The 138,507-nt window shown below is 40.8% G+C and overlaps 4 protein-coding genes across 6 annotated transcripts in view; 1 reads left to right on the top strand and 3 right to left on the bottom strand.

The window, feature by feature from the left end:
- The window catches only part of abat (4-aminobutyrate aminotransferase), a 29,935-nt gene extending 24,901 nt beyond the window's left edge, over positions 1-5,034 (bottom strand). The window contains exon 1 of the mRNA XM_085453382.1: positions 4,917-5,034. The gene's annotated coding sequence lies outside the window, so the exon portion shown is untranslated. The remainder of the gene's footprint in view (positions 1-4,916) is intronic.
- A 2,220-nt stretch (positions 5,035-7,254) lies between these two features.
- Positions 7,255-41,410, bottom strand: pdxdc1 (pyridoxal-dependent decarboxylase domain containing 1). Of its 3 annotated transcripts, none has more exons than XM_085453379.1 (23): positions 41,073-41,409; positions 38,358-38,454; positions 37,868-37,936; positions 36,477-36,560; positions 36,236-36,382; positions 34,797-34,986; positions 34,263-34,331; positions 34,090-34,168; positions 33,789-33,873; positions 32,574-32,622; positions 31,811-31,912; positions 31,541-31,666; positions 30,915-30,965; positions 22,790-22,850; positions 21,595-21,653; positions 18,119-18,224; positions 17,502-17,676; positions 15,831-15,949; positions 15,604-15,725; positions 13,415-13,507; positions 12,163-12,259; positions 11,664-11,762; positions 7,255-9,927 (listed from the first exon to the last, which is right to left on the bottom strand). In XM_085453379.1, exons 2-23 carry the CDS (start codon positions 38,429-38,431, stop codon positions 9,656-9,658), a joined length of 2,328 nt encoding a protein of 775 aa, XP_085309505.1. In that variant the 5' UTR covers positions 38,432-38,454; positions 41,073-41,409; the 3' UTR covers positions 7,255-9,655. The 3 variants fall into 3 exon arrangements, with proteins under 3 accessions (XP_085309505.1, XP_085309506.1, XP_085309507.1); XM_085453380.1 differs by lacking the exon at positions 41,073-41,409 and adding an exon at positions 40,715-41,043; XM_085453381.1 differs by lacking the exon at positions 34,263-34,331 and having other exon boundaries at positions 41,073-41,410.
- A 20,937-nt stretch (positions 41,411-62,347) lies between these two features.
- On the bottom strand, positions 62,348-105,240 carry slc25a23b (solute carrier family 25 member 23b). Its single transcript, XM_085453378.1, has 10 exons — positions 104,512-105,240; positions 97,770-97,893; positions 97,581-97,668; positions 93,062-93,173; positions 92,605-92,763; positions 70,873-71,025; positions 70,564-70,677; positions 67,923-68,090; positions 63,546-63,696; positions 62,348-63,419 (listed from the first exon to the last, which is right to left on the bottom strand). Exons 1-10 carry the CDS (start codon positions 104,722-104,724, stop codon positions 63,238-63,240), a joined length of 1,464 nt encoding a protein of 487 aa, XP_085309504.1. The 5' UTR covers positions 104,725-105,240; the 3' UTR covers positions 62,348-63,237.
- An 8,715-nt stretch (positions 105,241-113,955) lies between these two features.
- On the top strand, positions 113,956-126,095 carry gps1 (G protein pathway suppressor 1). The gene is made up of 14 exons (XM_085453377.1): positions 113,956-114,120; positions 117,946-118,038; positions 118,291-118,472; positions 118,806-118,970; positions 119,221-119,356; positions 119,865-119,942; positions 120,065-120,125; positions 120,271-120,356; positions 120,624-120,718; positions 120,815-120,920; positions 123,780-123,860; positions 124,607-124,744; positions 124,830-124,964; positions 125,699-126,095. The coding sequence occupies exons 1-14, from the start codon at positions 114,088-114,090 to the stop codon at positions 125,771-125,773; spliced, it is 1,464 nt and encodes a 487-aa protein (XP_085309503.1). The 5' UTR covers positions 113,956-114,087; the 3' UTR covers positions 125,774-126,095.
- Positions 126,096-138,507: the final 12,412 nt, after the last annotated feature.

The following is a 138,507-nucleotide window of genomic DNA, read 5'->3' as shown; positions in this document are numbered from 1 at the left end:
TATTATTTTTTTTTAAATTACAGACTACACAGTGGCTCATTCAGAGGAAGAAATGATGTTGACCTGCTGACTTTATAAACCATTACAAAATCATTACAATTATGTCGTACACTCACAGCTGATTGATAAACCAGCAACCATAAAACCAGACTATATATGACTGCAGAAACAAGCCATAATGCAATCACGCACATGCATTATTACACGCATTGCAATCTATTTTGTGATCTCATTTGAGAGGCAGCGAGCACCTAATGCAGTAACACTTTAGGCTGAAATGAAAGTGATCATCACCATCACCCTCTCCTCTTTGTGTTGTTCATTGAGCCCCTGAGACAATTAGTAAGGTAACAAAGTTGTTGTTTTCCTGATGGAGCCAGAAACAGAGTTTTTACAGAGTTATGGCTTTCTTTGGAAAACTGTCAGGTTACAAAATCAATATATGAAAAACACAGGCTTTGACATTAAAATGTATTGACTCAAAGAACAGCTACAGCTTCAATCTCTGTTGGGATGCTGAATTGCTTAACTACCCAACAAAACTTTCACAAGCCAATCACAATCCCTTATCCTATTAAATAAAATCAAACTTGCAAAGATGGAACCTTATACCATTTTTAAATCTAAACACAAAGATTATCGCTGTCAACATGAATATCCTCCCCTGCCTTTCATACATCCTTGAATCCTATCGGTAGACATACAGTAAGCGATAATCAGTTTAGCAATTGGGACAAATGGATTATCTGGCAGGGAAAGAAACCTAGAATCAGTTTCAGCGTGTTGCAGCTGGGAAAAGAAAGAAGGGATGGCTCTACCATGCTGAAGAAGCTACTACCTTGCAGCACAATCAATTCCTCTACTTCATTGGTGCTGTGGAGATCAGGGAAATTATTTTACTGCTATTGTTAATAATCATCATCATCATTACGATTGCACTAATAATATAATCTACAGTGTTGATATTGCATTCAGATGTTTAAACTAGAGATGGCACGATACCACTTTTTTATGTCCGATACCGATATCATAAATTTGGATATCTGCCGATACCGATATGAATCCGATATAGTGTGTTTTAATCAACAAAACTGTTTTTTTTAAATATCTTGCTGCATTTTGTATAAGTTCATACTCAAGTTTAAAACAACAACTACACTAAAGCTATTCTGTTATACCTGTATGCAAAAAAAACCCAAAAATAAATAAATAAAAAATAGGGAACCACCCCTCACGCTCCACCTCATGATGCTTAATCGACGTAATCAACCTTAATTTGATGCAGTGTGAAAAAAAAAATGCACAGAAATAAATTATTTTTCAATATATTAAAATATTAAATAGATTCAACATCTTTCTTCAACAAAATTGCAGACTGCACAGATGGTACCTTCCCAAAGGAAAAAGTACTATAGCTTACTAGGGTATATATATTAGACTTAATAGTTACTATATACAGTAATGGACTTCTATTCATTTTGCATTAAATTAAAACTTTGGGTGTCAGATAATTATTTATTAAAAGCTAGACATTTTAAATGAGAATAAGAAAGAAAAGTATGTCTTTGTGATCCCCTTTTCCCTGTTAATGCCCTATCGGCCCCCCTGGCTAAACTTTGCTAGATCCGCCCCTGCACAGTTACCAATGTCAGCTACGTAAAAAAAGATCCTGGTGTAGAAAGTAATATTAAATAAATTCTAACAACAGCTTATCAAGCTTAAACGTGCTGCTGTTGTTTATCCGCTGGTTTCCTCTTTCTGGTGCAAAGTGGGCCAAAAGCAAACAAGAGAGACGGACTCACGACAGAAAAGCCGATCAGCTGATCATTAAGCAGTTTCATGATTGAAGTAGCAGCAAGAGAGGGAGGGGGAGAGAAGAGGCAGTCGCTCCATATATCCTTTGTTAAGCTTAACGCAGGAATGCTTTACAAACATTCAGAGATGGACTGACACACTTGCTTTACTTCTCTCGGGATAACTTTGTCGGAGATGAAATGCCGGGTTGCTAGGAAGCTCCAAATGCTATCCAGACCACCAACAGGTCCTGCATGCCACAGCCGCTCTATCACGTGATGCATACTGCTCCGACGTGCTAATGTTCTGAGGTGAGTTAGGGCGTGTTGCAAGTTTTGTGAGGTGCTTTCGTGATATTTAATGGATCGGATTACATTTTTTAATTTTTCTCCGATATCCGATCCAGTAATTTAGGTCAGTATCGGACCGATACCGATACGTAATATCGGATTGGTCCATCTCTAGTTTAAACATATTGGCACCCAATTAGCCTTTATTACAGGTGCAGTTATAACCACTTTAAACTGTTGAGTTGAATCTATAAGCTTAAATGCTTTTGAATGCTTGTTATAATCTTAAGTGTGTATGTGCTGATTTTGTTGATTCTGACTACACTCTGCGCAAAAGTCAGGCTGACAGGAAATTGCAGGTTTGCAGAGCGTGCTTTTACAGAAGTGCAACGGGTGAGATGACAGAGCATTTAAGGACGACACACACACACACACTCAGTTAGAGAGAATCATTTATAGGTCATTGTTATTGTGGTTTTGAGAGGTTAATCATGTTGACTTTTATCTGATGACGCATGAGGGGGCGTCATTAAATTCAAGCCCTGATGGTATACTAATCAAATGCTTATGCTTTGATTAGTCGGAGATCAGCGCTGTCTGCAAACGGAGCTGGTCCCCCCCCACGCGTGTATTTCATTAAAATCAATTGTTTGACCAAGTTCTGGACCATGGTTGTTTGTACTCTCCTTCCTCAATATTTGAACCTTAACAGTGCAATAAAGACTACAAAGTTTAATGGAAGGAAACTACTAACTGAAACTTGAATCCTTACTTAGGACCTGTATTTCATTCACACAAAAGGGTAAATTTCATAGCCTTTTCTTTTTACAGGATGCAGTTTGGAGCAAAACTATTTTTTAAAATATCTTTAATTGCAGAACTATTACGTCCAGAATCATACTCCTGTAAATTTAACAACATCAGAATGAGAGTTCCAAAAAATTAAAAAACCTTGCTTTGAATAAAACTTTAACTAAAGGGATATGTAAACTATACAATACGCTCTCCTTTGCTAACAATGACAATACTTCATTTGTCAAAGAGAAATGGGAGTCTGAGGTGGGGGTTAGACGATCAGAGCAAGCCTGGGGTAGTATTGGCAAATGCCAATGGTCTTCAACTAACAGCTGACTTGGAGAGAGCATTGTTGGAAGACCGTGATGACACATTTCAAAACCCTACATCAAGACAAATATAAGAACCCAAATGTTCAATGTCGGAGACACTGCAGTTTTTATAAGGCTGGAAGATAAGTTGTCTTTTTACTCATTCACAGGTGGAAAACCTTTCTGGGTTATGTCAGATTCAGACACTTCAAGTGTCAAATCTGAAACTGTGACTTCACATATAAAATAATGACTTTTCTTGGTCGTATTTGCCAATCCAACAGATAACAGTATCATGTCTTTGACAGTGATCTTTGTCCCTGCAGTGTCACCCTCTGAGCTAGAAACAACCTGGAAACTGGAAACACATAAACACATTGTGGTAGAACTTTGTATAATAATGTGTGGTGGAAACTTTTTGTACCATTTCTGACTGACGCTGTTCTTAAATAAAGAATTTCAAACAAACAAACAAATAAAGTAAAATGTTAAAATGGACCCTCAAACAGGCAGGCAGTGCTCTCGCATCCATGTTCCAGTTAAAACCTGTGCAGCAGCATTTTGCAAAAGCTGAAGACGAAACAGAAAGAAGTGACTAACCACAACATGCAACAGACGATACTAAGTATCATCTGCATAACACCGGAAAGCAATTTTGTGCTTTCTTAGAATGGAACAGAGGAGCAGCAGATACTTCTTATTCCTATGGAAGTAAGGATGAACTTAGTTTTTAACACACCACTTCAGCATTGATTACGTTTCCTAAATAAGTAATGGGATTTTGATTTATGTTTTGTTATTCATATATATATATATATAAAAACAATGATACAACCAATATATGTATATCGTTCAGGTTTACTGTTTCTATATACCCAAATTTAAGACCAGATTACATTTTAATATGTCCCGATTCATAAAAGTGATTTACCTGCTTTTATTTTATTGACAGAATGCACATCAGATTTTTGAGCAATCCCAATTTAAAGAAATTATTAAGGAAAAACATCAGAGGAACTTTTTTTTTTCAGCTACTCGTTCGTACATAAAATGTTACACAGACATAACGCGATTATGTTTTCTCTGTTTATCATTGTGATACAAACCTGGGCCAATAATCTATAAAATAAAACATTTCAACTCCTTACTTCAGTTATACAGCAAGTATTTATCTAAGAACAACCAGAACAAAATAAATTTGTTAATATAGTGTCTCGTGTCGGTAATGATAGCGAGTAACACCTTATTTTATATATCGTTATTCTGATAACCTTTAAATTCGTTCATGTCGCAGTACATGTTTGATGCTTTTAGGAGTCGCTGTGAAGAGTCCTGATTTGAATACATGTAAACAAGGTATTGATTACACGGCCGCCCTTTGCTGCAGACTGGAGTTGCCATAAACCAGGACAATAAAGACAGTATGTGTGTGCTATTGGCATTCCGCTCTTCTGAAAAATCTGGATCCCACTGGTTCTGGCTGGTTCACACAGAGATTAGAGGTTCATGAATCGTAATAGGCTGGCCAATCCAAACTAGTAATATGTTAAAATGAGACAGACGTTTCATTAAAAGCTATCCAGTCGAGGCTGCTGCGGGCTGCTGCAGATCCCAGTGCACTGACGTTTAACAGACCTGACAGAATCACGATGTGCCAGTTCCACAGCGATTGTGATCTCATCTAAGCTACCCATGTGAAAATGATAAAGGCTTTGAGAACACTTACTGATGATCCAGTGACAACAGCAAGATCCACACGCAAAACTGCCGGCACCACTGCTGTTGCAAAGAAGCAGTCTCCTCGATTTCTGCAAAGCCAGAGACTCCGCCCACCCTGACAACATCATCCACCAGGAGCGAGGGCTGCTCCGTACAAGAGGAGGGGCTTATTGTCAGTCCGAGAGAGAGAGAGACCTTGTTTTTTCAATCTAAAGGTACGCTGAGGTGTGTGTTACAAGACGATTATACATTTCGTTGAAATGAAAAATCCCAACAGGATAATTAATTATTGTTTTCAGTGAGAAAAAAAAAAAAAGCTTTCTGAGATCGATGAGATTGGCTGCTATTTAACAGCCAATCAAAAGAGTCTCTGCTGGCACGAGAGTGGAAAAAGGCGTGGAAACGGAAGGACACTGGCATTAATTTATTAATCATCACTGTGTCTTTTTATTGTCTTGTTACGGCAACAATTGGGTGTTGTGTGACTAGGAGAATGAAGTATGTAGCCTAAAGCGCTTTGAGTGCTTTTTCTGGCGTACTGCAGCATAAATAAATAGTGTAAATAAAAGTATATAATTGAGCAAAAAAGCTTGACGTTTTTTGAAGAGCTGAGTTTTGACAAGTTTCTTTAAAAAGTCTTCCTTCCTTTTGAGTTTTGTCACTTCTGTTGTGATTTTGTTCAGCCGTGTTTTGCTTTTCCCAGCTGTCTCCACTTCCCTAATCACCCTTTTGTGTACCGGTGTATATATAGTCGCTGTCTCTTTTTGTCCCCTGTCAGAGTATCAGTTCTGACAGAGAACAACAACAACAGTCCTCCACGCACTTTATATTGTGTGGTAAAGACCTTACAGTTATACCAAGGAAACCCCAATAATCAGATGGCCCCAAATGAGCAAGCACTTGGTGACAGTGGGAAGGAAAAACTACAGGAAGAAATCTTCAGCAGAACCAGGCTCAGGGAGGGGCAGCTGTCTGCTGGGGGTGAGGAGAGGGAGATGGGAGAAAAAGAAACAATTTGGAAGACATTAATAATAACCAATTATTCAATTCAGAGTGGTATATAAAAACAGAAAACTTTTTTTTTAAAAGCTGACCCTTTGGAGGAGCTCATCTCGGTGTGGTTCCAGTTTAACTCAGGAGCAGTCTGTTTATGGGGTGAATGTGATCTGACTTCAGTTTGAACCAACCAACATTGCAAGTCTGAGCTAACAAAAAAAAAAAAACTTGTGGCAATGTACTATAGATATGAAAAGGTCTGTATGGGCTAGCACTTAGCCGTAAAATGAATGGAAATTCTCCATGTTCTCCAGTAATCCAGAACACAGAACCGTATTCCTGACAGAAGCAAAAGCGAAAGAGTAGGTTTACAAATTGTTAGTGAGACTTGGTTTGATGTATTGTTGCCCCTGGCCCAATGCACTTTTGCCCAATGAGTGGACTGAACATTCTCATGTGGTTAGTAGTGACACATTGTGGTTGGCTTACAGTTCACCTGGATTCTCTGTCCGAAAAGAAACCAAATCACAGGAAAAAAGCTGCCAGGCAGCAGACCACAGAGAACATTCATGGATGTAATGAAGGATGACATGTAGATTGTTGTTGTAACAGAGTAGGAAGATGGAGGCAGATGATCTGCTTTGGCAACCTCTAAAGGTAGCACCTGAAAGAACGTCTGCCCATCTTTATGTCTGAGAAACTCGGCCTCTCTAAGATTTTTTTCCATAATACCCAGTCATGTTACTGACATGCTGCCAGTTACCTGAATTAGTTCCAAAATTATCCTCCAACTGTTTTTAGCATCACTTAGGCCTAGACTAGGCTGTATACAACTGGCTGTAAAATCAAGTAGCCATTCCTGTTATTATTTGAAATCTGCAGTCTGAGGTGCGTAGCTGTCACATTGCAATGTAAGTTCTTTTCACCCAGCAGAGTACGCTGGGTGATTTAAAAAAAAAAAAGAGCTACACAAATCTTCACAGACCCTCACACTCACTGATAATTTATGTCACCCAGACCTGAGCGGATTTTCTGGTGCAGAACATATAATCCCAGTTTTTATTTGCTTTTCCAGACTTTTGTACCCTTGTCTCATCACTTGGAGCGATGATAAATCAGTCCAAAGTATTTCTGAGCGATCACTTACAAAGAATTTGAAGATGGAAAAGAAAAAAAAAAGAATTTGAAGATGGGTGTGGAGTAGTACAGTTAGCTCTAGAAGGACTCTTGTAGAGCTCCAGCGAGCCATAGATGTTTTACTTTACCTCTTATTAATTTCATTCTCTTTCTTCTTTTCATTGACTTTAACTTATTACTCTGTCTGTGACACAGTTAAGACTCGGGTTGAATTACAAATGATCAAGAATCATTAACATGACTACTGCGTTTAATGATCAACTCCCAACTGAACAAAGAAAGACTAAAAATCAGACACAGTTAATCAGAAATTACCCGAACCCTGGACATGTGGTGACAGAAGTTACAACGAAAGAATTTCTGTGCTCAAAAACACCAACAAGAACAAACGAAAAAGATTCCAAACACATCAAACATCTAGACGGTGATGTAATCACATCAAGTTTTCAAGACTTTTTTCAATATAGAAACTTATTTTTGCATTAGAATTGTAACAAAAAACCCAAAACAAAAACAATAAAATTAATCTTCATTTCATTTAAATGCAAAGCAGCAGAACAATAATTATCTAAAGTATAAGTGCAATTAGTTTTTAATCTTCATTCCAACCATTCTTTACTCTTTACAGTAAACCTTCCACCAGCACCGGGCTCAAAGCAACTAAGAAAACATCCAGCTAAATTTAGGGGTTTGACTTTTGTTCTTGCAGAGGCAAAACCACCATGTCATGTTTGCCAGTGATTTATGTCGTTTTATATTGGTAGGGTTGAAGATAAGTGTTGTGACATTAGCTAAATTTCTGTTTCAATAAAGCATCAATAGTGCATCTACTATAAACCTTAGTAAATTATTTTTGTACAATTCATTTAAAAATGTGTCCCCAAAGTAATAGCTGGAAAAATAACCATTTCCTCTCCTGTCACCTAATTTTAATAATAAAATAATAAAACACAAAACCTCTTCATAAATTATTATTTGATGCGCTACTTTAGAGTCAAGGAAAACAATCCATTTTGTAAGTAGTAGAAAATGCATACAGTATGTTCAAGTAGCCCGTAAGTAAGAGTAAGACATAAGATACAGGCAACCAGTGAAACTGAAAAAACAAAGCACCCTAACCCCGATTGTCCCTCTGATATAGTACTTACATTTTAAGGATAATATTTTGGAGAGAAGAGTATTCTCCCTCATACAGTGAATACCTGAGGCAAAGCTTCTCTGTGGCAGAAGCCCACTTTTTGCTCAGGTTCCATTATTGTGTAAAAAGTAGTTTTCTAGTGTAGTGTTTACACTTTTGCTTGGCAAGTGAAAGTTTGCTGGTTCAATTCCAGCTGGACACACATATACCCTTTGAGACTGAGTCAGGAAAGGCATCTGGCATACATCGCTCTGTAGCAACCCCTTGTGGTAAGAGATGAGTCAAAAGTACATTTTGTGAATAAAAACGGGAACATCTCACATGTCCCATAATCAGATTCTGCTTCACACAGCTCTGGCTAATGTACACTATGTTTGTTAATAGGGTAAATGTTTCTATAGAAAAGATTGTTTATTGTTGTAAAATTCAACTTGACTCTTACTGTATGTTAATGCGCACATGAATGTTTGAAGGCAATATATCAGTTGGTATTTTACATATGCATATCATGCATATCATTTGCTTCAACCATTCACAGTAAGGGGGTCAAAACTAACTTTAAGCTGCTTGATTTCCAGAGTTCTAAGAAATATTTTGTTTAAAATCTGAAACGAAATCTATAATATGGCTGCTCCTCTGCTCTGTAATCCAACACCAGATGAATCAGCTGACAGAAACTCCAGCCCGTCCCCCGTTTGATAGAAAAATCTACACTAAAACGTTATAATCAACTGACAGGTAGCACCGATGACTGCCTCAGCTGATCATAATTCAATGCACCTACATCTGATGGAAAACACTCAACAGTCATTTTGAATTTGATGACAGCAACATAACTTGGAATTTGGCACAGGTTCATACTGAGTAGCATCCCAGCTTCTTTTAACAAAATCTGTAAATGTCTGGGAAACGAGGAGGCTTGACCTTTGGGAGACGAGAGCTGCCCTATTCTTGTCTGAAAGAAGAGTATCTGCTCAACAGTCCTGGGGTTGTCTTTGCTGTATTTTCTGTTTGTTCTGAACTGTTTGGAATGCTAGCCACAGAGATATTCTCAAATTGCTCCATAATTTTAGAGTAAAGCTGTTTTTTGCAGATTGGTGAACCTCTGTCCATGTTTACTTCAGAGAAACTTTGTCAATCTAAGAAGCTCTTTTCATACCCAGTCATGCTACTGAATTGTTGTCAGTTAATTACTGCAGTTGCAAGTTATCCTGCTTTGTGTCACTTTTCCAGACTTTTGTTGCCCTATCTCAGCTTGAGACACGTTGCTGCCATTACATTTAAAATGAGCTAGCATTTTTCTTGAAATGATATATTCTCAGTTCAAACATTTGACATGTTTTCTGTGTTCTGAGTTTGAGATTTGCAAATCATTGCATTCTGTTTTTATTTACATTTTACACAGTAACTTTTTTTAAAGCATCTTTTAGGCTGGTTGCTCTAAGATGGTTAGAAAACCTGCAGAAACAGTCATCCTATCTTGTGCTCCCTTCTGCCTCTTGGCCTTCAGGGTGCATCTCTTCTGAGGCTTCCAAGTCATCGATCTCAGAAGACGACTTCAGGTTTTTCTCTGGTACCAAATCGCCTGAGGTGTGATGTGGCATCTCTGGTGTAGGTGGAGAGATCGGAGGGTTGATGCTGCTGCCGATCCCAGTAGGATTTTCCTCCTGGAATGTTGCCTCAGCCTGTGTGCAGCTGGTTTCAGTCGAATCTGTGCTCGCGCCTGCACGTCGAAATAACTTCTGACCTGTGGCACAAGGCAAGTGTGATGTACAACACAAATCAGTACCTGCTGATTTCATGAAAACACTAAACTGGTCAAGATATAAACCTGTAAGCTCTCTAACGATGAAAAGTAGATCTTTCAAAGAGAAGAAGCTATTCTTTAAGAGAGAAATGGACTAAATATGCTGAGACCAAATGCAAAGTACTAATGGGCTCCATGAAATCATGGTCATGTGGATTTACTTTTCGAGGTGAAACTTTCAAAAACTACTGAAAGCATTCAGTGACAAAAATATAAACCAAAATAATAGAAACAACAAAGATTACCATGACATGCAAACTTGTGGGTTTGCTCATCAAAATGCTCTCAGAATGAAAAAGTCATCTTGTATCTATTTTTATCCAGACGGTGCTGTGAAGCTTTCAGCGCCTCTGCTAGATTTCGATTGCTTCCTCAAAGTCCTTTTTCCGGCTCTTGTACTTGTGCCTCTGCTATGCTTTCTGGATGTTCTCCACTGTGTCCAAATGGTGACATAGGAGACATGAATTTGTATATCATGTTGGACAAAGCTTGTGATGGTATGGCTGTTTAATGCACTAAGCTGGTGTACAATGCCATGAAGAGGGTAAAACATCCTCTTCTTTTTGCCGCTTGAAAGTATGTAAAGTGTTCTCCCTCAGACAGACCAGCATGTTTATAGACCTCTCTATTTACAGTCTGACACTGAGATGATTTCATGGGAAAACAACCCTGTGAATGTCACATATAACTAAAAAAAAAAGGTTTTCTCCTTGTCCTGACAGTTCAATTCAATTCAATTCAATTTTACTTATATAGCGCCAAATCACAACAAAAGTCGCCTCAAGGTGCTTCATAGATACAGAGAAAAACCCAACTATCATATGACCCCCTATGAGCAAGCACTTTGACGACAGTGGGAAGGAAAAACTCCCTTTTAACAGGAAGAAACCTCAGTCAGAACCAGGCTCAGGGAGGGGCGGGGCCATCTGCTGCGACCGGTTGGGGTGAGAGAAGGAAGACAGGATAAAAGACATGCTGTAAGTGCAGACTGAAACCCAGCTCTGTATGTTTACTCTCTATGCAAGTGGTCAGAAACGGGTTTCCAGGAATCTGAAAATTGCACCTGACCTGGAAGTAATCCAGATGCATATGCACACAACCTTGAAATAGAGACGGTCCATATTTAAGTTTTAATAGGCAATGTCTCTAAACTTTGTTACACCTTGTATTGGCAAGAAGACCAATAACATACTGAATCTGTAAAGTAGCTTTGTATGATTGAAAAGAATCATTTTTATTTTACACTGCTAGCTCCACACAGAGGACAAAGCAAGGCCTGGTTTTAGCACCTTCTTCGTTTAAGTGAACTTTCTTCTAAATTACTGCCTCTGCAAGCAGACTCGAACATCACAGGGGTGAGGCTCCTGGATCTGAAACGGCCAAATAAAGGTCCCTCTCTTTTTGACTCCGCTAGCTTTGAGAGTGGAAAAAACATAAATAAACTTGGCGCCTAGAGCAGTCTGAAGCTGAACTTTAGTCACACGGTGACGATTTATGCATAGTCAAATAAGGACAAGCAGAACAGGTTACCTTAAACTTGAGCAAGAAAGCTGACAACAGGAAATGATAAGTTAATTATTATGTGGTGGTTAGTGTAGACATATTGCACAAAGTGCTTTTATTGGCGATCTGCTATTACCAGAGCGAGTGTGAGTGAAAGGCAGGAACTATCTTACCTGGCAGTTTCTTTGATGAAGAAATGGGAGTGTCCTGCAGGGATGGCCTGTCAGCTTGGGCTTTGGTGGAGTAAGTCACTTCTGTGGAATCCAGAGAACCTAAAAACACCCAAGTCATTAACCAACTCATGCTCTGTATGTTACACATACTGTAGATTTGCTATATTTAAACTCAATTAGTTTTTATATGTAATCAGTGACTCAAATACTTGAAGGACCTGGAACAGGAATAACTGTTGACAGAATACGTCGACTAAAACAGCAAGTCAAAGAAATGTGGTGGGTGTTAGCAAATTAAATTCAAGCTGTAAAGTTTTTAAAAGAGAAAATGTAACTCTCTCAAAAGCTCTTCTTCTAAATTCAGTCTGAAACTAAGAAACATTCAATGAAGAACCTGAGAACAAAGTATTCCACTTTACCTACATAAACATGTGGTTGAAACAAGAATAGCTTTGTGGGTTACACAGAATGAGTCTGTCCTAACAGAGAAATGGACTACCTGCTGCAAGACTGAATGTCCGTCCCTTTATGGAGCTTTGGATCGGAGAGAACCAGTTTAACACAGAGCCAACCACAGGAAGCTGTCTCAGCATTCCCTAGAATACACAGCAGGAGTTACAATTCATCATTTCAACACACAACTCAGTCTAGGCACACTCCCATTTATTCATCTGTACTGGAACACACAGTGAAGCAGCGAGCAAATCTTTCAAAAGTGTATACAAGCACCAGAACTTGTGCTTTTCTCTCTGAAGCTATTAATCTGAAGACAAAAAGAAAGTTGCTACTTCCAACACAGAGAACATTTAATTCCAACCGTTGGATAGAGACTGAATGGAGTTCAGAGCTGATTGTCTTGATTTCTGTTTTTTTTTTTCCTTTGGGAGGCTCTTGAGAAGTTTTTAAGTAATACTTTTTTTGTTTTAAATAGTAAAACTGCAAAAAAAACTTCTCAACATCACAGGTACAAATTTTAGTGACCATTAAGTTATGTATGGGCAACAAGGATTGAACTTGACTTGTGAAACAAATGCAAATGGAAAATTCAACATTGCTTTCACATTTCTTTAACTGCGTCCATTCCCATGAGTTTAATAGGAATAGTGATTGGGCTTTGTCTCTGTGTACCTGCAAGTTGATGCATCTTTCCAAATCTCAGCGGAGACTTGATATCGGCCACACAGTGTAAAGGAATCCATCACATAGAAACTTGTGGTTTTATTTTAAATTGGTTTCCCAGTGAAATAAATTGTACTGATTATTCTGAGGTTCCTGACAAACTTAAAATTGAGATCTTTTTGCCTTATTGGAACAACTGAACAAACACTATTTGTTCCCATCTTTGCAGTTTGGAGGAAAGTGGAATTTACATTTTGATATATAGGTGTTATCACAGTTGATGGATTACCCTTTTACCCCCTTGGTGATGTGGACATTCATGGGAAATGCCTAGAGTAGTAACATGCCCTACACCCCTCTTGGTTGAAACAAAAGGCACTGCTTCTACAATGACTTCACTATACCCCTGTTTTCAGATTAATGTAAGCAGTTACACTAACACAGACCGAGAACAGGAGGAGACAAAAAACATCTCTATGTTTGAAGCTTATCATTCATTTCAGACCCTGAAAGTCAGCTTACGCTGGGCTCACCAGTTTTGGTACTTGTATCCACTTGTGAATGATTTAACCTATGATCTTAAGTTACCTACTCCACTACAAACATGCACGCGCACACACGCACACACCCACCTCCTCCACGAGTTTCTCCTCATTAGCCTTTTGCAGCTGCAGCTCTGCCTCCAGGATGCCTTTCCTCACCACCTCTGTCATGTTCTGCAGCAACTAAGCAGAAAAGAATCACTGCTTTATAAACGTAAATGTCATTAATGAAGAATAAGCCAAACCTGGAGTTCAACTCGTACCAGACATTTTGACATGTTTTTATAAAAGTATTAGCAATAAATAACCATTCATAAATTCCAGATGACAGTTTCCCTAGGCAACAATCTTATTAACTTTGAATGTAGCTATAACTTAAGTAAATTACTTTTTGAATGCTTGGATATTTATATCACCTAGGGCTGTTCGATGTAACGATATATATCGGATGACGATATAAAAACGTCTATCGTTTCATTTTACGCTATTGTTTGTTTCGTGGTGTCGCAAAATAAACTGTTTACGGCAATATTTTTTTTCATCGTTTTGATGGTCACTGTAGTGGCTATATTAATTTCTTAAAGTTCTCTCTTTCTCTTATATTTAATATAACCACACTACAGACGGACAAGAGCTTGTTTTTATGGGTTGTCGTTAGCAACAACGACGTTAACACCACCGCATGTCCGCTTGTTTATTTTCCACATAAACCTTTCAGAATAAAGCTCAAGATCCTGTTGAGAATCTTCAAAATAAACGGAATCACGTGAAAAAGTATGCAGAGTATTGACGGATGAGAAGCAAAAAAAAAAAGAAAAAAAAAAAAAAGAGTCGTGAGGTGCTAAAAAATAAACCTTAGACTCAAACGTTAGAACAGGCTGTGTAATAAATACTAAGTGTAATAAGCGGCCGTTACAACTTATGTCTAACAATGTATAGTTTCATGCATCGGTTAAAACATTCGACTCCAGGTACACGATGCCCAGCTGGAAACACTTCACCTACCTTAGATTCACAGAATTTACAGAAAATATTACATTTTTTGTGATTTATATTGTTATCGGGACGATAGATGTTTTATATCGGGATATGAGATTTTGGTCATATCGCACAGCCCTAATATCACATCAGCCTAAACTGTCTAGGATAAGGTTGAGCGATATGTACAATTTTTCCAACTGACATTCATCAGTCCAATAAATGATAGGGTCATGCAGGTGACTTTCTGATGGGCGGAGCAATGTAATCATGCACAGACTGATTTGCGTGTTTAGAACACAGAACAAGTCCAAACATAGAGAAACTAGCTGCCAAAAAATACAAAGCACCAATTTGGGATTTCCTTGGCTTTAAACCAGATGAAAGAGGTAAACCCAAGGATGTAAGGCGTGTGCCACTTTGGTACAGTTGGATATAAAATTTGACAACGAAAAAAGCCTGCACCTGCTGCATTATATGCACTATTAATATCGATAAAGGGAGATGAAAAATACTGATGAAGAATAGAGATGGAGTGTTGTCAGAACACTGGTTAAGTTTATTAAATTCACTCAGTTAAGTGATTTCTCATATATGCTAATCTGTGCAGATGGTAAGAGCACACAAGCTAGTTTACCCTCAAAGACCAGAGGTCTATTCACACATGCATGTGCAAAGCCCCAGAAAAAAGCTGCTGGCTTCTCAGCTTGCCCGGCTGAAATCATTGTTAACAGGAGACAGACAAAAGAAGTGCAGCTTTCAGTGACAACAGCCAAGAAGATGGCAGTAATGTAAAGGATGGATGCAAACGGGCGAGGGTTTCATGAAACCGCTTTCTCAGATCAAAAGCAAGAGATCACTTTATTTCAGTGAATTTGTCACTTTTTAGATTTGTCACTTCATTAAGTCAAGTATCATTAGCCAAATGCTCCTTCAGTTCCCAAAAGCAAACAAGTAGAGAGTTACAACAGAGATAAAAATGGTTCAGATTTTTTCAAATCTATTAAAATCAGTGAACAAAAAGTAATGCAAATAAAAAGATATAACACTGCTATAACTTCAGATATAAAATAAGGCAGAAATATCAGAGATGTTTAGATGGTTAGTCAGTTTGTGTTAGTTGACAAACAATAGTGTGCTACCTTATAGCTAGCTGCAGATCTATGGTTAAGCTAATGTAAACAGATTGGCAGCTTTGCCAACAATACAGCAACAACTGAATCAGAACTGGGAACAAGTTATTAACTGCAAACGCCATCTAAAGATTTTCAAATATTCTGCAAACTGAAAGCAGGACTTACCTTCCCGCTCTCCTCTATGTCCCTGCCCAGGGCAGCTATTGTATCCACCAGGTCTGAAACATCAACATCATCTGTCACCATTCCCACAAAAATGCAGCCCTGCTCTGTCACGAACTCAGGGCCTGAGAAATGAAACAAACAGAAACAGAGGAAAGAACAACAGAAATGGTTAAAACAGTGTTTTGTTTCTTTTTCCAAAAGCCTCTCAGATAAGTAGAGGTACCCACCAGTGGAAAACAGGATGTCAGTGTCAAGGTCTTGCAGTTTCTTGAGTAGCTCAGTGTTAATTTTCTCCTGCTCCTGCTTCTTCCTGTCCTCATCCATTCCATTAGCCTGCATCTCATACCTGAACATCACAGCATCAATCACATCCACAAGTGTGAAAACTACTGAAAACAAACAGATTTCTGTCTTTTTGTCTTTAGCAGTATTCTCAAATTGTCACAAGCAATTTGAGAATACTGCTAAAGACCAAAAGACAGAAATTAAATATGCAACATTGATAGTTTCTCTTAGAGTGATGATAATTTAACTAATTAAACAGATAAAGGCTTTAGTTATGTGACACTGAGCTTCCTTTCTTCTCATGTCTGCTATGCTAGTGCTATGGAACAACAGCAAATTAGGACATGATAAGATGAAGGAATTTTAATAAATATGGTTGTCTGGCTTCATCCATCAATATCCATTGACCAGTGCAAAGAAATGCCCCACCACAGAGTTCCTTGGACTCGATGCTCGGCTTTCTGCCTTGATGGCAATAGACCTTAACTGCATACATGTGTCCCTTTCTTTACCATGTCCAGTCAGAGTGTGACCAACTTTGGCAGACTAATATCACTGACTTTAATTGATTTTGACATTAGCCATTTGCTTCTTTATCAGTATCGAGATTTGTAACAGCTGATTAAGGAAAATTTGAAAATAAAGTGGAAATGGAAGAACACCCCTTATCCATGTCATGAGTGTTGATATTGCATGGTTTTCCCATCGAGGGTACTCTCCAACTTCACTGTTGGCAGAACAGCTCTTTGGATTGGCACAAACACTACAACCAATCTGAGCAGAGTTGTGGGGAGTGTAAAAAATAAATAACTACACACAACAAATGTATTTACTTTGTGTGTCTGAAAGCAAAAAAAGACAATATATCACCAAACATCAGTATTGTATTGGAATGGGTCTTACAAATGCTGTATCAGCCAGTCTCTACAAGTCATTAAATTACGGTTGTGGACTTCAGTCAAGTTCCTACAAGGACTAACAAATCATCTCACCTTGTCACTTACTAGTCAATGGAAACTGAGCCATGTATAAAATAACAAACATATGCACTGTCTTGATACAACTAAGATATACAGGCTGTGAAAAAGTTTTTCCAGATTTCTCATTTTTTGTGTATTTGTCATACTTACATGTTTCAGATCAATAAAAAGATGTTCATATCAAACAATGATAACTTGAGTTAATACAAAATGCAGTTTTTAAATAATGGTTTCAATTATTAAACAACAGAATCCAAATCTACTTGGCCTTCTGTGAAAAAATAACTGCCTCCTGAACCTGATAACTGGTTGTCAGGCTTTTGACATCCTGGATAAGTCGTCGATGCGCTCGTGGGATGATTCGCACGATGTGTTGTTATTTTGAGATTTTAGTCTTTTTACACAGGGCAAGGGCCAATAAAGGAAATCATCATTTAAAAACGATATTTTGTATTTACTCAGGTTATCTTTCTCTAATATAATCATTTAAATATATTATATTTAAGTGCTTTTTATATAGCACTGTATAAATCATTTTACGTCTTTGTTTTGATCTTACTACTACTACTGATTAATAAATATGCAAATAACATATTTAGTAAAGAACTTCATGTAAGCTGCATGCACCCTTACCGGACAACTCCCAGTCCAGGCCAGGCGAACTCGTTTATGTATCTGAGTGAGGGTGAACGTTTGTGTGTTTCCTCTCTGAAGTCTTCTCTGAGGGACATTGTGGAGCTCATTACAAATACCAGCTCTGTCATTTTCTCCACAATGGACTCAACATCCTCTTCCCGGGTCCCCAGAACTAGAAGGGAATGAGAAGTGAGAGTTGCATGTCTCCTAACTACTCAGGTGGTAGTTATCTGCTGATCGAACAGTCAGTGAATCGAGCCCTACCCGATAAAAAGTGTTTAGGCATAGATAAAAGCATTGCATAAATATGTATTGTGTGTCACATGTTATGCTGCATGTGACATCATTCATCATGACCGGTTTGGTGGTGGGTCGGTGATGATCTGGGGAGGCACAGACTTCTACTGGATAGCAACAGCAGCCTGAACACCAACTATTACTATGTCCTTTTAGTCAAATGATGTGGCATCCTTGGTACCCAGCCTGCATTTTCCCCCCACTGAGATCTGATGTGCTCTCTAATTGTTCTTCCCCCTCCCCCCTTTCCTTATTGAAGTGTATATTGTATATAAGTAAGAGCAGAATGTTGTAACGTGAACACAAGTTCATGTTACCTGCAGCTGTCAGGAGGGGACTGAAGCGTACGCAGGTGGCCTCGTCTTCAAGCTCCACCACATCTATTCCACTGGTGGGAACAAGTTCAGCCAGCTCTTCACCCAGCTACCCCAACAGAAAAAAAAATAGAAACAAAATACATATATATAATTCAGTTTGCTGAAGAAACAAGAAGGACAAGGGACCTATAGGAAAAGGTTCAGTTTAGACAAGCTCACAATTTAAACAATGTAAACTGGTACAAAGACAAAATATCAAATGTAGAAATTAAAAAATCTTTTTCTTTTAAAAAAATGTTGCTAGACAATATTGCATATCAAACAAAAAATGGCTGCAGCTCTAAATTTAGAAACATCCTGTCTCAGAGTGATGCTGAAAAACTAGTTCATACATTTATTACTTCTAGGCTGGACTACTGTAATTCATTATTACTGGACTGTCCTAAGCCAAACCCCTGAAAAGCCTTCAAAATGCTGCTGTACTGTCAGGGACTAGAAACAGAGAGCAGATTTCACCCATTTTGGCTGCTGGCTGAAAGTGAAGGTGGTTCTTGGGGTATATAAAAGTAGATTGGGTTTTTTCAGGACCCTCTTCTGTGGAACCAGCTCCCAGTTTGGATTTAGGAGACCATGTTTACTTTTAAGATTAGGCTTAAACTGTTTGTTCTTGATAAAGCTTATAGTTAGTGCTGGATCAGGTGGCCATGTATCCTCACTTATTTATGCTCCAACAGACTTAGGCTGCTGGGGACTTCCTGTGTCGCAGCAGATGGCTGTCCCTCCCTGAGCCTGGCTCTGCTTGGGATTTCATACTGTTAAAATCCATTTTTTTCATTCCTAGTGTCAACAAGTGTTTGCCAATAGGGGCTCTTCTCACTTTTGGGGTTTTCTCTGTACTATTGTAAGGTCTTTACATTGCAATATAAGGCACCTTCAGGCGACTGTTGCCTGGTCTGATCAGTTTTAACTGTAAAAATCACAAATGATCGTGAGTAACTTGATCCTTGGCATCACTGATGGTATAAATACATTATAATAGTGTGTCAGGCATTTTTTGGCATGCTTTGATTACTAATATGAGGCACAGTTGTGCCGTGTCCTCAAATCTTTCAGTGACCTTTCTGTGTGGAGTCGTGCGTTTCCTCTGTGCCTCCACAGGTTCCTTTGGCTTCCGTCCACCAGAGGTGGGAATTAACAAAGTACAAATACTTTGTTACTGTACTTAAGTAAAATTTTCAGGTATCTGTACTTACATGAGTAGTTTTTTTCTGACCACATTTTACTTTTGCTCCCTACATTTTTAAACAAATATCAGTACTTTCTACTCCGTAAAACAGACTCGCTACTTTTGGTTTGACACATTTTAGGGGAGTTAGTTTTTGTTGCCACACACCGGAACAACCTCGGGTGTCCATACATTGAGGTTGTGGTACTTTGGCATCTAGCGAGTCCTACTGAAGAGGAATGAGCATAAAGGTAATGACTTTTCTTTAAGTGTCAGATCATTTCAAATGCAATTTCTCTACAGCTCAACAAACATCAGCAAACGCACAAACTGTTTGTGTGCAGTTTGTCTGTGTTGCTAGCTAAAGGTCCAGCTGCTATATTTCACAGGGAGAGAAAAAGAAAGAGTCAACTTCTCTCAGATAAGAAAGACGGGACAGGAGAGAGCTTAGATTTAAAGGTAAGGCCTGCTCAGTGGGATTTGATAAACAACACTTTTAAAGCTTACATGTGTGATGTTTACAGATATTTTATTTTGAAAAGGTCGAATGTAAGGCGGAAGGAAATTAGTAGAAGAAAGAACGAAAAAATGTTATAGGAACAAGTTAGCGCTGCAGACTGTATTGCCGCTGCAAGCCTGAGAATTAAAGAATGGAACTGAGAAATACTGAAGGTGTCATCATTAATGCTTGAGGCATGCAAACATTACAACATGCAAGTCCTCATGTTTTAAAATCAGATACTGGGTTTGCACATGTGACATTTTCATATTGTGAAACATCCTGCAAAACAAAGTAAGCTATACTAACTGTGCTATTTAAGGTTGCATGAAAATACTTGCTTAATAATAGTTTAGTGCAGGATAAACAGTTTAGTTTGTTGTACTGTGATGCAAAACCCCCCCGCAAAGAAACCCAGTGTGTGACTGGTGCACAGTGACTGTGGATTCATGGTCAGAGTTAGTTTACATCAAATGTAGCAGATTAATATGAATTTTAGCTGATGATCCTTAGATCCACTGACTGAATTCCACCTTGATACCAACTTCATACTATCTAGAAAAAAGCCATCATAAACAGTGTAGTGTCAGTGTAATGGATCTGCCAGGACAACTCATGAAACATCTGCTGATATGTTGTTGAATTAAGTCGTGAACATCCGCAAAGAGCACAGACTAATCTACTGGAGCTCACAATAGAAATGATTGTTAGTGATGATTCTTTTCCCCACACTGAGCCATTACAACCAGTTTTAGGGTTCCCCCAGTTCCTGAATCCACTTTAACCCCTGACTCTGTAAAGGCAAAGTGACCCTCTACAGTGTAGCAACAGAAAATAATATATTTTTGAAGTTAATATAGGACAAGGTTCAGTTAGCTTTGCACGAATAGAAACCTCCCCCAAAGAGCTACTTTCTGACTTTGAGTATATTTCACACCCAGTACTTTTTTACTTTTACTTAAGTAAAGAAGTTCAATCACTAATTCAGCTTTTACTGGAGTAGTTTTTAACAGCGGTATTTGTACTTCTACTTAAGTACAGAATGTCCTTACTGTTGCCACCTCTGCCTTTCACTTTTGTTCTGGAATGTTAACTGGAAATTGTAAATTGACTGTGGATGTGAAGTAGATACAGTGCTCAAAGTGTGTAGCACTATATGAATATGTGGTTAAAATGTGACTTGTAGGTAAGACAACTGAGCATTGTTTAAATGCACAGTTGTAGTCAATATGGGTATTGCCAAATTTGAGCGCTTCAGTGCTCGGGTAGAGTAGAAAAGTCCTATGTAAGAACCAGTCCATTTGCTCTTTACCATTTGTCCATCTGTTGATGACCACAGTGTCTAATGGGTTGTGTCAAAGCTCAAATCATCTGAAATTGGTTTCAAATATATCAATGAGTCCACTGTACTGAGATGACCTCCATAAATAGAACACATCTGGGATGTGTCATCATAGATGTCCATCAGAAAAGGCTGCAACAACTGTGTGATGTCAAGAACTCTGAGGAATGTTTTTCAGCATCTTGTTCAATTTCATTCACGAAGATTTAAGGAAACAGGGGTCCAACCCAGTAATAGCAAAGTGCTCAGTGAGTGCATGATGGACACAACACTTCCATGTCACCGTTCACATTTTCTGTTTTAACTGATGTTTTAGACACTTACATGGGATAGTAGATTGGAGCAGCTTTGACTAGCATAGACGCAAATGTGCAAGCTACAGTACATGTTAAAAAAAGAAGAACACTCACCCATCTGTTGAAGGCATCAAGGACCTCTTTTTCTCCAGCACAGAAACTCTCACTGGATGCTAAACACACAATACAGAAGGAAGCGAGATCGATATCTGTGTATGGTGATCTTATTGTTTGGATGTCACATCTCAGTCATTTTCATTTTGATAGTTGATTCTTCGCAAGAGCAACAATGCATGTAAAGACTGTATGCTTTGAAGGAGGGAAACTTTGTTCTATTTTTTTAAGTGGTGTTGAGCAGGCTTTCACAGTTTTCCTTTGCCCATCAGCACCTTGTTATATCTAATTCACACAGAATAAAGGCAAAAAACACCTTTGAATACCAGACTTCAAAAAGTCAGGCAACTATTCCTGAAGATTAATTAAAGACATTATAAAATAGCAAGAGAGTTATAGAGAGTTCTGTTTTGCCTTATTTAGTGTATTTCAATGTTTTTCTATATTTTGAACTGTTATAATAAATTGCTCCAACTACTTCCTAATTGGCTATCAAAATATAAAGAAATAAGAAGAGGTGGGTCAAGACATTTTACAGTATCGCAAGTTCAATTCAGTTCAGTTGCTACAACTACACATGTTTCTTTTCCAGCTATTTATTAATGAGTGACTTATGTATATATATGTATATATTGTACTATTCTTAGTTAGCGTATTGTCTGTCTTGTTAATGTTGGTTTATGTTGGTTTATAATGGAGCACTGTAACAAAAAAAAAATTTCCCCCAGGGATCAATAAAGTATTCTGATTCTGATTCAAGAGTTACATAGCGTTGTAGTTTATTAAAACAGAGGGCAACATTTTGGAGGACAGAGGAAGATTGATGCAGCAGGTCTACACCAGCAAGTAGAAGAAATGATGACGAAATGTCCCATTCCCAAGAAATGACAGTCCATTCATCATCCTCAAACTTTTCAACACCTTAATATCATTGCTAATGGGAGGTGAACTCAAATTTTTTTAAAATCACAATTTCCATACCACATCGCACATTCACATCCTCCATAGATGACCTGTTGATTGATAGACTGTAGCTTTCAAACACTGGCTGCTCAAGTCATTAGCTGGCAATATTTGCCTTGCTGTGCTCAAGTTTCATAATTATTCATCTGTCTTAAATACTGTCTTATCTTATCCTTAGTCTTTAATAGAACTTCTGATTTATTTTTGCATTTTGAGAGCATGAAAGTCTTACCAGTACTTTCTTCTTGGTTAAATTTGAATAGCACCACAGGAGAGTCTGATTCATCCTCAACCTGTAGGACAAACAAAGATACAGGTCAGGCATCCTTACTCACATCGTAACTTTTTAACATGGAGAAACAGTTAACATAAAATGAAAGGGTGCAGTGTAAACACATATTTAAGCATCAACGCTTGGTGTCCATGGTTTCTGAATGTATTATGTCTGTGGTAATGGATGGACATAGAGGTTCTGTATTACTTATCAAGTAATATCTGTATGGTGGTGGTAAAGTGAGTCCTTGTCTCACAGTATGAAGCAGCCAAATCAAAGCTCCAGCTTAGAGGATTTAGCTGGTCAAATAATATGGCCACTAAACGAACACTTTGACCAATAAAGAACTGGTTAAATGTTGGTTTAACTTGATGCCAGCTAGTTTTAACTGGAAACATGATGCCATCATGAATGGATGTATACTAAACAAATGAATAAAAAAAATATAAGATGGACTGAAACACTCAGCTTTTAGTGTTTGCTGACGGCTTGGTCCAAAAAAGCAGTTTATATGCAAAACATCCTGAGGAGATATTTTGCATATAAATGCATTGGCTCCCTTTAGATCAGTGGTCCCCAACCTTTTTTGCACCACGGACCGATTTAATGTCAGACAATATTTTGACGGACCAGCCTTTACAGTGCCATGGATAAGTACAACAAAATAAAATGATAGGACCAAGACGAAAACTGTGGTATTTTGTAAATATAATAATAAACGTCAATTCACTGTGTAATTGTGTAACTTTATTAGCAGCGTCCTCCTAAAAATGCACCAACAACATTGAGAGTAACATCCTCCTCTCTGCCCCTTAATGCTCTCTGGTTGCTATGGTAACGCACAAATATTTCTTTCAAAATAAGACACACAACGACAACACGGGAAAAGACCCAGGGAAACCGAGTTAATGAACACCCAAGCCTCAATTCTTGCGGCCCGGTATCAAACAACTCATGGACCGGTACCGGTCCGTGGCCTGGGGGTTGGGAACCACTGCTTCAGGGCAACTAGTTCTAATGAGAACTTAATCAGTTCCCTGCAGGTCAAGTAGAACCAGTGGTCCATGGTTGCCATCAAATGATCATTATAGAACTCCGAGCAGCATTGCTCCAATATCACTGTAAAACCGTTTTTTAAAAGTCTGAACTGCACAGCTGGACAAAGCAGTTCTGAGAATATAACACTACATGCGTGTTTAATGTTAGAGACAAGCTTAGTGGACTAGCCAGAGTTCAATTAAACAGACAGTTGATCTCAGCGAATCAGCACGTGGTACAAGTCATCTTTTGCTAAAACACAAAGACAGTGACATTCAGTTGATAGGTTAAGGCAAGCATCATGCCTGGGAACTGAACTGAAATGAAGGTTACTGTTTCTGCTTTTGATGTAAGGGTCATAATTAGTTCAAATATGCTTGGGTTGTTAAAGACACATTGTTCTTTTATCCAAGTGAAATTTCAAGGCATGGGTGAACCCCTTCAATCTGGCAGAACTGGCCATTCATTTTTATATTATCCAAGTTTTTCACACCTCCAAACTAGGGGCAGTAAGTAGATAGGGTTTTGTTCTCAGCTTGTATCTTCTTTTAAACAATAATAGCTATCATATTGCAAAACCAAGGATGCCTCAAGGAAAGCTCTGAGAATGTTAGTAAGTAGTAGAATTCATCTCAGTCCTTTATACAACATGCCTCATTCAGACCTATTCATAAAGGAACTTTTTTCTACATCTAAGTGCCTTTTACCTAATATTCACACACCTTACTTGCTCTACAGCAACCCCAAGGTTTAGAAGGACAAAGGTAAGGCTTTCAAAACTAAAAACATTGAACCAACTCTCAAGCAGTATGACGGTCTGGGGCTATTCTGCTGCTAGTGGTACTGATACATTGCACAAAGTCAGCTGAATAATGAAGAAAGGGGGCCTACCTTGAAAATCTTCAACTTGACTCCAATCAACAGCTAGACAATTGAAACTTACACACTAGGGTGTTCCAACAGGATAGTGATCCCAAACTCATATCAAAACTGTTTTTGGAATAACCAAAGCAGGCTAATATTAAGCTTCTGGCCTTTCTAATGCCCTGACCTCAGATTTGTCCATTATACTTAAAAGCTGTGTCTTTGCCAGAAAACCAAGCCATTAAAATGACATATTTATGTGTATGCATATATCTGAGCCCTTATGTGCACGTTTGATTAGAGGAAATATCCAATTAAAACCCAAGTTATTAAAGTTGTATGCTGCATAATCTCCCATCATGAAAAAAGAACAGTTCAAAGAAATAATTAAAAGCCCAAATTTATATGTAAACTCCTGACAACAACCCCATAACTGAGGATTATGCATCATGTTTAACAGCTGAAGAAATACCTTATTTACTACTTATTTCTGCAAGCTTAGTGGACTGAAAAAAGTTTTAGTTCTAGTAACATCAATACTCTTACATCGACATGTATTTAAGTGCCAAGTAAAGGCACGGGTGCATGACTCAATTATTTTTTTCAAATGCAACAACTCGAGTGTAGAGAGGCATTCTCTGAAGTACCTCAAAGAACATGCCTGAGTTATGAATAACATAAACAATTAAGAAGAAGTGGTCCATCCATTAGCCAATGAAGACTGTTGAGCTGATGTAGGTGAAGGGAAATGGTGATTAATAGTAAGAAGAAAATCAAAACAAGAAAAGGGAGGACAGAGGGGACTGGGGAAAGAGTAGAGAGGAAGATGGGCAGAGGCTTGGCCCCACGTACAATAGACAGCATGAGAGAACCCAGAACATCCTGCAGAGAAGCCCTGGAGATGGGTGGAATCGGCGACACCACACCCTGGAACCAAAGTAACCCACACTGACTATAACTACAGTTATACAAACATACAAAAAGGAAGTCTCTCTCTCTCTCTCTCTCTCTCTCTCTCACACACACATATGCCCATAGAGCTCATTAGCAGAACACTAAATGTTCACTGCATCTGTATAGACTGTGATTTTATGCTTCATATTGCTTTTACTTTCCCACGCTGTCAAACTCAATTCTGTCAACATCACTCTCTCAGAGTCATTTTCTTTCCAGCCTTATGAAAGTAATCAGCCTCTGTTCCACGTGTTTTAAATCTTATTGACCATTTGATCAAGTTGCCACAAATAACCACAATTTACGAAAAAGACTAGAATGAAGTCATGGACCCACTATTAATCAAGTGTGTCATCACATGAGCCAAAGTGTGAAAAAAGGTGTGGTTTATTGCCACCAAAAGTTTCAGGTGAGAACACCCTGTCATGCGAACTATGTGAACTTCTCGTTCAAACCATCTGTCTTACAAAACATGAACAGTGGTGTCCTCAAGTGAGTGACCTTTATCCTTTGAGTCTAGGTGTAGAGCTGAGCCTTGTCCTGTCAAGGTAGCTCTTCTATGTTTTGCTATCTGGCTGCTGTTGTTTCTCCGGTGTTGAGGTCTGTGCACTCCTTGCTGCATTGCACAGTATATAACTATTTCCCTTAGCTTTTTTTTTTTTTTAGGGAGTTTTGTCGAGTACTTGTGTTGAGCCTTCCATCCTCCTCAAATCCAACAGCACAGGCCAGAAACAGAAAACGATTATCTTTTGTATCTTTCAAGATGAACTTTTTATTTCCACTGAGTTGATGTGAACAGCACAGGTTTTGACCCAAATATCATCCAACTATCTGTATCAGTCGCTAGATGTTATCACTTTGAAAGAGCCAAGAGCTTCCTCTAATGTAAAGGTTCGATATAGTGGGTCATACTGGGGAGCCCATGGCACATTCATGCTTTTGTCTATAGAAATCCTCGTACTTAAAATATGTGGCAGTAAGGCAGAGGGCTAACAGTGTGCAAATCTGATCAGGGATAAAGCTGGTGTGTTGTGTAAGGAGCTGTCTTGCTGTATTTGCCTTTATTTGACAGTCTGCACTGCCTCTGTTGTGGTTATACAAGTAAAAAGTGAGACACCATGAATTCATCTGGATTTTTGTTTGCTGGTGAAGTAGAATTTTTTAATGTGATAGGTGTTCTGCCACCAAGGAGCTGCCTCAGTGATGGATGAGTCACCTTCCTCATCCTCCTCCTCTACTTCCTCTATTATATATCACTGGGATTAAGAAGGTCCGTAAAAAGTATTCCGTTTACTGTCTAACAATATACTTATTTGAAGTCAGGAGCACTCCACCCTGTCATGGGAGCTATGTGAACTTCTGCACTATACACAGTGTGGTCCGGTGTCCACCATCCGGTTACCACCATGACAGGTGGTTTGTGGCTGCAGCCCAGTGCAGCAGCCTCAGCAACAGAGGTGCTGCACATGATTCATTTGAACTCAATGTCCCTAGTCTCCCTTGGAATGCCACCTCTCCCTTTAGAAGCTCTGCCTAAGGTGCAAATTGAAGATCTCGGGACCAGGGCCTCTGCTCGGCATTCCCAGACCACCCTCACTATATGTTTAGGTGTGCCAGGTCTGTCCAGCATCCTCCCCCACCACTGATGTTGAGTTGGATTAGGTGGTGGGGGAGAATGCTGATCAGTTGACAGCTCAGCTCAGCCCCTCTCTTGGACACCCAAGTGTCCAAGAGTGTTCTGGTGCCACATGTACTCATGGACACCTTTAGGTTCTAACACGGTATTTGTTATGGACAAAGTGTGGTTTGCACAAGAGTCCAGTAACAGAACATCACTCAGGTTCAGATTAGGCAGGCCATTCCTCTTAGTCACGCCCCTTCCTCAGGTCTCACTGAGTCCCCAGGTGAAGCACTCTCAAGCACCCCACCAAGGGTTTTCAAGGCCGGGTACTGTGAACTGTCATTTGGTGCATAAATGAGCTAACCCCCCTCGTCCACTGGAAAAACCTCCAATATACAGGCAGCAAGGTGAGGGGATACCAAGATACCCACCCGAGCCCACTGCCTCTCACAAAGGGCAACTCCAGACTGGGACATAGTCCAGCCCTCTTCAGGAGACTGGTTCCAGAGCCTAAATCCTGTGTTGAGGTGAGTCCAACTATATCTAGTCATTATCTCTCAACCTCACACACTAGCTCAGGCTCTTTCCCCACCAGAGAGGTGGGGAAAGAGCATCCTGCAGGTGGTAAGCATACAGGAGTGTGGACCCATGTCCCTTCTTCAGGCTGCACCCGGCCAGGCCCCATGGGTTGAGGCCTGGCCCCCAGGCGCTCTCCCCCTCAGCTCCCCTGCACGGGCTTGGCTTCAGGTTGGGGGTCCAGTAACTCCATCCTGGGAAGGGTGAACGGTTCCCTTGATCTTACACTCATACGGGTCTTCTGTAATGCTCTTTGTCTGGCCCCTCACCCAGGACCAATTTGCCAAGGAAGACCCTACCAGGAGGCAAAAGCCGCCTGACAACTAGCCCGTGGAATACACAAAACCATCTTCATGTTGGGGGTCACTAATCACATCCTTCAATAATGACTCATGCCACTTACCTGTGTGGCACCTCGCATTGTGCATTATGAATATTCCACATTATATTCCAAACAAACAAAGAAGAAGAACATTAAAACAAATCAGTGTTTAATATGTTACAAAAAAGTTGAAATATGACAAATTCATATCCAAACAACTAATAACTTGCGAATGGAAAGTGTCACGACAAGACTTCCGTCTCTCTAGCAACCTTCTCCACCTTATGTGGTGTTCCCAGGCCAACCGAGAGACATAATTTCTCTCCAGCATGTCCTGTATCTATCCCCTCGGTGGGACATGGCCAGCCTGAACACCTTACCTAGGATGTGACTGCCTCAGCTGGCTTTTTTGATGTGGTGGAGTAGCAGCTCTACTTGGGGCCCCTCCTGAATCACTCAACTCCTCACACTATTGCCAAGGGAGAGCCCATCCACCTTTAAAAAAGCTCATATCGGCTTCTATCCACATTCTCATTGTGTTGTCTTTAAAAGAACTAACAACAATAGTGTTAACAAAAAGATCAGACTTTTCAACAACAATGCAGAGAGCTGCATAACATTTATGACACAGCTATTTACCCAAACTGACCATCAGTTAAAATTAACAATGAGATTAAACAACTAGTATGTGTGACCATAGCAACGATCAGATATCTAGTCAACTAGTCGTGTACAATCCTACTGTGCATCCTAATATTTAATTTATCCCTTACTTTTGTCTTATTCAAATGTTACTGGCAATTTATGTCACATTTAAAAATATATATATTTTATTCAGTTCTGAGCTAATAAGATTCAAAGGTTGCTTCCAATTTTCAGCATTTCAGCATTCAGGATTTCAGCAGATCCCAAGATATATATATTTTGTTTAAATCACACATTTTACAAATAATTATTATACATAAAAACCTGGCCCTAATACACCATAATAGGGATGGACCGATCCGATATTACGTATCGGTCTGATACTGACCTAAATTACTGGATCGGATATCGGAGAGAAATAAAAAAATGTAATCTGATCCATTAAATATCAGGAAAGCATCTCACAAAGCTTGCGACACGGCGTAACTCAGCGGCTGTGGTCTGCGAGACCTGTCGGCGGTCTGGTTGAGCATTTGGAGCCTCGCTACCAAACCGGCATTTCATCTCCGAGAAAGTTATCCCAGCGAGAAGTAAAGAAAGTGTGTAAGTTCATCTCTGAATGTTAGTAAAGCATTCCCACGTTAAGCTTAACAACTGATATATGGAGCGACTGCCTCTTCTCTCTCCCTCCCTCTCCTGTTGCTACTGCAATCATGAAACTGATCAATGATCAGCTGATCGGCTTTTCTCTCTTGTTTGTTTTTGGCCCACTTTGCACCAGAAAGAGGAAACCAGCGGCTAAACAACAGCAGCATGTTTAAGCTTGATAAACTGCTGTTAGATTTTATTTAATATTACTTTCCACACCAGGATCCTTTTCTACGTAGCTGACGGCTGGTAACTGTGCAGGGGTGGGTCTAGCAAAGTTTAGCCAGGGGGGCAGTTAGGCCATTAACAGGGAAAGGGGGGCACAAAGACATACTTTTCTTTCTTATTCTCATTTAAAATGTCTGGCTTTTAATAAATAATTATCTGAATCTTACACCCAAAGTTTTTTATCTGATGTAAAAGAATATACAAGTCCATTACTGTATATAGTAACTATAAAGTCTAATATATCCTAGTAAGCTACAGTACTTTTTCCTTTGAGAAGGTACCATCTGTGCAGTCTGCAATTCTGTTGAAGAGAGATGTTGAATCTATTTAATTACTCTTGAAAATAATTGATTTCTGTGCAATTTCTTTCACACTGCATCAAAATAAAGTTGATTACGTTGATTAAGCATCATGAGGTGGAGGGTGGGGTGTGGCTCCCTATGTTTTTTTCTTTTGCTGGGAGTTGGCAGCCCTATTAGTTAGGCTGCTAAATTTTTCTGCTAAGTACTCTTTAAAATACCAGAATAGGGAGGATGGTGCAGGTTTAAGTTTATTAGATTGATCAGTATTGCTGAACTATGAAATATTTTGGGTGCAGTGTATTATTTGCATACAGGTATAACTAAATAGCTTTAGTGTTTTTTTTATTAAACTTGAGTATGAACTTATACAAAATGCAGCAAGATATTAAAAAAAACAGTTTTATTGATTAAAAAATACACTTTATCGGATTCATATCGGTATCGGCAGATATCTAAATTTATGATATCGGTATTGTGTCGGACATAAAGTGGTATCGTGCCATCTCTACACCATAATACACACCCATCTTCACATCTTTCATCTTAAAAGGTATTTTGTAATCCTGTTGATATTTACGGCTCATCTTGGACAATTTTTGTCACACACTAATTTAAATACTTTAACAAACTATTACTTCAGCAAATGATATTCAGTTTCATCATTGCACACTGCAAAATTGTGGCGTTTTTTTTTTTTTTGTTTGCTTGTTGCGTTGGGTTTTTTACTGAGGTGCATCTGGATATTTTGTAATCAGTTGCTAAAAACGAATTCCTTCATATTCATTAACATTACTCGTAGAAGCCATCCTTCATTTTGAGCTAAGTCTGCACATTTTAGTATGGTACACATCATGATTAATTTCAGAACATGAAAAATTCACCTACCAATGTTTTGATACAGGTTAGAGATTGTACTTTCTGAAGGAACAGCTGGCTCTAGGAGGGAGACAAAAAGAAGTCAAATGTGCAAACATGTCATGCATTCATTCCTGAAATAAATGTAAACTTTTAACCAATCGCCTTAGGACCCTGTAAACAGACAGTTGATTCAAGCGAGCAGTTGTTTCAAGAGCAGACAGTAAATCACTGTGATTGCAAAGCCATCATTGCAAAGCCATTGCAAAGCAATCATGTGTGTAATCATGCACACAAAATGATGGCTTCTTTGTGTTCTACACATGGAGGTTGTTGATATGGGGAGGAATGAAAACGAATTATTGGTTCTTTTACTAGTTAGCTAACATAAACTAATGTTAGTCTATTGAACCAATGAACCGATCTTGTGACATATAACATTCTGTACTGACAGAAGACTCAATACTGAATCACAGGCTCCTCCATGGTCCTGAAACTGTACAATGGCTATGCAAAATAAAGGGCATTGGTTGTAACTGTGTTTTCTGCTTTGACAAACCAATAAGGCAGTCTTTAAGATGACGCATTGACATTTTATATAGGAAATGTAGCTATGTACATATCCTAGACATATTTCCTATATTAGTAATCCTCACCAGAGTAGTAGCGTGTTTTATCTTCTGAACAATTCCATTGTGACCAAGGTACTGTAGGGACAGCCAGAGAGGCAGTGCCCGTAGCTTCTCCACAGGGTGGCTGGAAGTTAAACCTGCTGCCAGAGACTGGGAGACACAGTACAGAGACGCAAAGCAATGAGGGAGTTGCACAAACATAATTCCCAAGACCCCACTGGATCACCAAAAGATGTCACAAAAGTGATCACAATATGCACTCTTTCAGTTTCTCTGAAAATGATGTCAGCCCACCAGTGCAGGGTCTTCATGTCTGTAGAGGGTGACAGCAGTCACAGCCGGCAGTCCTAGCCACGGACCTGGTGTCAGTGTCATACTGTCACTTCTGGTGGCTGCCTGCAGAGACATGAAAGACCAATACCGATACACAGAACTTACATTAACACTTACAAGAATGGCGCATACATTGGAGGCTGTGGGAAGGAGAGAATCAAGTGCTCTTATTTCTGTTGAGTTTCTAAACTTTCACTTGTATCTTCAAAACAAATTAAAGGAACACTTTTAATCAGTGAAGAATCAAGACATTCAAACTTTTGGGATATATCTGGTAAGTAGTAAAAGGGGTTGGTCATCAGTTTCAACTGCTCTAGTGTTAATGAACACAAGTGCACTAGAGGGGCGACAATGAGACAACCGCCAAAGCTGACTGTTTTACATTTGACTGGGGTCAGTGTCACTACTGGCAGCATGAGATGGTATCTGGATCCTATGGAGGTCCCACAGGTAGTCCAACACCTCCAATTGCCAAAAGATTGTCATAGAAGGTAGTACTGGTAACAGTAAAGTGCCCAATATCCTCTAGTTTGCCCTGTGCTCACTGCCTGGCAACATGGATCCTAACTGGCATTTACCATAGGACACAAGAACGGGAATCCGGTAAAAAAAAATTTTTTATTAAGTCCTGATATGTAAAACCTTTGAATTTCAATGGAGTGTGCTTTCTTTTTTTACAGTTGTAGTATAACCCCATATTGGATAGATTTTAATATAAGTTTACCATGATAGAAGAGGTGACCTGACCCAGTGCTAGGGTTGCCAGATTAACCCTGAAAAAGAAAACACATAATCAGCTAACATTACAGCAGCGATGTAAATTTAAAAAAAAAACAACTCCACTTTTTCTTCAAGAATTAGTGGCAAAGAGCAGTGCAAACCAAGCTTTTGCTATAATTGTACAGGTAAGAAAATGGATGAAGACAAGAGAGTTAGACATAATTGGGATCACGTCAATACACAGCTAGATTTCTGGAACCGGTCTCCTGAAGAAGAGCTCAATTTTGTTCTTTTGAAGTTGTCTTTGGTGAGAGGCAGCAGGCAGGGGTGGTTTGGTTTGGTTAGGCCACGAATATAGGCTTTCAGTCTGCCTCAAAGCAATTCTGGCAAACCATCAGGGGGAAGTGTTGCTCTACTTACCTGTCTATTTTTTGCAGATGACGTGGTTATGTTAGCCTCACTAGGCAAAGACTGGAGAACCTCCAAGTCTTAGGCCATGGTTCTCAGCTGGAAAAGGATGGAGTACCCTGTCTAGGTTTCTGGGGCTTTATTCAAGAGTAAGGAGGGAGTTGAGTGAGAGACAGATAGCAGAATTGTACTGATTGACTATGGTGAAGAGTGAGCTGAATGTGAAAGTAAAGATGACAATTCACTGATTGAGCGACTCTCTTCCCTTTGATATGTCCTTGAGCTCTGGGTATTGACTGAAATGATGATATTGCAAATACAAGAAGTGGAAATTAGTTTTCTCAGAAATGTAGTTGAGCTCTTCCTTGGAGAAAGGGCTAGTGATAAAGAGCTCGTCCATTGAGAAGGGGCTTAGAGTGTGGAGAGCAAGGAGCAGTTGGGGTGATTTGAACGTATGACTGGGACGGCTCACTGATGTCAAATGTTTCACACATGTCCGTGAAGGTTCACAGTCATCCAGGTCATGGTAGTCTATGCCCAGAGTCAGGTCTGAGCATATCTGCTTAGACTGCTGCCTCAACAATAACCCACATAACCTGACAGATAGTGTTCGGATTGATCCAAACAAATTGGCTTCTTTTTTTCAGCTGCTTGGCAGCAACCAAGTATCATTTTCGAGCCACCATAATATCACAGAAGCTGGGTCATCGAAAATGTACTTTGCATGAATATAAAATCAGTCTAAACATCCATTTGAAATTGTTTTGTTTTTGCAATCCATCTATTTTAGAGGTTGACAGGAGCTACCCACCCCTCTACATGAAGCCACATGTTGTACTGATCACACAGTTCCTTCAGTCGACCTAACTTGTCTGTGTGCCCTGCTCCAGGGGTACCTGAAAAATTAAAATAATGGATAAGTGGAAGAGAATGGATGGTTGGATGAATGGAAATATACCAAAAACATATAATTAAGTCACTGAAGTTCATATTCAAAATGCAGAGTATTCTCTGCATTCTGAATTGCTGTTTTACCATCAAATGTATCATCTTTAACTCTTTAAGCACAGACATATATAAAGTGCAATGTATAAACTGTGACTGTCATTTACCTGCATTGGCAATCAGCAACAAAGGAAGCTTCCCTGCATTTATGTCCTCTTTGATGAGTTTTTCCAACAGGGCAACATCCTGACGATGACAAAAAGGATCCAAGCCAAAATAGTTTTTATCTAAACTACCTGACAGATAGGTGTATGTGTTTTTCTAATCTGTGTTCTCCTACCATTTGGTGTTGGGATCCAAAGAGGGTGTTGCATGGCACTGTGCACAAACTGGAGAGAGGCAGGCCAAGCTAATGATACAAACACTGGCATGAAAATCACTATCTATTGTGTATTCAACTGGATGAAGTACAAGAGATCCTATATAATGGTAATACTGTCCTTCCACCCCCCCCCCCCCCCCCCAAAAAGAAACCAAAAAAAAACAAAGGAAAAATGAAGGAAAAAGTCTGAAGTGTATAAGTTACAATATTATTATTTCAGGTTTGATTAAAAAAAAAAGTGGAATCAAAGGATAAAAGCAGTGTCATCTCTGGTGCCTTTCCCCTCGAAGCAATCATGCTAGGTAAACACATTGTTACATACATTGACAAAAAATGTATGATTAATCACCCCAAAACTAAAGGAATAGTGCTCTACTTCTAAAATTAGTTGGTAGTGTAGGATTGGATCTGCCATTACAGTGACTTTAGGTGTATTCCTATAAAGTATTTACACACGCCTTTTTTAAAGCTCGTGTGTCCCAGCCATCCTACCTGGCTGCACAGATGCTGTCCGAGACCAGGCCTGCAGGAGGCACTCTGATAGATGACTGGCTGCCTGGTGTTTAGGACCACATAACCCTCAGTGGCATATTCTTCATAGCGAGCGTTGATAACGAGCCGGCACACTTTTACAAGGCCATCCCTGTCATCCTCATGAAAGCAGGTAGACCCATTCTCATACCTGAGGAACAGATGAGCAGCATGGACGGTTGGACAGTGCAAAAGGATTAAAGTAATAGTCCAAATAAGCAAATTTCATTATGAGAAATATTTCTGTTGTTTTGATTCAGCAATGCGCCCCAGGGCAGCTGTGGCAACAATGTAGCTTGCCATCACCAGTGTGTGAATGTGTGGATGACTGAATGTAGTGTAAAGTGCTTTGGGCTCCTTAGGGACTAAGTAAAGCGCTATACAAATACAGGCCATTTATGACGCTATGAGAAAGACTTGATAAAGCCAGGTTAGGATGAGAACACTTTGAGAGTGTTCATTGAGAAATATAGAAAAGGCGATAAAGAGCTGCACTGTGCTGTTGTAGATCTAGAGAAAGCATACGATAGGGTGCCAAGAGAGCAACTGTGGCAGTACATGAGGAAGTCAGTAGTGGCAGAGACGTATATATGAGGCCGGTACAGGACATGAAATGAGGACAGCAACACAGTGCTGAGATGTCTAGTGTTACAGATGGGTTCAAGATGCGAGTGGGATTACATCAACAATCAGTTCTGAGCCCCTTCTTGCTTTCACTGGTGATGGATAGGTTAACACTTGAGGTCAGGCCGGAGTCTCTGCGGTGTTCGCAGATGTATAAGAGAGCGTGGAATGGTAGAGATAAAGTCAATAGAAACAAGACAAATATATGCGTGTGAATGAGAGGGAGACAGGTATAAGAGTGAAGCTGGATGAGTTTAAATACCCGTGGATAACCAACCGAAGCAATAGACAGTGCACAAGAGAGGTGAAGCAGGGAGTGCAGGGAGGGTTGACTCGATGGAGACGAGTGAAGAACTGTTAAAAATTAGATGCTAAATATAACGGCAGTATATTAGGACTCTGTTCTATATTGGCATATTTTTAAGATTTTATTTTAAAAAATAGCAAGCTCATTTGCATGAAGAGGGGAGCTGGAAAGGTGGCCTCCAAAACATAATGTAGAGGTGCCCCTGGTGCCTTCCTCGTCAGGCCTTGCAAAATCAAAACTTGCTTTGTAGAAACAATATCAATTCAAACAATACTTCTTATTCTTCTGTAAATATTTCATGAAGTCTGTAGCGAAAAGGAATTGGTCCTGTTATTATCAGTCTGAAGAAGTCACCAAGTCAGCATGTTTGTAGACCTCATTTTCAGAAATCTTTTAATAATTAAGACAAGATGTCATATGGCATGTGCATGATGGTGATTTCCACAGACACACAGCTGCAGGGTCATACCTGAAGAGCCTGCAGAGCCACAGGGTGGTGTCAGACTGGATCCGAGTGGTCAGCTTTCGCAGTTGTTCTTTGTCCATCATTGAGATGTAGGCTGCCAGGCTGTGACCCAGCAATGCCATCTGACCGTGTTCACCCACATTCTGCATCCTGTTGAACACAGCACTTTCTGATGAGCCTTTTCTGATTAGCCTTGTGCGGACTATTATTGTGAAATGGCGGTATGTAAATAAAACTGACTTACTTCTGACTGGGTTTATCCTCTTCATCCTCCTCTTCATGAATAAGGTTATGAACCAGGCGCAGTACAGTGGCAACATCCTGACCACTGCACAGGAGACATGAGGAACAGTTCTCACAGTTCATATCAAATGTACTATAATGTACTGAAGTGAGTGGAGCAAAATCTAAAAGTCCAACAACAAAGCGTTCCCTGTCAGCTTCTCTCTATCCCTCCCTTTATATTCACTTTGAAACTTGTTGAGAAGTAGGACTTATCTTTGCCTATTCAGAAAATATTCTGCCGTCTCTCGTTTCCAGTGCTGATTCACTGGTATTGCTGGTATCAGTTCAGTGACTTCAAAAAAAATAAAATTTAAATCAGGATGCACAAGTTTAAATGTATTTTTTTCTCTGATCCACACAGACTCAACACTGATAAATGGAGTGCATCTGGAAAGTATTCCCAGTGCTTGATTTGTTTCACATTTAACCATGCTACAGCCTTTCTCTAAAATGAATTACATGTTTTCCGCACACAAAAGATGTCTCTGTACATTCCTGCATCGTTCCTGCTGCCCCACAGCATGATGCTGCCACCACCATACTTCACTGCAGGGATGGTTTTGGCAAAGTGTCGAGCAGTGCCTGGTTTCCTCCAGTCAGGCTGTCATGTGTATTTTACTGAGGCTTGGGTTCCATCTGCCCCCTCTACCATACAGACCTGACTGGCAACAGAAATGGCTATCCTCCTGGAAGGTTCTCATTTCTCTACAGAGCAATGCTGGAGCTCTGTCAGAGGTCCAGCTGTAGGAAGAGTCCTGCTGGCTCCAAACTCCTTCATCATGGAGGCCACTGTGCTCATTAGGGCCTTTAATACTGCAGAACTTTTCTGTAGCCTTTCCCAGATCTGTGCTTTGATACAATCCTGTCTTAGAGGTCCTCACACAACACACTGGACTTTATGGCTCAGTTTGTGCTCTGATATGGGACCTTATACTGACAGGGGTGAGCGTTTCCAAATCATGTCCAGTTAACTGAATTTATAACAGGTGGACTCGAATGACAAAGGCAGTGAATATTTATGTTGTTTTTTTATTTTTAAGAAATTTGCAACAATTTCAAGCAATTTTTTTTCACATTGTCATTATGTATAGAGGTTTACATTACTACATTTTAATACATACATCTCATAAGGGTAACACGATAAAATGTGGAACAAGTGAAGCACTGTGAATTCTTAACAAACGCAGTATTGTGAAAAAAGAGGATTCCATGTTCTTTCTCCCACATTAACAAGACAATTAGAATTTACTTCTGTATATCACAACTGCCAAGAAAACAATCTTCAACCTGAACTGCCTGTGTGTGAATATGAGTGTATGTGTTTTTGTCGTGTGTGTGTGTGTGCCTTACTCTCCCTGAAGGGGTCCAGGGATGCAGCTTCTGCTGAAATGCTGTCTCTCTGTTGCTGCCTCCGGCTCTCTAAATAAACAAACAGATTTTGCAAAGTGTTACTTCGCTTTCCGTGTTGTAATATTCTGCCCTGCAGTTGACTGTACTCTGTATCTTAAAAATAAAGGTAATTCAGATATGAAGTAGTTTTATATCTTTTTATTATGGCATTAAATGTCAATACAAACACGTTTTAGTGCAGCAGTAGGTTTGTGTAAGTGCAGTTATCATTTTACAGCCCAGCAGCTCAACATTATGATGAGTTTCCAATGTCCACAATTAAACTTTCAAACCCAAAACAAGAATCTACCTCTCTATATTCCAATAACTCAGACTTGTATGTTGCGGTCCCATAATGCATTGCATTGGTGAGGTCACAATCCCTAACTCAAGATAATTGCTTGGTAGTTTGCTGATATTATTTTGTACCTGCAGTGTGATGAACTCTTACCTCTGTTCCTCTCCCAGGAACCTCATGGCTTCACTCAGATTTTTTCCCACTTGATCCAACGTGGAGTCCACCATATTCTTTAATATGCGAGTGCTCGCTGGAAGAGATTTAAAAACACTGACATTTTATAATCATCATTACTGTTTCAATTTCACTTGTGTGACAAATTTCATTCACTGAACGTGCACATGTACATTCAAGCACACTGATTTTCTGCAGACTGTACAACATGGTGGAGGTTCCAGTGGTGTTATGAATGTTGTCAAACAGATGGACTGGCACTTCTATAGCTATTACTTGTATAGTTTTGGAATCAAGAAACCAAGAAAACGATTCCTGAAAATTACCAAAGGACAAGAGCGTTTGCCTGCTCAGTGTGTTAACAAATAAATGCTGTCCTTTTGTGTTTACACGCTTCAATAAATCGCTGCGTCTAAGCAAAATATAAAGAACTACTTTATGCCATAGGGAAATGGATAAATGATCTATTCTACTAAAAGAAATTGGGTTCAAATTAAAAAGTTTGAAAAGAAACATGCAAAGACTGGGATGGGGATTGTTCCAGCCATGTCATAGCACTACCAGTAGTGTAGTGTAATGTAAACCACAGTGGAAGCTTTTATAAAGTTCAAAAATATCCTAACACATTTATATTATTTACATACTATCTCACAGCTGATTGTAATGACAGAAATTACACATGTATTCCTGGGATTCATTTTCATTTTCATGTCTCTGACAGAAGACATAAAATACTTTAGATTCCACAAGTGCAGCATTACAGTGATTACAAATGCAACAAATAGCTACTGTGATTCTTAATTAATCTTGTCATTACCTTCTTGATGAACTATTTAATTCTATTAAATATTAAGAAACACTGAAAAATGCTGCCCGATAGCTCACAGTAACACATTGTGATAGCTTCTCTAATTAAACCAGCAGCCACTTCACTAACACTTGTAAATAAGAGATATCTATTGTTATAGAGTACATACATAATAAATGAATAATATGGGGGTTACAATCCAATGTACTGTATACACATCATTACATGCAAATTCATCTTGTCTCTGTAATACAATAAAAACCACAGGGGTATAGTGAGGACTAAGATTTGAGAAAAAGACTTTCGCAAAGTGAAAATATGTTTGAAGCACAGACTTTCAGCTTTCATTTAATAGGTTTTTCTTAAAGAGTACTGCATTAAATGTTTAGCAATTACAGCCACGTTTATACACCGTTTCTCATTGGACATTGTCAGTCATTGCACAACTGACTGACAAACAGATCAATGACGAGGTGAGGCCCATTCCCTTTTATTCCATGACAGATTAACCAGAGAGTTTAATCCAGCTACTGAATATTTGGCAGCTGTTCACTGTAACTCTGAGGTTATGTACTTGACAGGCTTACATTTCATTGGTAAAATACAGTATAGCATTCAAATGTGTGTGGACTATCTGAACTTCACTGTGTTTACTCTGCACAGCTGCTGCACAAAACACACTTTTATGAGCCTAATGTTTGAAACATTACTGCAGAGATACAGATGGAGGTGTGCCCACATCAAACACCAACATTAATATGTTACTAATGTCATATTTTTCAAATATATTACCAGTATATATATAAAACTGCTAATTGTGACCTAAATACCAAAGAGAAATATACCATCTATTAAGTCATCTCCTCCCAGTCAGACACGTCTGAAACACCTCACTTAGCAGTCAGCCAGGATGCATCACATTCAGATGGCCAAACTACCTCAGCCGTGGTTAAGATGCAGCAGGTGGTTTTCTGATCTCTCTTCACTTATCTGAAGAGAGCCAGACAGTCCCTTTTGGAGAAAGCTCATTTATACCACTTTTATCCATGATGTCATTCTTTTGGTCATGGCTAGTGGCCACAGGTGAAGATAGTAAGGTAAAGAGGCACAATCACACGTCATCCACTCACCCCGAATCAATTTTTCACGAGAGACCCTGCCAGATGCATTGTACCACGTAAACACAGCTACTGAAATCACATGCGTTTATGAGGAAATGCTCCACAAAGGGGATTTCATACAGTATACGAAAACAAGATAATGTTTGAATATTGTGCATTATTACATTATTGTGTTCAATTAAAAAGAAAAAATAATCACAAAAACGATTAATTATCAATAAACATAGAAGCATAGAAAGCCCTAAATCAAATCCATATTTGCTGTACACACTTTTGCATTGTGTTTGAATTAAGTTTTGACTTGTATAACAGTTTTATTTTATAATAATACAATGGCCTCTTTTAGCCTGCTACAGTGTTATTACTGTATTAGAAGATAGTGTAGCTTCAAATAGAAAAAAGTTTACCATCTGCTCCAAATCTATGCTCTGACAGGCGCACTGCTGCTGTCCTGTTGGGGGAGGAGTTTCGTAGATGTCACATCAGGCTGCTGTCCCTTCCTGGCCTGACAGCAAAGCAGTGTCACCAGCTGCCATACCACTTTAGTGTACATTATGGCGAGGGCTGCTCCATAGGTCCCCTTAGAAATACAGGTTTGGTAGAGGTTCCACCCAGAAGACGGCGAGAGGACAGCGCATAGGAGCAGTGCGTCCGCGCGGGCACGCGGAGCTTGCAGGACACAGACACACACGAGCAAGCGCGCCCACCCCGCTCGGTCCGTCACACACAGCACGGACCGAGCTCTCTCTCCTCTCTTTCACTTACCTTCACTACTCAGCTGACAGGCTGGCCGGCTGTGCACCCCGGACAAACGGATGCAGAAAATCTGTAGCTATGTCACGCCGCAGTGTCCGGTCTGGAGAGCTGCGTGCTGAAATGTTGAATTGGACACGTATTTACTGCTCCGACTTCTTTTAGTTTCCTGCAGACTGAACCGGAGAGTTTACTTCCTGGACCTGACGTGCGACGTGCCTTCGTTCCACGCTGGCAACGCTGACGTCATGGTTTTGTCACAGGACTGTCCAGGTGGCATTTTTTAAAATTTCTATTTTAACGAACACAGAAATAAAACAGTAAAATTACAAATAAATAAGTAAACAAAAATACAAAGCGTGTTAAATCGCAGACTACTCCTTGGGAGGACATGTTTTTTAGTGAGAAAAAAGTGATCCAAAAGGAGTAAACTTTAAATTTAACAGAGAAAAACCCCAAGGTAACGAGTAAATAAAATTAACATTTTAACTTTTTTTTCTTGGAAATTATCTCATGGTCAGTAGGGGTGGGGGGAAAAATCGATACTGTGTAGTATCGTGATATTTTGTTTGCTAATAATGTATCGATACAGGGACAGCAGAAATCGATATTTTGTTACAAAAAAAGTTTTTGTGGACTGGAACATGCTCTGACTTCAGAGCATGTTGATCAGCTCCTTTTTCTGAGCAAGAATCCTGACACTGTCCAAATGTGTTTAACTTTTTTTATGGCAGCAATAAACATTACAGTTTACTTATTTTAATTTAAGACGTTTTATTTTAATTAAGTTTAAAACTTTTTTATTTAATGTAAAATTATATTTTGTTTTAATTTACTTTCAAATTCTTCTGTTGCTGAAGGGGCTGCATAGTTTTCACAAATTGCATAGTTCAGAATAGCTATAATTGTACCAGATGGTTGCATTCAGTTAAGTTGGACTAGACTGTAATACAAACCGTTCAGTTTGTCAACAATAAAACTGACTGAAATGAGAGAAAGACTGAGTGTGAGACTTTGTTATTAGATAAAAATGAATATTGATAAAGTTTACCTTTATGTACAGAATCTGAATATTGCAAAATATTTTAAAAAAATTGCAATAATATCGTATCGTGCGTTAAGTATTGTGATAATATCGTATCGTGGGCTGTATGGTGATTCCCACCTCTAATGGTCAATGTATCTAATGCTAAAGAAACAGTGTTGTAGCTTTAAGTGCCAAACAAATCAATAAATAAAACAAGTTTGTTTCTGTTTTTCTTTTGTTTTTGTATTAAGTCTATTTGTTTAAGTGTGCGTCTGTTTTATTTAGATGCTCTCTTGTCTCCAATACTTCCCCTGTGATTTTGCTCACCTGTCTTGTTCTCCCAGCGGTCTCCACTTCCCCTGATTATCCCTCTTTTGTGTCTACATAGTCCCTGTCTCCTCTTGCCTTCCCCCCAGTGGCTCCCTGGGCCAGTGTTTCCGAGCCTTAGTGTGCTGTCTAAGTTTTAGGTTTCAGTAAGTTTATAGTTTTCATCTCAGCCAAAATGATTGTCTTGTGTTTTTTTGTTCAACTCTCACAATCTGCATTTGCGACGCTTCCTGAAACACTGAAACGCTCGGAACATCCGTGTCGGGCTTTGAAAGAATGTGAAAGCCATCTCCACAGTGACATCTGCTGGCCAATTTGACTATCGCCACAGCATGATGTTCTGTGAAACAATGACAAAGAGAAGACACAATTCAAAACAAAACTACGTCTTATACCAGCTTGGTATTGATGGTGGTGCCCACACGTGTGGGAGGAATCCCCGCACAAACAAGTCAAGAAAGATAGTGAGGCTGTTATAGACAGCAGGCTGTGATCGTAATAAACAGTGTGCCTCAGCAACATTCTTATGGCGTTATTTTTGTGCCACTATTCAGAGCGCATGTAAAAATAAATTGCAGGTGCAAGTGTTGCATTTTGAGGAGAAATTTATTTTGAGCGAAGAAAAGCTAAATTTGAGTGAACAAAATTCATTGCTGCGTGCAAAAAATGTATTTCAGTGTTTGCTATTATCCATACACACACACACAATAGCAGCCCCTGTCGCTCAGCTTTTGCACTTGCTAGCAATGTGTTGCTTGCCCGTGCCCCTCAACTCTTTCTGTACACCGTTATATTTGTGCGCTACAAAACCAGCCAATCACAGACTTGGATGCAAAAAAAATCTGATTGGCTGTTTTGGTCTCTATGCAGCTCGAAATGACGAAATGCAATATCTCAGAATCCATTTCGTCCAAAACTCAAACGAGGCAGTGGCGGAGGAACACAGAGTGGCAGCGTTTGAAATATCACTCTTTCTGGGTCACAAAATAAACTTTTAAGATATTTTCATGTGAGAATGGTGCTGTGTAAACTTCATATATTTGCTTGATTTATCAAGACATCACATATTTGCATAAGTGCTCTAACGTTTTCGGAGATGCCTGTTACCCACCAGCTGACCTGGTGGTCACTCGGGTTAAACATAATATATAAGGCTGAACTGACAAAAAAAATCACTGACTACACCACCAGGTATTATAGGAAAAACCATAAAGCCTTTGAACTAAAACAAACGCTGTTGTGACAGTGATGTACACTGTCTTGTTGGTATATATGTATGATTTGTATCACCTTCATGTTTCCCTCTCACCACATATCCAAACCGATATCATGGCCAGCAGCTTTTACAGCTGTGGCTCCAGCAAACATCAGCTGATACTAGAAAGTAATATTAAATAAATTCTAACAACAGCTTATCAAGCTTGAACGTGCTGCTGTTGTTTAGCGTGACATCCGCTGATTTCCTCTTTCTGGCGCAAAGTGGGCGATAAACAAACAAGAGATGATCAGCTGATCATTGATCAGTTTCATGATTGAAGTAGCAACAGGAGATAGTGGGGAGAGAATGAGAGAAGAAGCAGCAGCTGTGCACCAAAGACAGAATAACTCCAGCTTTGTGTCTTTCTCATTGTAGCTGAAGTCCGGGACGAATCGCGTTCCTTTTCCCCTCAATACGGATGTATTGTAATTGGTCCAGCCCAGAGTTGATCATGACCAACTGGCTAATCCACCACCTTTCATTGTTTATACCGTTACAAAGACAAACAAACAAACAAAAATTAAAAATTACCATCAGCCCACCGGGCAAATGCCCAACGGCCAGTCCAGCTATGCGGTCAGCTGGTGGGTAACAGGCATCTCCGAAAACGTTAGAGCACTTATGCAAATATGTGATGTCTTGATAAATCAAGCAAATATATGAAGTTTACACAGCACCATTCTCACATGAAAATATCTTAAAAGTTTATTTTGTGACCCAGAAAGAGTGATATTTCAAACGCTGCCACTCTGTGTTTCTCCGCCACTGCCTCGTTTGAGTTTTGGACGAAATGGATTCTGAGATATTGCATTTCGTCATTTCGAGCTGCATAGAGACCAAAACAGCCAATCAGATTTTTTTTGCATCCAAGTCTGTGATTGGCTGGTTTTGTAGCGCACAAATATAACGGTGTACAGAAAGAGTTGAGCGGCACAGACAGAAATGTTGAGAGCACAAGCAACACATTGCGAGCAAGCACAAGTGCAAAAACTGAGCGACAGGGGCTGCTAAAGACTATGTGCACGTTAGCATATGCTACTTCCGGTGCGGAAACTCCTGTGGGGAGCTTTGTTTCCGGTGTTCTATTCGCGCCCTGTTTACGGTGCAAAACAAGTTAAGGAAATGAATGAATCAAGCGGTCATTTACATTTCTATAGATGTCTTGGGTATTTACCCAATATATCTGTAAATGATGTTCATCGACTTGTCGATATTTTTTCCCCCGTGCCTCAGAGCAAAAGAGAAAAGGGATTCAAATGTTATATTTCTCAGTATCTGTAAACAGCGGTCCCTTGTTTATCGCGGGTGTTATGTTCTAAAAATAACCAGCGATAGGTGAAATCAAGTAGCCAGTTTTATTTTTTGACGGTGCCAAAAATCCGCGATACAGCGAGGTGAAAGGTGAACCGCGTTATAGCGAGGGACCACTGTAATTTTGAAGGTAAGTCACAACATACCCTTCGTAAATACTAATGTATAGAAACCGTTACCAACAATCGTTCATTTTTTGTGTGGCTTTTTTTCACGGTTTGTTAACATAGGGGTGGCTGTAGCTCAGGAGGTAGAGCAGGTCACCTACAGGTTGGAGGTTCGATCCCAGGCTCCTCCAGTCTGCATGCCAAATATCCTTGGGCAAGATATTAACCCCAAGTTGCTCTCCGATGCATTCATCGGAGTATGAATGTGTGTGAGTGTAGTTAGAAAGCACTCAGTATAGAGGTAGTGCTTGTGAGAATGGGTGTGACTGGGTGAATGTGGCGTGTTGTATAGAGCGCTTTGAGTACTCCGGGAGAGTAGAAAATCGCTATATAAGAATCAGTCCATTTACCATGCTGTGTGGGTGTGTACTTGACTAGCTGATATCGACATAACGGGGGAAACATCTGGTTTGACTATTCTTCACCTGTAGTTTGAATGCTGAACATTTGCCTGTTTAAATCATAATAACTGTCACTATACAGAGATGTGCTTCTGAATGTGGACGATGTGTCTTCTGCATGCAGTAATGCAGTTCTGCTTGTGTTGAGTGATGTAAACAACTGATCGATCTCTTTAAACTCTTTAAATGTCAAAATTGATCATTCGATTTTTTATGACACAACAGTGGTGAGTGTTCCCACCTTCTCCTCTTCGTAACTTAACTCGATCTTTCCGTTTTCGAGTTTTGGACATGATTTTGGAGTATATCTTCACAGTAGCGATTGACCGCAAAGTAAAGCTACCGGAAATGTACAACCCCACATCTGGTCTCAAACTAGGAAGTTAGCATTTTCTCGTGCACAGGGTCTATTGTGTGTGTGTGTATGGATAATAGCAAACACTGAAATACATTTTTTGCACGCAGCAATGAATTTTGTTCACTCAAATTTAGCTTTTCTTCGCTCAAAATAAATTTCTCCTCAAAATGCAACACTTGCACCTGCAATTTTTTTTACGTGCGCTCAGAATAGTGGCACAAAAATAACACCATACATTCTCCCTCTGTTAACATTCGTGTCATTCACAATAAATCAATTTATGAAGTAAAACAGAGAGAACGGACCGTGTTTCCTGTAATAACCTCACAGGTTTCACACAGCATCTTCTTCCTGTATTTACTTTTTTTGCTCCCGCCCCAGATATATCCGGCCAATGAGCGGATTGGACATTGTCACGTGATTTATAGTGACGTATTTTGGTTCACTTAAAGTTGACTTGAATTTTTCTCAGTGTGAAAACAAATCAAACCACAGGAAGAAGCTTCAAGTTTACAAACTCATCAGCTGATTCGGACCAAACGAACAATAGGTGTGAAAACGCTGTTCGATGCAACATTATTTCTTCATAGCATCAAACAATTTTACAACTGTTTTATTCTTCTATAAGCATGAATATCAGGTATCCTAAATCAGGACACCAACACTGCACTTACTGACCTCATATCAAATTTGTATAAGTTTGAATTTTGTTTTTACATTTAACTTATATAGTTATAGATTATCTGCTGGGGAATACATTTTATTTGTATTTATTTATTTATTTTTTATGTGCAGCTTGTTAAATTTTACCTTATTGAACCACTGAAGGAAACAAACACTGTGCCACATTGTCAGTGTATTAATTTAGTGATTTAGAAAATATCTAAATGTTATACTTTATTCTAATCTGCTGATTATTCTGTTTTACACTAATGCAGCACTACGGACGATACCTACAGCCACCATTACCGAGACTAACAAGATGATCTACAATATGGCAGCAGTGATCAGTGAGATGCTTGGCCACAAGTTGAACAGCCACAAAGGACAGTACCCGCCATGGAGAAGGAGGCTAGAGGCTACAGTGGGGCAAAAACGTATTTAGTCAGCCACCGATTGTGCAAGTTCCCCCACTTAAAATGATGACAGAGGTCAGTAATTTGCACCAGAGGTACACTTCAACTGTGAGAGACAGAATGTGAAAAAAAAATCCATGAATTCACATGGTAGGATTTGTAAAGAATTTATTCGTAAATTAGGGTGGAAAATAAGTATTTGGTCACCTCAAACAAGGAAAATCTCTGGCTCTCACAGACCTGTAACGTCTTCTGTAAGAAGCTTTTCTGTCCCCCACTCGTTACCTGTATGAATGGCACCTGTTTGAACTCATCATCTGTATAAAAGACATCTGTCCACAGCCTCAAACAGTCAGACTCCAAACTCCGCCATGGCCAAGACCAAAGAGCTTTCGAAGGACACCAGGAAAAGTATTGTAGACCTGCACCAGACTGGGAAGAGTGAATCTACAATAGGCAAGCAGCTTGGTGTGAAAAAATCAACTGTGGGAGCAATCATCAGAAAATGGAAGACATACAAGACCACTGATAATCTCCCTCGATCTGGGGCTCCACGCAAGATCTCATCCCGTGGGGTCAAAATGATCATGAGAACGGTGAGCAAAGATCCCAGAACTACACGGGGGGACCTGGTGAATGACCTGCAGAGAGCTGGGACCAAAGTAACAAAGGTCACCATCAGTAACACACTACAACGGCAGGGAATCAAATCCCGCAGTGCCAGACGTGTTCCGCTGCTGAAGCCAGTGCATGTCCAGGCCCGTCTGAAGTTTGCCAGAGAGCACATGGATGATACAGCAGAGGATTGGGAGAATGTCATGTGGTCAGATGAAACCAAAGTAGAACTTTTTGGTATAAACTCAACTCGTCGTGTTTGGAGGAAGAAGAATACTGAGTTGCATCCCAAGAACACCATACCTACTGTGAAGCATGGGGGTGGAAACATCATGCTATGGGGCTGTTTTTCTGCCAAGGGGACAGGACGACTGATCCGTGTTAAGGACAGAATGAATGGGGCCATGTATCGTGAGATTTTGAGCCAAAACCTCCTTCCATCAGTGAGAACTTTGAAGATGAAACGAGGCTGGGTCTTCCAACATGACAATGATCCAAAACACACCGCCCGGGCAACAAAGGAGTGGCTCTATAAGAAGCATTTGAAAGTCCTGGAGTGGCCTAGCCAGTCTCCAGACCTCAACCCCATAGAAAATCTGTGGCGGGAGTTGAAAGTCCGTGTTGCTCGGCGACAGCCCCAAAACATCACTGCTCTCGAGAAGATCTGCATGGAGGAATGGGCCAAAATACCAGCTACTGTGTGTGCAAACCTGGTAAAGACCTATAGTAAACGTTTGACCTCTGTTATTGCCAACAAAGGTTATGTTACAAAGTATTGAGTTGTATTTTTGTTATTGACCAAATACTTATTTTCCACCCTGATTTACGAATAAATTCTTTACAAATCTTACCGTGTGGATTCATGGATTTTTTTTTTCACATTCTGTCTCTAACAGTTGAAGTGTACCTCTGGTGCAAATTACTGACCTCTGTCATCATTTTAAGTGGGGGAACTTGCACAATCGGTGGCTGACTAAATACTTTTTTGCCCCACTGTACGATCAAGTTGGCACAGAGGGAGGTTAGCCAACTATCGGAGCTGCAGAAAGGTGCGATGAAGAGGGTGCCTAAGAAGTACAGCAAGCTGTCCATGCCTGAGGCCTTGGAAACTGCCAAGCAATGACTCACAGCCTTGGCCAGCCATTTGAAGAGGTACACCAGAGAAATCGAAGGCAGAAGAATAAACCAGCTGTTCTCCACAGAACCCGCCAAGGTGTACTCTCAGTGGCAGGGGAACAATATGAGAACAGCACCACCAAGGCTGGAGATGGATCAATACTGGAAGAGCATATGGGAGAAGGATGCAACCCATAACGACAATGCTCAGTGGCTAGTGGATCTGGGGGCAGACCACAGCAACCTCCCTGAACAGGGTCCAGTAACCATCACAGTGGCAGACATCCAAGAAAGAGTTGGACAGCACCAGGCCATGACATGGTTCATGCCTACTGGCTAAAGAAGCTGACTGCACTCCACGAGTGTCTGGCAGCACAAATGAACCAGCTGCTAGTTGACAAGAGACACCCAGAATGGCTAACCGAAGGCCGGACAATCCTGATCCTCAAGGACCCCCAGAAGAGACCAGTCCCCTCCAACTACCGACCAATAACCTGCCTCAGCACCACATGGAAGCTCCTGTCAGGCATCATAGTGGCTAAGATGTACAGGCACATGGCTCAATATATGAGTGGGGCACAGAAAGGGATGGGCAAGAATACCAGAGGGGCAAAATACCAGCTACTGGTAGACCGAACAATCAGCCGAGACTGCAAGACCAGACTGACCAACCTGTGCACTGCCTGGATTAATTACAAAAGGCCTATGACTCAATGCCCCACACATAGATCCTGGAATGCCTAGAACTATACAAGATCAACAGGACCCTAAGAGCCTTCATCAGGAACTTAATGGGGATGTGGCGTACAACACTAGAGGCCAACTTCAAGCCCATAGCACAAGTTGCCATCGAGTGTGGGATCTACCAAGGAGATGCTCTGTCCCCACTGCTGTTCTGCATAGGCCTTAACCCCCTCAGTGAGATAATTGACAAGACTGGCTATGGATACCGACTACGGAATGGAGCAGTTGTCAGCCACCTCCTGTACATGGACATCAAGCTGTATGCCAAGAGTGAACAAGACATCAATTCACTGATCCACACCACCAGTATATACAGCAATGATATCGGAATGTCATTCGGACTGGAGAAGTGTAGTCGGATGGTAACAAAGAGAGGGAAGGTAGTCAGAACTGAGGGGATTGAACTACCAGAAGGCAACATTGCAGACATAGAGCACAGTTACAAGTACCTGGGGCAAATGGGAATCATCAAGAGGTCGCTAGAAAAGCTGCAACCACCAAGTACCTACAGAGAGTCAGGCAAGTCCTGAGGAGTTCGCTGAACGGTAAGAACAAGATCCGGGCTATCAACACCTACACCCTGCCCGTGATCAGGTACCCGGCTGGGATAATAAGCTGGCCAAAGGAGGAGATAGAAGCCTCTGACATCAAGACAAGAAATCTCCTGGCCATGCATGGAGGGTTTCACCCCAAGGCCGGCACCCTGAGGCTGTACGCTAAGCGGAAGGAAGGAGGCCAGGGACTGGTGAGTGTCAGCACCACAGTCCAGGATGAGACAATGAACATCCACGAATACATCACAAAGATGGCCCCAACTGACAGCGTGCTCAGTGAATACCTCAGGCAGCAGAAACCCAAGAAAGAGGAGGGAGACGAGGAACCACCATGGAAGGACAGGCCCCTGCACGGTATGTACCACCGGCAGATAGCGGAGGTGGCTGATATCCAGAAATCCTACCAGTGGCTAGACAAAGCTGGACTGAAAGACAGCACAGAGGCACTAATCATAGCAGCACAGGAACAAGCTCTGAGCACAAGATCCATAGAGGGTGGGGTCTATCACACCAGGCAAGACCCCAGGTGCAGGCTGTGTAAAGATGCCCCTGAGACAATCCAACACATAACAGCAGGGTGTAAGATGCTAGCAGGCAAGGCATACATAGAACGCCATAACCAAGTGGCCGGCATAGTATACAGCAGACCTTCCCAAAGTGTGGGGCCCCCTATATTGTTTAGTATTAAGCTTTGCTTGTTCCATATTCAGTTTTTCAGCAAAACGTGTTTGAGTCCATAAGAAAAGATTCATTCTTATATCTGGAGGAATAAATATATTTCAATAAATATTAACATTAGCCCGCGACTTTGTTCCAGTTTTGAATTTTGGCCCACTGTGTATTTGAGTTTGACACCCCTGTTCTAAGCCAAAGACTAGAAAATATGGTGAAGCACATCTTCCCTTTGGCTTCACCTGCACAAGTGCCAAGGTAGATCTCCCCTGCAGAATTGCTTTTCCCTTCGTCGGGAGCAGCGCTGGGCTGTTTAAATCACGGACAAACAGTATCCCACATTCGTGATTTAGTTCACAAACACTTCTTGTAATGACTAACTATTCCTGACATTTTGGAGATATACATACTATACTATACTTTATACAGTAAAGTTACAGTAGGATACAAATAATATCAGGCTGATCCTGCCACGATTTGTTCCCCTGGTTCAAATCACGGACAAACAGTATCCCACAGATGTTTATGTTTTTAAACCTATTTTGCACAGAGAGGCATTTTTTGAATGAGCAATGTTGAATATTATTACACAGGAAAAAAAACAACTACACGTAAAATAATCACCTCCATTTACAAAGCCTCTGCCTTTGTAAATGGAGGGACATTAACTGCGTGTGTCTATGTAAGCGTGTAAAACCTGAAGATAGTCAGATAAACAGTATCTATCTGCCATTCTGCAATTCATCTCATGTAAACAATAACAGCGTGACGTGAAATAAGGCACATACCTTTGACATTGCGACAAACTCTGTATTCCTCGTCCACACCTAAACGCAAAAAAGGAGTTTTAAAAAAAATCTCAGTTTTCGGTGATTCGAAATGCCGTTTACGTGTGGACGAAACAGCTGCGTTTTCAAAAATACCCGTGTAGGTGTGGACGTAGCGTAAATTAGTTAATTTTCTTACTACCTGTAATTTATTGCAGATAACTTGTATTTGCGTAATGTTTTACTAAATTTTTGAGGTGTGACATAAACCGCAATGGAGCAAAATATGGGTGTGTGTGGTTGGAGGATGTGTGCGTGCGTCATAGTGGTGGTAGACAAACAGTAGAAGACGGCCATAGTGATAGATGTCACGGTTCCCAATGACAGCAACATCAGAAAGAAGGAACACGAGAAGCTCGAGAAATACCAAGGGCTCAGAGAAGAGCTCGAGAAAATGTGGAGGGTGAAGGTAACAGTGGTCCCAGTGGTAATCGGAGCACTAGGTGCGGTGACTCCCAAACTAGGCGAGTGGCTCCAGCAGATTCCGGGAACAACATCGGAGATCTCTGTCCAGAAGAGCGTAGTCCTAGGAACAGTTAAGATACTGCACAGGGCCCTCAAGCTCCCAGACCTCTGGTAGAGGACCCAAGCTTGAAGGATAGACTGCCCACAGGGGCGAGCGGGAGATTTTTTTATTTTTTATTTTATATTAAACAGAAAGCTCCTTAAAAGATTACAGGAATGTCACAACTCAGTCAGACTGGATGGGCATGTAACAAATTTTTTCAGAGACCTAAGATTATAATTATAATTTTGGTGAATTAAATTTTAATTTGAAGGTTATAAGAGGCTTTTGGACAAACAAACAATTAGATTTTACAAGTATTTTAAGAACATAATAATTGGGGGCAGCTGGAGGGGCAGTTGCCCCCAATTTTTAGTTCAGTTGCCCCCCAGGGGAAACCCTGGGTTAACTTAATTAGTTTATAACCAGCTTCATTGAGTATTACAGACTTCTTCCCTTATAATGGATGAATATAATGGATGTAGCAAAGAATGTTTTTGTTTAGGTTGAAACTAGGTTGTATATTTGTCCATATGTTAAGTTATTAGCTTACCAGACTGCATTCATAAGCTTTATCGATGTAATGCACAGACCCATTTAGTCAGCAGGCTATATTATTGGTCAGATAATCAGTATAGAAACAGTTCAAAAAGCACCAACACTATAAACAGTTCAGTGAGTTGACTTAGTGAAGCATAATCTATCTGCTACAACTGCCTACGTTTGCACATATGTGTCTCAGGGCTGTTATGCCCTTGTAAAGATTGACCTGACACACGTATGTTGTTCACATTTTGAGGCGTGTTTATTACAATAGCACACATGTGACGTTTATATAATTGGCACCCGATCCACCAGTTTTCCAGCTGGTCTCCAGCACACCCTCCTCCTCTCTGGGTGCCGGCTCCACTATATATCAGCAAGAAACCTCAAAAGTGTCACGGCTGCCGAGGCGAGCCGTGTGGTGTTGGAGGGAGAAAGGACCCAAAATGCAAGCAGTGGATGATAATGCTAGTGATGTTTATTTACAAAGTGGAGTGGTGGCAAAACAGGCAATGAGGGAGGACAATAAACTAAAGAAACCTAAACTGGGAAAACGAAATAACTAACCTGAGAAGATACCAAAAGGGATGAGAGGCAGAGAGACGCAGATGAGGACCAGGACACCATGCGTGGGACACGGAATAACACAGGCGAACCGGCAACAGGCAGGAGAACACACAGGGCTTAAATACACACACCAGTAATCACGGGATGAGAGACAGGAGGGCAACACAGCTGGGAGAAATCAGAGCTGACGGGACAGGGGAAAAGTAAACTGACACTCACACTCACATCAGACGGAGACCTTCACAATAAAACAGGAAACTCACAGACACAGAACCAGACAAGACAGAACTAAACAGACAGATTCACAAGCAGACAGTGTGACACCATGGACAGAAGGAGGGAACACAGAAAAGTGGGAGCAGGCAGGCAAAGAACAGAAACCTAACAAATGGCAAATCACAACAGAATACATACTCGGAATGAACAAAAGCATAAGGAAACATAAAACACTGAGTCGGCAGGCTCAGGACCATGACAAAAAGTTGATTCTGTGCCCCTGTTCACCAACCTCCCTGGCACTGCCCCTTGGGCTCACTGCACCACCCCTCCACTTCACCTGAGCCAGGGACCACGCCACCACCACAGCCCTTTACTAACAGTACCCAATCTGAGTTTAAAAAAAAATTCATACCACATATAGCCTTTACTAAGGCAAAAACTAACCACAGATCCCACAACCATTTTCTGTACTAGACCATTAATGCTGTAGAACTGAACATTTTAACATGGCAGTTAGAGGTGGGCAGAGCTATCCAAAATAAATAGTATTGATAACAACCCTGATATTCATATTACATCAATACTAGCACGACAGAATTAATACTTTGTTTCTGTCCTCTTAGTTCAGTTTGTAGCACAATGAATTGTGTTATTTTTGAATGTATTTTTTGGGGAAATGAAAAATCCAAAAACTTTTGATTTGATTGCTTTTGATTTTGAAAACTTTTGAAAAAAATATCTTCAGCATGTTTCAGTGCGTGGTGTATCCCCTGAACAGAGGAAAGAAGATAAGGAGATTTGATTATGGAATCAAGAGGTACAGGAAAGTATTCAAAGCAAGAGGCTAGCAAAGAAAAAGTAGGAGATGAACAAAGTAGACGGGAGTATTATGAGGGTAGGCATACAACAAAGCGAGGTGGCAAAAGCAAAAAAAAAAAAAAAATTATAGTGAATTGTATATGAGACAAGCTTAAAAGGACTTATAAGTTAGCTAGGCAGAGCTGAAAAGGATGTGCAGGATAGAGATGGTAATGTGAACAAATGAAGAGAGTGTGTTAATAAGACGGTACATGTACATGCCCACACTACAGATGATTACTGGATTTTTGAAAAGGATGCACAGGCTGTGGTGAACAAATATTTCAAGTAGAGGGAGGTCATAAGGGTTAAGTATAAGTTTGGAGGAAGGTGTCTGCAGATAGACTAAAACTTATACCAATGCTAAAATTTGTAAGAGATAGGAGATTGCAATGTTGTATCACGGAAGAATGCAGCTAGGACGACTTTGGAAGTAAAAAAGAGGAAGTGAGTGAAGGCATGATGAAGGCAAGATGTCTAGGAGAGAGGGCAGTGAACCTTTTACCTACAGGGAGAGAGCGCTGATAAACCACAGCATTAAGCAATGGGAAAGAGCTGTTGAAGCTGGGTTAAGATGAGAGGTGATGATCAGCGAGCAGCAGTATGGCTGTCAAGAAAGAGAAAATTGCATCAACGAGCAGTTCTGATCTTGAGGAATTGGCAGAAGTATGTGAGGGTAGTACAGAATGTATATCTTGAAGACAAGATGATGGTGAGGTGTGCAGTAGGAGTGAGAGATAGGTTCAAGCTGCGGATGGGATTCGATCAGGGATCTGCCCTGAGCCTCTTCTTGTTTTCAGTGGTGATGGACAAACAGAAAGATAAAGTCAGCCACTTCACTGACTATAATTTTTGCAGATGACATTGTGATCTGTAATGGGAGTAGAGAGCAGGTGAAAGAGAGCCGAAAATGTGGAGCTGTGTGCTGGACAGAAGAGGAATGAAGTCAGAGAAGTAAGACAGAATACATGTGTGTGAATGACAGGGACACAGGTGTAACAGTGAAGCCCCATAGAGTAGAAGCAGTGAAGATGGATGACTTCACTTCACAACCATTCTACTAACAGTTTGCTTATTTATTGATTCTGCCTTATATGTACCTCTTTTCTCCTCTGTTTGGGGACTTTATGAAAATCATGGCCAAGCCCTGCCTCCCACCTGTCTTGCCCACTTTCATTCCACTTGCTGGAAAAAAATACCCTGTCACTATTCTGTGAAAAGACAGAAAAGTGATCAGAATCCTCCTGATATTCTTTTAGTGGGATCTATTCTGCATCCTCTGGATGCAGAACAGATATCTTTAAGTACGCTCACTCACAGTTTCAGTGGTTTACCTACCTGCTCATTGAACCTGAAACCTCTCTACAAAGACTTTCAGTTCCATACATGCCTATTAGTATTCCAAGGTAATATTTCTGAACTCGGCTGCGAAAACTTTAAACAGGAATTAAAGTGCAGTAAACTTCTTGATATGTCCTGCATTTGAGTACATTTAGGCAACCTTGACTGAATTATCTGGTTGCTATGAATTCGGGAGACAGTAGGTACTGTACACGAGACCCTCTCCCAGTAAGAAATCATGCTGGGAAGCCATGAACAGGCCTTAAGACAACTCATAGAATTGCAACAAAATAATCAGCAGCAAATTTGACAAATTACAGGTATGAGCCAATGCACCAACATTAACCAAAGCACTTGCTTCCCCCAACAACAGCAACTGTTCCCACTTACTAATGGAAACCTCCATTTACATCTAGTACACCTCGAAAACCCTCCATGCCACATCCAGAGTCCTTCAGTGTTGAGCTGGAAAAATATAAAGAATTCATCTTTGCTCATTTGTTTAAAGATTATGCTTTAAATTATTCCAAGTCTATGTTGTAAGTTTAGAGAAAGAGCTTTGAATTGGGCCAAAGCTAAAATTAACAAAGAACCGAGCAGTGACTTACACTAGGTTTGTAAGGATTTCTGATTCAATTCAATTTTAATTTTATTTATACAGCGCCAAATCACAACATCAGTCGCCTCAAGGCGCTTTAGCACTTAACATAACTAAGGGAGGATTCAGGGTCACCTGATCCAGCCCTAACTATATGCTTTAGCAAAAAGGAAAGTTTGAAGCCTAATCTTAAAAATAGAGATAGTGTCTGTCTCCTGAATCCAAACTGGAAGCTGGTTCCACAGAAGAGGGGCCTGAAAACTGAAGGCTCTGCCTCCCATTCTACTTTTAAATACTCTAGGAACAACAAGTAGGCCTGCAGAGCGAGAGCGAAGTGCTCTAATAGGGTGATATGGTACTATAAGGTCATTAAGATAAGATAGGGCCTGATTATTTAAGACCTTGTATGTTAGGAACAGGATTTTGAATTCAATTCTGGATTTAACAGGAACCAGTGAAGGGAAGCCAATACAAGAGAAATCTGCTCTCTCTTTCTAGTCCCTGTCAGTACTCTTGCTGCAGCATTTTGGATTAGCTGAAGGCTTTTCAGTGAGTTTTTAGGACTTCATGATAATAATGAATTACATTAGTCCAGCCTGGAAGTAATAAATGCATGAACTAGTTTTTCGGCGTCACTCTGAGACAGGATATTTCTCATTTTAGAGATGTTGCGCAAATGGAAGAAAGCAGTCTTACATATTTGTTTAATATGTGCATTGAAGGACATATCCTGGTTAAAAATGACTCCAAGGTTCCTCACAGCTTTACTGGAGGCCAAGGTAATGCCATCCAGAGTAAGAATCTGGTTAGATACCATATTTCTAAGCTTTTCAGGGCCGAGTACAATAACCTCAGTTTAATCTGAATTAAGAAGCAGAAAGTTAGCAGCCATCCAGGTCTTTATGTCTTTAAGACATTCCTGCTGTTTAAATCAGCCTATAATTCCAGATGACGCCTCCTGCAAGCTTTTGCACAGTGCACAGTGCACCAGACTACTTTTCATATTTCTGACTTACCTTTTCCCAAATGTGGGGAGCACAGTGTACTGAGTGTACTGTTTCAGCAAAGTCTAAATGATCAAACAAGGGAACTTACCTCTAAACATAAAACCAACACTGCTTATTCTTCCATCTCTTAGCCCTCCTGCCATCCTTTAAAAAACTCACACCCATCACCCTAGGGACCATTCTCAGCCACGCCATAAAAAGACCATATATCCATATTTTATTCCACTTTAAATTAGCCAACCTTGTAAAACTACTTCTCCCTGAAATATTCATGTAAAGTTTTAATTATATTTTCGTTGTTTTAACCCTTCAAATCCCAGTGTTATTACATGAGCGCCCTGTGTTATAAGCCCCAAAAACCAAAAAACGAAACTAAATATTTCCACAAAAAAACCAGTTGAAGTAATATGTGATTGTCATTATAAGTAGGCCTTTAGATGGACCAAAGATTGGCACCAACATACATTTTGACCTGCCATTATTTTTTTTGCATTTTTTTTGCAATTTAAAAATTAAAACTTCAAGGCCCTGAGTCTTCATTGACATCCAAGAAAAGAAGAAAAAATAAAATCATATGATGATAATTTGGGGTTGAAAAATAGCGTTTATAATGGAAGTCAATGGGCAGAAAATGGTCCCCAGGGTGATGGGTGTGGGGATTTCTGCTGCTCAGCCATTTTAGGCTGATTTAAGGAATTCACACTGGAATATTAACATTGACAGGTAAAAACTATCCTGTGGCAAGTTTGGTTATATTCCACTGAACACAGTGGAAATGGCAGCCATTTAACACATAGCAGTGGCACAAAAAGGTCCCAAGAAGGCAGGAAGGTTAAATCATAAAAATAGATAACTGTCTAAGGGAATGAAGAGTGTAAAAGGATATATTTCAAAGTGAGGGCGCTCCTTATTTCTGGTCCTGGAGTCTAGAAAACTGGAGACATGCAAATAGGAAGGTAAGCAAACACCCATGTCTGAGTTGGCCCCTAAGTCAATGGGTGGGCCTTGTTATATCAGGATTTTGTTGGGACAACTTTTATGTAGAATTAGAGCCACTGTCTGCTTACGATGATGATTATGTACATAAAAGTGAGCTAGGCCTTTAAGATAACAGTAAATAAACCATTACTTAAAAAACTCACTTGACACAGCTATCTTAGCTAATTATAGGCCAATCTCCAGCCTTCCTTTTATCTAAAAAAATCTGGAAAGAGTAGTTGTAAAAGTGTTAACTGATGATCTGTAGAGGAATGGCTTATTTGAAGAATTTCAGTCAGGTTTAAGAACTCATCACAACACAGAAACAGCTTTAGTGAAGGTGATGTTCTTAAGGCCATTGTCATTAGGTCATTTGATTGTTGGGGTTTCCTCTCTGTTATTGTAGGGTCTTTACCATGTAATATAAAGTGTCTTAAGGGAACTGTTGTTATGATTTGGTGCTATACAAAGAAATCTGAATTAAGTAGTTCAATAACCAACAAAGCCCAGTACATTGCAAAATATGTAAGAAAACTGTTCTCCCTAATAGTGGAAACAAACTTGTTTTAGAAAGTGTACTTTAGAAAGTGTACTTTATTGGTCCCCGTGGGGAAAATCCCTCTCTGCATTTAACCCATTCACTCAGTGAAGCAGTGGGCAGCCACTGGGCGCCCGGGGAGCAGTGTGTAGGGACGGTACCTTGCCCAGGGGTACCTCAGGGTAGCTGTTCAGGGGAATCGAACCTTCCGATCATGGGGCCACCACTCTACCTACTGAGCTATCCCTGTTTTACCACTTGAGTCAATAATATGGTTGAGTACAAAAACAGATGTGTACTACAACGTGATATTCATATCTCAGTGAGCTGCGTCAAGCTTAAAATCTGCATTTTCTGTTTCACGACAGTGGCTCTCTTAGCTATACCACTGTGGTAACTAATGGTGAATACATAACATGGTTGAGAGCAAGTAAAGTTTTATTTGTATAGCACATTTCAAGATAAGCATCTCTAATTGTTTCACACTAAAATGCTAGAAGATAAAAACAAAAGTTAACAAAAAGCAAGTGAAAAAAGATGACTTTTTGGGTGTTTTTATGAAAGAGACCACAAGATCCACAGATCTCAAGCTCAGAAGGAGAAAGTTCCAAAGTCTGGGGGTCACTGTTGCAAAAGCTCTGTCTCCTTTAGTTTTCAGCCTCATGTGAAGCACAGTCAGCAGGCCCTGATACCTCAGGGACCTGTATGTGACAAGAAGGATTTAAAATTTGAGTCTAAATTTACCAGGAAGCAAATAAAGAGAAGACAATATAAATTTTAAAGCTTTTAGATCATCCCGATAAGAAAGAATAGCAGTAGTCCAGTCTAGAAGTAATAAATACATAAACTAGGAGCCTCATTTCACTTCTCACTTCTGCTTAGCCCTAGGTACCCAGGTGAGCCCGTCTTCTGGCTATTAACCACAGGCTAATGGACAAACAGGGTCAATCAGGAGCGGAAGTAATAGCCACTAACCCTGCTTCTTAGTGCAGTATGCAGGTAATTCTTTGATATGATCAGGTTATAAACCACAGTGGTTTTACTTTATTCAACTCACAAAACCCTGACAGAAAAAAATGTAACCGTTGGCTGGATACACTTAACAAAACCTAGCCAAAAAATCCAAATAACCACCCAAAGATGCCCTTACTGAGGGAACAATTAGTTTTCTTAACCAGCTTGTTGGCTGTGGGGCAATAACAATAGCAAAGTCTTACAGCCAGATGACTGAGGTGGAGGATTCCTGAAACAAACCTAACTTGTGACAGTAAAGATGGGGATGTCCTGGAAGAAAGGCACACCTAACACAACTTGCAGGACTTAACCTCGTAATATTCAACACTATACCAGCCAATCACTGAGGTCCAAGGTTACGGTTAGAATGCATCACAGTCAGACATCAAGACTCTGAATCATGACTGTAAAGATATACTGTTTTTTGATTAATCTGATATGTCTTAAAAAACCCTAATTCCAAAAAAGTTGGGATGCTGGAAATTGTTAATAAATCAGAATGCAAGGATTTTCAAAATTAATGAACCCATTTTTATTCACATATAGAAAACCTATTTATTCAAAACAGAAATTGAAAACATTAAATGTTATAACTGAGAAAATGCACCATATTAAGAAAAATATTAGCTAATTTTAAATTTGATGTCAGAACACATCTCAAATGTTGGGACAGATCTGGGAACTGATGGAAGAAGTTGCTGGACTTAAAAATGCAACTTTTAAAATGTATTCCACTACAGATTACAGATTACATGCCCCAAAATGTATTTTGTAACGTATTCCGTTATGTTACTCAGTGAGAGTAACGTATTCTGAATACTTTGGATTACTTAATATATTATCATGCTTTTTACAACTACATGAATGTACTATTGCTGTGTGATTTATTACTTTTACTGAAGGTTATTCGCCATACCACTACCAACTAGAGGTTTACACCTTAATATAAATGAGTAACAGTAGGGTGGACATTAGGTAAGGCTGCACTTTTGCAGCGATCGTGTATAGAAAACTATTTTGTGTGTATATAAAACAGGGACCTCTGGCTAATACGTCGGGTTCGTAGCCGAAAACTAGCTTTACTTTGTTGTCTGGGTCAACTTTGCTAGTGAGAGACAGAGAGAGGCGTTGAAAGGCTGCTTATTGTTTTGGAGGAAAACACAAACACAGTGTACAGTCGAGTCTTAATAGCTTACTTACAACTGGGCTACACTGCCCATGAGGCTACATTCTTTAGAGATATGCCTGTAACACTGCCTATTGACTTCATATTAAATCATTTTTTGAACAATAATTAGAAAAACTATTTCTTCACGTCATTATGCGGGCCGCAAGCAGAGGTAACATGGGCCGCAAGATTGAGACACAGGCATTAGAGCCTCTTAATGCCTGTTTTGTTTGGGTTTCCACCGGCGTTAGAGCATAGGCGAACATATGAAACAGGAAAATACTGCCGTGTAATCCATTTATTTCAACAAAGTAACTGTATTCTGAATATCACCTTTTTAAACTGTAACTGTAACGGAATACAGTTACTCATATTTTGTATTTTAATTAAGTAACGCCAGTACATGTATTCCGTTACTCCCCAACACTGCCTTTATATACCTTTTGCAATTGATGATGCCTTTCCAGATGTGGAACCTATCAATTCCACAGGTGCTAATATACCTCCATGCTATCAGACATGCATGCTTTTGACATGTGTGCTGATAACAATCTGTATGATCCATCTCCTCTTTGGTCTGGAGGATGCATTCTCCATGTTTTTCAAAAAGAATTTCAGATTTTGATTTGTCTGACTACAGAATGGTTTTCTGGTTTGTCAGTCTATTTAGTCCATTTTAAATGAATTTGGTCCAGAAGATGATGCTCATATATGGGGGCTTCTTTATATGACAACATTTTAATCTGCACAACAGACGGTCTTCACAGACAATCATTTCTGAAAGCACTCCCGAACCCCTATCAGTTTTCCATTACAGAATCAGTTTTTGTTTGGTTTTTATAGGCCTGAATATCACAAGCATTCAATATAGATTTTTGGTCTTGTTCCTTGTATACAGAGATTTCTCGAGATTTCTAGACTCTTCTGATGTTATTATGTACTGTAGATGACAAGATACTGTATTTCAAGTCATTTTATGTCCTGCAACAAAAGGTTTCCATGAAATCATCAATTTGTAGTCATAGTGTTTTTGCAGACTGGTGAACCTCTTCCCAACATTGCTTTATTTTTTATATTATTTATATTTTATATTTTTTAAAAGTCATGTTGCAGACCTGTGGCTAGTTTGTCAAGCTATTACTTTTTAGTACCACTTACATTTTTAGCCTTTCGTTGTCCCCACCCAAATCTTTTGAGATGTGTTGCTTATATTAAATTTAAAATAAGCTAATATTTTCTTAAAATGGTACATTTCCTAAGTTCAGACATTTCATAGGTTTTCTATTTTGAAGCATATCCCGTCTGTCATAGGTCAGGAGATGGCCTATAGTCCTTTTAAGATTACAGCTAGGTTTGTTTAAGCTAAGATTTTTTTTTCTCATCCTGTTCCTTTTGGAAACTTGCAGGAAGGAACACTGTTGAAAAAAAATGGAGCATAAACTCTTCATATCAAACCAAGTTTTGTGTTCACATCCACATTTTCACTACATGCAAGAAATCCATCTTCTCCATTTATTTCAATGTAGTTTCCAGCAACAGCTAGCAGCAAAACAGTTAAAGGTTTCAAAGGTTTACAGCAATGCACAGCTAAGTCATGCTGCAGCTCACATGCACACACTGCTTCTATATTATTTTATAACTTGAACAAGCAAACCCAGCTGTTTACCTCATGTTTGTTTCGACAAAATTCTGAGAAGTCCTCCTTTTTGGAATCTGATAACCCGCTGTTGGAATCTCATGTATTTTGCAGTATTTTTTGTGACCTTTCCTAAATCATTATCAGATATTGATATACTACATATTGATACCTTTAAACCAACCCAAAATGTTGCTTACAGGACAAAAAGTATGAGATTCAACTCTTGCTTGTGTGAGACGTTATCCAAACATTCTGGAAAAAGGGCCATGGAAAAAAGTGAGAAACAAGATCAGGAGAATCCTTGTCCTTTTTTGTGACATGTACTGTGCACTATAAATTTATGACAATGTAAACGTGGAGTTCTACTGGAATGTGCTGAGACACTGGATGGAGAAGGAAAACACAAAAAATAGCAGCCGCAAGTGAGTCCATCTGGATAAGGGTGAAAAGAATAGGGTAAGAATTTTCATTCCTAAGAACTTTTTGATGATTCCTCAAGCATAACATAATACTGTTAGAGTGGGCATCATTAGCCTCATTCTCCTCTCCTAGATCAATAAATTTATCCTGCTGACCTAGTACCTGCACTTTAAAAAGGTTGGAAGTTGATGGTGTCCACAAATGTTTTATGGCATCGGTGCACTGATCCTTCATCTTCTCTCTTCAGAGGACCGAGAAGCTTAATTCTCCACTTCTGCTTCTTCTAACAAATGTGTTTCTGCCTCCACAGTTGTGTTTGTCGCATCAGTCTAGTAAACCACTCCAAGGACCTTCTTCATGTGCTCGTAGACCACATAGGAGATGCTGACAGCAGGAATAACTTTGAGGAAGTTGGGCGTGATGCCTCGGTACAGACCTGGCACACCTTCATGAGATATGATGTATTTGAACTGACCCACCATGGTCAGCTTGGGTTTACCCTCAGTAATGGCTGAAAGTAAAAATGAGAACAATGTAAGCTACAGAGAGTAATATATGGACAGACTTATTGCTAAATTGTTCCAATGTTTTGTAGGCCTACAACTGCCTACAATCTATCATTTACATCATATCGCACCCTGTGCCTGCATGCGAGTCCGGATGAGAGCGAGGGGATATGACGCTAGCTGGCCACAGGTGCTGGAGACAGTACCACAGCCCAGCAGGACCAAAACTCCTGGGTCTGCTGAGTTGACACAGTACCTCTGGAGCCAGGCATTCTTCAGGGTCTTAAAGCATGAGCAGTGAAAAATGTTAAGACACTAATAGAGGAGAGCAGTTAAAAGTTAAAAGAAAGAGGAAGAGAAAAAGGAAGGGGAAAGAAATGAACTGAAACGCATACACTGACAACCACTTTGTTAGATAGTCTGTTTAGCTGCTCAATAATGCAAATATGTAATCAGCCAAATATGTCAGGAACACATGGTCAAGATGACCTGTTGAAATTCAGGATGGGGCAGAATGGGGAATTAAGTACTGAATGTGGCATGGTTGTTAGTGCAAGATGGTATGGGGTGGGTTTCTTTAGAATCTACTGGGAGTTTTCTGCACAAAAATCTCTAGGGTTTACAGAGAAGTTAAGTGAGTAAGTGTTACTTCTCTGGGCAAAAATACAATCTGTCTGCCAGAAGTCAAACAAGAATGAGTAGATCAGAAGACAACAATAACTCAAATGACCACCTGTTATATCTACATTATGCGTGCGTGGGAGTACAGTGTTCAGGTGTGGAATCCAAATGCAAGTGGTGAGTATGAGAGATCAAATGGAAAATATTAGGAGCAGAAGGAGAACACAGGTTAGCAATGCATGGAAACAGCAAAACATAGACAACTGAGGTGGCCTGTACTAACAGAGGTTAGCAGAAGAACCGGGTAAGGACAGTTGACAATGCTGGCTTTAAATACCACTGGCTGATTGCTTCAAATCACGAACAGGTGCGGTGAGCTGATGAGGAATCTGCCCAGAGGCGGTGCCATAACCACACATGGCGAGACTCAGCTGGCCCATGAAAGGAACAAACATGCTAATGCTTCTGATCTGAAGTAACTCTTTATACACAGAGAGTGTACAGAAAGCAGTAGTCAAAGTCAAAGTCAACTTTATTTGTCAATTCTGCCACATGTACAGGACATACAGAGAATAGAAATTTCGTTACTCTCAAACCCTAGATGAAATAGCAATGAACATTTAAATATAAGAGAGCGATTAAAAAATGCAAATAAAATAATTAAAAAGTAAAAATTTAAATAAATACAATACAAATTAACAAGAAAGCTATACAATATACAATATACAGTATTCAGGTAAGGGTAAATGACATTGAGTGTAAACCAGGCAGAGTAGTGCTGTGGCCAAACGTTTAGAGAATGAGAAGTGTTGTTTGCTTATTTACAAAGTTTGCTGTTTCAGTGATAGTTGTATATCATATTATATCACTTCAAACAGAGGTGATCCAGTAATGCTGCACTAATGAATTAGACTAACTATTCACTTTAGCTAAAGTTATTAAGTTAGCTAAAGAGTTGGGATGCTGTGTAAGACATAAAGCTAAAATACAAAGGTTTGGACACCGTTTTGCATGTTTCCCTACTGTAGGGGTCTCTGCAAGCATACAGAGGGGGTACTCTGAGAGGGTCCAAGATGACAACTTTGGAATTCTACTAGAAACAGTCGATCATATTTGTTGTCAAAGCTGAATTCAGGGCAAACTACGCTAAATTAGCGTTTTTAGCTAGCAGCTACAATAAGCATAAAAGTTACCGTACGGCTATCATTTGTTAACATGACGCTTGTTCTTATACATGTAATACATTTATTACCAACCTGAGAGTTTATCCGCTGGTCATTCGACATGACAAATGACTTCTGAAGTCTTAATTCAGCTCAAGACGCTGTAGATTCCCGTCAGTAACACTTTCGGTCCGCTAGTAAAACGTAGTTCTATTAATCTGCGCTTGAACCGGAACCGGATGTAAGTTCCAAAAAACTGAATTTTGGAACTGAAATTGAATTGTAGAACTGAAACTGAATGGTGAGAAGTGAAACTGAAAGTATTCGAGAGCTGAATTTTTAAAGGATAAAATGCAGTTTCAAAGCAAATCAATTCATTTTCAAAATATAAAATTCAATTTCAATTTAGTGATGATCATTTTCAAACCATAAATTCAATTTCAAATTAGACTAATTCAAATTCAGTTTTCAAAAGCATTTATTCAAGTTACAATTCAGATTCAATCTGAGCAATTCAAATTCAAATTTAACTTATTCAAATTCAGTTTCTGATGGCACAGATTTGGCATAGTTGAGCCCCAGCTGGACCAGTTTTTGAGTGAGCTGTTGGGGGATTATAGTGTTGAATGCTGAACTGAAATCTATGAACAGCATTCGAACATATGAGTCTTTTTTGTCCAGGTGTGTGAGTGCTGAGTGGAGTGCAGTGGAGATGGCATCATCGGTTGAGCGGTTGGGCCGATACGCAAACTGGAAGGGATCCAGGGAGGGGGGCAGGACAGTCTTGATGTGTTTCATGACTAGTCGTTCGAAGCACTTCATCAGGATGGGAGTAAGTGCAACAGGACGGTAGTCATTAAAGCAGGAGGGAGATGACTTTTTTGGAACCGGAATGATTGTGGTGGCTTTAAAACATGTGGGGACGACAGCCTGGATGAGTGATATGTTGAAGATGTCTGTGAAGACATCAGTGAGTTCCACTGCACAGTCTCTCAGTACACGACCAGGAATGTTGTCAGGACCCGGAGCTTTTCGTGCATTGATCCTGCTGAGGGATCTCCTCACGCTGTCCAGGGACAGAGTCATCACCTGGTCACCAGGAGGGTGTGGGGTCTTCTGTGCAGTGGTGTTGTTTTGGACTTCAAAGCGAGCAAAGAAAGTATTCAGCTCGTTCAGCAGGGGGATAGTGCTATCACAGGTCTGTGGTGGGGGCTTGTAATCTGTGATGGTCTGAATGCCCCGCCACAGGCTCCGTGAGTCTCTGCTGTCTTTGAAGTGATGAGATATTTTCCTGGAGTACTGTCTCTTAGCCTCTCTGATGCCACGGGAAAGGTTGGCCCTAGCTGTCCTCAGGCTCGCCTCGTCTCCATCTCTGAAGGCAACATTCCGAGCTTTCAGCAGCCTGTAGACCTCTCCTGTCATCCATGGTTTTTAATTTGCCCGGACAGTTATGGTTTTCGTGACTGTTACATCCTCAATACACTTGTTGATGTAGGCAGTAACAGTCTCTGCGTACTCCTGGAGGTCAGTGGTGTTGTTATAGGTGGCAGCCTGCTTAAACATGTCCCAGTCTGTGGTGTTAAAGCAGTCCTGTAAAGCCTCTGAAGACCCTTCTGGCCACACTTGTATCCGCTTACGAACCGGTTTGGTGGTTTTAACGAGCGGTCTGTAAGCAGGCATTAGCATGACAGTGATATGGTCTGAGGCGCCGAGGTGGGGGAGGGGAAAAGCTTTGTAGGCTCCTCTCTGGGTGGTGTAAACAAAGTCCAGTGTGTTATTTCCCCTTGTTGGAAAGTCTATGTGTTGTTGTATTTTTGGAAACACGCACTTTAAGTCTGCATGATTGAAATCCCCAGCCAGGATGAGAAAAGCATCAGGATGGGCTGTCTGTTGCTCACTGATGTGCTGGTACAGTTCATTCAGTGCCTCACTCCTGTTGTTGACATTGGAGGAGGGAGGGATGTACACAGCGCACAGTAGTATGGCTGTATATTCCCTCGGTAGATAGAATGGCCGGCACTTAATAACCATAAACTCCAGCACTGGTGAGCAGTGTTTGCAGACCGCAGCAGCATCGCGACACCAGGCATCATTGATGTAAACACAAAGTCCTCCCCCGCGGGTCTTACCTCCCGCGACGATGACTCTGTCAGCACGGTAGCATGTTAGCTGGTCGAGCTGAATGGCGCGGTCCGGGACACTGTCGCTAAGCCATGTTTCCGTGAACACAAAAGCACAGCAGTCCTTTACGTTCCTTTGAGATGAACGTAGCAGTCGGATGTCGTCCAGTTTATTTTCTAGCGAGCGTACGTTGGCCAGAACGATAGAGGGGATGGCGGGTTTGTGTGGGCTAGCCGCTAGCCTAGCTCGGATGCCACCGCGCTTACCCCTCTTCTGCTTCCTCTCACACCGCTTGAGGCGCATCCATTGTGGGCGAAGTGCAGGAGTGGGGGTCGGTGATTGAGTAGGCCTTCGGAGCAGACCCAGATCTTTCAGCTTCTCGATGTCCACAGAGTTTAACTTAAAAAGTTTGTTTCTGCCGATGTCGAGAAGAAGTGTTCGGGCATATCCTCGCTTGCACACAGATAGACGCGACAAAGACTTACAAAAACACTGCAACTTACAGGACGAAAAACACGAAAAAGTAGTTTGTTTGGGAGAGAGAGAAGCCGCTGCGTGTGCACGCGCCGCCATGTTGTTAAAAAAAAAGCCTGGAGTACATACCTCATACACAGCCAAGTCAATGCCAGCATATGGAATGATGCCCATTGTATTGGGCAGGTATCCTCTGTAGAATGCTCGGATACCCTCAGTCTTCAGAATCTGTCTGGCACAGTCAGCCATACCTGAGTACTGTCCGGTCTTCCTTAATGTAAGGCGAGTTTTCAGCACCTATCCAGCATAGGGAATAGAAGAAAAAAACGCATACAAATCCAAAATTAACACAGGAGTAAGTAGAAACAGTAGCAAGAGGTTCTTCTTCAATGAGTCAAAGAAGGTAGAACTGGTCTATGGTTTCTTTAAGCACCTATTTTCTAATTCTTCCACTGATACAGTTGTACTTTACGGTAGCATTTCTTCAGTTTAACTAAAGAAGCCTCTTAAATAAGAGGTGAAACGTCTTTTACCAAACATTTTTCTTCTTACTCTGAGCAGAAGCCAGATTTCCTATGCCATGCCTCTCCAGCTGCAAACAAAATACAGAGCTAGCCACCACTACCACCTTTAAGAGGGTTTGACTCCTCTTAACTACTTATGTCCAAACAATAATTTATAAGGGCTAAATGTGTGCTCTCTCCATTAGCCAGGATCAACCATGGCAAACCCTCCTCGCAGTCTCCCCCATTTGATTGCATTAAGTGGGAGTTCCGTGTTTGATGGAAACACCCCGAAGCTCCCCTGACTTTGAGCATGATAGACTGAAGCCCTGTTAAGCTTGATGTTAAGATGTTTAAGAATTTGGGAGAACAGATTAAAGAAAAAGTTTGAACGATTTTTGGTATATTAAAAATGGAAATAAACTGAGTAAGCCCATACATGTGCCCCTGCAGCACCATTACTCCAAATTCATGTAATGCCCTAAACTGTCAAATTTGGATGGACTACAACCTTTAATTGACCCTGAAAGAGGCTTCATGCCTATCCCTAAGACAGGGCCAGAGGATCGTGTGAAACTCTCCTGTGACTAAACTGAAGCTCAAAGGAAACATTAATGTTGATCTGAGACTGAAGGGCTTCAAAAACAAAAAACATCTTCAAAGGCCTCCTTAAATACCCACAGAACTGACCCTTTGGACTTTGCAACAGAGCACCAAACATGGGACCAGAGGCGGTTTTAGATATGGGCAACATGGGCAGCTGCCCAGGGCAGCATTGTGGTGGGGGTTGCATCATGGCATTGGGGGGAAAAAAAAGTTGCTTGCACTCACGCTGCCCCGACATCATGCCAGCAAATTTTGGGGATTGCATAGGCACCGAATGGTTTTCTATTGCCCATTTGCAAGGAGTAAGGGCACCTCGTAAATGGAGGCGAGGGGTAGGACAGCAAGTGATTCTCTGGCTGGCTGGAGCAGCATCTAATAACAAGCTCACAAAATAAAAATAAATAAATATTTTAAAAAATAATAATAATAATCATTCGTAATATTGTCAATCCAAGCCCACTATGTATGAATTATTTTTCCTGGGTTGTGTGGAATCCAAAAAAAACAAAAAACAACCTATAGAACCTGAATCTGTGCATAAGGTGTCTATTAGTGTATGTTGTGGGGTTTGGTTGTTGATACTGGAGTGCAAAATTACTGATGGAAGATTGACAAGAAAAGGTCAGAGCCATCAGGTCCTCAGTTTAGAAAAAAAAAGAAAAGAAGAGGAGAAACGAACAAAAGACACGGGTAAGCAGATGTGTCTTTGGATAATGGCAGGTATTATGTATCCTGAAACAAGATAACATTCATTAGTAGGTATTGGGAAAACTTCTGGTTGCCTTTGTTAGCCACTTGGCTATGATAGTAAACAGACAGTAGACACTGATGTGGTTTACTCAATCTTTTGGGCTGTGTTCAGTACAATATTAATTAGCCATTACTGGAAGAGCTGTATTGTTGATTTGTCTGCTATTCTCAATTTAAAATTCAACAACAGTTTTCACAATAAAATATGTTAAGTTACAATCTTTAATATGTTTGGTGTGTGTGACTGTGTGTCGGGTGGGGTGGGGGAAGAAGGTTTTATTCTGTGATGAGAAAAAATGTGACCTTGATGGTCCTGATGGTTTCCAATGTTACTGGCTTAACAAGCAGATCCCACCTGAGATGTTCTCCACGCTCCACAGTGGAGGGGGTGCCATAATGGTCTGGGGTGCTACAATGCTACAGTACACAATGCCCGCAGGACAAGGGACTTCTTCCAGAAGAATAACATCACTCTTTTGGACCATCCTGCGTGTTCCCCTGATCTAAATCCAACTGAGAACCTTTGGGGATGGATGGCAAGGGAAGTTTACAAAAATGGACAACAGATCCAGACAGTAGATTCCTTTCAGATGGCCGTCTTTACCACTTGAAGAAATGTTCCCACTCACCTCATGGAAAAGCTTCCATCAAGCATGCCGCAAGGAATTTTTGAAGTGATCAACAATAATAGTGGAGCTACTCATTACTGAGCTCATGTTTGGAACATTGAACATCTATCTATCTATCTATCTATCTATCTATCTATCTATCTATCTATCTATCTATCTATCTATCTATCTATCTATCTATCTATCTATCTATCTATCTATCTATCTATCTATCTATCTATCTATCTATCTAAAAGAAACATATCTTCAAGAGGAAATGACTGACACAAATTTTAAACTCACCTCCATGGGATAGATGATAGTTTGGGCAGTAGCTCCTGCAAGCGACCCAGCAATGAACCTCTCTTGTACCCTTAAACTGCCCCCCTCTTTATTACCTCGGATCAGCCACTTGATCTGGAGTAGGAAGAGTGAGGAGCAGGAGGAGGGGAAACCACAAGCAATAAAAGATTTCAGAAGGACACAGAGTGGACTATTGTTTTTTCCCCACTGTAAACTAATATACAGTTACTACTTTTTCTACCACGAGTTAAGTAAACACTTAAGAGAACAGAAGACATAGTTCCACTTTCTCACTGTTTGTCCACTGACCTGTTCGTAGGCCATAAACTTAATGGCGGATTCAGGGGCAATTTTCAGGACGTTGATACCATTTCCCCTCCAGAGTGAAAGCACACCTCCCTCCTGGATCATCCCCCTCAGGCCAAACCACAGATTAATCTCTCGAGCTGTGGAGCCATGTACCTAAAAATTCAAATTATGACAGTAAAGCTGATTTTTCTTTTTTTACAATCTGTACTATGTTTTAAAAATACGCTGTTGGCCACCAACCAAATATGTTAGCGTGCTTATCCAACCCTAGTTGGGTATATAAGCAGAATACAAAGGTAAATATCTTCCTTATTAAGGCCATATAGATGTAAATGTTGCACACCAAAGATTCTTTTTTGTTTGGATCACAGTCAGCACTTGTTTTTGGTCTTTATACAGACTTTGGCTACAAAGTATCTGAAGTAAAAAAAGGAGCATTCATCTGAAGCTGTATTTAATCCCATGTGATAAATGTCTTTTAGCTCTGTTTCTGGTCTTCATCTGGCCCTGAGTAAATTTTACTTATGATATGAACTATGTTCACCAGACATTTTTAAGCAGTACCTCTCTGCTGTTTGCTGAAAATACTCTACACTGTGGATGACAATTATGTCATTAGCGGTGAAAAGTGGTGATGGTGTATGTTAAAGTGAATTGTTAAATGTTGTCATTTTTATGCTTACCATCTCTACATTGTTTCAAACTGTGTGATCAAAGACATTCCTTTGTCTCTGACCACCTCTCCAGCCACTGGTGCTGGGGGAGGTTTTATTGTAGATACATCCTATCTGAAAGATCTGTTTCTTGTGTTGTAAGCTTCCTGCTTTTATGATCCTTTTGGGGAGCAGGAGAACACGCATACACACACACACATTCTCACATGCATGCACACACACACACTACGAGGAGGGCTGCTCTTTGAAGGAGTTGGGCTGGTGACAGGTGAGGAGCGTTAAGCTCCACAGCCTGGTTCCGATCAGCCTTCCCTTGCTAGAGAGTAAAAGACCGGTTGAAGATGTTCTGGCTTGTTTTTGTTCTTCATGAGGAATAAGTCTCTAAACTAGCGGGATCTGTGGAAGCGCAGACTCAACATTTATTTGGTCCTTTGAGCCAGATCCCAACACATTGCGTCCACCGAGGAGGAGGGAGATGACGCTGCCGAAGTCTGCTAGCAGCCAGCATCTGGGATGCCTGATGAAAGCCCTGGTGCTTAACTTTATCGCCAGGCTGGAGAGTTTGTGTCTGAACTCTCCTCGGGTTGGATGGCACTAGTGTCTTTTTTTTTTTTTTTTTTTTAAGGAGGGTTAAGCAGGTTTCCCATCGAAAGGAAGGTTTTTCTCCGCCGCTGAGGGCGTTGAGTGCTGGAGAAACCAGCACTCAACGCTGGAGAAACCAGCACTTGTCAGAGCTCTTGTTGGTGTCTATTTTGTGTGTGCGGGCCAGACGTGGTCTGTTTGAGTGAGTCTGATTGTTGTTTTGTATGCAGTCACTTTTAAGCTGATGAGCAAGGTACACATTTTCAGAGCAGAAGCCGGTTGAGAACGCATTAGAGGGAGGGAAACAGAGCTATGATAACTCGAGCATGCAGCTATCCGTGAGTTCAGTTTCTTCCTCACACCTCAGATGGGCAACAGCTTTTCTGCATCCTGATTCATGTGTGTGAGACCTTTGTAACATCAGTATCACGTTTTTTGTTTTGGCGAAAGGCACGTGATTGTGTTTGACATCATGGTGTGTGTGAGCCACAGAGAGGTGTGAAAGTATGTGAGTGAAGTGGTCTCGAACTGGGGAGTGTTTGGTGTTTCTCAGCCTGAAACAACTGCAATCCCACTTTCTGTTTTTAAGAAAGGAGAGTTCAAAAACAGAGAGATGTGTGTTGTTTATGCGGTGATGAGAATAATGAAAACTTGATGAGAGAGGTACATAAAAACCCACACAAACAGAAAATGTCTTAACCATACTAACCCTACATGCATATACACATACAATGACACTCATGAAGACCAGACAGCATCTAAGCATGAGATTCTGTTTGTCATCTTGTCCAAGTCACTAGCAGGCACGTGCAGAGGGGGGGGGGGGGGGGCTAGAGGGGCTTGAGCACCCGCCCCTTTCCTGATGGGTGCCAAAAGTGCCCTTTTGTTGAGGCAACTTTTTAAAAAAAAATTTTTATTATTTTTTAATGTGTGTGTGAGTGCGGAGTCCTGTCTGTGCCCCTCAACAATAATATTTAACTATTAATCACAGTTTTGCTAAATACAATCTTGCTTGCATCAGTCACATGATCACTATTAACCAATGATCGCCCTTGTCGGCAGAACGCGCTGGTTACGAGCCGGGAACGAGTTCACAAAGAGCACGCGCATTTGTTGCGGTCCGGAGCTGTAGGAGAAACACAAGTTAACTCAGAGACACAGACTGATGCGACAAAACTAGTAAGTAGGTGTACAGCGCACACTGTATTGTGTAGCACCCAGGAGTATTAGCTTATTATGTACACGTTGGTAGGCTGTCTTGTTGCAACTGACGAACTGAAACAAACCAGTGTGCTGTGTGTGCAACAGCGCGACAAACATTACCTGTCCTTTTATTAACTGCACAAGTAGTGCTGGTCATAGCTGCTGGCTACCGGTGTAAGGCTGTCATGGGTTTGTAGCTCTGTCACCGTTTTAGGGAACCTATTTAGTTTTAAAGTATTTAGAAACATATTTAGTTTTAAAGTATTTAGAACATATTTAGTTTTAAAGTATTTAGAACATATTTAGTTTTAAAGTAAGTTTCCGGGCTTTTCCGGCCTTTCTGGAGGGATTATATTTCACTAAAAAACGATCTAATATGCACTTCCACATAATTATGCATTATTATAATTATAATATATTAAAAACACACGCTGTATTTTAAAGAACATACATTAAGAAGCAGATTATATTAGATTTATATTTTAAATAAGACAAAATTTGGATTTTACAGCAGTAAAATTATTGTATCTCTGCAGTTTAAAAATGTAATAAGCTTTGCCCTGCACAGAGTGGATAGTGAAACAAATGGAATCTTCATAATGACATTATTTCATATTTATTACTTCCCCCTCCTCTTTGCTTTATTATTGTAGCTCTAGTAATAAATAATAATGTAAGGATTCTGGATCAGCACCATGATGCCCATAGTATATACAGTATTCTGAAGAAGGTCTAAAATGTCACTGTGTGTGCGTGCATGTGTGTGTTTTATTTAGATGGATTTTAAAAAAAAATATTACTCATGATATAACATTGTCCAGACATGGCTGGTAAGGACATGAGGAGGAAACAGTAGGAGCTGTGGGAGGCTACTAAAGGCAGTGCTATAACATTTTTCTGTCATCATTTAGATTAAGTGCAAGAGTTGTTAGGTGTGGATAATTAGATTATAGTTTATTGCAATAGCAAGTTGTGCCTTGTTCTCAGATAGACAGCAAGTGGAGAGTGATATATGAAATGATGGGATGGAAGGAAGAAGAGAAGCAAAGAGTGATTCACAGGCAGAGCCTAAATTATTTCTCAGTTTTTTGTTGCCTTATGGTTCCAAGCGCTGTCACCAATCTTTGCATTTTGTTATTATCTCATGACACTTGTTTAATCAGCTACCATCTCTCCTATGGACTTTTTAATGTCTACAGTCTCAGATCAACACAGCCCTGCCCTCCAGCACTATCAGCAGCAGGAGCAGCAACCCCTCAACAGCAACATTGTACCCATCAGGTAAAGCATCGGCTACGTTTGCTTTGCCTTGTTGCCCATATTAGATTCTTGATGAATGTGTGTTGTTGTTATTCAGCCTGGTTCAATGTGCCCCATTTTAGCTTTGAGCACCCGCCCCTTTAAACCTCTCTGCACGGCCCTGGTCACTAGTAAGATGAAAGTGATACATAGTCTAGTGTCTAATATTATAGGAGGACAGATGATTGCATCATAGGGGTGGAAAACAGAATGCTGATGAGGGGTCATGAATGAGTGAGCTGAGTGAGCTGATTGTTGAATTTCTGATGTGTGAAGAAGTTTTAACATGGCGCACATTTGGTTACATGAGAAGAAACTTATTATGTGATGAGACAACAGGGTTACGCTGTATGTTGTGTGTGGTGTGGCTGATTGGATGAATGTTTGAGATTAAACTGGCTGATGATTTGTCTTTTGTTACAAAGTTGAGCCTGCCAATTAGGTTTGGTATGATTTACTGGGTGACCGACACCTGACCACCAGGATGATCCGTGTGTTTGGCTAATGCTCTTTCCTTTAAGAGTGCTTGTAAAGGATTCAACACAGACAGACAAGTGACAATTGAACAGATGTGCAGTGGTTACAGAATAGTTACATGGGGCTGATCACTATTGAGCTCATGGTGAGTGACAAATTTAAGGAAAGCCACTGATTACAATGTGGAATGAAGTTGAGATGTTCAATGATTTGGAGCAAATTACGGAAAAGGTAGGGGTTTAATGAGTTTAGAATAACCCTGCAACGGTACTTGTCTCTATGATGCTGAATACTTTATTACACTTATGAGCTACAGTTGGTTGCAAATGTGAAGTTGTTCTAGGATACAGGCTCCGGGTGGACCTGGGACTTAAATAAGCTTAACATTTAACCACTGACTAATGTTTTGACACAGGGTTACAGGTTTGGAGTGGAGCTACTCCAAGAGGGACCCTGGAGCCTGGAGAATATTTTTTTAGGGAGAATGTGCAACATTCTTGTACATGTCTCATTGTGTGGCAGTTGATACATGGCGAGAGCCGTGTGGCGAGAGGAGAGTCAATTTTTGATTTGCAGGTGTCATGAGGTGCCATGACGAGAAGGAGTGACTGAGGGGATCGTCCACAAGACGCCAGGCTTCAGGAGGATCAGAGATCATCTTCAGCACAGCAGACATCCCACAGAGACCTGTGCTACTGGGCTTCCAGAAGATTGTCATGAGGAGATTTTGAACAGCAAAATCTTAAATGAAGTGAAAGAGTTTCGACGTTGAGGAAGAGAACTAAGGTGTACGACGTGCTCTGCCTTAAATCGTCCGCGGCATTGGAACATGAGAACCTTAAGGTTGAAGGGAGCGTGCCAAGCTCCATCCGACGGGCAGGAAGAAGTTCAGCGATGGACTTGTGGTTCTGTGAAGAGCACGAATGCCAGGTGACAGTGGAATAACTAACAGCAGTAACTTACTATTCTAAAAGATTAGATCTAGTTGCTTGTGCTTTGCCTCCGTGTGTGAGATCAGTATGTGCAGCGGCTCAGGCTGTACAATGTTCCGGGAAATAGTTTTATTTCACCCTTTGACACTGCTAGTTCCACACGAGGTAGACGTTTTACTACTGCAGACTAAAATGACGTTTCTGTCACCCGCAAGATACTTGTTTTTAATGTCACTGTTACTCTCACAACCACACATAACCATAAAGCGGTGCACAACTCTGAATCCGTCAACCCTTTTGCCAACGAAGGAAGAGGGCACTCCTCATGAGTATAGAGAGCACGTGGAGACGGAGTGTAAGCCAAGGGATGATATAAAAGATGTGCCACTTGGTGAGGGAAAGGTTTGGTTTGTTGATGGTTTGAGCTTTAAAACAGCAGAGGGACAGGCTAAAACAGGTTTTGCTGTAGTAGATAGTGAGAAAGCTATCTGTGCAGGACAGTTAGCATGTTTCATATCTGCTCAAGCAGCAGAGATAGCAACTTTAACGAAAGCGTGTAAAGCTGCAGAGAAACAAAATGTGACAATATACACTGATAGCCAATATGCATTTGCTACATTACATTTCTTTGGAGCACAGTGGGCAAGACGAGGTATGACAACCTCGACAGGGAAACCTGTAGAACACGCCAAACTCCTGCAAAATCTGCTGGACGCAGTATTAATGCCCAGTAGAATTGCTGTTTGTAAATGTGCAGCACATACCCCAGGGAAAGATCCAGTCACATTAGGGAATGCCTTAGCAGATAAGATTGCAAAAGAGACAGCTTTAGGAGCACATGGTGTTCACATTTTAGCAGTGCAGCACCAGCAGACATTCTTATTACACGAGATGTATTGGCAGACATGCAGGCCCACATACGGCAGGAAAAACAGTTGTGGTTCACAAAAAGTGCAAGCTTGCAAGATGATGTTTATTATCTATGTGATAATACTGCCTGAGAATTTATAAGACTGCTGTGATTTTGAGCCATGGGCCGTGCCATGTCTCAACAGGAGGGATGATGGCAGCAGTAGAGCAACATTTTCATACTCTAGGACTTAATGCTTTAAATGTTGCAAGCACAATTCTCAGGGTAATTTGAGACCTAAGAGAGGGAAATTCCCCAGACCCATTCACCCATTTCAAGTTATTCACATGGACTTTATAGAGCTGTCCAACTGTAATAACTATAAGTACTGTCTAGTGATAGTGTGCCCTTTTTCAAAGTGGGTAGAAATTGTCCCAACTAGGAAAGCAGATGCTATTTCGGTTGCCAAAGCAATATGTACGAATATCATCCCGGAACACGGGATTCCAGAGACCATTTATAGTGATAATGGCCCACACTTTGTAAATGAACTGATTGGGTTAATGGCACAGCATCTAGGGATAACACTAAAACACCATTGTTCATATCACCCACAAAGTGCAGGGTTGGTAGATAGAACTAATGGGACAGTAAAGCTAAGACTTAGGAAAACAATGGAAGAGAAAGGCAGGACATGGTTAGGCTGTATAGAATTAGTTAAGATGTACAGTGGGGCAAAAAAGTATTTAGTCAGCCACCGATTGTGCAAGTTCCCCCACTTAAAATGATGACAGAGGTCAGTAATTTGCACCAGAGGTACACTTCAACTGTGAGAGACAGAATGTGAAAAAAAATCCATGAATTCACATGGTAGGATTTGTAAAGAATTTATTCGTAAATTAGGGTGGAAAATAAGTATTTGGTCACCTCAAACAAGGAAAATCTCTGGCTCTCACAGACCTGTAACGTCTTCTGTAAGAAGCTTTTCTGTCCCCCACTCGTTACCTGTATGAATGGCACCTGTTTGAACTCATCATCTGTATAAAAGACACCTGTCCACAGCCTCAAACAGTCACAAGAGGAGAACACATTAGCAGATTTGATGCTTAAAATGTTAAAAAGTAAAGAAGTCATGAGAACAAATGATCTGCCAGATGATTCTGTTTCTCCACAGGAGTAGAGTCTGAAGTCTGGAGAGTCTGGGTGCTGATAAAGGCCATAAAAAGGAAGTGCTGGTCCAGTCCACGGTGGGAAGGTCCCTATCAGGTGCTGCTGACGACGCCCACAGCAGTGAAGATTGCTGAGAGATACACCTGGATACATCAAGAGCACTGCAAGAAGGTGCTTCCTGGTCGAGTCTGGGTAATGGTGAAAAGACCGGAGTACAAAGGGGGGAGAAAGTCTCTAGGGCCTCTCGTCTCAATCCTGGTGAAGAAACCAACAGATCCAGAACCCAATTTAGAATGTCTAGGAATGTGCTGTGCACCTTCTTGAGCCTGTTGACCCTGAGTGGGTTGACAGGAGCGCACTGGGACATAGTAAACCACACCCAGTACCTGCATGGGATTTCAACCAATTACTGGTGGCAGTTTATGAACACAACTGCTCACATAAATAGTGAGACCAATTGTTATGTTTGTGCACACATACCACTGTCTACACATTCTTCTGGGCTGTGGCCATATAGCCACAGAGAGCGAGACAGTTTGTTTGCTTGCCTGAGCAACGCACCCAGGAGTAAAACATACTTGGAACTAGGGATGGGTACCGGTGTCCGGTGCCATGATGGCACCGGTTCTGACATAAACGGTAGTAACCAGACCGAAAAGCAGCGCACATTTTGGTGCTTTATTTCGGTGCTTTTTTTTCCTGAGCTGTGATACACTTCTAGCCAATCATTTTACGTTTCCGAGGATAGTAGGCGGGTCCAGGTACGTACGTTCTTTTAGAGCAGAGCTACAGATTTAAAAAGCCTAAGGCGAAGCGGTCAAAAGTCTGGCTGTACTTCACAGCAAAATATGCAAACTCAGCAGCCTGCAACAAGTGCTTTAAGCTGATACTGTGATACTGTCAAAGGAGGTAACACCTCAAATCCGATGAAACACCTGGAGACGCATAGCGTATTTTTTTTAAAGCCCAGAAATGCGCCGTATTTGATAGCTTGCTGCGAGACCTCACACTGTGCACATCTACTGCGGGTGGGTTGCCTGTTATGCAACATCCCCCAAAAACACGAAGAGGAGAGTCCTGGCCCCTAGCCCTGCCAGTGTAGCAGAAATGATGAGGATGATGATGCAGCAGCAGCCGTTCTTCTCTGCGTGAGTTGCTTAATGTTGTTCGTGTGTAATTTACGTTGAGTAGGCTAACCACGTTTGTTACGTCCCCTCTTAAATGCTAGGCGATGAGGGTGGGGGACAGTAACAGTTAGATCCAGGTGGAATGAAAAGAACGCCAGGCAGAGGTATTTAATATAAAAGAGATCTTTATTGTAGGCAAACACCTCAATAATTACAAATGGCAACAACAAAAGGAGACAGCACCGCTGCTTTTTAATAAGAAATCAGGGAGGTCAACCCAAAGTGGTAATGACCACTCAACAAAGAAAGCAACAATAAGGCTTCAACAGAAAGAGACAGCAACGCTGCTAACAAACAATATCCAGGCAGGCCACACAAACTAATGAAGGCCACCATCACTCATGGGCAATCACTGCTCAGTTAAGCACTACTCACACACCAGAGCCACACACCAGAAGGCTGGTCACACGCAGCAGGCTGTTCCACACCTAAGTCAGTAGCCCACTCTGACCAGCACAGAGGGAAAACCACCAGAAACCTCTCCTTCCTCTTCCACACTGCTCTTCTCCAGCTTATATCACCCCTGAGGGTAATTGGTTGTAACGAGAGCAGATGAGCAGCAGGTGTGACCTAAAGGAGAGGGCAGGGGCAGAGAGAGACAAGGGGAGGGGCCAGAACGAAGGAGGAGGAGAGAGAGAAGACAACACCACGCCCACACACTCCCACAGCCTCCCAGGATGTAACATTCCCCCCACCCTAAATCCACACTATACAAAACACAGAAGAAACTCATCACTATGCACTGCGTGAGAGTGCATCAGCCACCAGATTTTCAGTCCCTTTCTTGTGCTGGATAACCAGATCATAATCCTGCACCAGCAAAGCCCAGCGCATTAGTCGTTGGTTGTGGTTGTACATGCGCTGGAGGAAAGTGAGGGGGTTGTGATCTGTATACACCGTTACCGGAAAGGAGCTAGAGCCCACATACACAGTGAAGTGCTGCAAGGCCATCAGCATCGCTAGAGCATCTTTCTCTATGGTGGAATAGTTTAGCTGATGGCGCTTGTACTTTACAGAGTAGTAGCAGACTGGGTGACACACACCCTCTGCGTCGTCTTGTAACAGCACCGCACCAGCTCCGGTGGTACTGGCGTCGACTTCCAGCTTGAAAGGCTGAGAGAAGTTAGGGGCAGCCAGAACTGGGGCGCTGCAAAGGAGGGATTTTGCAGACTCGAATGCGTGCTGGCATTCCCCTGACCACTCAAAAGGGACTTTGGGGCTACATAGCCTTGTCAAAGGGGCCACAACTACCGCAAAGTTCTTGCAAAAACAGCGGTAGTATCCAGTCATGCCCAGGAACCGTTTTAACTCCCGCCTAGTGGCTGGGGCCGGGTAGCTGAGGATAGCCTCGACTTTTGCCTCCACTGGGCGTACCCGCCCGAAACCCACCTGTTTCCCCAGGTACATGACTGTCGCTTTGGCGAATTCGCACTTAGCGAGATTTAGAGTCAACGAGGCGTCAGCCAGTCGCTGAAATACTGATCGTAGGATGGCCACATGCTCTTCCCACGTGGCTGTGTATATCACCACATCATCCAAGTACACATTACATTGAGGCACGTCTCCTACAACCAGCTGCATCAACCGCTGAAATGTGGCCGGAGCGTTTTTCATGCCAAACGCCATCACGGTGTACTGCATGAAATGGTCGGGTGTGACAAATGCAGAAATGTCAGAGGCTCTGGGGGTCAAAGGCACCTGCCAATATCCTTTAAGAAGGTCCAGTTTGGAAATAAATGTGGCAGGACCTATGTTGTCAATGCAGTCCTCCATACGAGGAAGTGGAAAAGAATCGGCGACAGTCACTGCATTTATCCTACGGTAGTCGGTGCAGAAACGTGGGGTGCCATCAGACTTGGGCGTAAGTAAACATGGAGAGATCCAAGGGCTGTGACTCGGTTTCGCCAAACCATTCTCCGCTAGATAACTGACCTCCTTCCTCATCACCTCGCGCTTTCCCATAGGGCAGCGGTACGCGTGCTGTTTGATTGGGGTTGCGTCCCCAACATCGATATCATGTTCACAAACATTAGTACGCGAGGGCACATCACCAAAGAGAGAGGGGTAGGAGTGCAGTAGATTAAGCACATCTTCGCATTGTGAAGGGGACAGATGAGACAGGTGGGCCGTTACTTCGGCTAAGTAAGCTGAATTCGCCAACCGTCCACACTGTTGTCCCTCAGAAAGTATATTGTTACGAACTTGTATGTCCATGTGTTTGTTTGTGCAGGTGTTGTGTTTTTTCTATGTTAATTTAGCTGTGCCAGGGCCCTGTTCCGATTGGTGCGTGGATATACTGCCCCGGCGTGATTGGATCCAGCTGGAGGACCCGCCCATTAAAAGGAGGCTGGAGTGCTACAGCGGGAGAGGCCCTCGCGTTTCTCCTCATCACCCAGCAGTAGTCCTGTGGTAGCCGCTGGCTGCAGTATACGCTTGAAAGTTGTGGAAGTGGAGTGGGTAGGGGTGAGCTGCCATTTCTTTTGATCACCCGTTTTCTCCTGTTTTGAGTTAGTTAAGGAGGTCAGACTCTGTCTTTATTTTTGACTTTGTTTTGGTAAGGTCAGGGGTGCGGGATTTGTGTAGGTTTGTTTTGTTTATTGTTTTGGCCTTGGCTCACCCTGAAGTGTTGACACTCCCGTTTTGGTTCTCTTTATTCACATTGTAAATAAATCACCTCATATCTAACGGATTGGTTTCGTGTGACTGCTTGGGTCTTGGGGGGGAAGCGAGTGCCTCGCTCATCTTATGGCCTGGCCCTAGACGGGTCGTAACAATATGCAGATCGTCGTCAGCACTGGCCTCTACACTCAGCACGGTGGCGGAGACAGAGCTGGAGGTTGCCGCACTGGCAACAGTCTCATGGGTTTCCCTATCATGGTAGGGTTTTAACATGTTGATGTGGCACAGGCGTGTTTTCCTCCTGCGCTCTGGGGTACTGAGAACATAATCTGTCTCAGACACTTTCCTCACTATGACGTACGGTCCCGCGAAACGGGCCGTAAGAGCAGAACCAGGCACCGGTAGCAACACTAAAACCTTGTCCCCAGCCTGAAAATGCCTTTTCACAGCCTTTCTGTCATGCCACGTCTTCATGCACGCCTGGGCAGTACACAGGGCCTCTTTAGCTAATGAGGTAGCACGTTGCCAACGATCCTTACATGTCTTTACAAAATCTGCCACGTTAGTTTTTGGAGCACCCCCACTAAGGAACCTCTCTTTCAACACCTTTAGCGGACCCCGCACCTCGCGGCCAAACACAAGTGTAGCTGGGCTGAACCCTAAGGACTCCTGCTTAACATTGCGTATTGCGAACAGTACAAAGGGGACACCCTCATCCCAGCTTCTGCCCGTGTCATGGCAGTACTTTTTTAGCATAGCCTTAAGTGTTTGGTGCCAACGCTCAAGTGCACCCTGCGACTCTGGGTGATAAGCACTAGACACAGAATGAGAGACGCCCAGGGAAGCTAAAGTCTGTTTGAATGCTCGAGATAAGAAGTTAGTTCCCTGGTCTGTTTGCACTGTTTTTGGAAGACCAAAGGTGGTGAAAAATTTGATTAGCGCCTTAGTAATGTTTGCAGTGGTGACCCTCCGCAGAGGAATTGCTTCGGGGAACCGCGTGGACAAACACATTATGGTCAACAAAAACTGATTGCCTGCTCGTGTTCTTGGCAACGGACCAACACAATCGACCAAAACATGCTCGAATGGCTCACCAACAGCTGGTATTGGACATAGTGGGGCGGGGGGCACAGTTTGATTTGGTTTGCCCACCAGTTGACACGTATGACAAGTATTACAGTACTTCGCAACATCTGTCTTCATTGCCGGCCAGAAGAAGTGCTGCAGAATACGGTCATATGTTTTAGTTATCCCCAAATGTCCTGACCATGAATGGTCATGGGCTAACTGTAGCACGTGCTGACGTAAACTAGCCGGGACCACTATCTGTTGGACTACACTCCAGTCCTCCCCTGGCTTTGAAGTCCACCTGCGCATTAGCAATCCATCAAAAACAACAAACGTCTGCTTCCTGTCTCCTGTCGGATGATCACTCTCATCTACGGCAGCAAAACATTTGGTTAACGACGGGTCTTCTTTCTGAGCGATAATAAGGGCCTCCCGTGTGAGGAGAGGGGGGGCTGCGAGTTCAGGAGCAGGCTCAGCCACTTCTTGAGCCAGTTCCTTGGCATCAGGACCCACCTCCTCCTCCAAGGGCATCACATCCATCTCCAGCATAGAGCCGACCACTGACCCTGACAAGTCAACCACTTCTCCCCGCCGATGGGCCTGTGACCGGGTAAGAACACCTACAGGAAATACATCCGGGTGCTGCCGGTTTAAAGCATCTGGCAAGGGGCTTGGGTCAGGGGTCGTTATGACCTCTGGGGTAGGATAAACCTTCCCGCCTGCAATGTCATTGCCCATTATGAAGTCTACACCATCAATCGGGAAACAAGGACACACAGCTACAGGAAAAACACCGCTTATCAGGTCACTCTGCACCCAAATTCAATGGAGGGGGGCTGGCACATAAGTCATTCCAACGCCTCTAACAATAACATCAGTGCCGCTGGCGGTCTTTTCATCAAAGGCAAGGGCGCTAGCCAGTATGAGGGACTGTGAACCACCTGTGTCACGTAGAATGGTCACATTACGCCCATCTCCAGGCTTACCAGAGAGTGACACCGCTCCTTTGAAAATGAAGGGTTTAAAACATTCGTCAGGCGTTTCAGTGCTAAGTGGTCTACTACCAGAAGAAGCGTTTTTAATCAGCCCTATCCCTTTTGGTTTACGTGGTGTTGAAACTGGCTGTCTTTGCCTGTAGGCCTCGCAATCCGCTATTAAATGGCCGGATTTAAAACAATAGAAACATTTCCGGTCTGACCTGGGACGAGGCACAGGCACCTCTCTCCTTGTGTCTTGCTCACCACTAGCCTTTGCTAGTATGTCGCGTCGCTCATGCTTAACAACACTGGTTTTATGGACGAGTGCGAACTCGTCAGCCAGGGTCGCGGTCTGCTGCAACGTAGAGACCTTCTGCTCATTCAGATATACCGCCATCCGCTCGGTGACGCAATTTTTGAACTCCTCAATGAGAATCAATTCCCGTACCGAAGCTAGGTCTGCAGCTTTACAGGCCATACACCACCGATCAAAGAGGATACTCTTTTCTCTTGCGAAATCCAGGAAGGATTGACCCTGCACCTTTTTCAGCCCCCGAAATCGCTGCCTGTAAGCCTCGGGAACTAGTTCATAGGCTAACAGGATTGCACTTTTCAGTTTGTCGTAGTCCAAGCTGCATTCAGCGGACAACGAGGAACAAACTTCCTGCGCCTTGCCCACCAGCTTGCACTGTAGCAGGATGGCCCACACATCCCGCGGCCAACGCAAGGCACTCCCCTGTGCTAGCCGGGGAGAGCAGCAGTTGCCAAATGACCTTCACACAACACACAAACACCTGTACGCACTTGTAATCAACCCAATTCCTTTCATTCCGATCCCGGACGAGCCCCCACTTTGTTACGTCCCCTCTTAAATGCTAGGCGATGAGGGTGGGGGACAGTAACAGTTAGATCCAGGTGGAATGAAAAGAACGCCAGGCAGAGGTATTTAATATAAAAGAGATCTTTATTGTAGGCAAACACCTCAATAATTACAAATGGCAACAACAAAAGGAGACAGCACCGCTGCTTTTTAATAAGAAATCAGGGAGGTCAACCCAAAGTGGTAATGACCACTCAACAAAGAAAGCAACAATAAGGCTTCAACAGAAAGAGACAGCAACGCTGCTAACAAACAATATCCAGGCAGGCCACACAAACTAATGAAGGCCGCCATCACTCATGGGCAATCACTGCTCAGTTAAGCACTACTCACACACCAGAGCCACACACCAGAAGGCTGGTCACACGCAGCAGGCTGTTCCACACCTAAGTCAGTAGCCCACTCTGACCAGCACAGAGGGAAAACCACCAGAAACCTCTCCTTCCTCTTCCACACTGCTCTTCTCCAGCTTATATCACCCCTGAGGGTAATTGGTTGGAGCCAGAGATCGACAGTTGAAGAGGGAGCTGAGTGTAAAAGCGAAGCTCTCAATTTACCGGTCGATCTACGTCCCTACCCTCAACAATGGCCACGAGCTGTGGGTAGTGACCGAAAGAACGAGATTGCGGATACAAGCGGCGGAAATGAGCTTCCTTCGAAGGGTGGCTGGCCTCTCCCTTAGAGATAGGGTGAGAAGCTCAGCCATCCGGGAGGGGCTCAGAGTAGAGCCGCTGCTCCTCCACATCGAAAGGAGCCAGCTGAGGTGGTTTGGGCATCTGACAAGGATGCCTCCTGGGCCACACCCTTGCCACATTGTGGTTACAGTGATTGCCATAATCAAGCAGCTCATGCATCTGCTACAAATCTGCAGATTGTAGTCACTGTGACTGGACACAAAGTGAAATAATGCTTACATGAAGACATGAGGGCAACGAGGACAGATTTAAACCTGGATAAATACCCACTGTTACCTAAGTGACTAAAATATTTCCAGCTCTCACCACATACTTGGCTCTGTGTCTTTTTTGCTGTGAACAGCCCAACCACCCACTCAAACTACCCACCATGTGGTTTGCTTCATTTCTGTTAGTGAATATCAGTGCAGCCTATGGATGTTAGTGTGCTATTCACTTAACAGCCATTAATAATCAAGAGCATTTCTTGCTATCAATAAACAGTAATGACCTTCCTCTGCCATATTTAATAGATTATATTGAAGAGCTGTTCACAGCCTTTTTGATACTTTTCCTCTTTCCATCATTCTGGCACAAGGAAATCTTTCTTATGTCCAAATATTGTTTTCTTTTTCACAATTGAGAAGGCTCTTTTCAATGCTTTTCTGGAACAGTCTACTCTGCTCTACCTGTTCTTGAGTCCTTGTTTGGACCTTTTATATTTACGTTCATGAACGAGGCTCTTGATTGCAGACTCTGACAATGATATGCTTACTTCCTTGAGTGTGTTCTCGGCAGAGCCAGATGGTATGAAAGTATAACCTCTCTTTTGGTGTTCTTCTACATGTTTGTTGAAGAAGAACAGGCCTTTTGGTGTTGCTGAGCTAGCCAGTGCATTACTTCTCTTTAAGAATATGCTGCTTTGTTGATTTTTGTCTCATTTTCACTTTGTTTCTCTTCTTTTCTCTCTCTCTGGTTTTCTTGTCATCTTTGTCTTATCTTTAAGGTTCTACACCCCAGTGTTGCTTTGTTTTGCTGTTTTGTTTTGTTTTATTGTTCATCTGACTCAGAGGAAACTCTGCTCACTACAACAGACTCTTCAAATCGCTTAGAAATAACTTCAAATGTTATTAATGTAGACATAGATACACTGGTGCTGCACTGAGTAGGTTGGTGATATGTCAGCACATTAACCACTTTAAACTAATATTAATAAACTGGCTGAAATTCATAGTGCTTTTCTTGCTAATTTAATGCATCTCAATTACACATTCACTGATATGTATAGGAAAACTGATAAGCACCAAAATGAACTTTCTCTGATAATTATAAAAATATTTTAGTGATTTATATGAATTTATGAATTATATGAATTTAAGTTCTAACAGCAACATTTGAGCAAAAAAAGAAAGTTGTAGATTCTTGTTTTATTGCATATTATAAAATTTGATGGTTAAAAAGGTAAAACAAAAAAAGCCTGTGATCCTTAACCTGCTGGGATAATAAGCTGGCCAAAGGAAGTGATAGAAGCCACTGACATCAAGACAAGGAAGCTCCTGACCATGCATGGAGGGTTTCACTCCAAGTCCAGCACCCTGAGGCTGGATGCTAAGTGGAAGTGTGAGCATCAGCACCATAATCCAGGATGAGACAACGAACATCCACGAATACATCAGGAAGATGGCCCCAATCAACCGGGTCCTCAGTGAATACCTCATGCAGCAGAAACCCAAGAAAGAGGAGAAAGAGGAAGAACCATCATGGAAGGACAGGCCCCAGCACTTTATGTACCACTGGCAGATAGCAGAGGTGGCTGACATCCAGAAAACCTACCAGTGGCTGGAGAAAGCTGAACTGAAAGACAGCACAGAGGCACTAATCATGGCCGCACAGGAACAAACTCTGAACACAAGATCCATAGAGGCTGGGGTCTATAACACCAGGCTGTGTAAAGATGCCCCTGAGACAATCCAGCAAATAACACCAGGGTGCAAGATGCTAGCAGGCAGGGCATACATTGAACGCCATAACCAAGTGGCTGGTATACAGTGGCATAGTATACAGAAACATCTGTGCCGAGTATGGCCTGGAAGTCCCGAGGTCAAAATGGGAGACGCCCTCAAGGGTGGTGGAGAATGACCGAGCTAAGATCCTGTGGGACTTCCAGATACAGACGGACAAAATGGTGATGGCTATTAGCTAAGCTAACATGTAAAAACTGGACTGGAACTAGTAACTTCATCACATCCAAGTCAACTTTGTTGTCATTATGATACTCAAGCATACAGTATTTGTGCCCTTCTCTCAGCTGTTATAAAAGATATGTGACATATGTATAACTAGGGGTGGATTATTTAGCCCATAGCCTCAAAATTATATCCAGATCGTTCTATTAAAATATGATGCATGCAGCTTGCAGACATCTGTCATTATGAGCTATTGTCATAATGACAGACTTTGTAGTGTGAAGTATGTACAACATATAACAGTATAACAATAGTGCAGGACAGTCTGATGTTGTGTCATCACTGCTTTGGCTGATGCTCAGCTGCCACACAGTACAAGCATAAGATATGTGCATACAAGAGCAATACAATCCTGACTACTGTTTACCTGAATGTCTCAATAAATACCACTTCCAGACAAATAAATGATAGTCATAAGTTACTGTATATTTAAAGTTTCAGCCCAAAATACCACACAGATCATTTTTTTTACTATTAATGTTAACCCCTAGTTTGGTCCTCTTTTTCTAAATCAAATTAGAATGTCTGCATCTCTGTCTTTCAGGAAGAGCCCTGTGATTGACGGAGAGGTATTTCTCTTAAACCCACCAGATTCAACTTACAGGAACAAAAATGAAACCAAACTCTAACTTTATCTTGGAGGACACAAGGTTACTGTGTGACTGTTTAACACAGTCGATTTTAGAATTACTGTCTTAAAACATCAGTCACCCAAAAAATGATCGAGGCAACAACAGGTTATTTGCATCGCAGGTAAAATTGTCATTTTTTCCAGTGGAGTCTGGTGGCTTTGACTAAAAGTGTCTTCAGTTTCTTAACACAAGCAACGATCCAACAGCAGCTTAAGCCTATCTATAGCAGGATGAATGGGATGTGCAGGAGGCTATGACACTCTGCAAAGCACACAGGCAGAAGTGAGCAGCAATGTGGTGTGAAATCTTTTATTGAACCAGAACCAGAATCCATAAAACAATGCTGGGAAAATACTGGGAGCTAGGAAACTAAGGTGAACACAGGAAACAATAAACAGGATGATAAATATATAATAAACTATAGAAGACGAGGGCTATAAACACACACAAGGTAATTAGGGAGATGGGAACACCAGGGAACTGCAACTAATTAGGAAAACTAGATAACAAACCCAAATGCAACATACATTAGATTAGATAGGATATTAAAAAATGAAACAGGAAGAACTTGTTAAGGGAACATCAGGAGCATAGAAGTAAGTGGAATAAATGCACAAAGCTGCAAAACACAAGGGCAAACTAAGGTGTACATTATTACAATGCAATATTAAATATCAAGTAAAACTTCACCTTTTATAAGTGTGTATGCAGCGCTATGAGATTCAATAATATAAGCTGAAACATGTAATTGAAAAATACTTCATCAATGTCACTTTTATTTCATGGGTCCAAACATTATATAAAAATCCCAAGTCTCGGGTAAGGGTTAATGGCCACTGACTTCTTCTCTCTAGGCCACTGCACTAGACAGGGTGAAATGTTAGCGCCGTCCTTATTTGCTCTCAGTATTGAACCGTTAGCTGAACTGATCAGATCCAACCCTCTCATACAAGGAATTAGAAATGAAACCAATACACAATATAAGCTGTCACTTTTCGCAGATGATATTTTGCTATTTTTAGAGAATCTGGTCACCTCTGTCCCAGCCCTTCTGAGCAATCTTAAAGATTATGGTACAGTGTCAGGTTATAAAATAAATACAAACAAATCTGAGGCGTTAATTGTTAAGTCAAATTGTTGAATGTTGTCATTGTGGTTCTTAAATTTGTAAAGTCTTAGTTCAAGCAGTAGGATCAAAGCCATTCCTTTGATCCTGACCACCCACGCCAGCCAATTTTTCTGGGTTTTTGAATTTACCAAGGGTGTGTTATTCACCACCTTGTGTTGCTCACAGAGGATTTGGGCTAGAGAAAGGAGAGGAGCATTGCTCCACCGCCTGGTTCTGACCAAGGCTTCCCTCGTTAGCGAGTTAAAGACCGGTTGAAGATGTTCTGTTATGTCTTGTGTTCTTCATGAGGAATAAGTCTCTAAACTAGCGGGGCATGTGGAAACACAGACGCAACATTAATGATTGTTGGGAACTGGCCCACACAGCTAGATCATCTTGTATCTTTTAGACACTCTAAACAGGGTTTCAGATACTTGGGGATAATTATTACTCCTAAAACCAATCAGTTACTTGCACTCAATTATGATCGGTTATTCAAGGAGGGACTTGGACAGATGGAACCTACTCCCACTCACTCTTATGGGGAGGATTGAATGTATAAGAATGAATATTCTTCCACGCCTATTATTCCTATTTCAGAACCTACCCATTTTGATCCCACAGTCTGCATTCAAATTATTAGAAAGCATTACATCTAAATTTATCTGGCAGATTACACAACCAAGGGTCAGACTCAACCATGTCTCAAGCTGTTCCCGTAAATGGAAATGTTGAGTTCCTTCCATCATTGTCAGATCTGAGTTTTGAGAGGTGGGCGGAGAAAGGTTAAATTAAGATTTTAGAACTCCACTGAAAACCTTTCTTTCCAAAAGTAGTGTCAGTGATAAGCAGTGTTGGTCAAGTTACTTGAAAAAAGTAATCAGTAACTAATTACTGATTACTTTACCCCAAAAGTAATCCCTTTACTTTACTGATTACTTTTTCCAAAAGTAATTAGTTACTTAGTAACTTTTTAAAAACATGATTTACAACCTGAATAGGTGATAAAGCGATAGATCTTTCAGCCCAATTCTACTTTTTCTGCATAATCCATCATACAAAATGTAATCAAATGGAAAAGTCTCTTTTTAAAACTTGTTTTATTAGTTTTAATCTTTTAACTTTATGCATCAAGCAAAAATGTAATTATATGCAACATTCTCTGACTGGAAGAAATTTGTTTAACATTTAAACCTATTTTCTGCACATTCCAGCACATAAAATAAAATATTTTTTTTGTGTTTACACTCAGTCTTTCAAATAGATGCAAGTGAAATACAGTAGAAAATAAATAAAATCAAAGACTCAGCGGTCCTGTTGCTCTATTTTCACCTGTTTAGCAGGAGTGCGGCAGGCGGAGGTTTGCCCTGGTGCAGGTGTGCCGCAGCGGTCAGTGGAAGAATCTGTGAGTTTCTCTGTGAATTTCACATTCCCGTGGCAGCATACTCGGTGCTTGCTCTGAAGTTTAGGGTTTTTTTTCGCTGTAAAAATAAGTTTTCTTCCCACGCAGTGAACAGTGGACGCTAATGTTTTTGTCACTTTTTACGGAATCAAACTCAAAGTAAGGTCAGTACTTCCACGCGTTAAACGCTGCACGGTCATAAGCTCTCCCGCACTCTACACATTATCCATTGTTGATCTGCACACAGCTGTTGCAACGAACGTTGCACTCGCTTACGTCATTGTCATGAGACACTCGCAAAAAAATCACGGCTTTAGTAATGCAGTAACGCAGCGTGCTTACAGGAAAGTAACAGTAATCTAATTACTTTTTTGGCAATAGTAATCCCTTACCTTACTTGCTACTTGAAAAAGTAATCAGATTACAGTAACGCGTTACTTTTTCCAACTTTTTTCAATTTTTTTACTGCCCATCTCTGGTGATAAGTGTTGGAGAAATTGTGGGGTTTGGGGGGACCAGACGCATCTCTTTTGGGACTGTGTTTGCATACAACAGAGCTGGATGGATATTAAGAACATTATGCAAAACATATTGTCAGTCAACCTCCCAATGGATACTCTTATCTTTTTTTGGGATATCTTTCCTGATGGTTTCTCCTATGAGCAGCGCTTTCTCCTAAATTTTCTCCTCATGACTGCAAGAAAAATGATAAAAATTTACTGGTTCAAGTCAGAAGCACCCACAGTTGCCCAGTGGCTTCTGAAAACGGTTTTGTTCATCTACGTTCTTTGATTTAGTGTTTCTATTATTTAGTTTTGTATTTCTAGCTCCCCTAGTTATATTTAGTATTCCTGATGTGTAGTTCTCAGTTTTTTTATGGTGCCTTCCCTGTGTTCTTGTGTCTCGTTGTCTCACTTGTGTTTTCACGTCTGTTATTTTCTGGTCTCGTCTGTGTGTGTATGTCAGTTTGTGTTCCCATTACTTCCATGTGGGCCATGTTCTGTTTTGCTTCACTTACTTTGAAGGTTCCTCGTCTCACGTGTTATGTTCAGCTTTGTGTCCTGTCTCGTTGTGTGATGTTAGCCCCAGCTGTGTTCCCCGTGTATTTAAGCCCTTTGTTTCTTCTGTCCTCCGTTGCGTTCTCCCTCATTCACGTTGCGTTCTGTCTGTCTAGGTTATTTTGTACTCCTCAGTTTAGTTAGTTTTCCTTGTGTCCAGCAATAAAGCTGTTTTGGAGTTCACTTTTCGCCTCAGAGAGACTGTATTTGGGTCCTCCATTCCTGCCTGCCACACACAGCCAATGACAAAAGTGACCAATCTTGGTGTTCATATGGAACTTTTGAACTTCTAATGGATCATCTAGTGGTTTTTTCTCAATGTTTATTAATGTTTTTCTTCCTTCTTACCTGTTGGCATCTTTGTTTTAGTTTTGTGTGAACAACCACATGGAAGCATCTACTCAGAATGCACATACAAAGACGGGGAAGTAATTGCTGTAAAGCTGGAAGGTAATCTTGTTGCTGAAGAGGCTATAAGAAGGCTTCAAATGTTCAAAACTCATACTTTGGAAAAAAACCTCTTCACAGAGGTGGAGTTTCACAATATGTGTCCGTTAAGGACTGGGTGTAGCAATAACAACAATCACTGGAAATTACACAGAGCATTAAGTCGACTAATGTCTCTGGCTCTTTTCAGGTCATTATATAGTAAACTAAATGTGTGTATCAGTGGCAGGACAGTGTGAATACCCACTTGCAGGAAGACCTTGAGACGGTCCAGTGGAGCAGTTCCTGTCCGGGACACTGCCCCTGCCATGGCTCCAGCAACCAGCTGCCTCCATACCAAACCTGATTGCCGCTCCCGCTCTGAAAACTCATCAGGCACTGTCAGGTGTTCCCCGATGTCAAACATCTAAAACAACATTAGAAAGATAGAAACTGTGTTTGTGTTTGCTCGTTCTTCGCCACTGCATCTTGCCAACACATGCTAACTGTTACATAATCTACATCTATATGAGGTATGAATGAAAACAGTGTAGTTCACAGTTCAACTTGATTATGTTTTGGCCAAATACGACCAAATATTTTCATCCTAATAACCCATTAGCATGAAAATATAAATACTGTCAGGATGTTAACATTTATTAATCATTTATAATCATTTATAACATTTAAAAGTGAAAAACAAAAACAAAAAAAAACACTCCTACATGGGAGTGCTTCCAGTGGTGGACAATTTCCTCCATGTTGTGCAAAGGGTTGAACAGGAAGTGATCACGCCATTCATTCCAGTCAATAGTCATAGTCCCATCTCTGTCCATACTGGGAGAAAGAGAGAAGGTTAGGGCCGGTTAATGCTCACTGTTTCTCGCCCTCATTAACTGGATGACAAAGTGACATCACATCTTCTGACATTTGTATAACAGATGTATTCAGGAGCTCAAGGGTCCCAAATGGCCATGGGCAAAAGCACCATACGGGCAAGCATGCAGTGCTGTGAAAGAGTATTTGCCCCCTTTATGCCATCTCCCTTGATGCCGGGTTTAAAAAATAGCAGTTTTGATTTTGGCGAATAAGACGCTCTCATAACTCATTGAGTCATGCCACTGACCGGCCAATTGGTGCCATGCATTTTAGTACCTCTTCAGATTGCTTTAGAACCCCTTCAGAGCACATACTATTTTAGTATCTGGTACCAGGTATTATTACAGTATCACCTAATGGAAAACCCTGAAAACTGTGGCGAACGGTGGCAAGTCGATCCGAGTAGGTACTAATGGAAAAGGGGTTTAAATTAAAGCTCCAGGCCCTTGGCTGCATCAATTCCAGGGTCCTGAAGTCCTGTGATGCCCAACCATCTGCCCCCTGCAGTATCTCTTCAACCTAAGTGGAAGATTTCTTCACTAATAAAAAGCATTCCCAGTTAATTACACCAACATGGCTGTAGGATCCCATGCAGACCCCTTTGCATCCTCTTGTCTCCTGTCTGATCACTGTTATAGCAATTGGTGAAGGTGAAGACATTATACACTCAACAAAAATATAAACGCAACACCTTTGTTACTGCTCCCATTCCCCATGGGATGGACGTAGAGACCTAAAATTCATTCCAGATACACAATATAACCATCCCTCCCAAACAGTGGTCACAAATCAGTCCAAATGTGTGGTAGTGGGCACATCTGCTATATTGAGATAATCCATCCCACCTCACAGGTGTGCCACATCAGGATGCTGATCTGACATCATGAGTAGTGCACAGGTGTACCTCAGACTGCCCACAACAAAAGGCCACCCTGGAATGTGCAGTTTTTTGCGCTATTGGGGGTCTGGGGACCCAGAACCGGTCAGTATCTGGTGTGACCACCATTTGCCTCATGCAGTGCAACACATCGTCGCATGGAGTCTATCAGATTGTCAATTGTGGCCTGTGGAATGTTGGTCCACTCCACTTCAATGGCTGTGCGAGGATGTTGGATATTCGTGGGAACTGGTACACGCTGTCGTATACGCCGGTCAAGCACATCCCGAACATGCTCAATGGGTGACATGTCCGGTGAGTATGCTGGCCATGCAAGAACTGGGACATTCTCAGCTGCCATCTGCCCTGAACAATGTGAACCATGATTCATCCGTGAAGCGCACACCTCTCCAACGTGCCAGACGCCATCGAATGTGAGCATTTGCCCACACAAGTCTGTTACGGCGACGAGCTGGAGTCAGGTCAAGACCCCGATGAGGACGACGGGCATGCAGTTGAGCGTCCCTGAGACGGTTTCTGACAGTTTGTGCAGAAATTGTTTGGTTGTGCAAACCAATTGTTCCAGCAGCTGTCTGGGTGGCTGGTCTCAGACGATCTTGGAGGTGAACCTGCTGGATGTGGAGGTCCTGGGCTGGTGTGGTTACACGAGGTCTGCGGTTGTGAGGCCGGTTGGATGTGCTGCCATATTCTCTGAAACGCCTGTGGAGACGGCTTATGGTTGAGAAATGAACATTCAATGCACGGGCGACAGATCTGGTTGACATTCCTGCTGTCAGCATGCCAATTGCACGCTCCCTCATTGCTTGTGGCATCTGTGGCATTTTGCTGTGAGACAAAACTGCACATTCCAGGGTGGCCTTTTGTTGTGGGCAGTCTGAGGTACACCTGTGCACTACTCATGATGTCAGATCAGCATCCTGATGTGGCACACCTGTGAGGTGGGATGGATTATCTCAATATAGCAGATGTGCCCACTACCACACATTTGGACTGATTTGTGACCACTGTTTGGGAGGGATGGTTATATTGTGTATCTGGAATGAATTTTAGGTCTCTACGTCCATCCCATGGGGAATGGGAGCAGTAACAAAGGTGTTGCGTTTATATTTTTGTTGAGTGTACTATGGAAGACGTTATGTTTAGTACTGGTACCGAAGAAAGCCATTCCTTCTGGCCTTAATGACTTCAGACCAAATGCCTTGATGTCACATGTCATGAAGGTGCTAGAGAGTGGTTCTTGCCCATCATATCTTGCAGGTGAAACATCCCCTGACCCCTTTCAGTTTGCGTACCACCCTCTTGTGGAGGTGATTATCTACCTCTTTCAGCATGCTCACTCTTAACAGGATGGTACTGGTGGCATTTTTAGAATCATGTTTTTTTTCCCACTGTCTTTAATACCATCCACCCACTTCTGCTAAATAATAAGCTGCTCAGGATGGGCCTCACCACTTCTATTGTCTCCTGGATTGCTGACTATCTGTCAGAGAGCCCTTAATTTGTACCACTGTTTGATGTGGTGGTTAGTAATACTAGGGCACCACAGGGGACAGTCCTGTCTCCATTCCTGTCCACCTCAAATTTCCATTACAAGACTAAAACATGCCACCTGCAGAAGTTCTCTTATGACACTGCAGTGGTTGGATGTATTAAGAAGAAAGAAGAAATCACCTCCTTCTGAATTTCAGCAACACAAATGACATGTTGGCTGACTTTCGGAGGAAAAAAACACTGCAACTAGGCCCATCAACATGGCGGGTGAAGAGTTAGAAAACGGGGACGGCTACAGGTACTTCACCTGACTGGAGGAACCAACAGTGTACAAGACGCTGTACAAGATGAGGATGAGCAGACTTTACTTTCTAAGGATGCTCAGATCCAATAATGTGTGAGGCAAGTTGTTGGAGGTGCCATCTGTTTGACATCATTCCCTCTCACCTGTTTAAAACAAGTTTTCATGTAATTCGGCCATCAAGATTATAAATACTTGTTTCAAGACGGCCACATCTCCTAGCCAGAGGCAGCTTCTCTGCCCATATCTGCGAATGGCAGATGGATTGGTTCCTATATGGTGGTTTTCTACTCTGAGCACTCAAAGCACTCCAAAGCAATCCAAGGCTTGCCAAATTACACCTTCACTCCGGTGGTATAGGAGGCCAGTTGACCCTGATCAACCTGAGCCTTCCAGCTCAACACAGGCCTCTTTTTAATAGATTTTTCCCATGGCTTTCCACACTTTCAGATGACAATGTGAAAAACAGGCCAGCCTCAACAAGCCTCAGGTGAATCTGACTGGCAGCAGCCCAGGAGTAAAGCTCCCAAAGACCTGCTTCTCTCCAAAGCCGACAAAGTAGTACAAAGAAACCAGCTCTTTTCCCCCGCTTCCTCTGACGAAGCCTCCTAAGCAAAGGCGAAGTGCTCAAGCAGCACTGGAAAAACAACCTCATTTTGTTGACTCTGAAAATTATCCATAGCAGATTTTATCAGATGCATCATATATTAAAAGGAAGATGACACCGGGCAAAACTGTACCAAAAATACTTGCACAATATGTAAAATAAACAAACACATAGACAGAGGCACAGCCAAACACAGGTGCCATCTTGCAACCCAAGTCCATTAATATTATTTTCTTTTATTGTGCACTTCTTTTTCACTGTTAGTAATATTTTGATATTAACACTTCATCATCCTCTGATTACAGCAGTCAAGTAGCTGCTTTTCTAAATCCTTACTATTATGTGCACTTCTTGTGTCCTAAATCCCCTCACGTGCTAACCATCTGTATGCCAGCCTTGTCCCTGGGCCCTTCTCCAGTTGGAAACTCACCTGAAAGTTCAGTTCTATCACTAACTGCTACTGATTGTTTAAGATGCGGCCTTCACAAATGCCACTGCCACAAAATCTTTGGCTTTGTAAACTCCCTTAATCCTCAAAGCTAATCCTCCGACTTAGCCAGTTGAGTTTAAATCATTTATGTAGTTTTAACCTTTTTTATACTGGAAAGTAGGGCGAGCACAAGGGAGATAGAATCAAACCCAGGCACCTGTAGACTTTTGGCATATGGATCACCTGCTCAACCAAGTCAGCTACAATGGCACATGGTGTAAAATCTGAGCAGGTGGAACTGACAGAAGGGAAGCTGAAGAAGAGCGGAGTGTACGAAGGGGTGAGTATGTATGGAGAAGCTCGGATAGATATGGAGGAGCAAAGTTATGAAGCGCTTTGAAAGTGAGAAGCAGGATCTTGAAATTGACACGGAGGTGAACTGGGAGCCAATGGAGCTGTTTAACAGGTGTTATATGTTCAGTGGATCTAGTTCTGGAAATAATACGAGCAGCTGTATTTTGAACCAACTGCAGTTTATGGAGGGATTTATGAGGTAAACTATAGAGAAGACTTGACTGTAATAGATCACTGTGTAAAGAAATACAAACAAAATCAAATTTCCATTTCAGACATGGTACCTCTGCAGTATTTTGGAGGCCTGTTCCATGGTAACCTCCACTCCAAGCTTTTGTAGTGAGTGCTGGATCTCCCCCACATCAATTTGCCCTACCAAACACATCAGAAAGTACAAACAGCATTGGAAATTGGGGCCTGTAAAGAGATTATTTATGGGTGGTGTATTTACTGTGTGTTAAGCATGCACACACCGTCATTGTTACGGTCCAGTCTGTGGAACATGAGCCAGAGTCTTTTCTCGTGAGTCTGGAGGTACTGAGAGAACTCCTGGAAATCCAGCAGACCATCATGGTTGGTGTCGCTCTCAAGGACTATCTGTAAGTCCAGAGAAAGAGAGAAAGCACAGAGTAAACAGGGAATTAAAGCCAAAAAAAGGCTTAAATTAGGATGTGTTCACAATGTAAATGACATGGGGCAAACGGTGGGATCAGGGAGTGTAAATAGTGAGGAGAAGAGAGTTGAAGTCAGCCAGTCCATTTCCATTGTCCTGTCTACCATGCTGGATTCACAACCACAGAGCACAGGGAGCCACGGTGAGTTTATTTCAAAACTTTGTTCAGTACATTAACAAAATCAATACACACACAGAAATTCCTCATTAGGAGCAGCAGCAAGAATCAGAGCGAATGACCATTTTAGCTAACGTAGCTAACCGTAAAAGTTTCAGTTTCAGTTTTCAGTTTTATTTGTCATATGCAAGTTAGCACAGGGTCAATATTGCAATGAAATGTGTTTGACGAGTAGCAGTCACTCAGCAGCATGATACAGTAAAAGTGCTAGCTAACTAGCTATCCAGGAAATACACACTAATCAGTGTACTGCCCTGACATTAGTGCTGGTAACTAGCAAATTTCACTACTGGACTGAATCAGCAAAAATGATTTAAACACAAAAAAAGACAAAGAAAGAACAACATATTATTCTCAACTGCAACAAGTAAAACAGTAAAATCTAGATTATTAAACCTTAAATCTCTCTTTTCTAAGTGCCTGTTAGCACATCAATTAATAATTGATTAACAAATCTTACAGAAACCTGGTTACAGCATGATGATTATGTTAGTTTAAATGAATCAGCACCCCAGAGTTATACTAAATGTCAGAATCTATAAACCACAGGCAAAGGGAGGATATGGTAGCAAGCTTTGCACCTCAGCTTTTTAATCAACCACAGACCCAGGGAGTTTCAATTCATTTGAAAGCCTGATGCTTAGCCTTGTCCACCCAAGAAAACTCAAAAATAGTTTTATTTGTTGATATCTATTGCCCACCATGCCTTACTCAAGGTTTCTGTATGATTTCTCACTCTTATCAAATTTAGTGCTCAACACAAATAAAATAAGTATTGTGGGTGATTTTAACGTCAATGTAGATGCTAAAAATGGTGGCTGCGGCTCAGGTGGTACAGCAGATCAGCTACTGATGGGAAGGTTGGTGGTTTGATTCCTGGCTCCCCAAGTCTGCATGTCAAATATCCTTGGGCAAGATATTAACCCGAAATTGCCCTCCGATGCGTTCATCGGAGTGTGAATGTGCATGAATGTTTATTAGTTGCACTTGAGTTTAGAAGTGCTTGTATAAGTGGGTGTGAATGGGTGAGTGAGGCTTGTTGTATACAGCGCTTTGAGTACTCCGGGAGAGTAGAAAAGCGCTGTATAAGAATCAGTCCATTTACCATTTAAAAATACTTAACAGGGCATTGTTATTATTTATTATTAGACTCAGTTAACTTCTTTCAAAATGTAGAAGAACCCACCCACTACTTTTCTCACACTCTAGATCTTGCTCTGACATATGGCCTAGAAACTGAACATTTCACAGTGTTTCCTGAAAACTTTCCTGAAAGCAAATTTAAAATGCTGCTCCTCACATACAAGGTCCCATCTTATCTTAATGACCTTATAGTACCATATCACCTATTAGAGCACTTCGCTCTCACACTGCAGGCTTACTTGTTGTTCCTAGAGTATTTAAAAGTAGAATGGGAGGCAGAGCCTTTAGTTTTCAGGCCCCTCTTCTGTGGAACCAGCTTCCAGTTTGGATTCAGGAGACAGACACTATCTTTACTTTTAAGATTAGGCTTCAAACTTTCATTTTTGCTGAGTTACGGCTGGATCAGGTGACCCTGAATCCTCCCTTAGTTATGCTGCAACAGGTAAAGGCTGCTGCGCAATTTCCATGATGCACTGAGTATTTCTTCTTCAGTCACTTCTCTCGCTAGTCTTTGACTTTATTTATTTGCTGCTGTGTTTTACTTGCATCTATTTGAAAGAGTGAGTGTAAAAACACACAAAAAAATTATTTTATGTGCTGGAATGTGTAGAAAATAGGTTTAAATATTAAACAAATTTCTTCCAGTCAGAGAATGTTGCATATAATTAAATTTTTGCTTGATGCATAAAGTTAAAAGATTAAAACTAATAAAACAAGTTTTAAAAGGAGACTTTTCCATTTGATTACATTTTGTATGATGGATTATGCAGAAAAAGTAGAATTGGGCTGAAAGATCTATCGCTTTATCACCTATTCAGGTTGTAAATCGTGTTTTTAAAAAGTTACTAAGTAACTAAGTAATTAATTACTTTTGAAAATAAGTAATCAGTAAAGTAACGGGATTACTTTTTTGGTCAAGTAATAAGTAATTAGTTACTGATTACTTTTTTCAAGTAACTTGACCAACACTGACAGTAAGTAAGGTAAATAAAGCCCAGCTTCAGTACCTGAGCTATGTCTTGAGGCAAACAAAACTAAACTTTCTTAAAGAGTAAGAAAATGTGTGCATGCTCAATTGTTTCTTGCTGTATTAATTGGCAATAAATCTTATACTGGAAAGCCTGTTATTTCCCTTTAAATGGTGCCACATTTGTAAGGAAAATATATCTGTGGGTTGAATAGCAGAGTTGAGTATGTGGGATGAGTCCATGAAAAACTTACCAAATCTTCTCTGCCAATACTAAACACCTTAGTCTGCTATTGACTCTTGCTTTGACAACATGTTCACTGGAAGCTGAAAATGTGGAGGAACCTTATGTGAGTCCAGATTCTGCCTATGGCAGTTGGATCACAGTGTGGAGAAGATGCAGAGAATGCTATGTTCATTGGTAACAGCTTTTGCTGGAGACAGTGTGATTGTGTTCAGCGGCATCTCCCTCACTGTAAAAACAAGATTTATCATCATTGGAGGCCATCTCTATGGCAATCCCATATCTCAACAGTCTGGGACTGAACTTTGACAGTGCTCACCCCCACAGAGTGGAGTTTATTGGACACTACCACCAGAATTTGGAGAGGATGCTATCGCTTACCTGCAGTCCTGATCTCAACCACATTGAACATTTGTGGGATCAGCTTGGACATGTTGCTCAAGCCAGAATGACTAACACAATCACACAGGCTGACTTGCAAAAAAGCTGGTTGAAGAGTGGAATGCCATCCCACAGCAGTGTGTGACCAAGCTGGTGACCAGCATGAGGGGGAGGTGCCAGGCTGTTCTTCCATATGATACCGAGGCCCTTGCTTATTAAATTAACAAATTCTTTATTTGCCAATATGTCTTCAATTATCCAACTCAATAAACAGCACCCAACAAGAGTCAGTAGCAGAATACGTTTTTGTCACTGGCAGAGAAGATTGGCAAGGTTTTCATGGGTATAACCCACATGCATCTTGTGGATCTTCAGAAGTCCATATATAAAGCGTATAGCATCCCCTGTATTATTTGAATGGCTAATGAAGAAAAAGTTCATTTACTGAGTCCAAGAAAAACTGAGCAATGTCATTAAACTTGGACTTATTGCTAAATGTGTGACAAAGTTGATTTATTTCAACAGACTGTTGCCATTTCTGACATTGGTTTAAAATGGGGATGCAGCTGTTAGACTCCCCAGCATAAAGTAGCTCAATCCCTTATATTATTTTTCTTTAAGTACTCCACGATCAGGATTTCAAAAGTTAGTTCTTTTCTTCTATTCATTCTTCTGTTCAGAGACATAACTTTTACCACGTACCACGTTGACGTCGAGTGTCCTCAGTAAGACATCACAACAAGGGCGTAGATTTGGTTTTGGCATTGGTGGGGACGGATGATTCAACCACTGAACTCTGCCCTGTTTCTTTTTTTTCCTTTTGGTTTTTGCTTCTTAATAAAAAGAGGAGAAATATACTTGCCTACATGTGCTATTCTACGTGCTTTTAAACCATTTAAAATCACAATTCATAGTTTTATATGTGACTTATATAATGTTAAAGTACTATTAAACAAATGACTAAGTATTTTAGGCTTTAGTTTACTTCAGCCATAATCCATATAAATCAGGTATCATACAAAAATAAAAATAGCTTCAAATACAGTCATGACAATAAAAGAATATGACCTTAAGGACTTAACATCATTACTTCAGTTATAGTACACCAACATCTGTTATATTTTGGCCCTAAGGGAACACTGAATGACCTGGTGGTTTTTGTCCATAAAACTACTCATTTAAGATTACCACAAAGTAAAAGATCTCTCAGCAAAATTATGCAACAGTTTAGGCACACAATTGCCCCGATCAAATCAGTGAGCTGAGATTTTCTATTCTAAACATGAACTACTGTTACAGCAACAGACATGGACTACTGGTGTCCCACACAACAACTCAATGTCCACTATGTGAAGGAGCCAAACACATGCCTTCTCCTCTTGTTAACTGAGACAAACTGCTGGCATATTTGTTTTACATCTATACTGTCCAGTCTCTCCTGGTGGACATGGCATACAGCAGCATTGTTTAATCTCATTTGAGTCATTGTTAACCTTAGCCATCTTTTTAGTCTTCTGAGAGCACTGAAGCTTCTTTCAGCCTCAGTACATGCGTTTTATCCTCAGATTACAATTATTATTCTGTGCTTGATGTGCCTCACCTTTGGCCCTGGCTCTTCCCCTCTGACTGCACTACGACATATTGCCACCTGATAAAATAACACATTGATTCGTGCCATATAAAAAGTGAGACATGTCAATTCAGATTCTTTGTCAAATATACACTAATGAAACAATTTACATCAGCAGCCTAACAATTGTCATGATAATAAATACTATTTAATCTACAGCACCAAATCATCAGTCAGTCACCTGTGACCTCACCTCTTCACCTCTGTCCGAGCTACAGCATGGCAGAGCTGCCTCTGTCACCTGATAAATAACAGTGAGACATTCCAAATACATGCAGTCACACATGTGCTTCAAATACAGTAATGAACCAACAAGTCATCATCCAATTTCACCTGTGATCTTGTATCACCATTACTCTCCGAGCTTTGTGTTGGTTCTTCTGTCACCTGACAAATAGGACATACATGACAATAAGAATAAAATGAGTAGCTGCTTCTGTGTTTCTGTCAATTTGTGCAGATCTTGACTCATCAGTAATGTTTGTAGGGTGAGTGCATTTTTAAAACAATTTGTGCAAACTGCACTACAAGGTGGCACTACAAGACTACCTCATGACATTTTGTCTCAAAAATTAACCTTATGAATATGTCAGTACCATTAGGATGAAATTATTGTGTCACCAACATTTTAATGTTAGACATATAATTTTAACAGCCTCTGTAAACTAATATCCTGGCTTGCTCAAAGCTGCCGTTTTCTCTGACAGTTTCAATCAAAATTAGAAATGCTACTCTGGGAGACTGAGATAACTAATAGTGCTGCCTGTTGTGCAGTTAGTTTCCAAAACACGTTATTCGTGGTTACATACAATTTTAGACTGATGTGGGCCAAAGCCTAGCATAGCCTGTAACGTTATTATGACGGACACATATTATGAGTTAATTTGGCTTTAAGTGACTTGCAGGTTTCTTTGAAAAATACTTATATCCAGGTTCTTCCTTTTTGCTGCCATCCTCCTCTCCTCCTCGCAGCGCAAGCAGTGTTGCCAACTCCTCAGTAAGGAAAATCGCTATTGGTTGTCCTAAAAGTCGCTAGAAGTCGCTAAATGACGTCATCGCCTAATTGGTCATGCTAATCTAATTGTAACCTATGTTGTTGGAGAGAGAAATAACATCGTGGAAGAGACATAAAGTGAGTAAAAAACGTCCTAAATGCATTTAGAGTTTATTTAGAACTACAAATTAAATTTCTTTTAGCAATTATTGTTTTTTTTTAATGTCACAATTCCAACCCTGCTCCTTTACCTGGGCTTGGACCGGCAAAAGTGACCCGAAATAGGCACTCTGGTGGAGTTACTTTGTGTGTGTGTGTTTATAAGTAGTTTTAAACCTTGTGATCCACAAAACAGCATAAGAGTAAAGGAGTGAAAGAAGAACTGACTGCGTTACAGCACCCGCTGCTTGTTGAGAGTAAAAGTGATACGCGCTTTCACGTCTTTTTTTAGCGACTTTTTTTTTTAGAAAAAAAGTCGTTAAGGGGTCTGAAAACTCGCTAAATATAGCGACAAAGTCGCTAAGTTGGCAAAACTGAGCGCAGGCTTGCCGCTGGTAAAACCAAACAGAGCTCCCTGAAAGGCACAGCCAATCACATTGGCCATATTTGTCACATGAGGTAGGACTCCAGTAGAGGACGTAATTTAACTCTTTCTGCACCGCTGGGTGAATGAGACGTTGACAGATCGGGGTTTTTTTTTCTTTCTATCGGGTTTGATTTTCTTTACTCGAATAGATCAAATTATTGGTGGGGACAATTCAATAATCGCTGAATATTGGTGGGGACATGTCCCTTCCGTCCATGCCAAATCTACGCCCTTGCATCACAAACACACAAAGATAAACTTGATTAAATAAAAACCTAAAATACAGAAGAAACCATTTCCACACTCTTTACCCTTAAGATAAGTTTACTTTTTTTTTTTACAAACACTATAAACTAGTTCACGTACAGCGTGCGCGTGCGTCTGCCTCAGCCTGTGCCGCATTAAAAACACCTGCTCACCTTCTCAGCCTCTCGGAGTTGTAAACCACGAGTTGCCAGTCCGGTCTTCAGTTCATTGATGTCAACCCTGCCATCTTTATTCAAGTCCAGTTGCTCGAACAGCTCCGCATACCTCTTTTCTCTTTCTGGGTCCAGAGCTGCTCCGCTCTTTCCGTTCTCTGCATTTTCTCCGCGGCGTGAAGGGGCGCTGGAGCACTCCTCGTCTTCGCCCATATGAAATGGAGAAAACCGGGTTTTGGTGCTGATCGACAGATTGTTTCACAGCCAAGCATCAGAAACTAAGCAACCGCGCGTGTTTTTGCAGAGGAACTGGTACCATTGTCTTACATAGTAACGGATGAATGGAGAAGAACGGAGTCTGCAGAGACTAACGTTCCTTCCAGATGGATGGATGCGGTTTGGACGAGCTTGATTAATCCCCGTGTCAGTTACATAGCCAGTCCTCCCCAGCACGCGCTAATCCATAAAGTCATTCAGCTGAATTTAAGTTTCCGTCATAGTAGAAGGTCGTAAATGAGTCGCTCATTCTACCGCAGTGTAGGCTTTTAGAAACACATCTGTGTGCGCGCCAGGAGCTTAACATCACCTCCTACTTGCACTTAAAAAATGGTACGAAAACCTCAAACCCACTTGAAGGGAGAGTGAGTAAAACGCAGTCTACCTCCGCAAATTCATCGTCCCCTGGGACTGACGGCACGCGCTCCTACTGCCTCAGCGTACGCGCGCGCTTACAGCAGTGCACGAGAGAAGATCACCGAGTTCACGCGATTGTATTAGGTTTGCGATATTTTACAGGGAGCCAAATCAAATCAACAGCCAGCCTTCTTACAGTCTGGCGCGCTTCCATGTTTTACTGGGTGGTACAGAGGACCACGCTGTAACTGTGGGAAGCCTCCTCTGTACACATGTATATACGGGAAGGATATATACAGGAGAGCCGCACTAAAGCACAAAATATAGTCTGGTTTTGACAGCTGTTTAGCACTACCAATCAGCACAATAAAACATGATTATAATATTCAACACATCCTTTAAGTTTTAGGGAACACTGGGGATGGTTGTAAAAAGGGAGATGGCAGAAAAAGCATCACTTTCACTAAGAAGGAATTACATAAGAATCATGTAATCAGCTCAGTGTTTATTACAGGTTTATTCCAGACTATGCATGTGACAATGTGTGAAGAAGCATTCAAAATCTCTAACTTTCATCTAGGATAGTTTAAAAAAAAAATTACGTGTTTTACTAAGTACTGATCATTAAGAGGTTTGTATTCAAGGAAAATGAGTGGTAGCGAATGAGCTTTTATTGCCTGCGACATGCAGTTACTAGCATTGTAACCCTCTACTGCAAAAAAACATCACGGAGGATCCCCTGCCCATCCTCACATAGCAACAAATTGATTATACATACTAACACAAGGATTGTTGTGGTAACAAAGTGGCACTACTGAAGTAGAACCATTTTGATTTTTTTTTTCAAACCAAGAATAAATTCTTATTTATTTACAGGTCCACTCTCCATGGTTTGAAAACTGCTCAGCCTGATCTACACTGTGGACTCCATTGTAATAAACTGGTGTACAGCTCAGTGTAAGTGGTGTTGAATGTTCACACACTACAGTCCCTGTCACTTTGGTGCTGGTCAACCACATCTGTTTCCCAGGTGGATGGTAGCAGAGCTCATGCATATGCTGGCACTTATTGACTCATTTCTGATTTGCATTTCTGCTCTCTTTCTGACTTTCACTGACAGCAGCACTGTCAGGAAACAATAGGTTGAGCAGAGATTGTAAGGTTGGCACAGTGGAATGAAGCAGGTGCCCCATAAAGAATTGACCTGGGCTGAAGTATCCCAACAAGGCAATAGATCTGTGGCCTTTTTGTGGAGGTTTTTTCTGTACCTGCTCATTTATGAGAAGAGAAGAGAAGAGAAGAGAAGAGAAGAGAAGAGAAGAGAAGAGAAGAGAAGAGAAGAGAAGAGAAGAGAACCTTTATTAGTCCCACACGTGGGAGATTTGTTTTGTCACAGCAGAAAGTGGACAGTGCAAAGTTATATAGCAAAAACTGGAGAACACTGGAATACAATAAGAATAATATACTGTACACAGCTGTACAGAATAGAATCGAAAAAATAAAATAAAATACTATATACAATAGAATAAAATATACAATAGGATAAAAATAGAATTCAAATGCTATATACAACTGAGTAAAAATACAACTTTGTCAGAAAAAGAGTATTGCACTTAGTCTTATTCCACATGTGTGGATGTGTGTGTTTGATCAGCTGCAAAAGTCTTTGTTGTGGAGTCTGACAGCAGTTGGGAGGAAAGACCTGCTCCGTCCCACACCGTGGGTGCTGCAGCCTGCCACTGAAGGAGCTGCTCAGTGCTGTCAGAGTCTCCTGCATGGGCTGGGAGATGTTGTCCAACAGGGATGACAGCTTAGCCACCATTCTCCTGTCACTCACCACCTCCACTGGGTCCAGAGGGCATCCTAGAACACAGCTGGCCCTGCGGATCAGCCTGCTCAGTCTCTTCCTGTCCCCCGCAGGGATGCTGCCGCCCCAGCAGACCACACCGTAAAAGATGGCTGAGGCCACCACAGAGTCATAGAAGGTCTTCAGGATTGGGCCCTTCACTCCAAAAGATCTGAGTATCCACAGCAGGTACAGCCTGCTCTGCCCTTTCCTGTAGAGGGCATCTGAATTATGAGTCCAGTCCAGTTTATTGTTTAGATGAACACCAAGGTACCTGTAGCTTGTGTTTAGCCTCTTCATTAAAAGGAATGTTTGCATGATGAGGGCAAATTCTATGGCAAAAAAGAGCTTCAGCACATTAAGGTGTATGCTTTTTGGAAAGAAATAGATTTTACTAACAGTAGTACAGTTGGTTTCAATAATGGCAAAATTATTCGACCTGAAGAAGTACAACTTGTTATAGAGAGGATGCCTCTAAAAAGCATGTGGTTTAGACCACTCACTGGGAAGATATCTAGTAGTGTCTGAACAAGATGGAATATTGTCTCCTGCTCTATTCAGTCTGTATCTTAACGATCTTTCTGTCAAGTTAAATGCATGTAAGACTGGGTCTATTGTGGGTAACGTTATTGTTATTAATGTATGCTGATGATTTGGTCATTTTGTCTCCCTACAGTGCTGGTTTGCAGCACTTACTTAGAGTTTGTGTTAGGTATGGTGCCCAGTATTGCTTTTAACCCTAAAAAGAGTGTTATTGTGATTGCTCCAACTAAGGAGGATCACAAGCTAAATATTCCATCTTTTTATTTAACCGACCAAGTATTGAATGTGGGGAGCAAAGTGAAATACTTGGGTCATATCTTAAGAAATGATCTTTATGTTGATGATGATGTGAAACGGCAGTGCTGTAAGCGGTACATGCAAGCTAATATATTGGCACCTTCACAACATCTGCTTTCTGGTCATTCGCCCTGACAAGGACTTCAAGGACATGAAGTGCACGATGTGTGCTTCAGTCGAAGAGAACTGTCCTCTCTGAGATGTTCGCTCTGACTGTCCAGACAGGAAGTCCATTCTTTGCTCCACCTTTGCAGTAGAACTTCACTGAACTATGCAGTTCAGTCTTGTTAGTAGGTCAGGCATTTCTCTGGTTGCTGCTGTCTTGAATGGATATGGCTTAACTCCAGTTTCTGGGAAAATGTTACAGAGGAATTTAACTTCCTTTGATGATATCTTACATTTTTCTATGCTTGGGAATACTGTATGCAGGTGAGAATCATGTTCTTTCTGTGAGAACCCCCAGATCAACACATTATCAATGTAATAATACTAATGGATTGCATTTATATAGCACTTTTCAAGACCCTGAAAGCGCTTTACAATTCCACTATTCATTCACTCTCACATTCACACACTGGTGGAGGCAAGCTACAGTTGTAGCCACAGCTGCCCTGGGGCAGACTGACCCAGAGGCAAGGCTGCCATATCATGCCATCGGCCCCTCTGGCTATCACCAGTAGGTGGTAGGTGAAGTGTCTTGTCCAAGGACATAACAACCTAGACTGTCTGAGCCAGGGTTCGAACCAGCAACTTTCCGATTACAAGACGAACTGCCAACACTTGAGCAACGATTGCCCCATCTAGACCTTCAACAACAACTATCCTTTTATGGAAATGTGATGGAAAGTTGAAAGGTGATGAATTATCCTGAATGTCAGCCTATAAAAATGATGGTGGCAAAATGGTTGTTAGTTTAACAGACTCTTCTGCTAAATGGACTGATTCTTATAAAGCGCTTAATACAACATGCCACATTCACCCATTCACACAAGTACTTTCTTGTATGCTTTAAGTGCTTTCTAGCTAACATTCACACACATTCGTACTCCAATGTAGCTTTGTGGCATGTAGACTGGGGGAGCCAGGGATCAGTAGATCTATAGATGACATGTTCTACCTCTCGAGCCACCCTTGTGTCATAACCTTAGTTTAAGTTGGACTCAAGCACAGGGCTCTGAAGAAAAGTTCAAAGTTTTATTTACAATGCAGATTAATGCAGATGCTTAAGACAAAAGACTGTTTAATAAAAGGACTGATTCTTGTGTCACACTTCTCTACTCAATCTACCCATTCATATAAGCTCTTTTTTCTATGCCCAAGTGCTCTCATATAACATTCATACTCAAACAGATGTCTTATTATGATGCCAAAGAATGTGCAGTCATGTTCTTCTTGCACCTCATGCACAGCGTTTAAGTAATGATGCTACTCCTCACATGAAAATGAGCCAGTTGAGGTGTTTTGTCTAACCAGAAGGAGACTTGAGGTAGAGTAAGGATACAATTGAGAGGCTGGATTCCTCAACTAGGCATTTGCTGGGAAAAAATAGGTCTGAGGATCTCTGCTTTGCCTCTCCCTCTTCAGTGTGTACTATAGAAGTGAGATTAATTATTGAAGCAGCATTTAGTCATGATAAAGAGCAGATTAATCAAAAATAGGGCTGTTTAGTAATTGACTCAATGAAAGAGTTGCTTCTTTAAAACAATTACTCAAGAGACAAGTCCAGTGTCTTAGAGCGAGCTAAAATATACCAGCATTTCATAGTGGATAATGGGCAAATAATCCCCTTTACTAATTATTGAAACTGTAGTATATAAACTTAAGATTTTGCTGTTTATGCTTTTGAAATAATAATAATTAAGTGACATTGCTGTACAGTTATGAACACTTGAACCTCTGTGTGTTGTAAAGCATAACTAATGCTTTACAACACACAGCATAATTAATAATCATAATATAGCTAAAATCCATCACTGGTGGTGAAGTTGTGTCAGCAGGCCTATAGATGACTTGTGAATGAACAATTAATCGCTTATTGGCTATTAATAGGGTGCGGATTTTGAGCAGTGACGTACAGCAGAAGATAGTGAAGTGCACTGATCAGCATCCACAGGATTAGACACAGAGAGGGAGAGATTAAAATGGTCAGTGTCACTTTCTCTTTGTGATGGACTGTAGCCGTCATGAGCAGATACGATTTGTAATTTCCACCTGTACAGGCACTTTTTTGTCCATCTGTGCTTTAATAGCTTCAGACTCAACAATTCAGAGCAACTCACAAAATAAATGATTGAATAAACAGCCGATCATGTGGTAGAAACTCAGTGCATTTAGGCGTGTAGACATGACTGATACAACCTGCTGAAATTTAATACAAGCATCAGAATGGGAAAGAGAGTTTTTTTTAAGTGACTTTTGAATGGTTGCATAGTTTTTGCCACAAAGTTACCAAATCTTCTGTGTCGATGCCAAACCAATACTTATTGTGCTGGTAAAGTGCTGGTGCTATATCAGCATCTATTAACATAGATGTCTATTATGTGATCAGTCTGCTCCAAGCATGCCATGTTTAACTGACCTGAAAAGGGCCCATACCTAATTGGGGAAATTTTAAGCCAGTGTTCTACAAAACCAAGTTGCACAATTACACCATTATTTGGAGTAAGCCTAGTACATGGGTCCAAAGGGTCAAAGTGTGGAGAAGAAGCAGAGAACACTATTTTGACTGCTGCACTGATAGAGTAACAGCTTTTGATGGAGGCATTGTCATATGTCCAGGGGCATCTTCCTCACTGGAAAAATAAGGCTATAGTGCTGCCACTGTGGGCCTCAGACTGGATGAGCCTGGACCCCTGCTCTCGGTGGATTTTGGAGAACAGGGGTGTCCATGGGGGCCAGCGGGGGGAGCTGGCTCCAGGTACTTTCCAACTGTCCCAATCATTTCCCCTCCATCCTTAATTGCTTCCCTCTTCCTGCTTCATCATGCCACCACACATGCAGGACCTTGAGGTAAAGGTGCATCACTGAGTTGCAGGGGAGGTATTCCTCCTCTGTCCCTTCCTGGCCACCGATGCCTCAGTTTTATTCCTTAACAGGCACTACTACATTACTTACACTCTCATCACATACACAAATAGGGCCTTGGGGTGGGTACACTGAATGGCACCCTGAGGACAGTCTGTTTAATCAGCCTCCCCTCTGGTGCAAGTGCCCACTTCTCAATTTTAAATCGCATGTGTGTTTCTTGGAACAAAAGCTGTAATGGTCCACTTGGGAAAATTAATCTGTTGGGCATTTTGTTTGGTCTTCAGACAATAATTCTGATTGCTACACTGCCAAACAGGACAAGCAAAAAAGAAGGAAAAACAAGGCTTGTGATTATTGGAAGCAATCTCAATACAGAGAGATATGGATACGATACAAGTGGCAATCCCATATCTCGATAGTCTGGGCCCAAATTCTGTACTCCAAGATGGCAAGACTTGCCCCCACACAGACTACCTCCAAAATTTGGGAATGAAGAGGATGGAATGGCATGCCTGCCTCAGCCCCACCGAACACTCATAGGATAAGCTTGGATGTGCCAAGCTACCTGGTATTTTCATGCAATAACACAACATCTGAATATTTGTTTTGACTGTTAAAATGATAAACAGATTGATTTTCCAGTTTTATCATGCATATAATGGAATTTCAGCCAAATGAGGATTGATAACACCAACATACATAATTTACATTTCTTTTTTTAATGCTTTTTAAATTATGCAGTTGACCAGTTTCGCATAAAACAAAGTGAAAGGTTACATGAAATTCACATTTTAAACTCATCAACAGGGTAATGTCACAACAACCCTGCAAAGGCAAAGACCTCTTCCTCCCTTAGAAAGTAGATTTTACAATAAATGTTAACTGAAATCTTGTTGCCTTGTATGTAATAATTAATTTCCCTAATGCATTTCTGCATGGACCTGTGAAAAGAAATATATCTAAAGAGAGATAACTGAAGAAAATGTTCACATTTGCATTTTATTTATAAAGAAGTAGAAATGGATGATTTCCCAACATTAGTATTATTATTTATTTTAATATAACATGTTTATACCAACAAATATCAGCTTAGCCAAAGACTGAATTGTGTAAGGAAAACTAATAAAAAAACAAACAAACAAAGCATCTACAATCAAGACAGCATGTTGTGCTCGCCTTGAGTGCATTGTTGCATTGTTAGCTGCAGCGACAACTGCTGGATTTAAATAATGATTGCAGCCAGCGTTTATAAAGAGTGTGGAGAAGGACTGAACTTTGCTCAATCATTCTGATATCTAGACACCAAATGAGTGATGAATGGTCCTGTTTACATAACCAGCTGATGGTAAAGTGCTAACTGAATGAAAGATAACTCTGTATTCCAATTAATTTAATTATAACAAAACGATATAATAGACTATAGTCTGTCAAATGCAGAATTTACAAAAATACTTTTTACAAGGATGCATAAGTTGAGAACAGGAAATCAAAGTTAATGTTTTGTTTAGTTTTGCTTTAGGATATATACGCGCTTATAACAGTCGGAGTGTATGTGAGGGGTGGAGGCAGTGTTAAATGATCCCAGACTGGAGAAAATGTCCTTTTCCTCTGCGGTTCCGGTGATGATGACCCTAAAACGTAAAGTCACAAACAGCACCAAAGATAGTCTCCTCCTCTTCTACTCTCAGCACGAATTTGCTCTTAAACACAGTTTCATACCTCATCACTGTACAACCAATGACTTTATAAAAATCGTTGTGTACGAAACGACAGCTGTCACGTGATTTTTTCTTATAGCAATACACATGCTGATACGGGGCTTCACTAGTTGTGCTTTGATACACCCACTGAGAGTCCTTTATCGTTTGACCCATCACAAATGAAAGTCAAAGTGCTACAGCTGCCTGACCACTCTTTATCAACTGTCTCTCAGTCAAATGTGCTGAAAAGAAGCATCATATGGCATATTTTTTTTACTTAAGTAATGATACATATGCTGCATATTTATATTGTGCACATATGTGAAACCCAAGGGTTAAGGTGGGCTGGAAAGATCTGGAACAGCATTCAGTACTAATTTCAAACAACAATTACATAAACTGTTCCTACACAGTAAACATTTAAATCAGATATTGAATCTATAAATCACGTTTTCTTGCTTGTTTTTCTGAAGCTTCTTGGAAAACAAGCTGGCACATACAAATGTTGTGTTATTTACAACCAGGCATTTTAGTGCAACATAAACTGGTTCGTTTGCAAAACTTTGATAAAGCTTGGAGTGAGCCATAATGATGGACTGGCTAAATCTAGAGGTTAGTAGACATTTTTTCATCTTAATGATAATGGTTAGATTGACTCACTAATTTCCACCTTTTATAGCAGCTTTATAGAAGGGATTGGAAAATCAGCTATTTAACCCACATAATATATTTGATCCTTGTTAGTATGGGGTCAGAACGATGCCACCTTGAAATGAAACCAAAAAAAATATTGAAACTGAAAAAAAAAATTGTAACTGAAATAAATGTACTGAAAAATCTTGTATTGAAACTGAAAAAAATTGATAGTGAAAAGCAATTAATTGAAACTGTAATTTTTTTGTTTTCGCTTACAACTTTTTTTCCAGTTTCAATCTATCTTTTTTTCAGCTTCAATCCATTTTTCAGCTTCCATCCATTTTTTCAATTTCAATCCATTTTTCAGTTTAATTAACTTGTAACATCCATTACAAAGTTGTTCAGTTAAGGTAGTTAGCTAATTGTCTGCTGGATGCAAATTATATGCAAATTACCGTAAAGACTCAGCAGAAACCCGCCTTTAGTCCCCTCCCCCACTGGCCAAAACAGCGACACATGATTAAAACAGTCATTGATTAAACTGAAAAACAGATAGAAAAAAGCAAAAAAAAAACAATTGTGAAAGTAAAAAGGGAAAATAACTGCAAATGTAAAACAACAGAAGTAAAACACAAATTTGTGTTCATTAAATGTCAGCCTTTCCTTTTTCAGTTTAATTTTTCTTCAATCTCAATATTTTTCTATACCAATGTTTTCTTTTCAGTTTCCTTGCTCTTAATTAATTGGTTACCGTTGCAGTTCCCACCTCCCACCAGTAGTTGGAGATCCAACCCAGTCCGGCTTGGTTGCTGAACTGTCCGCCAGACATTTATGTCTTCATGCTACAATCCCACCCCCTCAAAGACACCAATTCTTAAGTGAGACAAACATAAGATGCCTTTGCCCGTGCAAGTGTTTAACTTTCAGGTGAGTTTAAAATGCTGTTTAAAATGTTTTTTGTTTTTTTTTTGTAGCAAAGACTGCTGGAAACTCTGCCACCTTAGCTAGCGTTTAGCAGGCTAGCTTTGAATTTGTAGTTACGGTTGTCGTGGTTAAAAATCACAATTACAGACCACTTACGCAGTAGTTGTTTATTGTGTTTAATAGGCATGTACTAGGCACCATAAGTGTGTAAAACACAATCCACTTATCTCTTTTACATGTTAAAAGACTTACAGCGAAGGAACAGCTAATGTGTAAGACATCTAGAGGTAATTTCTGATTAGTGCAATGCCATATGCCGAAATGAGGAGTGGCCCTTAAAATGTCACGAAGCATCTTAAAATGCACATTCCCTGAAGCCCTTCTACGTAAAACTGATATGAAGCTTTATGAAGTGGAGCAGAACTCAAGGATTACAGTTGACTGAAGGCCTCGGTTAGCTAACAACATTTACAGCGCTGGTGTTAACGCACCTAAATGATAAAACGACGCGTGACTCTCGCGGTTGGCTTTTAAAGTGAGCCACAGACATGGCAAGTTTCAGTCTTTGTATAACACAGCACTTGGAGTACACTAAAGAACCAGTTGTGTTTATGGTCGTAGCCTTAAGCTAACGGAAGTATACCTAATATCCTGTTGTTGGCAGCTTGTCATGCTCGTTCGCTCCGGATAGCAGTTACTAGCACCATAAGTAGACAACACAATTATTACATATGTAAGAAGTATCCGTTGTCAAGAATAGCTTAATTTCAACGTCAATAAACTCCAGTATATACCATCTTTCAGTGTATCACTTTGCTAGCGCCAAGCTAATGTTAAATGCCTGTTGTTTACATCAGGAACCCGTCCATCCTAAGCATGATATTTGTGTCTCGTTCTCTGCCAGGCCCATGTAAGCTTGTTTATGGCAATGGAAAAAACCACAAAACCACAACACAAATCATTTGCTATTCATAACTCATAATGTTGAACTGGGTATTTCAAAATCTTCAGTTAATAAGTCAGGATTTCTAGAAAATGGCACAATTGTAAGAAAATAGCTTAAAATTTCAATTTGAGTATCTCAAATTTTTCAGTCACTAAGTTGAGGTTTAGAGTTAGCTCTGTCAATCAGGAAGCTATATGAAGGTACATTATTTCTTTGCTTACCGGAAAGAGAATGCATCAGCTGTCCAACAGCTGGACATGAATACATTGTTTCAATAGCTTTTATGCAGTTATCTTTGTGAGCTGAAGCTCAATAATAAAAACCTTTTATTGAGCCATAGCCAAACCACTGATGTGCAATGACGTGCTGTAATGTTGTAATGCTCAAAGCTTGTAAAATCAAGTTAAGCTCAGCAAGGGTTTGAGCTGTCACTTGAGAAAGCGTCATGCCAAAAACAAAAGAAAACAGTTTACATTTGAGAAAAATAGTTGTTGGTGCTCTCGAAGCAGGAGATGGATATACAACATCATCAGTGTTTTCGAGTGTTAAAAAGTGAGAAATACCATCAAGTAATTCAAAGTTGGCTACAAAGTTCAGAACAAGAATAGTGAGGTAGGAAGCCAAAGATTTAAAAGACTCTGGAAAGAAAATGATTGTCTAACAATACCAGTGAATGATTTAGCCAAGTCCGGAATTGTAGTCTCAAAGAAGACAATCAGTAGAACACTCCAAAGAAATGAACTTTAAGGTTGCAGACCAAGAAAAATGTCACTTCTACAGACGAAACATCTTCAAGCCAGATTGAATTTTGCTCAACAAAAACTATGCATACTGGAAGCTAGGGGTTGTTGGGATACTAGGATTTTATACTTGATGTTGATACGCAGGAAATTACTTGATCCTCAGTACCATTTTGGTTGCCACAGGGGAGATTTTGACCCCACCCTGCAACAACAAAATTAATCGCAAACAAGTCAAAATCTTGACTTGTTAAATCTCAACTAATTTTCTCTGACTGGCCTGCACAAATTTTTGACTTTAATATCACTGAAAATCTGCTGGAGGCACTTAAGAGAATTGCCATTGAACAATGGTCTGGGATTGCTTGGGAGGTGTGTTGAAAACAAATCACTGCAGGCTGTTATCCAGCAAAAAGGATTCACATTTAGCTGTTAAGATCAGAGAGTTGTAAAGTTTGGCCCTACTGTTTTCATATTTCATCATATTTCTGTGTGCAAAGTCAAATACTCTAAGCAGCCAAAGTAAAACTAAGATGTTTGGAAATGTTGACAACAGCACTTCAGGTTATTTAAAAAAAAGAAGAAGAAAGAAACTCATAGGGAGACTAATAATTGTCCTGTTCTGTAATATAATTTGACAAGCATAAAATTGTAGTTTTGCAAAAACGGTGTGTTTCCCAAAGAGTTACTAGCCAAAATTTGGCTTATTTTGGAATGCTGCTTGGACAACAGATGTGTCTGGCATAAAAACTACCTACAGGAGATGAACATTGTGTGAAAGTCATGTCCTCAAGAAATGGGAATAAATCCAGTAAAGACCTGATACAGGATTTGAGAGATACAGAGATGCTGCATTTCAGTGTGTGGTATTTGATTCGACCAAAGTTGTTATAATTATGAATGCAGAAGGTCAGATTTTCAACCATGCAAGACCTTTTTAGAAAACATAAGATTGGCGAAAAATGTAGCTGTAACTGAAAAATGTACACTTACAAACTGGACTGGTCATACAACATGCAACACCTGTATAAAAAAGGCCAAAGCAGACTGTATTTCCACAGGAGGCTTTCCTCGGTTGTTGCCGGTGTACTCTTCTATATTGTGGTGTGCTGGGGGAGCAGCACAGCAAAGACGGACTCATCCAGGCTGGACAAACTAATAAGGAAGGCTGGCTCTGTGGTCGGCATGAAGCTGGACACTCTGGTGACAGTGGCAGAGAAGAGGACACTAAAAACACTGCTAGACATTATGGACAGTGTTGGGCATCTTCTGCATGGTCATAAATAACCAAAGGAGTCTGCTCAGCGTCAGCTAGCTTCTCCCCATGTCTAGGACATAAAAACTCCTTTTTCCCACACGCCATCAAACTGTTTAACTCCTCGTTGGGGGCAGGAAAACAGGAGGACAAAGGAGGGCGGGGACAAATAAGCAGTAGTGTTTGCACAAATAAACACTAAATAACAACTAATCACTGTTCAATAGACTGACAATAGTCGAAATACTGTGCAATAGGCGTTTTGGCTGCTACATTGCTTATGTTTATATATATTTTATTATATTTTATTCATTCTTATGTTTATATTCTTTTATATTCTTTTTTCCCTTTAATTTTTATTCTAATTTTTTTTACTATTCAAATCCCCCCCCCCCCCCCCCCCCCCCCCCCTTGCAATGGCGGGCCCCGCACTTTGGGAAGCTCCGCCTTAGTCATTCCACTGTGTTTTCCTGTCATGTAGGGGTTGTCCTCTCCAAAGCTCAACATTATTAAAGTGTGGTATCATCTTGACAGAGAATGGAACAAAAGACTGCTGCCATCCAAGAAAAGCTTATGTTTGCATATGTTTCAATAAATCACTGCGCCTGTTTTGCATTTTCAACATAAAGGCATAAAAGCATTAAGGAATAGGGCGGGGGCTGTGCCCACTTATTCTACTGAACATATTGCGTATCCATTATAGGACATTGTTTCCTGTACAGTTACTCCGACATAGTAAACTACCAGTACGAGTTTAAGCACCAGTGAACTACTGATGAAAAGCCCTTTGAAGAGAGGGCTTCCTGATGTAAATTACGCATTATCTAGTCCCAAGATCAGGTCTGTTGTTGAATCTAACAAAACTATGTATGTGATCTATTTCTAAGGGGTCTGTGGAGCCCATGCAGATTGATGCAGATCCCCAGGAGGACCAGCAGAATGCTCCAGACACCAACTATATTGTGGAGAACCCCACACTGGTATTGTCTCACAAACTGTTACATATATCCCAATATCTCTTATTTTATTTGTAATGTTTAATGTGACGCAGATTCCTGCTGCTAATTGATTCTTGTTTCTGTTAACTGTTCTGGGTGTGAATGAACGAAAGTTAGCTAAAATCCTTGTACATGCGGAGCTATATCATCCACTGATGAAAGTGTTACCTGACTGTTTAATCGAAGCAGTTCTGACATGTTTTTGAACAGATGTTTCACTCCTTGTCTGTGCAGGATCTGGAGCAGTATGCGACCAGTTATAGTGGATTAATGCGCATTGAGAGACTGCAGTTCATTGCTGAGCACTGCCCTCAGCTCCGAGTGGAGGCCCTGAAGATGGCGCTCACCTTTGTTCAGAGGACCTTCAATGTTGACACTTACGAAGAGATTCACCGCAAACTCACAGAGGCCACACGGTATTCTTTCTAGTCCTCTCCCAGCAATTGGGTGCTTCCTTTTGGACAGAGCTGCTTTTTTTTTTTTAACAAGACATTCCCAATTCCTTAAATCCTTAAATCCTGCGTTGTAGCAAAGAACAGCATGATTCAAACAGTACAAACAAAAACTTAGGTGTTGTATATCACATGTGCTTCATTATGGATAAGCAAAACCGCATTGCTGCATTTAAAATTAGGCTTGGAAAGTCTTAACTCCCAGCCTCCAAATTGTTCAATTTCTAGATTTGTAAATATTTCTGTGTGATTTTTTTTTCTTTCTTTTTCTTTCTTTCTCCTGGGCTCCACCTATAGGGAAGTGCAGGGTGTGCCAGACACAGTTCCTGAAGGAGGGGTTGTTCCCCCTCCCCTGGACTCAGCTTGGGCTGAATCGACCAGAAAAAAGGCTCTGCTTAAACTGGAGAAACTAGATACGGATCTTAAGAACTACAAGGGCAACTCCATCAAAGAGAGCATCAGGTGTGGTTGCAAAAGCATTACTGTTAATCTAAAGTTTAAGCTTAAGACCAACTGAACATTGAATAAGATCAGTAATCCAGCTAAGAAGCAGAAGGAGAGGTGCTGTCTCAGTCTTTTTTGCTGGAACAATAATAAATATATACAAAACTAGTGAGGGTCAAAGTTTTTTGATGAGCAGATTGGTCATTTTCAGATAACATTGTTTTTGTGGATGTCTGCCGTCTCCTCACCTTCCATCCCTTCTCCCCAGGAGAGGCCATGATGACCTGGGGGACCATTATCTGGACTGTGGTGACCTCAGTAATGCTCTGAAGTGCTACTCTCGAGCCAGAGACTACTGCACCAGTGCTAAGCATGTCATTAACATGTGTCTGAATGTCATCAAGGTACAGCAGGAAGGAAGCACAGTGCTCTGCTGCTGCAGTCACTGTTTCCATTGACACAATTGTCCAGGGATTATTAGCCTTATCACAATTCTTATTACAATTGAGAGATGAAGTTTATATTGAACTTAGAAACCTGGTTCTGGCAAAACTCTGCACATCAGAAAAGTATATGAGTATTTGCCCAAGATGTTTCACTTTACTGAAATCTGTGTGCACGTCAGCACTTCCAGACTTTCTCCCAGCTATAGTACCCAGTACACAGACCTATACGTACTGGGAACTATATAACTTAGACTGAATTGTGCCAAGACACTTTCAGTGTCACTGTAGTTTTCTACAGATAGCACTTCAGCCAATTAACAGAATTCGAAAACCTGGAAAAGTTGTTACACACAACAGAATCTTTTGGGTTATTTTTGCTTGTTTGTTTGTTTTTTACAGACATTGAGTTGTCTGATTAAGCACGTGAGTAAACAAAGTCTTTGTGACTTAAATTGTGCGTTCACAGGTTAGTGTTTACCTCCAGAACTGGTCGCACGTGCTGAGCTACGTCAATAAGGCAGAGTCCACACCAGAAATTGCAGAGGTGAGCACAGTTTACATACTTCAGCATCTCTTTTATTTTATATATTGTGTCCAGCCTTTTATGAAGAGTAATAAAATATTTATAGTAAATTTCTTCTTTTTGCTCTCCTCCCCCCCTAAAAGCAAAGAGGAGAGCGAGATAGTCAAAATCAAGCTGTCCTCACCAAATTAAAGTGTGCTGCAGGTGAGTGTGTGTGTGTGTGTGTGTGTGTGAGTGATTTTTGAAGAGGTTGCTTTCTGTTAACCAAGATTGGTCTTGTATTTATAAAGTTTGGAAAAATGTGACCTGATTTCCAGTATATTGTTCATCTTGCTTGTTGGTACATCAGGATTGGCCGAGTTGGCCTCTCGAAAATACAAGCCAGCTGCCAAGTGCTTCCTGCAGGCTTCCTTTGACCACTGTGACTGTCCAGAGGTGAGCTCGTACATGAAAACTGAAGATGTAACATGCAACATTGCACTGGGTGTTGCACTAAAGCATTAGCATCTCAGATTTTAAAAAAAGGAATATCACCCACATGTCTTCTATCCTCTTTCATTTGTAACCATGTATTAGTAACTTACATGGTTACATGTACACCTCAACCAGTGTGTTTGGATCCTAAAAATGTAGGACATAATATGAGCATCTATGCATGAGTCTAATTGCTGGGAGAAATATCATTATGTGTATTCCCTGCAGCTACTGTCGCCCAGTAATGTAGCTGTGTATGGGGGCTTGTGTGCTTTGGCCACGTTTGACAGACAGGAGCTTCAGCGCAACGTCATCTCCAGCAGGTAGGCTGGTGTACAAATATTTCTTGGATAGAAATCAGTTCTAGTGATGGACAGCAATCCATGCTAATACTTTGTATCTGTTTTTTTTCTTCCTAGCTCCTTTAAGTTATTTTTAGAGTTGGAACCTCAAATTCGTGACATTATCTTCAAGTTCTACGAGTCTAAATATGCATCCTGTCTCAAGCTACTGGATGAAATGAAGGTTAGCGCATGAAAGGTTTTTAAACTAACAAAAAACTGGCCATTGTTTGGGTCCTGGGCCACATCTGGTCCTTTAGTTGTCCCTTACTGGCCCTTAAGAGGTCAGTGGGTTAGAATTCAAATGTATAAAGGTATACATCATGCAAGTTCTGGTAGCACAAATTACTGTGCTTAAGGATTGAATTTTGAGTCTCCATTGCAAAACTAAACATTCAGAGAAATACAAGAACTTCACTCACTAGAAATGGAAAGCTGAACCTTTGCTAGCAGGTAGTGTTGTTATGTCTGACACTGAAGCCCTGAGGCCCGTGTAGAGCCGAGGAAGCCTGTGTCATGACCCGTATCTTTCCTCAGAATATCACTTGACCAAAGATAAACGAGGCCCTGTTTGAGCTGATGAAAAGACACGGGAAGTACATTTTTGTATGAACTGGATCTGAGGTGATTCTGAGGATCATAATGAGCTTGGAAGGAGATTGTAAGCACATTATGGAGCCACCAAAAAGGCAAAAAATATCAGCAGTTTGGGAGCATTTTGATATGCTATCGCTCAATAATAACAGATCTTCTCACAGATGGTTAGAGGTGTATGTGTGTATATTATACAGCACTTCATATAGCTATTCTACAACTGACACATCATTACGTTTGCATATCCACTGGTATGTGGTCCACATCTATTATCACAGCAGGGCTGCTGTACATCGAATGACCAGCAGATGTCAGTACTTCCAAATAAGCAGTTGAATGGTGTGATCTGCCTGTAGGCAAATAACTGTCCAGAAAGGTTCAACAGACTGAAAGGGCTTCATCACACTATCACTACAAACACACAACACTAACTCATTCTCTGAATTTATCAAAGTGTGTTTGGAAGAATATGAGAATGGGCCCCTCTCCAAGATAGACTGAGGACAGTGCAGGAAATCTGGAGCTGTGGTTGAAAAACAAAGCAGACCCTAGTTCTGGACGAGAGCTATGATATTTATGCAACTCAGTTACTCAGTTTTGTTAATTAACTTTAAAATGAACTTGGAGCTGAAAATAATTTGAGTTTTGCACTGTATAAAACAACAGGATGTGTTGTGTATATCAGTGCTAAAAATTAACCATGTTGTTGATGAGGAACTGTAGCTCATGAGGTGAAGCAGGTCATCTAAACGTGCTACTAATCCTGTAATCACTGGTTGCTTCTGTCTGCATACCACAGGGGTGTCAAACTCAAATACACAGTGGGCCAAAATTCAAAATGGAACAAAGTCGCGGGCTAACGTTAATATTTATTGAAAAAAAAAATCTTCCTCCAGATATAAGAATGAATCTTTTCTTATGGACTCAAACACGTTTTGCTGAAAAACTGAATATGGAACAAGCAAAGCTTAATACTAAACAATATATATATTAGCTGTATAATACCAGTAGGCCAGCTCTAATAGTAATTTGGTATGGCTTCGCGGGCCAAATGTAATTAGGCTGCGGGCCAAATTTGGCCCGCGGGCCAGAGTTTGACACCTAGGGCATACCAGATATCTTTGAACAGGATAGGGCTGTGCGATATGACCAAAATCGTATATTCCGATATAAAACATCTATCGTCCCGATAACGATATAAATCACAAAAAATTTAATATTTTCTGTAAATTCTGTGAATCTCGGGTAGGTGAAGTGTTTCCAGCTGGGCGTCGTGTACCTGGAGTTGAGTGTTTTAACCGATGCATGAAACTACACATTTTTAGACATAAGTTGTAACGGCCGCCGTTTTCTTTGTGAGTATTTATTACACGGCGTGCTGCGGGGAAAGCCTGTTCTAACGTTTGAGTCTAAGGTTTATTCTTTAGCACCTGACGACTCTTTCTTTTTTCTTTTTTTTTTTGCTTCTCATCCGTCAATACTCTGCATACTTTCTCACATGATTCAGTTTATTTTGAAAATTCTCAACAGGATCTTGAGCTTTATTGTGAAAGGTTTATGTGGAAAATAAACAAGCAGACACGCGATGCTGTTACCGTCGTTGTTGCTAACGACAACCCATTAAAAACAGGCGCTTGTCCGTCCGTAGTGTGGTTATATTAAATATAAGAGAAAGAGAGAACTTTAAGAAATTAATATAGCCACTACAGTGACCATCAAAACGATGAAAAAAATATTGCCGTAAACAGTTTATTTTGCGACACCACGAAACAAACGATAGCGTAAAATGAAACGATAGACGTTTTTATATCGTCATCCGATATATGTCGTTATATCGAACAGCCCTAGAACAGGATATTAACCCCCAGGTCGCTCTCCGATGCATCTATTGCACGGTGAATGTTAGAAAGCACTTGAGTGGGTGAATGAGGCATGTGTCATAAAGCGCTTTGAGTACTCAGGTAGGGTAGAAAACTGCTAAGAACCAGTCCATTTCAAATAGTTAACTTTATCAGGGTAAGAGCACTGAGTCACAGACATGTAACACATGGTGATGTAGGCCACTACACAGCTATCAGCTGGCTTTGCCTGTTCAAAGTACTAAAGGGTAGGAACCTAAGAACCAAAATTGAGTCTTCTAAAGAGAGAGGTGAGTATATTTCAGAGCTCTGATGCAGAATGGAAGGCTCAGACATTGTACCTGACTTTAATACATTTGTTCAAGACCAAAAAGAAAAGAGAAACATAAATTAATAGTGACCAGAACTGAGTTCAGCTTGTTGATGTGGCCTCCTCACTTTCTAATGTGGCCAGTAGAGAAAATGAACTGCCCACCCCTGAAGTAACACTACACATGCGTCAAAGGAGAGTGTGTGCTCCCGCTGTTGCATAATATGAGCGCGCGCACACACACAGAAAGTGCAGTATATGATTGTGCTGTTTCTTGCAGGATAACCTCCTGTTGGACATGTACCTGGCACCACATGTCAAGACACTGTACAGCCAGATCAGAAACAGAGCCCTGATTCAGGTGAGACATACTGCATACACACTGACCGTGCACAGGATAATCAAGTTGCTGCTGATTCTTTGGGGGGGGGAACAAAACAGGGTGTATAAATAGTAGCCGTGGCAGGATGAAGCCCCTCCATAAGATAGATCTGCCCCCTGCATTGGTGTAGTGCTGCCACCTTTATCCGATAGTAACACATTACATCCTACCATCACTGGCTTCAAAAAAACAAAGCAAAGACAAGGGAATGTGTATATTTGAGACAACAAATAGTCACATAAAATATTAGGTATTTGAAAGTTTTACTAGTTTCACTTGTCTGTCATAATGACTGTCACTGTTAATGGATTTACGCAGTTTCTGAATATCTAAGTACTGGATGAATCTTAGGGAGAATCTGTTTCATCTGCAGTTATTGTGACTTGATGGTGGCAGTGTTGTCTCACAGTTTGATTGCCTAAATCCAGTCAGCAGTACTGTGCTGTGCGTGTTTGGCTTGTGGTAACACGATGGCACTGCAGCTGCTGACAGGTCTAGTGAAGTGTTGTGATCTGTAAATGAAGATGATAGTGTTGGTTACAAGGAAGCATCTCATATACATGTAATACTGTTTAACATGCACAGGCATTTCTGAGAAAGATGATTGACCAAACTAATGTAATCACTATAAATCTTTGTACTTTGTACTAACTTTTTCAAGTGTCATGTTTTTGAGCACTGATATTTTTCTTGTGTGTGGGTTTTCTGTTTTCTCCTCCTCCCAGTATTTCAGCCCCTACGTGTCAGCAGACATGACCAAGATGGCTCAGGCATTCAACACAACAGTAACAGCTCTGGAGGACGAGCTCACCCAGCTCATACTGGAGGGTCTCATTAATGCACGTATCGACTCCCACAGCAAGGTGAAAACGCTGCACACATCAAACCGTTGCCACAGGTACTTTGTTGTTTGAACCCTGACAAACTGGGACTCTGACCTGCTCGTAGATTCTGTATGCGAGGGATGTCGACCAAAGGAGCACCACATTTGAGAAGTCTCTTCATATGGGCAAAGAGTTCCAGAGACGAGCCAAAGCCATGATTCTCCGTGCTGCTGTGCTGCGCAACCAGATTCACGTCAAGGTAGAGACATTTTCTTCTCTTCACATTGTAGTGAAATATTTTTTTTTTCTTTTTCAGTTGTTCATAATGTTCTTTGTGTTGCGATAGAGGTTATTATCAAGTCTGACTACAGTAAATTTCGTGTGATTTGGTGATGAGCTTCTTTTTAATGGCATATCTAAAATGTATTTGATTGTAAATTAATGAACGGTACAGATTACAGTATTAATATTAACAGAGGGGGGTTTCTAAAATTGGATTGGGTGACTCAGGAGGAGAAACCAGTTATCTACTGGCATGATACATAGTGCGGGTAGAGTGCTACTGACTTTAACTAAGGATAGAGGTGGTTGGTGAATGAATACTTAATTCCACTGACACGCCTTCCACAATGGAATCACTGAGGTAGTTAAACAACTCCTTAATGGCAGGGAACCTGGGGCGGATGGGACTTGCTCTGAGTTCGTCAAGGCCCTTGGAGTATCCTTGTAGTGGGTGCTTCAGGAGTACGGGGTATCTGGCTCATTGCCACCAGCCATTCGGTTCCTCGACCACATTTGCAAGAACTTGGTCAACATTGCTGGCAGTAACTAAGACTAGCTCCTGATGGTTGTTGGACTCGGGGTTTTAATATTCTGATAAGATTTTTAAAGTCTTCTTTCTTTTTTGAACCTCACCTGTTATTCAATGTTACAGAGTTTATAGCTATGCTGTTGAACAAGAGTAGTGCCTTACTTGTTTCCTCCTGTTCTCAGTCTCCACCCAGAGAAGGCAGCCAGGGTGAACTCACACCAGCCAACAGTCAGACCAGGATGAGCACCAACATGTGAGGAAGAAGTGAACAGCTGTAGCGCAAAGGGGAAGGTTCACTGTTCTGCAACACACACCACCCCACCCACCGTCTGTGAGCTGAACGCAGAAACGAGATGAAACATAAAGACAGATAAAAACCACTTCTCTTCTTCTGTCAGGTGACAGGGAGCAAACTTTTTGTTTGTCTGACATGGAGATTCAGATGAAAATGTGTTTTGAATGAAAGCTCAGCACTTAGGCTGTAAGTTACTGGTAGGAGATGCACTTTGCCCTGCTTACACTTTGAGACCTCATTAATAGAAAGTTTTAAAATAAAAAAAAAACACCTATCCAAACCCATCTAATGTCTGTTTATTTGTGCCCCTTTCTGTTTTTATCAAAGAATTATCCAACCAACAGCTATTTGTTTTCCACCAGTACTGTGCTGGTGAGGACACAGTTGTCCCTTGTCTTTTGGGCTTTTTTTGGGGTGGGTGGGTAAACCTGGTACGTGGGAATATATTTATGTTGGTTTTTACTGCTATTTCAATGACAGTATATGAGCTCTGAAATTCAGCTTGAATTAGCTTGAGACAGTCTGCTGAAACGAAGTGAAAAAATAAAACAAAAATACAACTTTGGTTCCTGTTTTTTCTAATTTGCACACCAGTTTTATCTGAATTTTTTTCAGAATTTAGTCTCTTAAGAACTAATTGCCATATGTCCTTGGGCTTCATTGACAGATGGAGCTGGCGATCGTCTACATAGCAATGAAAATATATGCTATGTTTTCTAATAGTACTGCCTAAGTGAAACCAAATTGGTCCTAGCATAGAACCCTGTGAAGCTCCACAATTAGTTTTGTGTGTGAAGAGGACTCTGTTTACATGAACAAATTATATTCTGTTAGGTATGGTTCAAATGACTGCAGTTCTGTACCTTTAACTCCCATGGCATGCTCTGATCTCTGTAATAAAATAATACTGTCAACAGTATTCAGTGTTGTACTGAGGTCTACAAGGACGAGCACTGTCAGAGGCCACATGAAGATCTTTTGTAACTTTCACTAATGACGTTTCTGTTCTGTGATGAGTTCTGAAACCTGACTGAAACTCTTTGAATAAACCATTCCTCTACAGATGATCAGTTAGCTGTTTTACCACTTCTCTTTCAAGAATTAGAGATAGAAGGAAGGTTAGAGATTGGCCTACAGTTAGCTAAGACTAAGGTTATAGCCATGGTCTTTTAAGCAATGGTCTAAATAATGCCACCTTAAATACCTGTAGCATGCAGCCCATTAATAAGAAATGGACTCTGCAGTGAAGCCACACCAACCCTGACTTCACAATCCAAGTTAATGTAAACATTAGTGAAAGTTGTAACATAGGTCTGCAAAAAACATTTTTCTGCTGCATGGGATAGTTTTTGTAAATTCTGGGGGGGTTTTTTTTAGAGTGCTGAATTCAAAAAAGATATCCATTTCCCTCCATCACGTACACTTTTTTTTTTTTTTGCAAAACATGAGTTTACATTAAAAAAAGCACAACAGCAATGAAGCAAGTCAATATTTGATTACAATTAACTATGCATAATTTTTCTGACATTCCTTACCTTTCACTATGAGCAAAATAAACCTGTTGGCACATGATCATCTGAGCTCCTCACAGCACCAAACCCACTGTGTGCAAATGTACTGTTTATAGGTTGGGGAAACCTGCAGTCAGCTGAGACTGTAGAAGTCACTTGGATGAGTGACGAAAACGCTGCGTCCAGATGAACCAACCTTTTGGGATTTACTTACCTGCATCCACACATAGAGCACAGGGCACACATCAGGAATACCTGTTCAGTCAATCAAATGAATTAATCAACTTGATGCTTCGTTCAGTGCGTGGCTCTGTAGCCCGCAGATGTGTTAAATGATGTAAATGCAAGCGTTTCACCCACATTTGCGACAACACTCCTAATACAGCAGCAACAGTGATGATGACTCTGGCACAATTAAACACACTCGGAGTCTGTTTACACACTGCGAAGAGCAAAGAGGCAGCCAATAAAAATGTACATGGGCCATTAAACTCCTAGCCACAGACCTGAGGGTTGTTAGGTTGGACACCGGATTATTAATATTAATTAATGTCTGCTCCATCATAACATTTGTTTTCAGTAGCACTAAAACTATGCCCCTCTTAACACCAGAAAGCCTTCGAGGGAGACAGAGGAAAGATCATTTTATTATGCCATAGATTTCATATATCTTATTTTATTTAACTTTGACTGTACTTGAGATTATTTATATATTTTTTGCATTTCAGAAATTATTCAAAAAAGAAATTTCAACATGACATGTAGGGTTTAGTTGGGATTTTTTGACTGCATGTTTAACTGAATGTTGTATGCAGTTAAACAGTTTTTTTCCTCTTTTGAATATTTATTATTTCTCATTAATAAGACAAAATTATTTATATTATTTCTTATTCAATGAATCGTTTGATTACTCAGTTACTAAAATAATCGATAGCTGCAGCTCTACATCGAATCAGTAAATTTACATTTCAAAATGTAACACTTTGATTCGCGGGCACTGATTTTTATAATAAAAGCACAGCTGCTTAAGACTGAATTTCTTTTGTGTTTGAACTTTAGTCAATGAGTTCTGTGAATCATTTGTGATTCACTGAACCCGTTTGTAGTTTTTGGGTGCCATAACTGCAACTGACCTCTGGTATGATCTGTCTTTGAGGCTTTGAATCAGGAAGAAGCCTCAAATGCTTCATATGACTTCCTCCACTCATCTCTACATGCATGGGTCACCAGGCAAGTTTTAGCAGGTATGATTGAATCTATAAGACATTTTTATGGTTTTAATTTAGATTTTATTTTATTATTTTTTTATCTATGAATTGAAATGTTTTCATTTTCAATAATTGGGTCCTTTCATTTGAAATCATCAATTTCTTTGATGATTTTCTATTAAACCTGCCCCAATTTGTAAAATAAATAAATAAATAATGTTTCATTGGTTTAAACATGTATAATGATTACCATGAAATTTCAGCTTTGGTTAGCAAATATTTTCTAGATCTATATTTACAAAAGACCACAGTTGACCCACTTTCAGGCCATTTTCTTTCTGCACACATCGTGCCCCACGCATCTATTCTAGTTATAATAATTATGTTCAATAGATTTGCTCCTTAATTTAGTTTAACCTGAATTATCATACTCTTCCAGGGCACTAGGTCTCAGAATGGTAGGCAGAACAGGCCTTAAAGGGGAAAACTAGCACATACAGCAGGTAAAATAAATATAGAAAACATCAGTAACTTTCTAAGTAAATATATATATATAAGTGCTACTGACATGAAATTCTCACCAGACGTCATCCAATCCACACATGCAAAGAAATCCAACCATAGATGTCCATGTGTGTGTAATAATCAGAAATGATACAGGGAAAAAGTATTGAACACACTTACTGAAATATATTTACTACTTTGTACAAATACTTTACTTTGTACTTTGTATAAAAGCCTTTGTTGGTGATGACAGCTTCGAGATGCCTCCTGTATGGATAGTTGCATGCATTACTCACATGTGATTTTGTCCCATTTTTCCACACAAACAATATTCAAATCCTGAAGATTCCCTTCTATAAATTCAAAGCTTTAGTTCTTTCCATAACAGTTCACTTGCATTTAGGTCACGTGATTGGCTGGGCCAGTTTGAACATTGTCTTCATCATCAGAATACTTTTTTAATCCCTGAGAAAATTTTGTTCTCAATGTTGCTCCAATCAATCAATCAATCAATCAATCAATCAATCAATCAATCAATCAATCAATCAATCAATCAATCAATCAATCAGTCTTTATTTATAAAGCACTTTTCATACAAAAAAATGTAGCACAAAGTGCTTTACATAGTTAAAAGCAGCCCACCCCACCCTCCAACTCACTCCCCACACTCTCATTAACATAAATGATGTGAATACACACATATCCCCCCCCCCCCCCCCCCCCCCACACACACACACACACGCGCACACTTAAAGAGTAAAAATTGGGCTGGGTTCGCATGAGCCAAGTGAGGAAACACTATAACAGGGAGCCGTCTGCACCGGGAGCCGGTCACAGACCGCAGCCTCCAGGCTGGGCACACAGCAGGAGGGAGGCAAAGAAGCCCCCCAGCCAGGCTGAGAGGACCCCTAGAGACCCAGCAGCCACGGTCGATCACATCCCCGGTGCAGAGAGCCCCCTCCGAGGAAACACTGGAGATATGCCACAATAGGCTATATACAGGGTAAAAAGATAAAATAAATAAGAACGGGATACAATATAAATATAAATATAAATAGAGTAAGAAGATTAAAAAATCAATAAGAATAAAATCAATAAATATTAGGTAAAGCCCAAATCAATAATAGAATAACAGGATAGAATAAATAAGCATAAAATAAATAAACGCCAAGTAAAAGCTAAATTAAAAAGGTGGGTCTTGAGCCTGTACGTTCTCTGCGGCCCTGAGCTCCTCCGGCAGGCTGTTCCACAGACGAGGACCATACCACTGAAAAGCTGCCTCTCCGTGAGTATGTGTCCTGACTTTAGGGACAATCAAAAGGCCAGTACCAGAGGACCTCAGGGTCCGCGAGGGTTCATATGGTAAAAGCAGATCTGAGAGATAAGAAGGCCCAAGACCATTAAGACATTTAAAAACCAATAAAAGAACTTTAAAATCGATCCTGAAACACACGGGGAGCCAATGCAGCGATTCTAAAACCGGTGTAATGTGGGCCCGCCCTCTGGTCTTCGTCAGCACACGAGCTGCCGAGTTTTGCAAAAGTTGTAAAGTTGAAATATTCTTCTTAGGAAGACCAGAGAGCAGGGCATTACAGTAATCAATGTGACTGGTAATAAAAGCATGCATCAGCATCTCTGTGTTGGCCCGAGAGAGAATAGGGCGGACTCTGGCTATATTTTTTAGATGATAAAATCCAATTTTGGTTACATGTTTAATATGTGGGATAAAACCAAGCTCAGAGTCAAAAATAACACCCAGGTTTTTCACTTGTAGCGAAGGACATAGTGAAAATGCCTCTAATTTAGACAAGAGTTTCTCTCTCTGAGCCTTGGGACCAATGATTAAAACTTCAGTTTTAAGGTAGTAAGAACAGTAACTAACTAAAACAAATGAAAAATTGGAATACATTACAAAGTTACAAAATATAATGAAATAGCTCTAATAGCTACAAATAGCTCCAGTTATAAATATCCCAGCAGTACACAACATTGAGGTGGCCCTCTGTATGTGCTATCCTCGCCCTGAGTTTTCTAGTTTTCACCAGCTAGACAACGAGATAACGATGCTCCAATAAAAAGACTTATTTTCCTTTTTCGTGCTGATTTAATGTCCTCGACTGTTGCCTTCTCTTTGACGTCGTAAAACTGAAAACATACAAAATATTGTATTACCTAACTAACATTGCAAACAAGCTTGTTACACAATTACTGGTAGCTGAAAAGATCAAAAGTTCATAACTCCCTTAAACGTACAAATCATCATACCATTTTTAAGGAAAACAAAGAGACAATTATTATTTTATCGCCCCAGACTCTGGAACAGTCTTCCTCTTAATCTTAGATCTGCAAAAACACGTGAACTTTTTAAATCGTTACTAAAGACACATTTTGATGGTCTGGCTTTTAACATACATTGACCTAAACCTTAGTTGTTGTTTTAGTTGTTTTATTGATTTATTTTTGTTTTTCTATATTTTACTGCATCATTGTTTTGCATTTTATTTATTTTAGTGGGATTTTACATTGTTAAGCACTTTGTGCAGCATGGACTGTTTGGAAATGTGCTCTGTAAATAAACTTGACCTTGACCTTATTGTCACTCATACTTATGGACAAATCTCGACCAAAGCAACAATATTTTAAGGTCCATATCGGCTTAAAACAGTAATACTTTGGCATTATGTTCAGCCATCTTGGATTTTCTGCATCCTTTATTTGTCTTTTTCCAAAGTAATCAAAACAATATTACAAAGCAGCCACCAGAGGGAACTCTGGCAGTTTATAAAACTGTATAGTCCAGTCTAATTTATAAAAGGCAGAACACTGTACTTTGTTATTTTCTCGGTAGAAGATGTGCAGATAGTAAGGGAGTGGCAGTGGAGTACGCGACTCCCACCTGCTGCCCATGCATGCACCATCATAGCCACCATCAGCATCGCCACTCATAGCTCATGCCCCCCCCCCCCCCTCATGTTACACAGTCAGCTCAAATACACACTCATAGTGCTTCATAGTCTACTTTCATAGTGTTTCATTGTTTATATTCATGTGCCTTTTGTAAATAAACTTTGTTCATGTCATGTCACTCAGTGCCTCTGTCTTGAATCTGCTTTTGGGTCCAGATCACGCTTGGCTTCGGCCGTGACACTTCCTGTAGAGTGCAGTGGAGTTTTTAACCCTATAATCTCTATAATCAATTCCTTGGTCTTTGTTATGTTGAGCTGCAGACACCACTTGACAAAGGAGACCATCACAGCCCGAAACTCCATCTCATCAACCATACCGATGCATCTCCTTCCCCTGCCCATGAACGACAGAGAAAATTGGACCAATACCAAAAATGAAATTGGATGGTTGTTACATTTACAAGAATCTAACTTGTAATTTGAACAAAATAACTTTATGTTCTGGTGGTGAACATAATTAAATCATTCATGATGAGCATGAAATTCAACAACTTAAAATATGTTAAATATATTTTTGTTGCGATGACATGATGTAATCTAGCAAGAGTGGTTAGTTGAAGCACTCATGATATCAAAAGATCACGTGAGATTTCAAACCACAGGAATATCACTGGGGTTGTAAGACGCAGAAAAGCATACACACACCATGTGTATGCTATTGCTATTTATTGTGGTTTAACCTGTCAAGGGCAAAAATATAAGGAAAATTCTCTAACAAGGCTTGTAGTCGCAGCTTTCCTGCTTTGTGGAGTGACACTGTTGCCTCACAACATAACATTCCTCAGTTCAAATCCACCATAAGGCCCCATGTTTGCATGGGTTCTCTCCAGTTTCTCTGGCCTCCTCCCATGTTCCAAAGACATGCAGTTAGTGGAATTAATTGGTGATTTTAAATTACCCATAAGTGTGACTGTGAGTGCAAATGGTTGTCTGTCTCTCTGTGTTAGCCCTGCGATACACTGGCGACCTGTCCAGATTGTTGGATCAATTCAATTAAATTCAGTTTGACTTAACTTCAGTAAATAAATTGATCCATCATTAACTAATTAAGTTTGTCCAATTTTACATTAAGTTCAAATAACAGAACTGCATAATGCTAAAATAAAGCAATTTATTTTTAACCAATAAAAATCATTTTCATTAATTTTTTTATTTTCATTTAAATTTTTGAGCGTAGTACCTTATATAACCTTATAATAATATACCAATGTTAAATCTGACACTGCACGTGATTTCATTTTGCGCGCTTTGGATCATGGTTTGAGGGAGGCATCCATCTCAGTCAAGTTGAGCAGCTGCCTCTAGTTTTGTTACCGAAAAAAGGAAATTGAATGGTTGTTAAGTTTACAAAAGTCTAACTTGTCATTTGTAAAGTGTAACAAAATAATTTCATGTTTCTATGGTGAGCATAATTAAATCATGTCTGTGAAGGTTCTCAGTCATCCAGGTCATCGTAGTCAAAGGAGCTTGCAAATTAAAGCGTCTGGACTTCTTTAAGTTACTAGAAGATGTTTCACCTCTCATCCGAGAAGCTTCTTCAGTTCTTTTTTTTTTTTTCATATTTTTATTGAGAGACAAGTGTACACTAGTTTACAATGACAATACAATCTGTTCCCCTCACATATTTTTTAGTTTTTCTTACATGAACAGATACAATAATACACACACACACACACACACACACACACACACACACCCACACACACGCTTAAATAAAATTGACAAAACAAACAAACAAAACAGAACCTAAGACGAAACCCAAAACAAACACAAACAACAAACCCCAAAACACACACAAAAAAGGGGGGGGGGGGGGGGGGGGGATATGATATTAATCAGCTGGTAGAGCGTTTAATGACTTGTAATAGTTTACGGAGGGGCCCCAGATACGATAAAATTCTCTGTATTTGCCCTTCGCCACAAGGCCTATCTTTTGCAATTTAAGAAATGACATCACATCTCTAAACCAAAAAGAAACTGAAGGTGGCTTTGAAGATTTCCAAAGGAGTAAGATGCAACGTCTAGCCAAAAGTGATGTAAAGGCTAATATTTTGAAGTGTGTAGGGTCGGTTAGACCAGTGTTGACTGGAAGCCCAAAAACAGCCAGAAAAGGGTCCATGCAGATTTGGGTCCCAAGAGCCTTGGAAAGAATAACTGAATACTTACTCCAGAAGCCATGGAGTCTTGGGCACAGAAAGAACATATGACCTTGGTCACATGGGGTGGCATGACATCTCTCACACTGATCCATCACTTGTGGGTAAATCTCAGACAGACGAGACTTTGAATAGTAAACCCTGTACAACACCTTGAACTGCATAAGTTGTAACCTGGCACAGGACGTACTATAACGGACACTGGATACTGCTTTCTCCCATTGCTGATCCGAAAAAATTACTCCTAACTCCCGCTCCCAAGCCCCCCTAATTTTAACAACTGAGTGGACATTTAAATCCACAAGTTGTTTATATATTAAAGATATAATTGACTTCTTATTGGGTTTAAGGGATAAGAATTCCTCCCACGGTTGGACATTTGGAAGAAGAGTTTAGGAGTGTCACGGTCTGCGGAGACAGGCCGTGCGGTGGTGTGTGTGATGGACCCAGGTGCGTACACAAGTGAGTAGACAGGAGTGAACTTAACAGAAAGCGAGCCTTTATTATGGCTGAAGACAAAGTGTACAAACAAAGCAGGGATAGCGTGACTAAACTAGACTATAACTAAACTGGGAAAACTAATACTGTGACAAACTAAGAAGACTCAGAGACTATGATGATCACTGCAAAGACTGCCCGTGAACACACGGAGGTGAGAACACAGACAACGCGACACTGAACACCGCAAGACTGAGGACTAAATACACACCTGAGGCGATCAGGGGAAGTGGAGACACATGAGGACACAGCTGACTAGAATGAAACATAATTACAGCACAGGGGAGAGTAAAACTAAATGCAGTGAACAAAGAACACCAGACTCTTTCAAAATAAAACAGGAAACCCAGAGACATGAAGATAAATCATGACATGAACTTAACATAACCACACAGACATGAAACATGACAGGTAGACACACGAATCAGGGAGACTGAGTACAGGGGGAGATGACAGAAACAACTAAGAAATAAAGGACTAAATAGCCACCTAGAAATTAACTAGATCAAAAATGGATACAAAAATACACAAAACTCAAACACTGGGTCACACGACCCAGCCCATGACAAGGAGGGGAGGAGAGCAGAAGTGCAATGCCGTGCCTGAAAATAATGGAATAGATTAGTAGCTGGAAGATTTGTTTCAGAACACAGGTCTAAAAAAGTTAAGAAAGTGCCATCTTTAAAGAGATTCTTAAACGTATTAATATCATGATGCTTCCACTGTACATAGGTACCATCAATGAGGCCAGGAGTAAACAGATGGTTCTGTGTGATGGGCATGTGTACTGATGCAGAGATGTACTTAGACTAGACTGTACCACGGGATTTTGGGTGAAATGAGAAGGCTTAAGTGGTAGTGGAGAGAACAATAAAGCTTCTAAGGATGAGGAAGTGCACGACAGGCGCTCCAGTTTGCACCACAGCAGATTCAAGCCAATGGGTCAATTTGTGAATATGAGAGGACCAATAGTAAAATAAAAAGTTAGGCAAGGCGAGACCACCATCAAATGTCAGTCTCTGTAATAATGATTTCCTCACCCTGGGATGTTTCCCTCCCCACAAAAACGATGTAACTAGCTGGTCTAACTTTTTGAAAAAAGCTTTAGGTAAAAATATAGGAATACTCTGAAACAGAAATAACAATCAAGGCAAAATGTTCATCTTTACAGCATTGATCCGACCAATTAGGGACAAAGGTAGCGATTTCCATCTCTGAAAATCTGATTGAATTTGAGTCATTAAAGGGGAGAAATTGGAAGAGTGTAGAGAAGTCAAATTACGAGTCACGTTAACTCCCAAATATTTAAAGCCGGCAGGGCTAAGTCTAGAAGGAATGTCAGATTGTTTAAGTGTAAGACTTAAAGAATTTATGGGGAAACACTCACTTTTAAGAAGATTTATTTTGTAACCTGACAGAGAGCCGAACTTGTTTTTAATAGAGACACAATCGATGGTATACTAGATAAGGGATCAGAAACATTGCATATAAAGACAATTTTACATCAAGGCCTGACCGGGAAATACCATGAAAATGAGGAAGGGCCTTCAAAGCTATAGATAGGGATTGAATTACAATAGCAAAAAGTAGGGGGGACAGGGGGCAACCCTGTCTCGTTCCGCGTGACAATGAGAAGTAGCCAGAGGAAACACCATTTGTATAGACACTGGCTTGGGGTGCCTTGTACAACAGTCGAATCCATGAAATGAATCTGTCCTTGAAACCAAATCTTTGTAAGACCGCAAAAAGAAAGCTCCACTCTACACGATCGAAAGCTTTCTCAGCGTCAAGTGAGATAACTACTTCTGGATTAGTGGTGCTTCTTTAGCTCTAAGGTCAAATGGTGGGAAGTGTCACGGCTAGACGGTCCTCACCGATCGCCTTGCCAATTTTTGGTGGTGTTTGTGTACTTTGTCGTGTTTTCCTCTCCATCCTGTGCATGTGTGTTTTTTCTGCTGGAACATGTACTTCCGGAAGCCGTGGCACGGAACGGCAGCTGACCCGGGGGGAGTGTCCTGAGCTGGAATGGTCGCACCTGTGCGTAATCACTTCGCCGGCTACAACTAATCTGAAGCAGACCTATTTAACGGTGCGGTCGAGTCACAACCAATGCTGGAATGTTGAACTAAAACGGGCAGCGTAGTCGCGACTAGCATACCCAGTTTGTGAAGGAGAGAGAACGTTTTCGTTACTGTGCGTGTGTTTTTCTCATTTGCCTCCAGGATTCAGGGATCGGAGGAGTGGGCACAAGGAGTTGTTTTGGATTGTCACTGCACTGTCACCACGGGGAGAAGCCACCGTATCACTGCACTGCCCTTTTTGGATTACTGACTCGAACTGTTGACTCACCTTTTCACTGTGAATAAATCCACTGTCACTCTGCAAGGAGTCTCGCACCTGAGTCCTTTAACCCAATTCGTCATGACAGAAAGTCCCAGATACAATAATTAAATCATGTATCTGTATGAAATTCACTAACTTAATTTGTTCTTGTTGAGATGACATGAAATATTCTAGTAAGAGTGGTTAGTTTCTGGACATGAAATTCACAAGATCACATGAGATTTCAAACTGCAGGTAAATCACTGGAGTTATGACAGGCAGCCAACTACACACACACCACGTGTATGCTATTTATTATGGTCCTGGGTTCAAATGTTAACTAGACTCTGGACTTTGTTGAACATTATGTAATATGAAGACAACATGTAGTATTTAAGTGACCAAGTAGTATTGGGGTAAAAGTTAATGAATAGTGTTGGAATAAAATGACAAAATTGTGAAGGATTAAAATATTCCAAGAGCTCAACTTACTTCATCTAAACATTTTTCAATCACGTTTCATCAACACAAAATGCACAGGTTATTGAATATGAATAAGTTGTTTAAGTTTCCGCCAAAGCAAAGCAATTGTGTGCAACCAATGTCCACTATTGAATTAAGTAAATCCAACCTGTTCTTTTTTTCAGTGCAGGGGCCCTCTCTAGTTTTAAGATTAGGCTTAAAACGTTGCTTTTTGATAAAGCATATATAGTAAGAACTGGATCAGGTGACCCTGAATCCTCCCTTAATTACACTGCAATTGGCCTAGGTTGTGGCTTCCCTTTGATGCACTTAATATTTCTTCTTTACTCATCTTTTTTCACTATGTGTTTATACACCTCTCTGAATTTAATCTTTAGTTATTTATTAATCTCTGGCTCTCTTTCACAGTGTGTCTTCTTCCTCCCATCACCTCCACCTGGTAGCAGCAGATAGCTGTCCCTCCCTGAAAATGGTGATGGCGGAGATTTCTTCCTGTTAAAAGTTTTCCTTCCCACTGTTGTCAAATGCTTGCTCAAAGGGCTCCTTTGACTGTTAGGGTTGTATCCTTATTATTGAAGGGTCTTTACCTTACAATATTAGGCACCTTGAGATGACTGTTGTTTCGATTTGGCGTTTTATAAATAAAATTGAAAATTAAATGTCATCAGGGGAGGAATGAAAGGAGGAAGGGTAGATTGTTTTTGTCTGAATACAATGGGATGGTTAGCACTGTTGCCTCCAGGTCCTGAATTCAATTCCAGCGTCAGGGAAAGGATGGATTTGCATGCGCTCCTCGTGTCTATGTGGGGTCTTTCTGGGTACTCGGCTTCCTCCCAAAGTCACCATATGTGCAGTTAGTGGGGTTAGATAAATGGTGATTCTAAAGTGGCCACACCATAGGTGTGAGTGAATGGTTGTCTGTCTCTCTGTGTTTGCCCTGCAACAGACTGGCGATCTGTCCGGGGTGTACCCTGCCTCTCGTCCTCTGCCATCTGGGGCAGGCTTGCTAAGTTGTGTAGGAGGAAGAAGGTGGATAAATGGATATTGT

The sequence above is a fragment of the Copadichromis virginalis genome, linkage group LG4, assembly GCF_057382275.1.
Source record: "Copadichromis virginalis isolate Kocher_CV1m ecotype Utaka linkage group LG4, C_Virginalis_male_GT1.1, whole genome shotgun sequence".
Classification (NCBI taxonomy): Eukaryota; Metazoa; Chordata; class Actinopteri; order Cichliformes; family Cichlidae; genus Copadichromis; species Copadichromis virginalis.
The sequence above is the reverse complement of the archived record's forward strand: the minus strand, read 5'-3'. Positions and strand labels throughout refer to the sequence as shown.

Coding starts and splice junctions, on each gene's coding strand:
- gps1 (XM_085453377.1), top strand. CDS start 114,088: ATGCCTTTGCCCGTGCAAGTGTTTAACTTTCAG. Junction 120,719..120,814: donor CGCAACGTCATCTCCAGCAG/GTAGGCTGGTGT, acceptor TTTTCTTCCTAG/CTCCTTTAAGTTATTTTTAG. Junction 123,861..124,606: donor GAAACAGAGCCCTGATTCAG/GTGAGACATACT, acceptor TCCTCCTCCCAG/TATTTCAGCCCCTACGTGTC.
- pdxdc1 (XM_085453379.1), bottom strand. CDS start 38,431: ATGGTGGACTCCACGTTGGATCAAGTGGGAAAAAATCTGAGTGAAGCC. Junction 31,667..31,810: donor GACATGAAGACCCTGCACTG/GTGGGCTGACAT, acceptor TGTGTCTCCCAG/TCTCTGGCAGCAGGTTTAAC. Junction 30,966..31,540: donor TAAAACACGCTACTACTCTG/GTGAGGATTACT, acceptor TCTCCCTCCTAG/AGCCAGCTGTTCCTTCAGAA.
- slc25a23b (XM_085453378.1), bottom strand. CDS start 104,724: ATGGGCGAAGACGAGGAGTGCTCCAGCGCCCCTTCACGCCGCGGAGAA. Junction 97,894..104,511: donor AACTCCGAGAGGCTGAGAAG/GTGAGCAGGTGT, acceptor CTGGACTTACAG/ATAGTCCTTGAGAGCGACAC. Junction 68,091..70,563: donor CTATCATCTATCCCATGGAG/GTGAGTTTAAAA, acceptor TATGCTGGATAG/GTGCTGAAAACTCGCCTTAC.